Genomic DNA, 144179 nt, shown 5'->3' on the forward strand with positions numbered 1-144179 from the left:
CTTTAGGGCTTATTATCACTACTACTGCTACTACTACTACTACTACTTCTTCTTCTTCTTCTTCTTCTTTTAACTTCTTCTTTTTTAAAGATTGATATATTTATTTAGACTGCGAGCAAGGAGGGGAGAAGCAGAGGGGGAGTGGGAGGGAGCCCCAAGCAGACTCCGTGCTGAGCCGGATGTGGAGCTTGATCTCACGCCCCTGAGATCATGACCCTGAGATCAACTCTGAGATCAGGACCTGAGCCAAGACCAAGAGTCAGTTGCTTAACTGACCATAGCACCCAGGCACCCTAAGAGCTTATTACTTCTAAGAGTCTCCTCCCTTGCACTGTCCCAAGGACTTCATTTATCCCTCAAACTGCAAGTTTACATGTTCAGTGACATTTAATATTAGTGTGGCCAGTATTTACTTCTGCTCTGTTCTAGCGTTCCCCCTACTCCAACCATGTATTCATAATGCCCCATTTTCAGGGACAAAGGCAAAATCAAAACAGGCTGCATAATTCTCGAGGCCCAATGAAAATGAAAATGCAAGACCCTTGTTCAATACTAAGAATTCCAAGATGGTGGGGTGCCTGGGTGCGCAGTCGGTTGAGCATCTGACTCTTGGTTTTGGCTCACATTGTGATCTCAAGGTTGTGAGATCTAGCCCTGTGTCCAGCTCTTCACTCTGCACTGTCTGCTTAAAACTCTCTCTCCCTCTCCCTCTGCCTCTCCCCTCCATTCTCTCTTGAATAAATAAATAAATATTTTTTATACATATTAAAACATTTATTAAGGTGATAAAAATACAGAGATTTTTTTCTCATATATATATTTTTAATTTTTTTAGGAATTTTTAAAAATTTTTTATTTTTTATAAACATAATATATTTTTAACCCCCGGGGTACAGGTATGTGAATCGCCAGGTTTACACACTTCAGAGCACTCACCATAGCACATACCCTCCCCAATGTCCATAAAAAATATGGAACGCTTCATGAATTTGTGTGTCATCCTTGCGCAGGGGCCATACTAGTCTTCTCTGTATCGTTCCAATTTTAGTATATGTGCTGCCGAAGCGAGTGCTGAATAAATAAATCTTAAAAAAATAATTTCAAGATGGTGACAATAGGGCATTAAACTAAGTTGCACAGGTTGTACACTCATGAAGATGGCCTTGGTCAAAATATTTAACAACTGCTAAGAGGTGGCCCAGTTGATCAAATTGTAGGCCAGCCATAGCAGTCAAGGCGGGTTGTAGAGTTTCTCTTAGTGATGAAGAGGGGAAATTCAGGGGATGTGGCATGTGCCAAGGTAATGGGCAGCAGACAGGTCCTAGGGGATTCCAGCAGTGGTTATATAACAAATATATAAGGATGTATCAGGATTTCAGCCTTTGGGGATGGCCCCACTGGTGTCCACTGACTGATCAGCCCAGGCCCTAGTAAGTGAATCTGACAGCTTTTCTTGCAGGCCATGCCCCTGAATAAGTCATGAAGGAGGTTTTAACCCAAGCTGGACTATGAGTTTTTTATTTGGAGCTGCAGAAACAGTACGTTCCCATCTCCCCCTTCCAGGTCCCCACTATGTAGTGCATTTTTACAAGAGGACCAAACCAGGATTTTTCATGGTACTGATTACTTTCTTTGAGATCTCTATATACGCTCTTCTTATTTTCTTAAATAGATTTTATTTTTATTTTTCTTAAGATTTTATTTATTTATTTGAGAGGGAGAGAGAATGAGAGAGAGAAAGAGAGAGAGCATAAGTTGGGAGAGAGGAAGAGGGACAAGCAGGCTCCAGCTGAGCAGGGAGCCTGATATAGGGATCAGTCCTAGGACCCTGTGATTGTGACCTGAGCCAAAGGCAGAGGCTTAACCGACTGAGCCACCCAGGCATGATTAGACCTTATTTTTAGAGCAGTTTTAGGTTCTCAGCAAAATTGAGCAGAAAGTACAGAGAGTCCCCATATGAGGTATATGGGTATATCCTCCTCCAACACATGCATAGTCTCCCCCACTGTCAGCATCACAAACTGGCAGGATAAATTTGTTGCCATCCTTGAACCCACATTATGACCTCAAGTCCATAGTTTACATGAGGGTTCACACTTGGTGCTGTACATTCTCTTGAGTGTTGACAAATGTCTATTGGCACATACCCACCATTATAGCATTGCACAAAATAGTTTCACTGACCTAAAAATCTTCTATGTCCTACCTGTTTGTCCCTTCCTCCCACCGCTGGCAACCACTGATCCTTTCACTATCTCCATAGTTTAACCATAGCCAGAAAGTCATATAGCTGGGATCATACAGGATGTTATCTTTTCATATTGGCTTTTTTCACTTAGAAAGATGCATTTAAGGTTCTTCTATATATTTTCATGGCTAAATAGCTCATTTCTTCTTAGTGCTGAGTAAATTCCGTTGTCTAAACGTACCACAGTTGACTTACGCATTTACCTACTTAAGCACATTTTGGTTACTTCCAGGTTTTGGCAATTATGACTAAAACTGCTATAAACATCTGTGTGCAAGTTTTGTGTAGACTTAAGTTTCAACTTATTTTGGTGAATTTGAAAGAGCACAATGGCTGGGTCATATGGTAAGTATATACGCAGGTTTGTTAGAAACAATGAAATTGTCTCCCAAAGTGGCTGCACCATTTTGCATTCTTACCCACAGCCGTGAGAGTCCCTTTTGCTCCCTAGCCCTCTCAACATTTGCTGTTGGCTGTGTTTTGGAGTTTGGCCATTCTGACGAGTATGTAGTAATTTCTTGTTTTGTTGTTGTTGTTGCTTTTTATTTTAGAGGGAGGGGAGGAACAGGAGGGGAGGGAGAGAGAATCTCGAGCAGACACTCCGCCAAATGCAGAGCCTGACACAGGACTCAATCTCACAATCCTGAGATCATGACCTGAACTGAAACCAAGAGTTTAACTGTTTAGCTGACTGAGCCATCAAGGTGCCCCATATCTTGTTTTAATTTGTAATTCCCTAATGACATATGATGTTCAGCATCTCTTCATATGCTTGTTTGCCATCTGTATATCTTTTTTTTTTCTTTGAAAAAATGTTATGGGCCTTTTGGATAGGAATAGGCATTTATTTGCCAAGAGGATGATCCCCTCATACTTCTACTGGAATCAACACAGAGCCTCCTCTTTGCTAATTCTGTTTGATCCCTGCACTTGTTGTCTGTGGTGATGAAACCTGGCCTACTCAGCACCATGTAGGGGTCCAGGCCATGGATACCTAAGCTTATAGCATACTTGATTCTGAGATCAATGTGTTCTTGGATCCCAAAACCAAAGTTTCTAGCATCTGAGAAGTTATTTTTCTTGACTCATACACTCATGCCTTTAGACTTTCCTTTGGAATTTCTTCTGCATTGGCCCCACGGACCATGCAATCTTTTCATTTGTCCTGATCCCCAAGCGTCTGATGGTATATCTAGCTTTGGAGAACACAGGGCTCTACCACTGCTCTAGCACTATGGCTGCCAGGATCAGTCTGTCTCCACTCTCTCAACACAGACATTGTGGCATGCAGGGTTCCCACATGGGGTTCTCTTTTTTCAACCTGATCCTGTGCCGTGATGGAGAATGGGGTAAATGTCTGTATACCTTCTTTGGTGATACAGGCTGCTCAGGACTTTTGCCCATTTTTTAAAAATCAAGTTGTTTGTGTTTCTTTTTTCTTTTTTTCTCTCTTTTTTTCAAAAAGATTTATTTATTTATTTGACAGCCGGAGATCACAAGTAGGCAGAGAGGAGGCGGAGGGGTGGGGGAGCAGGCTCCCTGCTGAGCAGAGAGCTAGATGCGGGCTTGATCCTAGGACCCTGAGATCACGACCTGAGCTGAAGGCAGAGGCTTAAACCACTGAGCCACCCAGGCGCCCCTCTTATTATTGGAATGTAAAGGTTCTATGTATATTTTGGATAATAGAGTTTTTTTTTTTAAATCAAATTTGTCTTTTACAAAACATTTCTCCCAGTCTGCAGTGTGTCCTCTCATTCTCTTCACAACATCTTTCACAGGAGCATTATCCACTTTTTTCATTCAAAAAATAACCTATTTGGGACACCTGGGTGACTCAGTTGGTTAAGTGTTTGCCTTCGGCTCAGGTCATGATCCCAAAGTCCTGGGATCACATCCTGTGTTGGGGAGCAGGAAGCCCACTTCTCCCTCTGCCCCTCCAGGTTGTTGCACAAATGCGCACTCAATCTCTCTCTCTCTCTGACAAATAAATAAGTAAAATCGTAAAACAAAACAAGAAATACCCTATTCAACTTAGGGGACGACTCAGTAGTAAAGAAGACCCCTGCCTTCATGAAGCCTACACTTGAACAGAGAAAATGAGAAAGAAATGAAGGAATAAACATGTAACAGGCATTTAAGTTGAGATAGCTGCTGGGAAGAAATGTCAACAGGGTACTGGGTTAGACACTGACTGTGGAGACCTGCTGGGGCCAAAAGTAGAATAGATCCTAGTAGGAGTAAGAGGGGGGTGAGGAAAACAATTAGCAGTCTACTGGAGTCATACAGGAAAGAGACGAGCATGATCTGGAATGGAAGCCGTGGAGGTGACAAGAAGTATCCAGATTCTGGACACTTGTTCAAAGTGGAGCCGACAGAGCTTGCTCATGGACTGGCTGTAAGAGAAGTAAACGATTCAGGGATGAAAGCTAGGTTGGGGCCGGAGCAACCAAGTGAATGGTAGTAAAACTGGAGGGGAGTGGGAAAGGAACCCGTTAGGAGGGGACCAGGCTGCAGCGGGGGAAAAATCAAGTTAAAGTTCAGGTGGTGGCGATGTCCAAGTAGGCTACTGAGACTCAGCTCGAAAAGTTAGGATCGGAGCTTACAAACTTGGGGTTTACAATATAACAGTGTGCTGGATTTCTTTATAGGTCTTCCAAATTCTTTCTCCCTGCCTGTCCACTCTTCTTTCTGCCTCCATACTGACTAACCAGTATGGATTATGTGGATGGACTCCAAACTTCTGGTTTGGGTTGGATTCAGATCAGAAGGGAGGAGAGTAAGATGGGGTAGTTCATTCCCCCAGCACCCTCCCTGCACTTTTCCCTCAATTGCCTCCATGAAAATACATGACTTGTCAGGCAGGTCACACAACCGTCTCTCTCCCATGCCGTAAGTACTCCCTCCCTTCACCCCTGCAGGACTATGGTTGGGACAGCTCCTCCCCTCACTAGCTTCAGAGTAATGATACCTTTACACTTTCTAAAAAATTTTTATTTATTTGAGATACAGATTGAAAGAATGAGAGAGCAGAGAGCACAGAGCCAGGGGTAGGGTGGGAGGCAGAAGGGCCGCGGGAAACACAGCCCGCTGAGCAGGGAGCTGGAGGCAGGGCTCAATCCCAGGACCCTGGGATCGTGACCTGAGCAGAAGGCAGAGGTTTAGCCAAATGAGCCACCAGGTGACCCATCCTTACGCTTTTATAAACACTCCTTTAGTGGACCCTGCTTGAATTACCTTAATTTGAATGTCCCATCTGTTTCCTGTCGGTGCCTTGACTGAATTTAAAACCAGAGATTGGATGAGATCACTTAGGGCGTAAGAAGAGATAGAAAAGAAAAGAGACTTGAGGACTGACTCTTACATGGGGGCTGGAAAGAGGAGGTGAGTTCCACAAGGAGGAGGTCATTGACAGGGGAAGAAAATCAGTAACATGTGGTGGCTCAGTGAAGACAGGTTCAAGAAAGAGTCCTTCTGAAGTGGTCCAAGGCACTATTTACCTGGCACTCCCAGAATCTCTTGTTGCCCTCACTTACCATTCCTGACTCTTTTTTGCCTCTCTGGTGTCTTGAAATTGTTTTGTAATTTGATTCTGACATCCCCAGATCAACCCATTTGTTGTATGCATCTCAGCCTGAAAAGATGTGGTTTTGAGTTTTCCTGGGAGGCTCTCAGCTGCACAAATCTACAGATGCTTTAAATGCAGAGGGAGAGGGAAGTGGATAGGCACTGCCAAGGAGTTCATACACAAGGGCACACACAATTATTCTACACGTATCTCAGGTACTATGCTGTGAATATGGCCAAAGCAGAAGTGGTTTCATATGGACCACTGATGTTAGTACCTAACCTAGCATTCAGTACATGGTGGCAACGCGACAGATTTTTTTTTTTTAATTTTTTATTTTTTATAAACATATATTTTTATCTCCAGGGGTACAAGTCTGTGAATATACAAAAGCATATTTCACAGCACTCACACTTCACAGCACTCACCAAAGCACATACCCTCCCCAATGTCCATAACCCCATCCCCCGCGACAGATTTTTTTTTTAAGATTTTATTTATTTATTTGTCAGAGCACACAAGCAGAGGGAACAAAAGGTAGAGGGAGAAGCAGGTTCCCAGCTGAGCAAGGAGCCTGATGTGGGACTCGATTTCAGCACCCTGGGATCATGACCCAAGCTGAAGGCAGTTGCTTAACAGACTGAGCCACCCAGGAGTCCCTCAACAGATTTTCTTTTTTTTTTTTTTTGATGAATAAATGCTTTTTATTTTTTAAAATGGCTTACTGTGATATGGTACGTCTTTGGTGCATGAAACCTCCTTTATAGACTTGACAATGAATTCCTTGAATTGCTCTATTATAATATGGCCCCAATTATGCTTTTGTATATCCCATAATGCCTTGGTGTGAATGTTCTTTTATTTTTTTAAGCAGAATTGTATTGAGAAGATGACAACATAACTTCTGCAGATGTGAAGGCTACGGGTTTCGGTCCATTGGGCTCTAGGGCCATCACACAAATATATTAGTCCTGTATGTGGAGGCCGAAAAAAATTAAGGCCATCCCACCTCAGGTTTAGCCTTAGCATAAGTACAGCCATCTTAGCTCCGGCAGCCATCTCAGACCCCTGTGCCCAAGGGCTGAACTTTCCCCAACTTTACTTTAGTTCCAGAGCCCCCCACCCTGCTTTAGTAAATGGAACCCATAAATACCCCTGCCTTAATTAATTAAGCTCAGGGTCCAGGTCCCTACTCCACTGTGTCAGGTATCCTTGGGCCCAAGCTTAAGCTTATCGAATAAACCCTCGTGTGATTGCGTTGGTGTTGGCTCCTTGGTGGTCTCTCAGATGCAAAAACTCGGGTATAACACTGTACTTTTAACAACCATCCTCTTTGTTTAAAGTATAAAACTGCTCACCACTAATATCTTGCCATTCCCAGAAAGCGTGCTTCTGGTAATTGGCAAGTTTTGGTAAAGGCTGTTTGCTATTTGCTGCCTCCATGTTAATGGGCTTGACTATTTCTTCAAGTCTCTTCATCCTATCCTGACTCAGGAGAGGTGAAAAACATCTCCCTCTTCTACAAAATGGAATTTGAATCCTGGCGGTGCCAACTGTAACTTTGTGTAAGTTTTCAACGGCTTTGAGTCTTAGTTTCTTTACCTATAAAATGAAATTCGTAGCACAATTGATCCTCAATATTTACAGATCCTGTATGTGCGAATTCATCTGCTTGCAAGGATTTGTTTGTAATCCCCGAATGATTACTCACAGCCCTTTTGGAGTCATTCGTGTACCTGTGAGGTCCAATGAACAATCTGAGTCACCTGACAGGCATGTTCCCAGCCAAGTTTAAACACGGTGATACTTTGCCTTCTGGCTTCAGACCACACTGTAAACAAGGAGTCTTTAGGTCTATTTTGGGCCACGGTTTTGCATTTTTGTGATTTCTCTTGGTGACTTTGCCATTTAACATGACCCCCAAGCATAGCAGTGAGGTGCTACCTGGCGTTCTCAAGCACGAGAAGGCTGCCACGTGCTCTACAGAAACAGACCTGTAGGTTCCATGAGCTTCATTCAGGCATGTGTTACAGCGCTGTTGGCTCTGAGGTCAATGTTAATGAATCAACTATATATATTAAATAAAACACCTTTAAACAGAAACACATAAAAACAAGATTATATATTAATCGATTGACGAAAATGTTGTGACCAGATTGCACGGGAACATAACCCTGTATTTTCTTTAGTAGCAATTGTTCAGTATTAACTAATCCAGTGTCTGCAAAGACTTCAAAGAAAGATAGCTAGGATTAGGATGGTGGCCCACCTTAAAAATCTCACTTTAAGGTGGGCCACCATCCTAATCCTAGCTATCTTTCTTAAAAACCTCACTTCAGGGATTCCTGGGTGTCTCAGTTGGTTAAGCAGCTGCCTTTGGCTCAGGTCATGATCCCAGCGTCCTGGGATCAAGTCCCACATCGGGCTCCTTACTCAGCCTCTGCCTGCTATTCTGTCTGCCTGTGCTCGCTCTCTCCCCATCTCTCCCTCTGATAAATAAATAAAATCTTAAAAAAAAACACCTCACTTTAATTTAAGTACATCCTTATTTAGTTAGTTCGTTTTTTAAGGAGATAGAAGTTTACTGAATACACTGCAAGGGAGGGGTAAGTAGGATAGCAGAGGAGGGGCTGTCTGCTGATTACCTCTTTAAAAAACTTATCTCCAGGGCATCTGGGTGACTCAGTTGTTAAGCATCTGCCTTGGGCTCAGGTCCTGATCCCAGGATCCTGTGACCCAGCCCTGAACCAGGTTCCGTGCTCAGCGGGGAGTCTGCTTCTCCCCTCCCTCAGCTCCTCCTCACTGCACAGGCATTCTCTCTCTCTATCAAATAAATAAATAAAATTTAAAAAGAACTTATCTCCAACTACAGTTACATTCTGAGGTACCACGGATTAGGACTTCAGCATATAAGTTTGGGGGGACCCAATATAACCCATAGCACAGCCTATCCATCCATGACCAGGTTCTCCAGCCAGCCAAACTGGCCACACGGCATTCCCTGAAGTTTCCTTGCGCCTGGGCTTTTCTCACAAGATGACATCCTTACAGCATCCCCTATTTTTGCCTATTCAAGTGAAATCTACCTTTCAAAGACCAGCATATTAGTGAGTATTCATCAAAGAGATAATTAGATAAAAATGAGGTCTTGAAGGTGAGCCCTAATCAATGATTCATGTCCTTACCAGAAGAGGAAGTTTGGACACAGACACATATACACACACAGAGGACAGACCATGTGAACACAGAGGTAGAAGATGGCTATCTACAAACCAAGGAGAGAAGCCTCAGAAGAAACTGACCCTATTGATCTTAAACTTCCCAGCCTCTCTGTTGTTCATAAGCTGCCCCGTTTATGGCATTTTGTTTTAACAACTCAAATGGGTCTGAGACACCAGGCAAATGAATTTGGGTTGGATTCCGTAGTTAGTGTGAGCAACTAAACTTTTTAAAGGGGGTGATGTGACCCTTTAAAAAGTTTAGTTGCTCAGGGATGCCTGGGTGGCTCAGTTGGTTAAGCAGCTGCCTTCGGCTCAGGTCATGATCCCAGCGTCCTGGGATCGAGTCCCACATCGGGCTCTTTGCTCCGCGGGGAGCCTGCTTCTCCCTCTGACTCTGCCTTCCACTCTGTCTGCCTGTGCTCGCTCTCGCTCGCTCGCTCTCTGACAAATAAATAAATAAAAATCTTTAAAAAAACAAAACACACTAACTACAGAATCCAACCCAAATTCATTTGCCTGGTGTCTCAGACCCATTTGAGAAAGGAAGCATCTTCTGAAGAGAATGAGCTAAAAAGAGAATGAGCTAAAAAGAAGGCAGGAGGGATGCTGGGTAGATCAGTGCTGTTGGGGCTGATTCTCCCAGGTTTATGTCTTTATACTTGAGGCTTATATAATGTTGCATATTTTTAGGCTCTGATACAAAAGGATAGTAGTGGAACAAGAAGATCAGAGTCTGGGATAAGGCTGGGAGAATGCACTAAGAAAACAGTTATGTTGCATGAGTTTTGGAAACCTTTCACAATAGCATGTTGGACATTTTCAGTGGAGCCCTGAGGACGACAAAAGAATTTTGCAGCAGTGTTCGCTGAGCATAAGATGTGCTAATTCCAAGTGTGCCAAGAATATCATCAGGGATAAGAAATACTGAGACCCAACTCATGAATTACAGGAGATCTCTAGCAGGCATTCAACTGAGAGTCCTGAACTGATGGAGGCACCTGGACAAGAAGTAGCAACCTAAAACTTACTTTAATGTGTATTTTTCTACATCATTTTGTTTCTGGCCTTTTGGAGTCTGATCCCGGAAGGGAAAACCGGGTGATAAAAGTCAGAACTAGTAGCTGTGTTTGTCGTAAGGAGGGTAGAGTTTAGAGAGGCGCTGTAAGGCGATTCGGACAGGACATAGCAACTCACTGGGTCTGAGGGTACCCAGGCAGTCACTGGGATGGCTGGGAATAACTCAGAGCTTGAGTTTTGGAAAAGCAGAATAAGTTCACTTTTGGACATGTCAGGTTTGAAGAACATTCCCAGCTGGGATGTGTGAATGCCAACGTCTAGCAGGCCAAGACTGGAATACGCAGATTTGAGAGCTATTTGGCAGATACAGTCAAAGGGATCAGGGATGTGTACTGTGAGAAAAGAAAGGTAGAGGCTACGCATAACCATTCCCAGGCTGCAGTACAAGGAAGTGAAGGCACGGGAGAGGTCAGAGGTAGGAGAGGAGAGCCCCGAAACGGAAGCCACCAGGAGGAACGAGGGATGTGGGTATCTTTGGAAAGAGATGGATAGATGAAAATATGTAGGAATGGGGTTAAAGCGGAGGTGGTCAAGACAGATGAAATTGATTTCAGAGGAGTGAAAGGCCAGTTCATCTTGGAGAGCGAGAAAGGAATTAAGGAGAATAGAAAGTGTTTGGTAAATAAGCACCATAAGGAATGTAATAGGAAGTAAATAAAGCTGAACAAAAGACTGCTGAGCACAGTGAGAATTCAGTAGAGACTCAACAGCATAAAAGTGGAAGGAAAAATTCTGCAGTTTTTTGTGACATTTCCATTAACACTTCAAGCTATGTTAGTCAGTGCTTTTTCAGTTATAATTGATGGAAATCCCAACTCAAACTAGATTAGAGTCTAATGATAATCGATTGGCTTAAATAACAGCAAAGTTTGAAGAATGTCTAGAGTTTCTTAAGACAGCTAAATCCGGGGCCTCAAACAATTGTCATCAAAAGTATGTTTCTCTCTGTTGTTTGGCTCTGCTTTCCTAGATAGCCACTGGCAGCCCCCAGAACATAGTCTACCTGTTTTAGTAAGCCCACACAAAAAGAGCTCTCCTTTCCTAATTTTTCCCACCAAATCCTGATATAGACTCTAATTGGCCCAGTTTGGGTAAGGTGCCCCATGCTGGACCACTCACGGGGGCTTAGGGGCTGGGACAGTTTGATTGCCTGAATCTTAATTATAAACTCACCCCTAAAACCATGAATCCCATGGACCCAAAGTGGGGAAGGGGTGGGTTTTCAGAGGAATGCCAGTTAGGCAAAACAACCAGGTCCATTACAGACAGAGAACAGCAGTAGAGAAAATACTACATCCACTGTAGGTCAGTTTGGGACCACTTTCCCCACTTCAGAGAGTGTTGTTTGTCACATAGGCAAAAGGAAAGAGAATATGACAAAGGAAGCATTATCTCTTAAAGTTTCTACCTGGATGTATGACTCCTCAAAATTACTCACCTTTCAGGACGCCTGGGTGGCTCAGTTGGTTAAGCAGCTTCCTTCGGCTCAGGTCATGATCCCAGCGTCCTGGGATCAAGTCCCACATCGGGATCCTTGCTCCGCAGGGAGCCTGCTTCTCCCTCTGACTCTGCCTTCCACTCTGTCTGCCTGTGCTCGCTCTCGCTCGCTCTCTCTGACAAATAAATAAAATCTTTAAAAAAAAAAAAATTACTCACCTTTCATTGGCCAAAGTAGGGGAATGGAGAAGTATGATCCTACCAGGTACCTGGAGGGAAGAGAACTGAAAGTTTTATAAATGGTCTGAATGATTACCCCAGGGACCCACCAAGTTTGGAATATTGGCAGAGAGAATATGGCAGAGAAACCAAGACATAAGAGAATCTAAAATGGTTGGAATTGGGTGCCTGGGTGGCTCAGTGGGTTAAGCCACTGCCTTCGGCTCAGGTCATGATCTCAGGGTCCTGGGATCGAGTCCCACATCGGGCACTCTGCTCAGCAGGGAACCTGCTTCCTCCTATCTCTCTCTCTGCCTGCCTCTATGTCTACTTGTGATCTCTGTCAAATAAATAAATAAAATATTTAAAAAAAATAAAATGGTTGGAATGTTCTGGAGTGATGCAAGGAAGGAGAGCATCTTGGCAGCCCAGTAGATATTAAGGGACTGGAGAACAAAGGGAGATGGAAAATCTAGTTTGAAAAGGGTGAGAGAGTGATAGAAAGCTAGGGGGGGTGAGATATTACTGTATCTCATTTCATAGCTGGTCACAGAGAAGTTCACTGCAGCTTGGTGAGCTAAAGCTGGGCCAGACTACTTTTGTGGACAGGTGCCAGGGATAAAGATCCAGCTGTTGGAACTGGAAGAATGTCCAGTCAAGCTGACAGAATACAGTAGTCAGGCACTATGTGAACCTATATAATTCAGGTTCCCATGAATGGTCAGCCACAGGATGGATGCAGTGCCAGGATCTAGACACAGGTTACATTCAGAGAGTTGAAACAATAAAAAAGAGGTTTTCAGGGCCAGGAAGGTTGGTCACAGATAAAGCCCCAGCCTTGGATTGCAGTTTTAAAGGAGAGAGGTCAATTATTAAAAAAAAAAAATTAATAAACTTTTAAAAAGTGGGAGGAACACCTGGCTCGTTCAGTTGGACGAACATGCAGCTCTTGATCTCAGGCACCATCCTGGGTATAGAGTTTACTGACAAAAAATAAAAATAAACTTAAAAAATAAATAAAGGAGATAGGTCAGGACCCATAGAGGTCTACAGGGACAGAACATTGTCCCAGGGATTAATGGGGAAGAGATGAAAAATATTTTTATTCTTTGGTAAATTTTTTGTAAGATTTATTTATTTACTTATTTATTTAAAATATTTTATTTATTTATTGGACACACACTTACACACACACACACACTTCACAAGTAGGCATTGAGTGGGGGAAGCAGGCTCCCCGCTGAGCAGAGAGCCCAGTGTGGGGCTTGATCCCAGGACCCTGGGACCATGACTGGAGCCAAAGGCAGAAGCTTAACCCTCTGATCCACCCAGGTACCCTATATTTATTTATTTATTTTAGAGAGAAAAATAGAGAGAGTGAATGAGTGTGTGTGTGTGTGTGTGTGTGTGTGTGGTGGGGAGGAGCAGAAGGAGAGGGAGAGAGAATCTTAGGCAGGCTCCATGTCCATTGTGCAGCCCAGAGGTGGAGGGAAGCTTGATCCCACAACGCTAAGATCCACCTGAGCAGAAATCAAGAGTCAGATACTTGACTGACTGTGCCACCAGGTGCCTGGGGAAAACCAATGTTTAATCATAGTGAGACATGAACTATATTTAAGAGAAACTGTGTTCCGGCGCCTGGGTGGCTCAGTGGGTTAAGCCGCTGCCTTCAGCTCAGGTCATGATCTCAGGGTCCTGGGATCGAGTCCCGCATGGGGCTCTCTGCTCAACAGGGAGCCTGCTTCCTCCTCTCTCTCTCTCTGCCTGCCTCTCCAACTACTTGTGATTTCTCTCTGTCAAATAAATAAATAAAATCTTTTAAAAAAAAAAAGAGAGAAACTGTGTTCAAGGATGTAGGGAAGCTTGTTGACCCTAGAATAGGGAGTTCCTACTGTCCAAAAGGAGATACTATTAAAGGCCAGGCATGGGAGATATGAGAATGAACAGAGCCAACATACGAAAGCAGGGGACTAGCAGAGAGGATATGTGGTTATATAATTATGGAAATAGATCATTACAGAAGGTTATGGAAGAAACTAATCTTCTGTAAGATTAGTTTGCCCTAATCTCTGATTTTCTCTCTCTTTTCATGGGCATAGCTGTTGTCTTTTACCTTATTTTTTTTTTTTTAAGTTATTTATCTTAGAGAGAGAGAGTGGGGGGGAAGGGGTAGAGGGAGAGATTCTCAAGAAGACTTCTTACTGAGCACAGAGCCCAGCACAGGTCTTGCTTGATCCCCTGACCCATGAGATCCTGACCTGAGCTGAAATTATGAACTGCACAGTTAATCAACTGAGTCACCCAGGCACCCCTATACTTCAGTTTTAAGGGCAGAGAATATTAATGGTGTTTTTCTTTTTTCTTTTTTTTTTTTTAAGATTTTATTTATTTATTTGACAGAGAGAGATCACAGGTAGGTAGAGAGGCTGGTGCAGAGAGAGAGAGAGAGAGAAGGAAGCAGGCTCCCTGCCGAGCAGAGAGCCCGATGTGGGACTCGATCCCAGGACCCTGAGATCATGACCTGAGCCGAAGGCAGCGGCTTAACCCACTGAGCCACCCAGGCGCCCCTAATGGTGTTTTTCTGTTAGTGTGTTAATCCAGACAAAATTATAAAGCAGATCAAGTGGATGACTAGATTAGAACGCCATCTGTAGTGGATAGAATAATGGTCCTCCCAAAGAAGTCCATGACTTAATCCTTAAAGTCTGGGAATGTATTAACTTCCATGGCAAAACAGACTTTGCAGATGTGATTAAGGTTAAGATTGGGAAATTATCCAGGTTTACCTGGGTGAACACAAGAATCCTTACAAGATATGCAGGAGGGTCAGAGTTCAAAAAGGAGTTATGTTGATAGAAACAGAGCATAGTGATGTGGAACCATGAACCAAGGGATGCAGGCAACCTCTAGACAAGGAATGGATTCTGCCCTTGAGCCTCCAGAACAAACACAGACCTGTAGGCACCTTGATCTGTTCCCCCTAAGACCTGATTTTGGACTTCTGACGTTCAGAAATGTAAGAGAAAAAAAAAATGTGCTGTTTTAAGCTACTAATTTTGTGATACTCTGTTATAGTAGTAATAGAAAATTAATACAATATCTAATGAGATTATTGAAAGAATCCAGACTTTGATTTCACAAGGTTTGGAAAAGGCAAGAAAAGAATGGCTGGAGTTAGGTGGGAAAATAATGAGGAATTGTTATTTGCTATTCCTCATCTTTAAAATTCAATAGAAGTAGGGATGCCCGGGTGGCTCAGTTGGTTGAGCATCTGACCCTTGGTTTCGGCTCGGGTCATGATCTCAGGGTTGTGAGATTGAGCCCTTGGTCAGGCTCCACACTCATCGGGGAGTCTGCTTGAGATTCTCTCTCTCTCTCTCTCTGCCCCTCCTCCCACTCGCTCTCTCTCTCAAGTAAGTAAATAAATCTTAAAAAAAAAAAAATCCAATAGAAGTAATAGCTAAATTTTCTCAGGAAAAAATGCAATCGCTCTATGCTTCTATACAAATTCCAGGGTGTTTTGAAGTTATGTTTGTTAGTTTGCAAAGAGAATTGGAAATTCCTCCTGGAAAGATTCAGTGAAAGAGAGTTGTAAATGATGAAAAAGAATTTAAAAGAAAATAAATACTGCATTTTAGAAATAGCTATTCTAGGGGCGCCTGGGTGGCTCAGTGGGTTAAATCCTCTGCCTTTAGCTCAGGTCATGATCTCCGGGTCCTGGGATCAAGCCCTGAATCGGGCTTTCTGCTCAGCGGGGGGCCTGCTTCCCTTTCTCTCTGCCTGCTTGTGATCTCTGTCTGTCAAATAAATAAATGAAATCTTTAATAGAAATAGCTATTCTAAAAACAACAACAACAGTTATTCCATGCATTTATATTTTGTAAGGTAATTCTGTACAGTTATGAGGAAATGAATTCTCTTTTTTTAATTATATTAATTCCTTTTTTTTTAAAGATTTTATTTATTTATTTGACAGACAGAGATCACAGATAGGCAGAGAGGCAGGAAGAGAGAGAGAGAAAGGGAAGCAGGCTCCCTGCTAAGCGGAGAGCCCTGTGCAGGGCTTGATCCCAAGACCCTAGGATCATGACCTGAGCTGAAGGGAGAGGCTTTAACCCACTGAGCCACCCGGGTGCCCCAGCAAATGAATTCTTAACACCAATAAAACTTGTGATGGTAAATTCTCATAAACTTCAAGAAAGAGTATTTTTTAAAAATTTAAGAAAGATTCCACTTTGTCCTATAAATTGTTATACTGTAGTGTCAACCTCTAGGTCTTCTGAATCATTAAAAAATAGCTAATTGTAGGTGTTCCTGGCTAGCTCAGTCAGTAGAGCATGTGACTCTGGGTCTTGGGGTGATGAGTGTGAGTCCCACATAGAGATTATTTAAAGAAAAACATCAAATTGTAAGAGTTAATTTCATTAATATAGATGTGTCCTTCTCACCTCTTTCCCCGGTGCTCCCAGATCTTTTCTTGGATGGCATCGAGGCTCGCTGGGATTTCATTCAAGTGCCTGAGAGGTGGTACTCCAGAGGGCTAATTGGGTTTTTCTTAGATGATGGATTTTTTTTTCTTGAGTAACAAATATGCATATATACAAACTCTATGCACTGAGAACTATCTGAAGAGCAGTTTAATTGGGCAATGATTCTGTTCACCTTTCCAGGCTGGTGACCACACAACAAATAAGGCAAGCTGAGTTAAAAAGCTGCAGGTAAACTTGCAGACAAGTTTGGAAGTCACGAGCAAGTACGGAGTCCTAGAGGTAAGCACTCGGAGAATTCAGCTGTGTCCAGCTAATCAGGGGCACAGGTAGAGTCACAGGGAGGCCCAGGGGGAAAGCCCCCCTGTGGGCTCCAAGTCGGGTGTGCCAGTCACAATTCGGAGTTAGCAGGGAGATAAAGAAAGGAGTTCAGACAGAGCCTGGGAAGATCAACTCAGTCACCAGCTGGAGCACAACCAGGACAGGACCACTGAGCTATTGGTTGGCAGTGGCTTTGCCTTGCTTTGGTTTTGAGCGGTTTTCCTGATGTAAATGGAAAGAGGGTAAACAGACCCACCCAAGTATTGAGGAATACAGCTGAGGGTTAGATATTCTGAAACAAACAAGCAAACAAACAAAAAACCCAACAAAACCTGCCAGGTCCTCGTAGCTCTGGGTTGGATATTTTAACAAAAGTGAATGACCCACCTTTCTGTGCTAGATACTAAAGGAAAAAATCATAAAGGAAAAGACTGATATAGTCATATCAATGTCAATATAAGAAAGTTTAAACTTCTATATGTCAATAAATATTCACAAAGATGCAAAGACATAAGCACACAAGATATTTATAATGCAAGATAAAACTATCGTTTAATCTATATGAATATTTATAACTGCAGAAAATCAGACATGACTGAAACATTGATCAAAAGACAATTGCTGGGCGCCTGGGTGGCTCAGTGGGTTAAGCTGCTGCATTCGGCTCAGGTCATAATCTCAGGGTCCTGGGATCGAGGCCCGCATCGGGCTCTCTGCTCAGCGGGGAGCCTGCTTCCCTCTCTCTCTCTCTCTCTGCCTGCCTCTCCATCTACTTGTGATTTCTCTCTGTCAAATAAATAAATAAAATCTTTAAAAAAAAAAAAGACAATTGCTGAAACTATGAAATATCCTGACAGTGAAATTTGAAGGCGTTCTTTTTCTTAAAATGCCAGATAATAAATATTTTAGGCTTGTGGGCCATGAAGTCCCTTTTGCAACTACTCAATTCTGCAGTTATAGCACAAAACCCATCATAGACAATCAAGAAACAAAAAAGCATAAAATGTTCCAATAAAACTTTATTCACAAAAATATGCAGCTTACACACAGGTTATAGTTTGCTGATCCGTGTTCTAAATAATAATTTTTATAAAAACTAGATAAATCTATATATAATACTATGGAAAACTGTTTAACTTATATTAAGCAAAAAATGCGTAATTTAGAACAGAATGTGTACGTACATAGTATGTTATCTTATTAAATATTTTATATATCAAATTATATTAATAAAATTATGTGTGACTATATATGATTATATATAAGTATCATAGTTATATATAAAATTATATTTATATCCTTATGTAGATAAAGAGATAGTTCAAGCAAAGGAAAAAAGCCTAAAATAATATGTACCAATTTTAACTTGGAGAATGATATCCCAATTTAGGATTGTAAAATTATTTTCCTAGTGTAAAATTTTAAATGATTTTTTAAAAATAATAATGGTTAAAACAAATTTATGACACAAAACAAAACATTAAAAAATGTACACATGACTCTACTAGTTATGTATAACTGTTTTTATTTCTGTGTTCTCTTTCAATCCTTATCTGCATTATATGTTTGTCAAAGTGTATTTTTTCCTGATTTTCTTTGCCTTATTCCTATTGTATCCTCAGAGTCAGCAGTTTGCAATAACCACAGTTCAATAAATATTAGTTAACAGCTGTGATTATGATCATAGTGATAACGATGTGAAGTAGAGCAATTTTAGGTAAAGTTTTTTTTAACAAGGCTTCTTGGGAAAAACTAGCAATTGCATTCACAAAGGTTACTGTCGAATGTTACTCAGGAACCTTTCCGAAGGGATAAAATCCTTCCTAATCTCTTTGTTTAGATGTCCCCGGGGATAGACACTAAAAAGTTTCCCAGAGCATTGCTATCTCTCTGTTTCTTACTTTAGCCCAGTTGGCACAGTGGGAATGACTTTGATGCTTCTAATAGCTGACAGAACGATATGAAATGATCAAAGGTTTAGCTTGTGAATTATTCTGCTTGCTTTTGTCATTCAGAGTCTAGAGCCCTGAAAATGTACTCCCGGATTTGGTGCACCACAGATGGTACAAGGAGTAAAATCAGGGGCTTATTAATCCCTGTGTGAATTTATCAAAGTCTGACAGTTGATAAAGTGAGTAATCTTAGAGTAGCATAATGTGATTCCATATTAGCTATGTGAGGTAAAGGGAGCATGGGAAGGAGAGGCTGGACTCCAGAATCACATCTCATTGTACTGATGATGTACAATAGGCTAATTATGACCCAGTTTCATGCTCAAATTCTTCAATGTTTGTTTTTCCCCCCCTCTGGGTATGGGCCCTTTTGACATTTTTATCAGAAATCAACAAACATAATGGTAATTTTATTTTATTTTTTAAAGATTTTATTTATTTATTTGACAGAGAGAAATCACAAGTAGATGGAGAGGCAGGCAGAGAGAGAGAGAGAGAGAGGGAAGCAGGCTCTCCGCTGAGCAGAGAGCCCGATGCAGGACTCGATCCCAGGACTCTGAGATCATGACCTGAGCCGAAGGCAGCGGCTTAACCCACTGAGCCACCCAGGCGCCCCATAATGGTAATTTTAAATACAGGTTTTCTTCTAGTCGTTTAGGTAGTGCTGGAAGATGGCAATTATTTGAATTATCAGCAAAGACTGATGGTTTTGTAATTAAGGATTCCTCTGTTTCTGATACGCTTCTTCTAAAACACCTGGATCTCCCCCTACCTCTAGAAGAACAAGAACAAAAGAAATACCTTCTCATACCTACCAACTAAACAAACGTTTAGAAACTGTTCCCTGGCTAGAGCCAGAGTGCCTCCTGCAATTAGAATGGGAGGACCACCGGCCGGGTGTGCCGAGTGCTTTCCCTTTTCTTTAAGACTGTCTTATTCATATGTCAGGGTGGAGATAAAAGACTTTAAATGAAAGGATTGCACAACCACCACCCACATCTTTGCAAGCTTTGGTGGAAGCCGAAGGCTAAGTAAACATTTGGAATCCATTCTCCAAGTAGCAATTGGACTGTGTTCGCAGCCATTTTCATAGGATGTGAGAGCTGTTACAGGCCTTGAGTGGAACCACAGCTCCTTTCTCCTTGTATTCTCAGTGCCTGCTCTAGAGGCACTGGGTGTTCAGTAAATTAGGTGCCAAAAGATTCAGCTTGCTTTTGCCATCCAGAGTCTAGAGCCTGCAAAATGTATTCCTGATTCTGGTATGCCATTGGTATAATCAGTTAGTATAATCAGGGGCTCTGCCTAAACAGCTAATGAATGAATGAAACATCTTATATAAAAACTCCATCTTGACAGAAGTTTGATACAGTTCTATGCTGGTGAGATCTGAAGGAAAAAGTATACTCCCGAACATGTTAATGGATGAATGTAAGTTGTACAACCTCTGAGTAATTTGGCAATGACCAGTGAAAGAAATGCATATAACCTGTGATCCGGCAATTCCACTTCTGGGAATTCATCCTGCATAAGAACTCACTCCCATATACATACAGAAGAGAATAGTAATCGCAACATTCTTTATACCAGCAAAAGACTAGAAACAACTTAATATCTTTATATAGAGAATTGGTAAAGTAAATTATGGTATATACATATAATGGAATTCTGTCTGATGTCAAAATGAGTAAGATAGAATTACACATACCGACATGGAATGATCTCCAAGATAACATGGTTGAGTGAAAAAAGGTGCAAAACAGCACGTTCAGTATGCTACTGCTTAGTGTAAATAAACAAAAAGGTAGGAGAAAGGATGCACATGTAAGTCTTTACTTGAAAAAACCATCTCTGGAAGGTTAAAAAGGAAACTGGTAAGAGTGGGTGAAGAGTGGGTGGAGAAACCATAGAATTTCAAGGAGTGGAGGGAGGGAAACTTGCTTTCTTCACTCTTTTTTTTTTTTTTAAGATTTTATTTGAGAGAGAGGGAGAGCAAGCGAGCATGGGAGGGGGCAGAGGGAGCTGGAGAAGCAGACTCCTCACCCAGCAGGGAGCTCAACACAGGGCTCAATCCCAGAACCCTGAGATCATGACCTGAGCTGAAGGTAGACTCTTGACTGAGCCACCCAGGCACCCTGCTTTTTTCACCCTTCTGTATTATTTCAGTTTCTAGCTCTGTGTATAAACTAGCTACTAAGATATTTTAAATAAAAATGCTCAAAAGTAAACATCTTAAAATTAGTTTCCAAAGAGAATGCTTTTTAAAACTCACTTACCATAGTGAGAGTTACCATTTATATCAGGAAAGTTGCAAGGGGGGTAGTGATATATCTGCATAATTACTCATAGAAGCATAGAACATCTCTGGAGAGCTGAAGAGAATGGGGCAGCTGGGGACACAGGTAGAGGAGAATTTCTGTATGTCTTTTTGTACCTTTTGATTTAAAAAAAAGTGTGTATATTTATATATAGATATATCTATATATATAGATAGAGTTTTTGTTTTTAAAGTTTACAAGAAGTGGGGCACCTGGATGTCTCAGTTGGTTAAACGTTAGACTCTTGGTTTTGGTTCAGGTCAGGATCTCATGGGCTGTGAGATCTAGCCCTGTGTCAGGCTCCCTGCTCAGTGCAGAATCTGCTTGAGAGTCTCTCTTTCTCTCTCTTCCTTTCCCTCTGCCCCTCCCCTGTGTACTCTCTCTCTCAAATAAATAAATAAATCTTAAAAAAAAAAAAGATAAAATTTGTGAGAGGTATAGAGGAAGTGGAAAGAAAAGGTATCTTGGAAAATAGGAATAGCATGGTTGCTGGGATCAGAAAGCTCTAGTTTCAAATTCTGACTCTTTCTTCCTTTTTGTTTTTTCTTAAGATTTTATTTATTTATTTGTCAGAGAGAGAGAGAGAGAGAGAGCGCACAGGCAGACAGAGGCAGAGGGAGAATCAGGCTCCCTGGACCCTGGGATCATGACCTGAGCCAAAGGCAGCCATTTAACCGACTGAGCCACCTAGACATCCTAAAATTCTGACTCTTTCAATAGCTGTGTGATATTGGGCAATTTGCTGAAATCTCTAGGCCTCTTGTGAAAAAAGCCTCAGAGGAATGTTGTGTGGATTACCTAGAAAATACAACATATAAAGTGGCATTTCCTATGACAGCATTTATTAGGAGGTCAGTAATTTGTAGTCATAATTATATGGCCGACGAACTTCGTATTCCAAAGAACAGTTTCAAGGGTTTTAAGGAAGCAATACTGTACAAGAACCTTGGACTCGGTTCAGTGTTGCTATGTGGGGTGTGTAAAAGTCCCATAACGTGGCACTGGCATTGACCTAGATCAGTGGGAAGCCCAGCATTGACCCTGAAGTGACCCCAGGTGGCATGGTGCCACTTCATAGCACCGGTTGATTAAATGTTGACAGTATGTGCTTGTGCTGTGATTTCTGAAAAGAGCACTATCAAATGAGCAAAGAGATTTTTAAAGAGATTATGAAAAAAGCAACAAAGACATAAAATCCACAGAACATCTAGCACTTTCATCTTTTCTTTCCTTATTTGTTTTTTCAGGATCACATTGTTAATACTATGACAAATCTATTGGCCTGTTATAAAGGTACCAGCTGTAACCACATATTTTTCATTTGCCTCTCTATGTCGTATTATTTGAATGGTTAGCAGAGCTCTTAGTACTCAATGGCAAACAGACATATAAATCTGATCAATCATATTTCTATTGGTGAAAAACTCCAGATATTTATTCTTTATCCCAGTAGTGCTTATATTTTTTGGAATTTCACTGAACAGACTGGTACTTACAATGACTCCTTTTTTCAAACGTATCTCCACAAAACTATTTACATTGAAATTAGTTTTTGGTAATTGCTAATATCATGTATTTTGCTGCATGAAACAAAGTAATTCTAAATGTACAGGATTTGTTGTATCCTTCTTTTTAAACAAATGATAATCTCCTGAATGTGTTTCCTAACTTACATTAGTAAGTTGCAACTTTTTTTCAACTCTGAGACTGATAAAGCCTGAGACAGGACAAGATGGATAATATTTTATAACACCTGCTGTGATTCCATCTGAAATCTGACAGAGCTGGTGAATACGGAAGCGAGGTACGGCATCTCGTGCAGGCCGGTGCAGCATTGCAAGAATGGAAGACCAGCGACCCAGTGAGGAAAAACCAAGTATTGCAGCGGCTATGCAGAAAATTCTTGCAGCTTGGAGATTACAAAGAATTTCTGAAAGGGCATTTATTTTTATTGATCTGGATTCAGAGGCAACCACTGAGCATCTACTAAGGGCTCAATAAGTTTACATATATGTTAACTCAATATCTTTTTATTTTTAGGTTGATAGACAGGAGGAGAATGCTGGCTTAGGCGGGAAAATTGCAAGCATTGATTGCTTGGGTATGTTATGCCCTTGAGAACTGGCAGACGGACAATAACCTTGAGTTGCTGTTGTTTTTGTTGTTTTTTTTTTTTAACCCGACTGGCTATAAGTAATGTTAATGTAGGCTGAACCAAGACTTAAGGGAAAACATGTTAGGCTACAGAGGAGAAATATTAACACCAAAAAAACCAAAACCAAAAGCAAAACCAAAACCCTCACATATTTTATATTTTACAAAGTAGATTCTGCTGGGTCAGTGTTTTTCTTTTAATGGGTTTTCTACCAATTTTCCTAATTATGAAGAATGGAAGACAAGCTGCCACAGTGTAAGTCTCACCACAAAGGAAACAATGTCATTATTACTGAGGATGTGCAGTTCCCTGACATTGTTCTCTTGGGATATTAAATAGGTTTCCTCTTTCAACAGTCTCTTCCTCTGACAATTCATACATTAAGGCCAACAATCTTAGCACCCTGTAACAATTGGCTGATTAAAATTATTAAAGACTTGGGGTGTCTGGGTGGCTCAGTGAGTTGGGCCTCTGCCTTTGGCTTAGATCATGATCTCAGGGTCCTGGGATCGAGCCCCACATCACGCTCTCTGCTCAGCAGGGAGCCTGCTTCCCCCTCGCTCTCCCTGCCTGCCTCTCTGCCTACTTGTGATCTTTCTGTCAAATAAATAAATAAAATCTTTTTAAAAAGTTAAATAAAATTATGAAAGACTTAAGTGTGTACTGTTATCTGCATTAACAAGCCATTAGTTAAGACATACCAAGTAACTCTGAAGTTCAGTTTGTTTGAAGCTCATTATAATGGTTTATTATCATATAAAGTAACATGTCCAGTGATTTATCAAGAGAATAAGCTAACCTAAAATTATGAATGAATGAATGATCTGTTTTATAATATCTTTTCAAATTATCAAATGAAGCAAAACCTTTATTTTAAACAAAAACAGCCAAGAATAAGCTTCCAGTATTTTCTCAAGCTGTCTTCTCTGTGTTGTTCTACTGACGACCCCCCTGCACTCCACTGTGTTCTTTATGGGTGGAGACGTTCACAGTATCTCAGGCCTCCCTGAAGGCTAGAAGTATCGTTCTCATTCACCCTACTGAGCTGTTCTGTTTTCTGATGAACTCTGAAATAGTAGGACAAATATATTACTTTTTCAACCCAACTCTACATGTATGGAAGAGATTGGAGATAGCATTGAAGAGAGATAGCAATACATGTAATCTACTTAAGCTGGTATATATAAATTTCTATGCTTTTAAATTGTGAACAGATTTAAATGGATTACTGTATTATGAACACAAAAGTATTGCTTCAATGTTTATTACCAAAGTATCACATATTTTATAGCTCATCAGCTTTATTAGTCAAACACAGCATAAAACCACAGAGTGGAAATGGAAATGTGGTTTAGGATTTGATATGTATCTATGTAGTGAGAGCTGTAACGATGGGACAACAGTTAACATAGAGTATTTAGTGCACTGTGCTAGATGTGTTAGATGAACTATCTTAGGGGTTGCTAACTCTACAAGGGGTCTAATGGTAAACATGCTCTCCAGCTTAGTCACACAGTCTCTGTCATAACAACTCAACTTGTCTCTACAGAGCAAAAGCAGCCATAAGTGAATAACCAATAAGCCAGGCTATGTTCTAGGAAAGCTTAGTTTATGGTCATTAAAATGCAAATTTCATATAATTTTCACATGTCACAAAATATTATTCATAAAAATATTTAAAAAAATATTTTTTTAATATTGGGTAGCTCAGTTTGTTGAAGGTCAGTCTCTTGGTTTCCACTCAGGTCCTGATCTCAGGGTCCTCAGATGGAGCCTGATTGGGGTCTGTTTAAAATTCTCTCCCTCTGCCCCTCCCCCCACCCCAACCTTACTTGCAAGTGCACACTCTCTCTCTCTAAAATAAAATAAATCTTAGGGACACTTGTTTGGCTCATCAGTTAAGGATCTGCCTTCCACTCGGGTCACAATCCCAGAGTCCTGGAATCAAGTTCTGCATCCGGCTCCATGCTCAGTGGGGAGCCTGCTTCTCCCTGGGCCTACTGCTCCCCCTGCTTATGCTCTTTCTCTGACAAACAAATAATTTCTTTTTTTTTTAATAATTTTTTTTAAAAAAGTGTTTATTTTATAAGATTTATTTATTTTAGAGAGAGATAGAGAGCGTGCACAAGCCTGAGGGGCAGAGGGAAAAGGAGAAACTCCAGCTAACTCAGCACTCAGAGCAGAGCCCCAGGCAGGGTATCATCTCCTGACCCTGAGATCAGGACCTGAGCCTAAACAAGAGTCAGACACTTAACTATGCCACCCAAGTGCCCCTCTAAAAAACCATTTAAAAGTGGAATAATCTTTCTTAGCTCACAGGCCACAGGAAAACAGAAAGTAGGTTAGTTGTGGCCATGGGCAATGGTTTACAGAACTCTGCATTACCTCCTTGGGTTAATGGGGGTTTCCTAAATGATCAGATATACTGTGATTATACTGTTAAGTGAATGGGAAAGTTCCTCACTAGCATTGTTCCTCACCCTACTATCACTTTCTGCCAGCTGCTGGCACTGAGACTTACCAGGCTTTATTCCATTGTTCCCAAGGTTAAGAGCAGCCTCTATGTCTTAGACTCTAGACAAACCAACTGAAGAACTGCTTTCAACTACAAGAATATACAATCCTTCTTAAGGGTTTGAGTTGGAGTAACACGACCCCATTTGGGCGTTTTTATAGGTTGAGCTGCTTGCAATGTGGCCAACAGGCAAGGCAATTAAGTTATTGCAGTAATTCAGGGGGAAAGATGATAGTGACCTGGACTGGTCTGGTAAAAATAGGAGAGTAAGAACAGTAGATGGACTGAGTATGTATTTTGTATTAGGTACTTGCTTGGATGAGGATTGTTTCACACTTGTCTCACAAGATAAAAGAAATTGCTGATACCTCTAAAAATAATATTTAAAGTGCTACCTAAATTTAGTTGGGGAAGTATATAGCATATCATCTTTCCTCTTTTAATTATTTTTTTAAAAAGATTTTATTTATTTATTTATTTTTTTGACAGAGAGAGAGACACAGCGAGAGAGGGAACAGAAGCGGGGGGGGGGGGGCGGGGGGGGGAGAGGAAGAAGCAGGCTTCCCACCAAGCAGGGAGCCCAATGCGGGACTCCATCCCAGCACCCTGGGATCATGACCTGAATCGAAGACAGACACTCAACGATTGAGCCACCCAGGCGCCCCTCTTCTTTTAATTATTAATAACCATTTCAAAAATTGCGGGATCCTATTGGTTTGTCTGATTTACTGTTCCCTACCCTAAAGTTGAGCATAACATTTTAAGTTTTTTAACATAAAGGTTAGCTGAAAGTACATTTCCTGGGGGAAAAAAGTTCTGCATTCTCCACAGTCCAATTAGGAATTGCTGCGTGGAGACACTTTCTATTCCTAGACTGTTTTCCAGAGGTTTACTTTAGGTTACAGGACTCCCTCCTGTACTCAGCCACCAGCCACACCCCTGGACCCACCCCGACACTTCCCTGCAGTCTGGCTCCTCCCTCTCCGGCTCCCTCAGGCTTACTCTCCCGCCCACCCGGGAAGCTCCGCCCCAGCCTCCCCCAACCCCCTCCCACGCCGCCAGCCTGCGGCCGGTTCCGCAACCCAACTCCTACCCTCCTTCCGTCGCTTTCTCTTTTCCCCCGCCTCCTTGGCTACCTTCGATTGGCTAAACTGGCTATGCCGCGGCAGGGATGCAGCAGAGACTCGTTCTGATTGGCTAAAGGGTATCCGGGCCTCTCATGATTGGCCGATAATACCAGACAGCAAGTGTGACTGAGCTCCGGGGTGTGTGGACGCCGCTTTGTTGCCTGAGGGGGGTGGCGGTGGAAGTTCAGGGGGTAGGGGGCTAGTGCTTCTCAGCACTCGCAACCGCGGGCGTCGCAGTCACTTCGCCCGGTAGCCTTTAGCGTAGGAGTCGCGCGGACAACAGCCATGAGCGGCGGGGTGTACGGGGGAGGTGAGTGAGTGCGGCCGGACGAGAGAGCGCGCCTTTTTAGCGTATGGGATTTGTAACCGCCGCCCCCAGCCCTCCTCTCCCCGGCGGCCCCTTCCGGTCTCCCCTGCGCAGGACCCCAGCCTCTCCGCCCCATCCCCGCCCCGTGCTCTGCCCGCCCCCGGAGCCCACCCGGCTCGGCGAGAGCCTCGGGGCGCCGGGAGTCGCCGCCGCCTGCGGTTCCTCGGCCCCCGAAGGAACAGGGTTTTGGGGGTGCGTGCCGGTCTCCGCCTGGGCGGGCACTCCATCCTGAGGGGTCGGGCCCGGAGCCCCGGCTTGAGTGGCCGGGCGTAGGGTCGCATCTTCCCCGGGGGTCTCCACAACTCGGCTCCCTCAGGGCGCGCGCGCGCGCGTTTAAACTTGGGAGGTCCCAGCAGTTTGTAAGCGTGGACGGAGGGTTTCCGCGTCGTCGCGTGGAGGGTAGCGCGAGCTGCGAGAGGTACCACTGATTGGAGGAGTGGCGGCCACTCAGGACGCAGCCTCTTCTCGTTCCGCGCTCGACTGCCTCACACCTTTCAGTAACTCCTGCCTGTTGGCTGCCTGTGGGTTCCCCGGAGTTCCTGGTGGGAACACCTGTAGCCTTGGGTCGGCTGTGGTGTAGTGGAAGGATAAGCGCGGGCCTGGGGGTTACACAGACCTGGCTTGTCCTTCCAGTCTCACCATTTATGGAGCCCTTTGACGTTCGCCAAGTTGCTTAGCCTTTCCCAACTTGAGGCTCCTCGTTTTGGGAATGGTAATTCCTACCCAGTGGGGTTGGTTGTGAAGGTTCCGTGAGATAACGATACCCCGGGTACACCAAGTGTGGTCCCTGGATCGGCCGTGTCCGCGTCACCTGCAAGCTTTTTAGCAATGCAGCATCTCAAGCCCCACTCGAAACGCACTGAATCAGAGCTTTCCTTCTTGCTAGAGGGGTAGGAAGCACTGAGGTATATGATTCTGGTTTTTGCTGTGTTTGAGGAGTTTAGAAAACAAGACAGATCTAGAGCGTTGCTTTTGTTAGGGTGTCTGTTAAGGTTATTGTTTCTGAAGAGGATGGCGTTTTACAGGTAAGAGATAGAAATGAGGTTTCCAAAGTTCTTAGTAGTTTTTGAAATGTAGCTTGAGTTTCTTTGCGGTAGTATGCTGATCCTCATCCTTTTCTTCCCCGTTTATGTTCTTGGTTTTGATTTCTCAAATGTGGGAGTCAGTAGTTTCCCATTTTTGCTTTGGAGAAAGCCCAGTGGATCTTCATGATTTACTTCTTTCCCATCTGAAGATGCCATCCTGACTAAAAAACTGGGTGTTTATGCCTTTGTCTCTTGGAGGCTTTTGGCTTTGTTTTGACCTTTAGGTTCACTGATCCAAAGACCTAGAAGCTGTTGGTGAGTTTTTCCTTAGAAGGCGTTGTTTAATTTGACTGAGGTAAAAATGGATACCAATAAATGCTAGTAGCAAACTTTTTTTTTTTAAAGATTTTATTTATTTGACAGAGAGAGATCACAAGTAGGTAGAGAGAGAGAGAGGAGGAAGCAGGCTCCCTGCTGAGCAGAGAGCTGGATGGGGGACTCTATCCCAGGACCCTGAGATCATGACCTGAGCCGAAGGCAGCGGCTTAACCCACTGAGCCACCCAGGCACCCAGTAGCAAACATTTTTTGAGTGCATACTTTGTACTAAGAGCTCTTCCAGAGACTTTTCATGTGTTGCGTTTAATATGTGCATGAACTCCATCGGCAGTAGCCCTAGGAAATGATACTGCTATTCTCATATAATGGAGTAAGAAAATAAGGTATGGAAAAGACAAAGTAACTGGCCCAGAGTTACATAACTTCTGAATAAGTGGTGAACAAGAATCTCTGGGATGAAGAAAAAGGCATTTCAATAAACCCTTTACTATTTAAAAAAATTTTTTTTGGTTTTTTCTCCGTAGGTCATTTTTCAGTTATATAGCCACAGCATATTCACGTATGTTTTAGGTCTTCAGAATAAGCGTCCTCTGTCTCATAGGCTTATGGAGAGGAATATGTCTTAAAGCCTATTTTGTATGTAAAATACTTCAAACTCAGAAAAATAAGTGTATGATTTTTGTGTTTCAGTTACCCGGGTATGGCTGGTATTTGTAGTAGGTCACCTTTTCCGAAGGGTGTACTGTGAAAAGAAACCAAACCTCCCACCCAGGTTTTGTGTAATTAACTTAGTAACCTGTATTTTTTTAAAAATATTTTATTCATTTATTCGATAGAGAAATCACAAGTAGGCAGAGAGGCAGGCAGAGAGAGAGGGAGAAGTAGGCTCCCCGCTGAGCAGAGAACCAGATGCAGGGCTCAATCCTAGGACCCTGAGATCATGACCTGAGCTGAAGGCAGAGGCTTAACCAACTGAGCCACCCAGGCGCCCCATTAGTCTGTATTTTTAACTTGCTTGCTTATTTAAAAGATCTTAGCAGTTTAAATATTAAAATTTATAACTATCTTATTCTAATAATGATTTCTGACTAGATCTGACATTGATCTTTAGCTTGGGTATAATGCATAATTCATACTTTGGAAAAAATATGGAAATGCAGATTTCTATACTTTCTAACTGATTTCTGGGCCTACTCATTGCTCCTTTGACCATTTTTCATGGTTCTTCTTTTCTTCAAACTCGCATTATAAAAAGAAGCAATCCACTCCTGATAAATTGTGTTTCATCATTCCTGCACCCTCTCACTCCCAAATCTCTAATCTTAAAAATTTCTCAAGACCATCATCCCCATGAGTTGGGGCATCCTTTTCCAAACACACAAACAAAAAATAAATAAAATGCTTTCTTCCAAAGTCATTTGCCTTCAGTATTATATGGGAATGTTTTAAGACCAGGTTAGAAAATTGCCACCATTGCTTCATGTTTTCCCAGAAAAATAACCACACCTCTAAATATGAAAGCCATTTACTTTGTGGAAAAACATCAATATCCTCAGAGAAGTGAAAACAGTGTTTTTTGAAGCAAAGGGATCCAGCGGATTTTTTTCCGTTAGAAATTGTATCCTGGTTTTTAAATATCCAGACCTCCATGGTTATGGTTTAAGTTCCCTATCTCCCTTTGCCATTCTCCTATTTTGGGTTTGTTGGCACTTAGTTTTTTAACAAAACAAGATACAGGAAATAGATCTATTTCCCATCCTTTGAAAAAGGAAAATAGGCAGATGCAAAATTCCAAGAATCAAGAGTGTCACTCAGATTAAAATTCTACTCTGTCTAGTTTGCCCCCCCACCCCAAAAAATAGTTTGCCATCTAATTAGGACAGGAGCATAATAGATTTGTTAGATTTTTTTCATTTCATTTCACTCAAAAAACAGTTTTTGAGTGCTTATTATGTGCCAGGCAGGTATAGCCTCTACGATGCTTAGCCTTATAGGTGACTCAGTCAAATAAATAAACACCATATTTTACCTGTTTTTAGTTGTATATTCCCCCGCCCAAATTTTAAAGAGCTGAAGTTGGAATATTTCTCTCTCCTTTTGTGGGTTTTTCTACTTTACATATTTAAAATTTAGAAAATTTTAATTCCAGTCTAATTAACATGGATGGTTTCTTGATGGTTTGGCAGAGTTTAATTGGCAGCATGCTTTTTTTTCTTTGTGATGCGTGAAATAATGGTGCATCTTATTTATACCATATGATGAGAATTGGGTGACATGATGAGAAAGGGTAACTAATTCAGCATAGTGCGTTCAGTAATGACAATATGTAGAAGTTACAAAGGTAGACAAGAAAGTTATTAACTCAGTATGGGGAAGTCAGAGAACTTCACAAGAGAGGTTATGGGGATGGTGGAGGAAGAGTAGAGAAGGACCGCATATGCAAAGGGTAGCTTAGTGAGCGCACATGGTGGTAATGCTAGTATGTGAGGTGGGATATAGGACTACTGTCACATTTTGCTAAGCCTTGAATATGAACTCAGTGGAATGATTTGAATTTTATTTTGTAGATGTTGGGAAACCACTGAGTGATACTCTTTTTATTGAAGGATTTATGTACCCATATGTTCAGAGTTACAATTTTGAAAGATAACAGTGCAGCAGATTGATTGGGGATGGAGAAGGTGAAGAGATGGGAAACGGTACTTATAGGGAATCGTAATAATTCCCTGTTGAGATAGTTTGGTTCGGGTGGCTTAGTTGGTTGAGCATCCAACTCTTGATTTCTGCTCAGGTCATGATCCTGGGATCGTTGTATCAAGCCCCACCTTGGACTCTGTGCTTTCAGGAGTCTGCTTGAGATTCTCTTCCTCTCTCTCTCTGCCCCTCCCCTACGTGTGTGTGTGTGTGTGTGTGTGTGTTCATTGCCCGTGCACTTGCACTCCCATATTTTTTAAAAGAAGAGCTTGACCCAAGACAGTGGCAATGGTAGTAAAGAAGAGGGTAATTGAGAAACATTTAGCATAAATGTTTTGCAAAACTTTTTGAGAGGTATGAAAAATGTGAAGGCATTCACAATTCTCAGCGTTTTGCCTCTGCTGACTAGGCCACAAATTATGATAGCACGGCTGAGACTAGGTTAGGTAGGATGGGGAACAGAAGACAGTGCTTCAGATATGTTGAGTTTGAGATACCAGTGGGCCATCAGGAGGAATTGATGTTGTACACTAAGAAGTTTGAGATGTGACCTTTTGGCTCTCTGAGTAGCACCACAGCAGTTGTTAAGAACAAGTGCCTTAGTAAAGGGGCTAGAAGGGGACCCAAGAAAAAAGCAGTTGATGGTTTTCTAAGAAAAATTGGTATTATGTGAAAGTACCACCTGTGTTCAGTGTTAAGAAGTACGGGAAAAACACTAGTCAAGAGTTAATGGAGCCAAAATCGCATCTGAAGGCCTAGGTATCATGTTTTTGAAGTGAGCCTTGCTGATCTACAGAATGACGAACTTGCATTTATTTTTACTGCTTATTTTTTTAAAGATTTATTTATTTGAGAGAGAGTGTGTGCACTTTGCAGCAGGGAGTGGTGTAGGGTAGGGCAGAGAGAGTCTTAAGCAGACTTTGCACTCAGCATGGAGCAGGGGTGGCATTGGGGGAAGTGGGGGAATCCACCACAACCTGAGCAGAAACCAAGAACCTGATGCTTAACCCTCTGCACCATGCAGGTGCCCCGATGTAGTTGGTTGGATATGAGCCACCAGGCCAAGAATCTGTTTAAAATTTGGACATTTAATGGTAACAAAAAATCTTATTTGTAACATTTTTTAAAAAGTTTGAGATATGGATCTAGATGAAGGTGAGGACTTGAGAGATTTGAGATGGAATCTTATTTAATTAATTTATTTTTAAAGATTTTATTTATTTATTTATTTGACAGAAAGAGATCACAAGGAGGTAGAGAGGCAGACAGAGAGAGGAAGGAAAGCAGGTTCCCTGCCGAGCAGAGAGAGCCTGACTGTGGGGCTCAATCCCAGGACCCTGGGATCATCACCTGAGCCAAAGGTAGAGGCTTTAACCCACTGAGCCACCCAAGTGCCCCTGTGATCTATTTTAAAACATTACAAGAAAGGAGTCATAAGTGTCCTGATGTGTTGTATTTGTTTGCTAGGGCTGCTGTAACAAAGTACCACAAACTGTGTGGCTTAAATAACAGAAATTAATTTTCTCTCTATTCTGGAAGCAAGAAATCTGGTTTCAAAGTGTTGGCCGAGTCGTCTTCTTTGGAGGTCTTTCTCCTTGGCTTATAAGCACTCTCTTCTCCCTGTGTCTTCACATGGTCTTTCCTCTGCATATCTGTATCCAATTGTCCTCTTCATGCCAAAACACCAGTCATAGTGGGTTAGGGGCCATTCTAACTATCTCATTTTAATTTAATTGCCTCTTTAAATTAAGACCTTGATCTCTAAATAGAGTCATGTTCTAAGATACTAGGAGTTAAGACCTCAACATAGGAATTTTAGGGAAAAACAATTCAGCCCAGAGCTTTGTGAAAGAGGTCCATGATACAGAAAAGGTTAAGAGCCCTGTCATAGGACAAAAGATTGATCCTTGAGAAAGGTAATTCATTTGTTTAGTTAGGATATTTCTTTAGCGAGTATTCTGATTAGTCAGTGTTAACGTTTCTTAATTCATATTCATTGGGTAACTTTACTCTTTGTTCCTGAATGTACAGCTATGGTGATAACAAATGCACCCCTACTTTCAGACAAAATTATTTGGATCAGAGGGTTGTATAGAGAATGGAATTACTTTGTGAAACGTAGTAAGTGCAGAAACCTCCTTTCAAATTAGAAGTAAAAATAGGTAGCTCTTCAGTTTATTTGAATAAAAATGAGATCATTATTCTGTAAGGACACCATCTCTAAACTACGAATATCTGTATAACCACTGATTTTTCTTTATTTTAAAACTTAATTTTTAGTACTTCAGACATACTAAAAATGTGTAAGTTTATGTGTGATAAATAGATGTAGTATTTTACTGTATTTGCCTGAGATATTTTAAGAAGTAGAACGTTATTGATATAGAGTCCCCTCCTCTCCCTCCATAGAAGAAGCCACAGAATTGAAGTTGTAGGTAACATTCCCAGACCCCATACAGATTTTATGCTTTTACTCAGTTTATGTGTCCATAATGAATTAAATAGTATGATAACGTTTGTGTGTGTGTGTGTGTGTGTGTGTGTGTGTGTGTGTATTAACTAGCTGTTCAAACTAACCATTTTTTGGAGATTTATCCGTATTAATATATGTAGATCTAGATCATTCATTTTACCTGCTGTATAATATTTCATGGTGTGAATAAATTATAGTTTATCTCTCTCCATTCTGAGAGACTATTAGATTATTTCTATTTTTTCCTGTGATGAGCAGTGTGATGATGATAATGGTAATAGTGGCTACCACCTGCTGTGATTATTATGTGCAGGTACTGTTCCAGTTGATTACATGCATTATAGCATTTAACATGTTTAATTATTCAAGCATTCTGTGAGATAGGAACTATTATTATGCACATTTACATATGAGAAAACTGAGGCAAAGAAGTTAGAAATCACCCAAGGTCACATAGCTAGTAAACATTCTAAAATGTGTCTCCTTTTGGTATGTGTGTGAGAGTTTCTATAGAGAAGATAAAAGTGTAATGTGTATGCACATTTTAAACTTTAATGCATATGACTGAATTGTACATTGTGGTCTTACCAGTTTACAGCTTTTATAAGCAAATGTGTAGGAGCTCTTCTTTGCCTACATCTTTGACAACACTCGATCTTATCAGGTGGATTTTGCCAATTTAATGGAGATAAATAATAGTTCTTTATACTTTTTAAGGATTGAAAAAAATTCTTACTTGAACAATTAGTGTCTGGAAAATCCAGGTGTTTTGTTTTTGGAGGCATGCTGTTTTGGGTGAAATATTTTTAAAGTATAATTAAAGGTTATTCTCTGGATATGAATGTGAAAAAAAAATTACCAGCTTTCTTCCTCAGCATTAAACTTTATTAAAAATCTTTGAAATGTGCAAACTTTGATAACTTCATTTTCATGATTTTTACTTGGTCTGTATAATTACATCTTAAACTCTTATTCTTCGGAGTCCCTCTTTTTCTTGGAGTTTTGCTAAGTTTCTTCTCTAATTGCATGGGATGTAATTTCCCTTAATATCTGAAAAAATGGTACCTAAGTATACTGAATATCTTCCCTTTGCCCCTCCAGATCTACTTTCCACCCATTCATCCTCTTTGTGCCTGGAAAGGCTGATCGTATTTCCTACTCTATGCCTCTTGTCCTGGTAGAACTATTAATAGGGAGCCCTTTTCGCACTCAGAAGTGGCCCAATTTGGGTGATAAACTGTGAGATGACGTGAGCCGATGGAGAGTGGGGGAGAGAGAGGTTGGCATATTTATTAGCCTGGTTCCATCCCCTCAGGGTTAGCCATGGCTCACTGCATTCCTCAACTGAAGTCAGAGCTCCTTGTCAGGTAGCCCTCCAAACACAACTCTCTCTGGGTTCTGGTAACAGTTCTTCTCCATGTTTCTTCAGTTCTAAGGGTGGTATTATTAGTGCTAGGGTACCATACTATCCCTTTTGGTTTTCCTGTATTATCCCCACATCTTTGTAAATAGCCCGTTGCTGATTGAACTTATACTGATACAATTATGACTTGTTATATTTTAACTAAATGAATCTTTAAGATGTATTTAAAACTAGGTTCAAGCTAGTAATAATATGAATGTAATACCTGCTTTAATTTGTAATAGAGGTTTCATATACTTTCTCATTTTAAGCACATTAAGTGCTCTTAATTTTCATATGATACCTGTAGGTTGTTAATGTTAATTATCCTTTCATCTTTTCAGATGAAGTTGGAGCTCTTGTTTTTGATATTGGATCCTACACTGTGAGAGCTGGTTATGCTGGTGAAGACTGTCCCAAAGTAAGTGTAGTATTAGTTAATTGGATATGAAAAGGCCATTTATGTAGAATTAAATTCATGCAGAAATTCTGACTCAATTACAGTAAAAGACTTCAGTTGGAAAAAAATGACTACTTGATAAAAGCAGGCAAAACTGATTTCAAAAAAAAAAAAAAAGCAGGTAAAACTTGTATTATCATGTTCTTGACTCTTGCAGGTGGATTTCCCCACAGCTATTGGTATGGTGGTAGAAAGAGATGATGGAAGCACCCTGATGGAAATCGACGGCGATAAAGGCAAACAGGGTGGCCCCACCTATTATATAGATACTAATGCCCTGCGTGTTCCCAGGGAGAATACGGAGGCCATTTCACCACTAAAAAATGGGATGGGTACGATCTTTGCTTCTGTGGATTTGATTTATAGAATATGCATGCTGTGTTTTAGACATAAAACTTGTAAGTTGACTATCGGTTATTTTATTATTTTTATTCCACAAACTGATGTTCCGGCACCAAGAATCCAAAGAGGCATCAAGCATGTTCCTCTTCCTTAAGAGACTCGTAGGGTAGATAGATATAAATATATAATAAATATACAAATATTTGTATATTTCTATAGTTATGTTTGATAAGCAGTGGGATTAGAAAGGAGGGGTATTTAACTCTGTCATTGGGGGTCAGTAATGGTTTTCATAAAGGAGGTAACGTTTGTATTGGATCTTGATCAATAAATAAAGATGAGCCTGACTGGAAGGCTGGCGTATGTAAAGGGGTGGGGCTGTGGAAAAAGCCTACCTGTTTAGAAAGATCATCAATTAAGTATAGCTGTAACAGGGGATTCATTAGGACCAGTTAGAGGAAAGGTGAGCATGGAGCAGTAATAATAAGGCTTGTAAACCATGCCAAGGGTGTATTAAGCTGGCAGCTCTGAAAGGTAACCCCAAAGGAGTTTAAACAGAGGTGTGAAATATTCATACCTGCCAGCTGGAGAGATTGTAAAAGCAGTATGTAGGCTAGACTGGAAGGTGTTAATAGAAACAGGAGGATCAGGTAGGGAGGTGAGAATTCAGATGAAAAGTGAAGAGGGTTGAAATTTTATCACTGATGGTGGAGATCCTGAGGTGGCTTTGAGAGATATCAAAGAGGTGAAAAGAGATGAGTTGAAAAGTTTCTTCAATTTTTGATGGAAGTGATTGGGTACCATTCGTTGAAGTAGGATAGAATGGGAAGGAGCAAGTTTTACAGTCTTAACAGACAAGTATATTACATGAGATCACTTTTAGGTTCATTTATTCACGAGAAGGACTCACAGGACTCAGCATATAGTTGTATTCATGGCTAAGATTTATTACATTGAGAGGATACAAAGCAAAATAGATAGGAAAAAAGGACATCAAGTGAAGTCCAGAGGAAACCAGTGCAAACTTCCCAGTCTTCTCACAATGGAGTCAGGGAGGATGTACTTAATTCCTCTAGTGATGAGATGTAACATGTGTGTTGTCTACCAGAGGAGCTCATTGGAGACGATTTTTACTGTGGTGGTCACATAGGGACCCTGTGCCTTGCATGTACTAAAATCCAAGGCTCCCAGAGGGAAAGAAGGTGTTCAGCATAAACGACATTGTACAAACAGTTTAGGCACAATGAACTACTCTTATTATTTAGGGGAAATTTTATATCACTGTAAGGAACTGGTTGTCAGTCAAATTCCCAGATACCACTGGGGATCAGCCTTGCAAACAGGTGTTTTTCTGTACAGAGTGTTACTGCGTTCAAAGTATTTGAATATAGGTGCTGTTAGAGCAAGTGGGTGAGGAAAATTTTAAGACATGGAGTTGCATTATATTAGCCAGAAAGAATGTGAGATTTGAGACACGGGTTGAGGATGGGGTTCCTTGACAGAACTTGTTCTGTATTTAACAGAAGAGAAGAAAAGGTGCCCCTGAAGGAGGAATAGTTAGGGATGTAGGAGAATTAATATTCAGCAGAATGCCAAGGGAAGAACAAGTTCTGGAAGCATGGAAGTGATTAAGTCTCATTCTCAGCTGTGACATTGAGATTTACACTAAGAAGGGAAGAGAAAAGTTACAGTGACTAACAAAGTTCATTTACCAAAACAAACAAAATCCTCCTACACCTGTGGGAGTATGTTGTACAAGTCATGCCATTCTTCTTTGGACAGTGGCAAAACAAATTTTTAAACTGGTGAGCAGTCAGTAGTGTCAGATAATGTTAAAAGAGGTCAAGTGATAGTACAAATGGGAATTTTCCTCTGGATTTGTCCGTTAGAAAGTCATTAGTGACTTATGCAAGTAGTTTTGATGGAACGTTTAGGTGAAAGCCAAATTAAGGCATATTAAATTCCCTGAGGGTTCTTTTTTTGTATCTTTTAATGTTTTTTCAAGTAGATTGTAAGCTTTTTGAATATCAGATCTAGATCATACCATTCTTTTGTATGTTCTCCTACCATTTAAATTGCATACTATGCCTCTAGTAAGTACTTACTGAATAATATTTTTTTGGTATTTTAGGTCTATTAGATACACCAATTACATTTGGGACAGGTCTACAGATTGTGATACTGTGGGGGCTGAAGGAAACAAAAAGAGTTTCCATATTCATAGAAAACAAAGATTATGTCTATATAAATACTGTATTACGGTTCTAATTTTAGTATATGAGCTGCCAAAGTGAGCACTAAAGTACTATATTATGAAGTAAATCTATGAAATAAGTAGGTTCTGTTGTTAATGCTAAACTGTAGAAACAGTCTCTTAAAAGATTCTTTATTCATCTTCAACTAAGCATTGTTTTCAGGGTGTTATCTTATATTGTAGTTGAAGACTGGGATAGTTTCCAGGCTATTTTGGATCATACCTACAAAATGCATGTCAAATCAGAAGCCAGCCTGCATCCTGTTCTCATGTCAGAAGCACCGGTAAGACAAACTTTGTTTTCTGAGTTTCTGTGGTTGTTTTTTAAACTCATTTGAAGAATGTTTTCTTTTTCTTTAAAGAGGCATAGAAGTTCATATTTTGAATTTTGAAAATTAGGGAAAGGGGATTAATTTTTACATACTATTATAATTTTTATTATCTCAGTAAGTAAAATATTCAGAGAACAATAACAAAGCACCCTAAATGGGGTTTGGTCCGCCCCCGCCACCAGGGATTTTTGTTGTTGTTGTTTTATTGTGCTGTGTTGGTCACTGTACAGTACATCATTAGTTTTTGATGTAGTGTTCCATGATTCATTGTTTGTGTATAATACCCAGTGCTCCATGCAGTCTGTGCCCTCCTTATTTTTCAGGGATTTGTTTAATATTTGACTTCCTTGGGCTGCTTCCCTTTGGGTTTATGAATTACCCCTGTGCTCCAGAGGCAGGGTGTATCTGCTTGTATATTCTGCTCTCCAAGTGAGAAGTCCAATGTGGAACTAGGGCTGGAAATTACCAGACTGAAGTCTCTTGTGAAATAAATTTGGTACAGAGTCCAAAGAGCCTAGCAGGCTAGCTAACAATCATAAATTATCAACATTTTGTTACTGTTTTTAACCTAGTTTCGTTTAGGAGTACGAGCTCTAAGTAGGAAAATTTGGTGGTTTAAAATTACTAGATTCACTCTTAAGATTTAATAATACTTTATAAGAATCATGATTCTCTTGTACTTTGAAAAGTCTTGTAGAATTCATAGAAACAGTCAGTTTTACTTTTTATTAAATGGTAAATTTTAATTGATTTTTACTAAATTTATTTACAAACAAAAATATATATTCTTATGAGGATTATTTTCTGTGGTACTCTATTCTATTTTTAATATTTATATCTTTGTTAATATAGTGCTATATTGAATCTTGAAATAAATCAACTTTTTAGTTTTTAAACAGTAAATAACTTGCATTTCTTTTTCCCCTCTTCTCAAGTGGAATACTAGAGCAAAGAGAGAGAAACTGACAGAATTAATGTTTGAACACTACAATATCCCTGCATTCTTCCTTTGCAAAACTGCAGTTTTGACAGCGTATCCTTTAAAGAGTAATACTCAGCTTTTCTTTCAAAGTAAATGTGGTGCCCTTAAAGGGAATGCCCCCAGCAGGAAGATATGAACCAGTTCTTGCTTGTTCAAAAGTTTGGGTTTTTTTCCTTTCTCCTTAATTTTTGGCTGTCTTTTAGTATTTCTTATTGGAATAAATATGCCAGAAGTTATTAGAGGGAAATAAGAAAGAAATGCTGAAATCCTGCTTGTTATCAAGGTTTTTAAAACATTTGTTTTTAGAAGGGGAATGTGAATAGAGGGTAGTGTTTAAGCCAGTTGGATTAAACAAGTTCAAAGATTGCCATTTTCTTTCTCTTCTCCCATTACCATAGAAAAGTGGAAATTAGCTGTAAGTTCACTTAAGATTTAATCATCAATTAAAAAAAAAAATCACCAAATATTTATTGTAGACATGTACATGTAGACATGTTAAGGGACAGACCAGGAAATATTATGTCCTTATCTCAAAGAATTTGTAATGTAATATTCTTGTTAAAAGGTAAGTAACAGATTTATATAGTATTTTAAGGGATGCTGGTGGCTCAGTTGGTAAAGTGTCTGCCTTCAGCTTGGGTCATGATGGCAGGATCCTGGGATCGAGTCCCTGGGTAGTTTCCTTGCTCAGCAGCTCCCTGAGCTGCCTGCCGCTCCCCCTCTTTGTGCACATGTGCTCTCACTCTCTTACAAATAAATAAAATCTTAAAAAAAAAAAAGTACTTCAAAATAACTGGCAAAAGTCATGAAGAAGTACATATTAATTTGATTTTTTTGTATAATAATGGTGGAAGTTCATCAGAGGAAAATAATAGCCTGACAAATCTTTGTGAAGAGATTTAAAGGGGTTCCTGGGTGGCCAGTCAGTTAAGCATCTGCCTTCGGCTCAGGTCTTGACCTCAGGGTCCTGGGATCCAGCCTTGAGTCAAGCTTCCTGCTCTGTGGGGAGTCTGCCTGCTGCTCTGCCTGCTTGTGCTCCCTCTCCCTCTCTGTCAAATAAATAAATAAAAATCTTAAAAAAAAAATCTTTATAAAGAAAATAGAATTTATTTGTATGATATAGGGGAAGGAGCCTTGTATTTAGGGTTTAATTTGATATGCTTACAGACTGTGTGATTTTGAATTAAGTACTTAAAACCTAGCTTTACTGGGGCACCTGGGTGGCTCAGTGGGTTAAGCCGCTGCCTTCAGCTCAGGTCATGATCTCAGGGTCCTGGGATTGAGTCCTGAATCGGGCTCTCTGCTCAGCAGGGAGCCTGCTTCCCTCTCTCTCTCTCTGCCTGCCTCTCCGTCTACTTGTGATTTCTCTCTGTCAAATAAATAAATAAAATCTTAAAAAAAAATGCAAACTATTTAAAAAAAGAAACAAAAAAAAACCTAGCTCCACTTTTTACTCACTTATGCTGTGTACCTCCCTGGATTGCTGTAATAGTCAAGTAAATTCTACATATATATGAGAATCACTGTGGTAATCTAACGTTGTCTGTAATGGTGTGTTTTGGAGATGATTTTAGCAAGAGTGTGGAGCTAGGAAGTATAAGTGCTTTCTAGTGACTTAGTTTATAGTTGAATTTCTGTTAGACTTCAGAAGGAGTTGTGGAAATAGGTTTGGGTCAAACTGTACGTACCTTGCCTGTCAGATTTTAAAAATTTGAACTTTAGACTCTAGTGTACCATTGCAGGTTTTTGAGTAGAACATAGAGAATGCTAGCTAGCACTGTGTGCATTATTTCACTTAATACTCATAATAACTCTCTCAGGAATGTGGCCGAAGTAAGCAAACTAGTTCAAGTCCATAGTTTGAAAGTGGCTTTACTGAATTTGAACTTAGGTTTGTTTGGCTGTTTCCTTGCAAGGAGTATGTAAACAGAATCGGGCATTGTTCTAATTTTTAACCTTTTATTACGGAAAATTTCTAATACAGAAGAGTATAGAATGTCATATTGAACCTCCATGTGCCTATCGCACAGTTCAATTTTCAAAACATAGCTAACTTGTAGTAGTTAAAACCCTTGCCTCTCCCCCTCACACTATGATTTTGAAGTAAATCCCAGATTTGATAAAATTTTATCCATAGAAACTTTGGCATGTATCTCTAAAAGATTTTACCATGCATCTCAAGACAAAAAAAGAAAGTAATAACAACTTCTTAAAAAAACAGTATAGGGTAGGGGCATCTGGGTGGCTCAGTGGTTTAAAACCTCTGCCTTGGGCTCAGGTCACAACCTCAGGGTCCTGGGATTGAGCCCTGTATCAGGCTCTCTGTATATCAATAAAATTTTTAAAAATGAAAACAAAACAGTGTGGTATATATAAGTCAGGACCCGAACAAGATCATACATTGTATTTCTTTGGTATGCCTCTTAGGTCTCTTTTAATCTGTAGGTTCTACTCCCCTGACCCTTTTTTTCCCTTGTAATTTGTCTGTTAAGGAAGTAGATTGTCCTGTAGAATTTCCTACATTTCTGGATTTAGATGATTGGTGTCCTTTTGCTTTGTTCTTCCAGCCAGTGGATCTCAACCTTTTTACATCCACAGCTTTTACTTAGTGGCAGATTGTATTTGGTGGGGTTTACCATATTGGAAATTAAAATAGAAACCAAAAAATCAGATTTCTTAGTCCAACTAAATTAATAATAAGTCATAATATATTTTAATGAAAATCAACATTTCTAAAACCAAAAAAATTGAGAAGAGTGGAATTATTTTACATTTTTTCAAATCTCTTTAACATCAGGCTTAGTAACAGACATTGGATTCCCATATCTGTCTTTTGCGTTCAGTCTGTTTTGTATCATACATAACGTGGTCTCTGGAAAAGTCGCATATATACACTTATGAGAGAATGACAGTGAAAAGGGCAGTTATGTTATTTAACATCTTAGTATTATTCTAGAAATTGTTTTGACCTCAAAGATTATGTATGGCTTTAGGACTCCTTTACACTTTAAAGAGTTTCTGAGGACTGTAAAGATTTTGTTTATGTGGGTTGTATGTCAGGATTACTGTGAGAAATTAAAACTAAGAATTGTTCTGGGGCTCCTGGGTGGCTCAGTGGGTTAAAGCCTCTGCTTTCGGCTCAGGTCATGATCCCAGGATCCTGGGATCGAGCTCCCCGCACCCCCCCTGCCCCCGCCTCTCTGCCTACTTGTGATCTCTGTCTGTCAAATAAATAAATAAAAATCTTGGGAAAAAAATAATAGGTGTTAGATTAAAAAAAAAAGAAAGAAAAAAACTAAGAATTGTTCTGTTTTTTAAAAACATTTTTATTTGTGAGAATGAGCATATGTGTGAGGTGGGGGAGTGGCAGGGAGAGTGGGAAAAGCAAATTCCCAGCTAAGCTCTGAGCCTGATGTGTGTGGGGCTCTATCTTATGAACCCCAGATCATGACCTTAGCAAAAACCAAGAGTCAGATGCTCAACTGACTGAGCTACACAGGCACCACAACTGAAAATTGTTTTAGCATTTATTAACTTAAAAATGACCAAAAAAGACCCATTTAGGTTAACATAAATAACATTTTTATGAAAAAATATATTTTCCAAAACAAAAATATTAGAAGGGTAGCATTATTTTATCTGATTTAATTGATAGCTGGATTCTCATATCTGCCAACCTCAGGCTCTGCCCTCTTGACACCTCAAGCTAGTAAAGAGGGCCTTCTGTCCAAGCTGCACACTGTTGGAGAATGCAGTTAGCTAAAAATGTAGGAAAATCAGAGAGCTCCTAGGTGCTGCTCTTTGAAGAGTGGATTACTCTTTGTTCTCTCTGTTTTTGTTGGGCCCCCTGAAGTTCTGCTCCTGAAGAGTTTAGCAGTCAGTCAGAGATGTGGGTACGTTTTATACTCTGATTTTGGATTTGATCCCTTCTGTAGTTCTCTGACTTCTAGGGTTTCTGCCTTACCTGTCTAGCTTTTCTTCCAGCCCTGAACTCCTTTCTCTGTTCATTCAAGGTGGTAAAGTTGCAGTTTTCCACCATTGCTTTCCCTATTGTAGCTGTGAGCTGGGGAGTACTTTCAGGCAAGGAAGCTACAAACTTTACCTTCTTACCCCTTCCAGTTGCAGTTTTATGAGAATAAATTTTGGCTGAATTGTGGCTGCATTTAAACACTTTTCAGTATCTTAAAATGGACATCTAAGATAATTTGTCCAGATTTTGTTATTTATAAGAAGATCCATGTACCTTTATGCCACTTTTTAGTTTGGTATTACTGCATCTGTTGTTTTCTACTAACAGAGCATCAAATTAATGTTTATGTATATAGTTGACCAGAGGTCAATAGAGTACCAGAATTAGCAAAGATAAATCACCAACCTGTCTTTCTGGCCATTGATCCTCATTGATTCTGATCATTCTTACACATTCCTTGGTTTTCTGCCCTTGGCCCTTCATTTCTCTTGACATGCTCTTTCTGGTTTAAATTATCCACTTCCTTGACTTCAGATACCAGTTCTACACTAACAAGATCCAAATACGTATCTGTTTTGTATCCCAGATCTTTCTTGTGAGCCCCAGGCTGACATCCACCTGCCCTACTAAAACTTTTTGTATTAATTATCTGTTGAAGCACTTTAAATTATGTCCAAAGCTGAATTAATCTTCTCTCCCCTCAAATTTATTCCTTCTCTTTCTTTATATATTCTTGCTCCCAGTTGCCCAGACTGGAAATCTCTCTCTCTCTCTCTCTCTCTTTTTTTAAGATTTTATTTATTAATTTGTCAAGAGAGATTACACAAACATGGGGAGCAGCAGGCAGAGCAGACAGAGGGAGAGGGACAAGCGGGCTCCCCTCTGAGCAAGGACCCAGATGTGGGACTCCATCCCTGGACGCTGGGATCATGACCTGAGTCAAAAAAATCCGCTTAACTGACTTGAGTCACCCAGGCATCCCAAAATCTTTCTCTCTAACCCTTCAAATTTAGTTAGTCATCAAGACCTGTGTTTTTTCTTCCCCATGACCTCTCTCTCCACTGCCACTGCTTTTGATGCAAGCTATTTCTGGAATTACTGCAACCCTTCCTCTTAACCTTGCCCACTCTTCTCACTGCCCCTCTAATAATCTTTAATTTCCAGGCTGCTTTAAGCTAGAATCATCTTCCACATTCTTGCAGGCTCTGTTGAACTACTTTGCACCCTGGCCTTACTGTATCCTCTTGCCACCTGCATTTTCCACATATTCCTATATCTTCCCGTGTTCTCCTTGCTAGCTTACATTTGGATTTCCCCAGGGTTGGTTAGGTGGTCTCTCCATTATACCCCCAGTGCACCCCAAGCTGTTCTTTTCACAGCATTACTGATCTCTACTAAACAAGATATTCAGGGCAAAGTCCGTTTCAGAGCACCTTCTTGTGCCTTCTGGGCTTGCGAATGCCAGGACCAGACTAACTATGGTTCCTTACTCAGTACCAGAATTAACACTAGGCATATAATAGGTGCTCAGTAAATATTTGATGACCAAATGAATAGCCCTGCTCCTGCGTGTTGGTGTACGAGGTTGACGTGACACAGGCCCTTTGCAGCACGGAGCTGTGGAAGATGGGATCTGCCAGTATTTGTTGGCTGTTGAATCCACCTGGAATAGCTTTCCCATTGAGTTGTGGGAACTGCCACTTAGCTGCCACACTGCTACAATGATTTTTCTTTAACCTGTGTGGAGAACAGTTTTAGTTCCTAGCTCAAATGCCAAAGCCTCCTACCATTTTACTGAATTTCTGTAGATTTTGTTAAATATAAGTCCTTTCATCTGCTCCAAAGACTTGGAATGGTTGTGCTAATTTTGACCAATTCGATAGGTATCTCTCTGGGATAAAGGTTTCCCTGACTTCCTTTCACCATCATTTTGGAAGTCCTACTTGATGTCATTTCTCTTTAAGCCAGATATTTGACACTAGTTTTCATCCCTGGATTAACTTTAACACATTTTAAGCCATAATATACATGTTTAAGAATGCCCTAATAAAACTTTCCCTTTACAGTAAGCATTTACAATTAAATATATTTTGGGAGCCTTGATATTTTCTTTTCCTTAATGCTTTAAACTAGATTTGCTAATGGTCGTTCTACTGGGCTTATTTTGGACAGTGGAGCCACTCATACCACTGCAATTCCAGTTCACGATGGCTATGTTCTTCAGCAGGGTAAGTGGATTTAATGTGGGTATGCTGAGATGATGTTAGCTGTCATGAAGATGTGGATAACAGCAGTGAGTTGGACTATCAAGTCATATCAGTGTCCAAAAAATGTGTCTTTGTTAAGAGGTTTTAAAAAATCTTCATAATATGTATTTAAAACTGATGCATGGCTTCATTCATGCTTAAAGGGTTGGTTCAGATAATTCTACTTGAAAAAATTACTCATATATAAATACACAGAAGAATTTATCTCAAGGCACTTGGATTTACTACTGTCTTAGCCTTGTTTAATCTGTTTTCATAGGCATTGTGAAATCCCCTCTTGCTGGAGACTTCATTACTATGCAATGCAGAGAACTCTTCCAAGAAATGAATATAGAACTGATTCCTCCGTATATGATTGCATCAAAAGTAAGGGATGCTTGAATTTTCTCTTTGGAATTTACCTCTAACTCCCTACCTCCTATGTTGTGAATGAACTCTAGCGCATGTTCTTGGTACTCAGGAAGCTGTTCGTGAAGGATCTCCAGCAAACTGGAAAAGAAAAGAGAAGTTGCCACAGGTTACAAGGTCTTGGCACAATTATATGTGTAATGTAAGTACCCTTATTCTCTTTTTAAAACTATTGTAGGCTATAAGTTTTTAATAGAGTAGTTTTTGAGCAGTTTGTATATATTAAATATTTAGAAAAATATTTTATATTTTTTTAAGATTTTATTTGAGAGAGAGAGAGAGAGAGACGGCATGAGTGGGGGGAGGGGCAGAGGGAGAAGCAGGCTCCCTGATGAGTGCAGGGCCCAATTCGGGGCTCACTCCCAGGACCCTGGGATCATGACCTGAGCCGAAGTTGGATTGTCAACTGTCTGAACCACCCAAGCACCCTGAGCACTTTATAGTTTTAATGGTACTTTACAAACAAAAATAATAGCTTATTTTGAGAGGGAAGGGGTGCTTTTCATATTTGTCAAACAAATTATCTCAACAAAATACTATATTCATTTGGATTACATTAAGACCTGGAAGGAACTTTGGTTTTGGAGTAAAAACAAATATTATGCTATTCTGTACCTTTTTTATCTAAGATAATTGTTTCAGTCTATAGAGAACTGAGTATGGCTCAATAATGTTCTCTTATTTAACATCAGTCAGCCATATTAAAAAAATGTGTCATTATTCTAGTAAGGAGCCAGTAAGATTCTCTTTATCAAAAATCCCTCTCTGAACATACAACTTAAAGGAAGAGAGGTTAGTAAAACCTCTTACATCACAGATGTATATTCATTTCTAACAAAAAAGGATATGAAAGTAATAATTTACTATGCCAGGGATGTCTCCTCTCTGATACCTTTTGTATCTAACGATAAAGATTTTTGTGGGTGTTCAGTAGACGGGAAAATTGTTGAGATGATTAACAATTTTGCGTAGATATTAGATTTTTTCCTTAGCAGCCTAGAGGTTGTATGTATTTTGTAGCATAATTTTAAAATATTTTACATTATATGCAGTCATTAGAAATTATATAAGATGCCACATACGTGCACGTGTGTACTCACCCAGATAACAAAATCTTGCTTCTAAGTCTAGGCTTAGGAAAAACAAGTGTTCTGAAACCAGTTTTGTTACGCAGAACAGGTTCCTAATTGTTTTTATTTCATCATTTTTCCATAATTATTAATTTTTTAAAAAATTATTGTTAATTTAAATGTGGTATAATATAGTTTCTAATGAAAATGTTTAGAATTGGGTTTCTTGATACTCTTGAGTCTTTGCTGGATAGACTTATACCCCTGAAATGACTTTGCCATCCAGGATCATGATCCAGTTTCATTAAGAAAAGTATTTTAAATACAATATTACAAAAAGTATAGATTGCAGAGACAAATCTCTATAACCTTGTTTCTTAAAAACTTTTTTTTTAATCCATAGTGTGTTATCCAGGACTTTCAAGCTTCAGTACTTCAAGTATCAGATTCAACTTACGATGAACAGTATGTTTTCTTATCTACAAGATTTATAATAGCTCATTAAAACCTTCATCTTAATCTTCTAAACACTGAATACTTCATAAATGAGGAAAGAAATTGATTTGTTTAGTTAAAGAATTGCAGAATATGCATAACGGTCTAAAGGTAAAAAGTTACGTTAAGAAACACTGACTAACATTATAAAAGAAAGATACTCTCACTCTGCTTTCTTACAAGTTGATAATTTCTTAGTTTATAATTTTGGGCAGGATTTTTTTTTTTCTTTTGTTTAATGTTGTTTACTATGTTTTCAGAGTAGCTGCACAGATGCCAACTGTTCATTATGAATTCCCCAATGGGTACAATTGTGACTTTGGAGCAGAACGGTTAAAGATTCCTGAAGGATTATTTGACCCTTCCAATGTAAAGGTATGAAAGCTTTTTTCATAATTAGCTTGGCTTGTCCCATACACGTGAATATCTTGTTTAATTATAAAACCTAAGTAAGACTGACCAGATATTTTTGGGTGCGTTGTTTGAAGTTCTTCTGTTGACTACTCATTTTTGTTTTGTTTTAGGGCTTATCAGGAAATACTATGTTGGGAGTTAGTCACGTTGTCACTACAAGTGTTGGAATGTGTGATATTGATATCAGACCAGTAAGTGTCAGCCTTCTGCTTATGGTATAAAAGTATTTTTTAGGGTAAGGAAGTACCCCCTAGTTCAGTATTTAAGTTGTCAACATTGGCCATTGACTTTGAAATCCATTTTAGAATATGTAAAATTGTGAAATACTAGAAAAGGAAAAATGCCAAACTCTAGAGCTGTGGTGTCCAGTGTGGAAGCTACCAGCCACATGTGACCATTTAAATTAAAATAAGTAAAAATTTAAAATTCCGTTTTTTAGAATATAGCTAATAGCTACATTTGACAGTGCAGATAGGGAACGTTTCTGTCATCACTGAAAGTTCTTTTGTTCTACCGACTGAGCCAGCCAGGTGCCTCTTGAAAGTTCTTTTGGACATTGCTCTTCTAGAGATTTCCTAAAACGTGACAAACCAAAATATATATTATTGGTGATTTTTCTTACATAATTTTGCTACTTTTATTGTTCAGGAAGGTATGGGTTTAAATTGTAACTTTTACATGGAGTTTAGAATGAACCTTCATATTTTTTGTGCTTTGCCAAGTTTTAAATAATAACTACATATTATATACATACTAATTATGAGATTGATTATATCTTATTTAAATCCTAGATTCAGGAATGCCTGAGTGGCTCAGTCAGTTACATGGCTGCCTTCAGCTTAGCAGGAGTCTGCTGCTCCTTCTGCCTTGCCCCACCCCCTGCTCATGCTCGCTCATGTGCTCTCCTTCTCAAATAAATAAATAAAATCTTAAAAACAAAACAAAACACAAAACCCCTAGATTCAGTTTGTACCCTACATACTGCCTTAAAAATTGTTTGAGTTAACTCATTAGCTTAGAGCATAGTGCTGATAGCTAGGGATGTATAAGAAACATGTTCAAAAGAAACTTTTGGGCGGCTATGAAAAAAATATTCTTTATTTCAGCTAGCCATGTAGCAGGCATTTGCTGCTTCTAGGACAAAAGTGAGGTAAGAATGGAATTTTCTAGCACAAACTCAAGGCCACTTTAGGAGAAGGCAATTGAGTTGAATTATACTTACTGTAAGATTGTGATAACTTTTTGTTTTTAGTGAGATACCTCCCTTAGTTAATGTTTACATTGATTACAGAGGACATAATTCTTCTATATTCCATTTTATCTTTTAAAAGTTAGATGATTTTGGGGCGCCTGGGTGGCTCAGTGGGTTAAAGCCTCTGCTTTCGGCTCAGGTCATGATCCCAGGGTCCTGGGATCGAGCCCCGCATCAGGCTCTCTGCTCTGCGAGAAGCCTGCTTCCTCCTCTCTCTGCCTGCCTCTCTGCTTACCTGTGATTTCTCTCTGTCAAATAAATAAATAAAATCTTTTAAAAAACAAATAAAATTTAAAAAATAATAAAAGTTAGATGATTTAGATATTTGGAATAAATTTTTAAAGTAGGAACTTAGCCACTAAAAAAGCATACAGGCTGACATATATGTAAACTAATGGAATTCAAATAAAAACTTCAGAAAAAGGCAGGCTGACATTTAGCTTTCTGATACATACAGGCAAATTAGAGGTAAGTATACTCCATGTAAGTAGGGGCTTATTTTTATTTGGGGGAGGAATCAGCATGTTGATTTTGAAAAAGTTTCCCGTGTGGTTCTAATGCATACCCCTCCAGGAGAAAGGTAGCAGTCATTTTGGCCAGGGATGTTATGATTATGCATTGTCCATCATAATCATTAAATAATCTTTATTGTCTAATTTTAAATACTATAACTTCTAGCTGAGCATTCTAAGATGAAGGTATAAAACAAACCTCTAAATACTGGCAGCTTTCTGCCAAAAAATTATGTTTGGGTTTTAGTTTTAGAATAATTGCTTGAGGTTAGTGGTTCTTAAACTTTAAATGCTCATGAAATCATCTGGATTATTTTTTCTTTTTTTTTTTGAGGAAGAGCGGGAGCACATGAGTGGGAGCAGGGGCAGAGGGAGAGAATCTTCGAGCAGACTTCCCACTGAGTGCAGAGCCCCCGATGCAGCATTTGATCCCATAAGCCATGAGGTCATGACAGGAGCCAAAACTAAGAGTTGGACACTCAACTGACTTAGCCACCCAGAGGCCCCCAAAATCATCTGGAGTTTTAAGCAAACAAAACCTTTGCCTGTGTCCCATCCCCAGATTTTTATTTAATTTCTTCTGGCATTTTGTTTTATAAATTCCCTAAATGAACTGAATGTGCAGTGAGGATTGAGAACCACTGGATTAAGGTACGAGGTGTATATAGAAGTAAAAAAATTTAAAAAGAAAGGGAAAATTGTAGAGGATGATGTAGTTTTAGTTGTAGTTGTATTTAAAACTGTTGAAGAAAGGGGCATCTGGGTGGCTCAGTCAGTTAAGCATCTGCCTTAAGCTCAGGTCATGATCTCAGGGTCCTGGGATTGAGCCCATTGAGCTCTCTGCTCAGCGGGGAGCCTGCTTCTCCCTCTCCCTCTGTGCTCTCACTTAAATAAAATAAATAAAATCTTTTAAAAAAAACAAACTGTTGGAAACATTTGGAACTAATTTTTTTTTTTTTTATCCTAGGGTCTCTATGGAAGTGTTATAGTGGCAGGAGGAAACACGCTAATACAGAGCTTTACTGACAGGTTGAATAGAGAGCTCTCTCAGAAAACTCCACCAGTAAGTTTTGTTTGTTCTTTAGTGGTATTCTTCAGTCATGTGTGTCCTCATCACTGCTATCATCTTATAGATAAGGTTTTTCAGTAGTAGATTGATATTTTTGTGTGTGCCTAATACAGTATAATAGCCCTTGTTAATAAAATTTTCATAGGTGACATCTTTTCCTAGATGACTCTTGTACTTGAATCTTTTATTCATTGATTCCACATTTAAGTATCTATAGTCTGCTAGGCACTGGGGATATAAACTATAGTTCCTACCCTCTAAGGGCTCAGTCTGCTAGCAGGAGTGGACGTGCATAAAGACTATAACATGCTAAGTGGTTTTAGTAGGTCATGAACCAGGCACTCTGGGGGACACTGTAGAGCAGGCAAAACTTAAGTCTCTTATGAATAAACTGAATGGAGTTCATCTGGTTGGTAATTTATGGAAGGACGTCTAGGTTGAGGGAATGTGATGTGCAAACTATTGAAGGGAAGATGGCATATTCCAGTATTTCAACATAGCTGGCTTAGTCTGTGCAGAAGTGGGAAGAGTGATGTGGCTGGGAAGATGGATGGTATATTAATTTCCTTGGGCTGCCCTAACAAACTACCACAAACTAAACTTAGTGGCTTATCACAACAGGAATTTCTTCTCTCTTCTGGAAGCTCAAAGTCTGAAATCAACATATTAGCAGGCCCTGCTCTCTCTGAAATGTACAGATGAGAATTCTTCTTTTCCTTCTTCTTAGCATCTGACGGATCACTGGTTGCAGCTCCCAACACTTCAGTCTGTCTCCATTGTCATAGAGCAATCCTCTCTTATGGGTCTGTTCTCTTCATTTTAAAAACTCTTGTCCTGTTGGATTAAGGGCCTACTCTCTTCTAATATGACCTTATCTTAATTTGCATCCTAATTACACTTGGAAAGAACCTATTTCTAAATTAGGTAACATTCACAGGTACCAGGGGTTAGAATTCTACTTCAACATCTCTCTTTGGGGGACACAATTCCACCCACACAGATAGGTACCAGGTCTTGTTGCTTATTAAGTAGTGAACTTGTGGGATAAAATCCGGCAGAGGACTACAGAGCTCTTGTGTTTGTTTTAAAAAGATCACTGGGTAAATTGTGACAACTTAAAAAGGATTTTAAAAGGCAGAAGGTTTGGGGAGAAGGTCTGGTACACATGGATAACAGAGTAGTAGTCCTAATTTTAGATTTTAAAACTTTCTCAAGTATCTTTTGTATGTTACTCTGTACTAGTTATTTCATTAAAAAAACTTACTAAGGGTTACATGGGCCCTAATTGTATCTATAGAATTTGTATATTTGGTAATCTTATTTGTTTCTCATATAAAGAAACATTTTACTTACAGCACATTTTTAGAATTGTTATTTAATTTGTTATATTGTTATTTAAATATTGATCCAGGCATAGGATTGACACCTGACTTGTATTTACTACATTCTTAAAGATAGTCTGATCTGGAAAAGACCTTACTAATCATTAGATGTTATAGGAAGTCCCAAAATAATGAATATGTAGACCTGGGCTCTCCAAGGTCTGGTCAAGAGCAGTTAAGTATTATCCTTGTCATTTAGGAGGCAATTAAAAATCAGTGCAACAACAGGAAAAAAAAAATTCATTGCAATAAATATCAACTAGTTCCTCACGTAAAAAAATCCATGTTCATCCCTCCTACTCCCAGCACCCACCCCCTTCTGTAGTACATACTCCACTCCCAAAACATACATACTTATTCACGGTGAGAAAGACTCAAGCTATGTGTTCATATAAAATAATAGGGAAGTATCAACAATTTGAGAACTATCCCCAGAAACAAAGTCCTAGGTAGGGGAAAACTCTCGATACAGGGAGGTAGGGATGATACTGTTTATTAAGAGTTCAAAAATAAACACTGATTTGGGAGGAAATCAGTATGAATTAAAAACTTAGCCAGAGTGCTCGCTTTGGCAGCACATATACTGAAAATTTAACCTGAAATCTGATGTCTGCATTTTGGTTTGGAAGTTGGAGGGGTGGGGGTGTGGAGTTACCTTAGGTAGGAGGGACAGTGTGAAGGCCTAAAAAAGTAGTAGCAAGCAAGTTGAGGAGGATTATAGAAAGGGTGGTAGCACGTTGGGATGATAAGTAGATTTGGTGTTGGAAGAAATAAAATTTATGAAGCACTTAGCATAGTACGTGATTTACAGGTAAGTATTTAATATGTTTGCTATTCGAGAATATAAATTTTAAATGCTATACTTTTTATGTGCAGTTTCTAAGGTTTATAGATATTATTAAATACTATACATTAAAAGCCACAATAAGAGTAGTTTAGTCAAAGTACTTTATATAATAATTCAGCCCATGCATACTATTAGCCTAGGTGTTCAAAATAATCATGTATAGTTGGTGTTTTAGAGTCATTAGGCAGTCGTCAAAACTGAATTTTCTGAGTGGAGACATCTGTTTTGATTATACTAATATTTATTTTTCCCTCTGTTTTAGAGTATGCGGTTGAAATTGATTGCAAATAATACAACAGTAGAACGGAGGTTTAGTTCATGGATTGGTGGCTCAATTCTAGCATCTTTGGTTAGTAATTAAACTACTTTGAAAAATAGTCTTATTGAATGATTTAACTTAAATGTACCAGTGAATATAGTAAATTTAGTAAAAAGACTAAAAATAATTCTAGTGCATCCTTTATCTTTGTATTTTATAACTATCAAATGAATGAGTAGAGGACCTAATAATACCAGTTTCACATGTTCTAATTTAACAAAATGCTTCAGTGCCTTATCAGTGGCTATTTGTCAGCTAATTTCAATTTCCCTTCTCAAACAAAGGTGGGAATTTACTAACTTATGCCTCTTCTCATACTCCCACTGGCACTGGTCAAGACTTCTCTGTAGCACTTAAAATTAAGTCATCACCTCTTGGTGAAGTGGAGGAAATCAGGAGTTGGCTGTTGGGGCAGATGTGAAGTCATGGTGCTGGGTTTTGCTTAGACAGGTGATTACTATGAATTAAGAGAAAAAGTCCTTGTACTTTCTGCAACCCTAGTCTCAGAATTTCCCTTTCACCTCAGAGCAGCCAACGTAAATGTCATGAAGTACTTATGCTGACATTTTTAAGGTAGTAAGTGTCTACTTAATGTATTGGTTCTATTCGCAATCTTTTAATAGATCTTAGATTGGGGCACCTGGGTGGCTCAGTCGTTAAGCGTCTGCCTTTGGCCCAGGTCATGATCCTGGAATCCTGGGATTGAGCTCCGCATTGGGCTCTCCGCTCTCCCTCTCCAACTCCTCCTGCTGTGTTCCCTCTCTTGCTGTGTCTCAGTTAAAAAAAAAATCTTAGATTGAAATGGAATACCATGTATGAATCCACTTGAATAGAGTCAGTCTTAAGGAATGAATTTGTCCTACTAACAAGAGTTTTTTTTACTAATGTAGCATAGGCTTCCTCCTTGGCTCATTTCCTCCTTTCCTCCTTTTAGTGCCTGTGTACTATCATGTGTGTACTTGCAAAACTTTATCCTAGTCCTGATGGATGAGCACTTTCAAGATACAAATGCTGCCATTAGTCAAGTGCTAGGATAGCTCTTCAATTCTGTACTGGGATCAAGGCTTCAACAACAGTTTCTATTGTTGTCATAGGTTGGCAGCAAGCCATCATAGCTAAACCTCCAGTCTTCCTGTCACAGCCATTTTCTAAGGCCTCATGACAAGTGTGAATAGGAAGACTTAATATTCATTCTAAATAGTCTCTTTGGGTGTTCTGGAGGAGGGCTGTAATAGGGGAGTAATGGAAAACTACTTGGGGGAGGGGCTTAGAGGTTCTTTAAAGATTAAGAGTTGTGAAAAGATATTTAAAAAGTATCTTCCAGAGGCTCCTGGGTGGCTCAATTGTTAAGCATCTGCCTTCGGCTCAGGTCATGATCCCAGGGTCCTGGGATAGAGTCCCATGTCAGGCTCCCTGCTCAGCAGGAAGCCTCCTTCTCCTTCTCACACTCCCCCTGCTTGTGTTCCCTCTCTGACTGTGTCTCTCTGTCAAATAAATACAATCTTTTAAAAAAAAAAAATTTTTTTTTTCTAAAAAAAAAAAAAGGCACAATGTATAACCTTTCTTTCCATTTTACAGGGTACTTTTCAACAGATGTGGATTTCCAAACAAGAATATGAAGAAGGAGGGAAACAGTGTGTAGAAAGGAAATGCCCTTGAAAAGAGTTCCCAGAGCTCAGCCTTCCTTTTGTCACCTTAAGTTTCATAGCTTTAGTATACTCAGGAAAAGAATGACCATCTTTTGTAGAATGTTTATACATTTTTGCATATTTCAATTTCCACTTAAATTTTTTAAGGCTTTAACTGGCTCTATAAATTAAGATAAGTTTGTGCTTTCCTTGAAATGCACTTATTCTTATTACAAGCATTTTATAATTTTGTATAAATGTCTATTTTCTCTAAATATTTTGCTTTCAGTAAATGCTTTCCAACTGTTTAGTATGTTAATTACCAGTGATTAGTAGAATTGGTTTTTATTGACTAGTAAAACTTATTGCCTATGCTTTTTACCTTAGGCTTGCAAAATTAAATAAAAATTATTAGCCATTCCAGAAATACTTTTTTGGATTATTGTTATGACAACTACTTTAAGGACTAAATGTATTTGTCACGATTCTGAGTGAAAGTACTCCTCATTAACAGTAATATTCACACCCCCTTCATATGCTATTAACATAACAGTAAAAATGTTACATGAATTCCAAAATGACCTTACTTGCCTTTGCTGTAGCAGTTGACATCATTTTCCCACCTTAAGGTACAGGTGATGTTAATTAAACTCTGCTTAGATGTCAGAATTTCTAAAGTGGGTGTCTGAACTTTTGTACCTGATTTTTAAAAAAGTTTTGGCAGAAGCATGACCACTTCCAGAGTTAGCATGTCATGTTAACCCTTCAAAGAGCTGACATTTATTTGATTAAAAACACAATTTCTTTGTAAAATTATGTAATACACATTTACGTTTGTATATAGACTTATCAAGGGAAAACAAAATGCCAACTTAAGAATTCAGACATTTAGACAAGACTTGACTTCTGGGCTTCAGAAAGATGTGGAAACTTTTTCTGAAGAAATTTTTCTTTCTTTTTCTCTAAGCTTTTCTTTCTTGCTTCAATCCGGGCTTGTTTCTCAAGTCTCAATCTAGAATATAAAAGCATAACAATTTATATAAAACTACTCCCCTGTTATTCAATACTATCAAGGTATGTCCAAATCAGTTACTTAAAAGCTTCAATCATGCCAGCCTCCATCTTAGGTATGTCATATAAACTATAAAACTTGAATAATCACTGTAAACTGATACAAGTCAAAGATAAACTTGAAATCAAAACCATCTGTTAACCTACAGCAATTCTTCTATTTCCTATCTGAAAAGAATGAATAGATTTTGTGAGCCTGTAACAGACTGGACTGCCTTTTATAGCTTATTTTAAAAGCACTAGTTTTATTAAACAGAGATTTTTCTACCTGAAATCTATCATGAGACTTCTAGGAATTCCCTGATTCCAAACAGCACACTCAGTCTACCATATCATTTTCCCTACAATGGAGAGAATCAAACTTACACAAGGAGATGATACTTGGGTGCTGGTTAGTCTCACCACTCTCTATGTGAGTTTGTGGATACCCATCAGCATCCTGGAGCATGAAGCATTTGTGCCTCAGCTAAATTACTGTGCTCTGTAGGGTCACTTATGAATCAGAATTGCAAATGATAAATACATGATGCCAACCCTTTACTGTATTTAAGTTGATATTTTCCAGGATATTTTATTGGTCACTAGGCACAAGTTTATATAAAATATAACAAGAATTAAGAGATATGTAGTGAATAACTTAATATGCCAGTGCTGGGGGAGAGGTCATAGAAATTTGAGATAAGAGTTCTATCTGGGTGAAGAACAAAATAGGTACAAATGTTTAAAAATATAAGGTATTTTGCAAATATAGTATAAATATTAATAAGCAAAGCTGAAACCAGATTACCCGTTCTATTCATCAGTCTTTGCTCCAACTAAATTTTAGCCATTAAAAAAAAAATCAATAGGGATGCCTGGGTGGCTCAGTGGGCTGGGCCACTGCCTTCGGCTCAGGTCATGGTCCCAGGGTCATGGGATCGAGTCCCGCATCGGGATCCTTGCTTGACGGGGAACCTGCTTCTCTCGCTGCCTCTGCCTACCTCTCTGCCTGCTTTGTGTGTACTCGCTTGCTCTCTCTCTCTGGCAAATAAATAAAATCTTAAAAAAAAAAAATCAATAAACCCATATGAAAGAATAAAGGTTTGCTATTCTTAAGAACACAACGATTATGCTTCATGCTCTGAAGGTAAGGCAAAAAACGGTTCAAAAACAATAATTAGAACATGTATAAAGCCTGTAAGAGTGACAATGGATTCATAAATTCTCATATGTTATTTTAGAAGTCAATTATAGCTTCATCTTACATGATTAAGGGACAAAAGAACCAAATGGCACATTAGGTTTGGAGAAGCTATGGAAGAAAAAAAAACAACAGTGCAGTTGAATTTCTTCAGTTGCTTAGCATTTGAACTGGGCCTTAAAATGTGAATGGTGGAGAGATTTCAGACCTGTAGATAAAGAAGCAGCAAAAGGAAAATAAGCAAGACTGTCCAGGAAATAAGGAGAAGGGTCTGACTTTTATGAAGGATATGCAGTAACACTAAGTTGTGGAAACACTGGGTGGGAAGGAGCTGGATTTGTTCTGTGGACATGGAGCTCCTGCAGATTTCAGAACAGCACTGGTGTGATGAAAGGTTTGAGGAAAATGAGCCAGGAAGCTGTATTTGAATGGAATGGAGTGAGGAAGATGTTCAATAATTCATTTTGATGAGAGGGGAATGCACTAGGGTAGAGATGGAGTACAAAGGACAGATTCTGGAGACCTGCAGAAAGAATTAAATCAAGGATTGACTGCATCTAGAGCACTGATGATGAAAAAGACAAGTGCTGCTTAATGTCGATGCAGAATGGATGTACTATATTAAAGGGTTCTGGACCTAATTCCACTGGTGATGGTCCCCCCAAGAGCACCCTCTTACCAAGCAATTCTCAGACACCAGCAGAATGTCTGAGACTTCAACTTACTTCTGGCACTACCTACATGAAAACTGCATCAGAGACCATCATCTGTGCCCAAGAACCTGCTACAGACTGGAAGTTCCCACAACTTCCTCCTTGAACTTCAGATGCCAGTTAAAGTCCAGGTTCTTATCTGTACTTCTGACAGGCTATAACCCTCCTTAGGTTTGATTAATTTGCTGGAGTCGCCCACAGAATTCAGGAAACCCCTTTACTTACTACATTACTGATTTATTATAAAAGAATATAAACTCAGGACAACCAGACAGAAGAGGTGCACAGGGCAAAGAATGGGGTGTCCCACTCTCCTCCAGTCTCCAGGTGCTGCTCACCAATGGGGAAGCTCCCTGAACCCTGGCCTCTTCAGTTTTTATGTAGGATTCATTACATAGGTATAAGCTGATTAAATCACTGGCCACTGGCAACTGATTCACCACCAGCCCCTTTCCCCTCTCCAGAAATCAGGGAGTGGGACTGAAAGTTTCAACCATCTATTCAAAGTTGATTCCTACAGCAACCAGTCCCCATCATTAGGTGCTCTCCAAAAGTTACACCATTAACATAACAAAAGACACCCTCGCCCCTTTTCATGCAATAACATGAACTCACAAGTTACTCAGTTGAAGTATTTGGACTTTTTTTTTCACAGTAGAGAGGGATTTAACCATGTACTTACATACAGATTGATGAATAGAAAGGCAATACAAATTTTTGAAAGGATACACACTAGAATGTCAACAGCAGCTATTGCTGGTTGGTAAGATTATGGATGACTTTAATTTCATCTTTTCTACCTGATTCTTCTATTTTTTCTTCTATTTTTTCCCCCCACAGTGTGCATATATTACTTCTGTAGAAGTTTAACTTGTGTCCTCTAAAGATTCATTATTAAAGGTATTTGTGCTTACCTGACAAAACGTTCCACATAGGGCATTGCAAAGAATCGTTTCCTATTGTATCTTTTATTTAGGTACCAAGGTATAGGCCACTGCTTGAATTTGTGCCTGCCAAGAAAACAAAAAGATACTGCCTTAACAGAAAATATTTAATATATTTTTCACTTTTTATGAACAGTTTTAGCCATCTTTGAGCTAAATATATTTTCAATAAAATGAGATGTAATTGGCTTTTTAAAGATTTTACAGGGCACCTGCGCGGCTCAGTTGGTTAACATCCGACTATTCCACCTTAGATCATGATCTGAGGGTCATGAGATTAAGCCCTGCACTGAGTTCCATGCTCAGCCCAGAGCCTGCTTAGGATTCTCTTTCCCTCTGCTGCTCCCCACTGCAATATTAATATAATTAATATAATATGCCACATGTTCTTTTTTTTTTTTTTTTTAAGATTTTATCTATTTATTCGACAGAGATCACAAGTAGGCAGAGAGGCAGGCGGGGGGGGGGGGAAGCAGGCTCCCTGTGGAGCAGAGAGCCCGATGTGGGGCTCAATCCCAGAACCTTGGGATCATGACCTGAGCCGAAGGCAGAGGCTTAACCTACTGAGCCACCCAGGCGCCCCGCCACATGCTCTTTTTGACAGAAAAAAAACCTTGGATGAAATGTTTTTAAGAAGGAGCTCTGCATTTAAAAGGCTATCTTAACTATTTTAACATGCAACAGAAAATTAGGGAGAAGGCACAGGAATTATAATGTTTGAGTTAATAAGTTACATCAGAAAGATGATATAATTGCTTTGTTCACTACTTTGTTTAGCTCTGGAAAAGATGAAAAGCAAAATTTTAAAAGAATCTGGAGACGAGAACTCATTTAGATTCTAGTATCAACAGAGATTCTCTCCTTTATCCTCACCCTTTCCTAACTGATCTCAACTGGATTAATCCAAATAATATTAGTAAAAAATAGTTTTTAGTTTTGGTAATTTCTCTCTTTCCTGTATTGGATTACACAGTTAGACATACTGCTACTCCCCTAAATTTGGCCATTACTGCAAACTCCATTAAAAGATCCTATCTACTGAGTAAGCAGTATTATGTGGTTTAATTTTAAGAGTACAGGGAAAGTCTCCAACCACACACAATGCCTTCTTCATTTTGTTGACTGCTGTTTAAAATTCTACTAAGTATGCTTCCTTTTAGCAGCTTAGTCCAAATGTCAAAAAAGCCCTGAAGAGACAGACTACACTGGGTCGTCTTCTCAATTATTTATACAGTTTGAATGTTTATTATCATATCCTCTCCCAAGGTCTGACATAACTTTGGCAACTAGAGGGACAAAAGGTGGAAAGATGTAATGAAAATAAACTGTTTTATAATTTGGACTAGGGCTTATCCTGATGGCAATGCGAGCAAACACTGAAATGGTTTCATGTGAAATGGTTTCAATGTTTCATTCCTTAAGAACTTCTTTTTGTTTTTGTTTGTTTGTTTTTAGAATTTTTAAAATCTCAGGTTCTTAATGGGCAGGCATGTGTCCTAAAATTAGCTTCATGGTATTCGTATTTATAACCCCTTGAAATTGTATGTGCACACGTACATTCTGCTAGGGAAAGGATCTATAACTTTAATTAAATTCTCAAAAAGTCATATGATTGACATAAGATTAGGAACTACTGTTATAAAGAACCTACAAATAACTGAATCATGAGAATGAGGTGCTTGGCTTATCAGATAATGCTATCTTCATTCATACTCTGGGGCCCCAAAGGGGCCTGGGGACCTCTGTTTACATTAGATACATCTATAATATATTTCATATGGTGAGAGTTTTTATAAAAGATACTGGACAGGAGAATAAGGCATGAGACTGCCACTCTCATCTTAGAAAAACCACAATGGAAACTATGTACCAGATGATTCTTCCAAAGATGTCTCTTCTCCAAGCACCAGGTCTGCCTTTTTCTTGACCAGTCTGAAGAAGTCTTAGGGCATCTTCTCTTTCCTGGACAACCTTATCTATTGCATCCATGGAATCTACTACCTGGTAAGAGAATAAGAAGACAGAATTTAAACAATCACCTACAACAAATTACTCCCCCCGCCCAAAAAAGAAGAGAGAACGTACAAAGACAATGCTACAGAAAATGAATATTTTTGTCAAAGAACCATTCTGGGAGCGCCTGGGCAGCTCAATCAGTTAAGCGTCTGCCTTCAGCTCAGGTCATGATCTCAGGATCCCAGGATCAACCCCCACAATGGGCTCCCTGCTCAGCAGGAACCCTGCTTCTCCCCCTGCTTGTGCGCACGTGCGCTCACTCTCTTTCAAGTAAATAAATAAAATCTTTAAGGAAAAAAAAAAACTCTGCCAAATATTTCCTAAGAGTCTTTGGCACAGGTAGGCATACATGAGCGTTTATGATATCACTTTTTGTAATTTTTTAAAAAGTTTAGTTTCACTGATTTTTTAAAAGATTCATTTATTTGAGAGAGAGAACTTTCGAGTGCATACAAGTTGGAGGAGAGGTAGAGGGAGAGATTCTTGACTACCACTGAGGATGAGCTTGACTCGGGGATTGATCTCACAACCCATGAGATCATGACCTGAGCTGAAACCAAGAGCCAGATGCTCAACTGACTAAGCCACCTAAGCGCCCCAAAAGTTTAGTTTCATTTAAATGAAGATCTACTTAAATTTCCATATATATATATAGGTATTAGTTTTGTTTGGAGTGGGCTACACTTGTAGAGATTCCTTACAGAGACCCCATCTGACTCCTGTTATTTCAAAACTCAATGAACTATTAAGTGATAAAAGTTTGCTACTTTTTAATATTAAAACCCATGTTCTGGCCTCAACTAATCAGTGTGCCTAACACAGACACTGATGTTTTGACCTAATTGGCAGCTGCTAGAGAACAGAGTATCAGTCTACCCTGATCCTAATCTCTAAAGATCCATTAGGAAGCAAGAAGATCCTATTAGAACCTCTATTTTTATCTTTTTCTTTTTACATTTCTATTGAGTTTTACAATGCATATGATATATTGGTAAGGCAATACATATTATCTTTATAAATAAATATTCATATTTGGGGACTATACTGACAGATAAGCTGAATTTTTTCATAACTAAATACCAGAGAGGCATTTTTAGCTGGTTCTATGTTTTATCTGTGAGCCATGGTAACAAATAGAAATATTGCATATACACATTTTGTTTCTCAAAAATGGGGGGGCACATGGGGGTGGAGAGATGAGAGATTAGATTATAATCTTCTAGAGACATCTGACTGGCTCAGTTGGTTAAGTGTCTGACTCTTGACTCTGGCTCAGGTTATAATCTCAGGATCATGAGACTGAGCCCCACACTGGGCTCCATGCTGGGTATGGAGCCTACTTAATATTCTTTCTTCCTCTTTCTCTGTGCCCTTCCGCAACATAAACAGGTGTGTGCACTCTTAAAAAAAAAAAAAAAGGTCTTCCAGGTAGCTGCGGGACCCAAAAGAGATATGAAAGCCACAAATTTAGATAGACTACCTCATAACCCATACACTCAGCTCACACTCAGTGCTTCTATTCTCCCTTCTTCAATCAAAGCCACACTGAGCAGCTGAATCCACATGTACTTCCTCTTAACTATATGAATTTCTACAAAATCTCTGAGAAATAAAAGATGGATGAGAACGGTGAATCCTATTTTGAAAACACACAAACTTAGAAGAGTGAAGAAACCAGACTGGTCAGAGCCTAATATGAAGCTGTGCAGCCCTTAGGAACTTAGTAAGCCTGGCTGTGAACCGACATTAGAGTTCTTCCATGCAAGGTTTCTTCTGAGGCACCTAACTGAAATCGAATGTTAGCTCACGAAGAAAGCTAAATGGTTATCCAATCCACAGAGTTAACACCTGATTACTCATGTTCATGCCACCAGATAAGAAGGAAAATTGGAAGTATCAATTAGATACATCTTATTCAAAACAAGCCAACCTCAAAGAACTTTCTAGTTTAACTATTCCAAAGCCAAGAGTGTCCTTAAACATACTTCCAAATCTTCAGTTTACATCTTAAATTGAGAATAATTCTTTTAAAATATTCTTCTTGGGGCACCTGGGTGGCTCAGTGGGTTAAGCCGCTGCCTTCGGCTCAGGTCATGATCTCAGGGTCCTAGGATCGAGTCCCGCATCGGGCTCTCTGCTCAGCAGGGAGCCTGCTTCCCTGTCTCTCTCTCTGCCTGCCTCTCCGTCTACTTGTGATTTCTCTCTGTCAAATAAATAAATAAAATCTTAAAAAATATATATATATTCTTCTTGATAAATTTTCCTTGGTAGTATGTCACATACATTTGAGGTTAAAAAAAAATTTTCCTTGGTAGCTCTGTTCTCACTGACTATCTACTCTGGCACAGACACATCAACAAAGAGCTGACTTGCAAGCAATCCAGGCAAAAAACCCTGAGAGATCTAACTAAATAAAACAAAAAACTTCCACATGGAAGAGCCAGCTTACATGTGTACAGCCACGAAAAAGGAAAGGCAGATCTGCATATACTGATAGGAAAAGATAGCCAGCATATACTAGGTAAGGGGAAAATGCCAATGTCAGAAAAGCTTATACAGTATAACCAAATTAGAGGAATTATCTAATGTAAATAAAAATAGGCACACTTCTAGAACAGGCAGAGAAAAATTCTGATGAATAAATGGGATATATGTATAATGATTACCTCTAGGAGTGGGAATAATGAACCCAGCGCACTTTTTTTTTTAAAGCACGCTCCACGCCCAGCATGAAGCCCAACGTGGGGCCTGAACTCACAACTTTGAGAACAAGACCTGAGTTGAGATCAAGAGTCCGTTGCTCAATTGGCTGAGCAACCCAGGCGCCCTGGGAATTTTTTTTTTAATGAAGAAAACCTAATTTGAACAATAGTTGACCTTTTCACAACAATGTTAATATTCTTTTTTTATTTGACAGAGATCACAAGTAGGCAGACAGAGATCACAAGTAGGCACAAGAGAGGCAGGCAGAGAGAGAGAAAGGAGGAAACAGGCTCCCTGCTCCCTACTGAGCAGAGAGCCCGATGTGGGGCTCGATCCCAGGACCCTGGGATCATGACCCGAGCCAAAGGCTGAGGCTTCAACCCACTGAGCCACCCAGGTGCCCCACAATGTGAATATTCTTAACACCACTGGACTATATATTTAAAAATGACTAAAAAGGTAAGTTTTATGGTATCTGTTTACCACAATTTAAAAAAAGTATTAAAACTCTGACCTTGTTCATAAGGAAGTAGTTAAACTGGAATTAGAAATGTAAAATGGCGCAGCTACTTTAGAGAACAGCTGGACTGTTTCCTAAAACATTAAACACAGATTTACCATACAACCCAGCAATTTCACTCCTAGGTATCTACCCAAGAGAAATAAAAATACATGTCCACTTATCTAATGAGGTTTGCAGGGAATGGGGAGTAACTACAGATAGGCATGACACTTCACTCTGCGGTGAGGGAGATATTCTAAAATAGTGAAGGCTGCACCTCTCTGTACATTTACTAAAGATCAAACAAATTAAAAAAAAGAAATCCACTTGCCAAGAAAAATAAGAACCATACACTTGTATCTTTTGGCTTTTATCCCACCCAAGAGTCTTCAGCCTCCCATGAATGTTACCTTTTCTAACCGCTCCGGACTTGGCATTGGCAATTTCTGCCGCTTGGCCTCCTGTTCTAGAGTCAGGAGCATGTTTCTTTCTTTCAGTAGGACATACCTATAGCATAGAATACAAAACTTGTGATGCTAGTCTATGGTTACATTAAGGTTGTAAATTTTTAAAAAGATTTATTTTAGAGAGACACAGGGAGAGCGAGAGAGTAGGGGGAGGGGCAGAGGAAGAGAATCTCAAGCAGACTCCCACTGCGTGTAGAGTCCCTCCTGGGGCTTGATCCCAGGAGCCATGAGATCATGACCTGATGCGAAACCAAGAGCTGGATGTTAAACTAACTGAGCCACCTGGGTGCCCCTAAGGTTGTAATTTTTGACGTCAAAACTGATGATCTGTATTCAAAAGTCCTTTAGAAATGTCGATTTATAAAATATCATTACAGAGAATTATCCTTTAGGGGCACCTAGGTGGCTCAGTGGGTTAAGTCTCTGTCTTCAGCTCAGGTCATGATCTCAGGATCCTGGTATCAAGCCCTGCATGGGACTCTCTGCTCAGCAGGGGGCCTTCTTCCCCGCCTTCTCTCTGTCTGCCTACTTGTGATCTCCCTCTGTCAAATCAGTAAAATCTTAAAAAAAAAAAAAAAAAAGAAGAATTTCCTTTAAACAAAGCTATAATTGATTCTTACTCATTCATTTGTTTAATAAATTTTCCCCCATATACTGTATTAAGTACCAAGAGAGTTTATAAAAAAGCATAAGAAAAATTCCCTATATTCCAAGTAGATAGAGAAGATGGAAGATAACATTTGGTGCCTATTATATGACAGGCAATGCGCTAAGCATTTTACATATATTACCTCATTTAATTCTCACAACAACCCTTTGAGGTTGGTACTATTAACACTTTCTGAAAGAAAAAAGTAAGGCTGACAAAAGTAAGCTATTCTGGGGCACACAGCTAATTCAAGATTCAAATTCTGGACTCCTTTTGTGCATTAATTCTTTTTGTTTTCATTCTACTATGCTGCCTCAGAAATTGTAATGTAATGTGTATATTAAGTGGTATAGACAAATACCAAAAGAATTGAGTGAAAGAGAGGGGACACATCTCTTCTTACTAGGATGATAAGAAAAGCCTCAGAGAGATGGGATTTGTTAGGCTAGAAAGGAAAGCAAAGCAAACATGACCAAACGTACTGAAGTGGCAGAGCTGAAGTGTGGGTGTAGGTTTTATGAATAAATCTGTTTGAGATTTACAGCTGGAAGAAAGGAAAGGTAATAAATGTGGAGGGCACTGAAAACGACACAAAGGCACTGGGGTATCTTAAGCTGTGGAAGATGATGATTTTGCAGAAGACAAATTGTTTGGTTTTAGCCAAGATGAACACTGAACAGCCCTGCCTAGCCCTTTACCAATAACCTAAGTAACAGTGCTTTCGTACAACTAATTGCTCTATAATGAAGCTGTGCTGTTCTATACATAACACTTCTGATGCCAAATGAAAGGTTTTTTCCATCTTGAGGCCAAATACGTGTTGACTTTTCCAACACAACTTCTCCACCACTTAGACACTCCCCGTAGAGCCAGATTGTACAGATTTAAGGCTTCCAGTCCCCGAAAACTGTCCCCCACTTTACAGGCCAATAGCAAGTTCCAGGCCCCCGAGATAGCTAACAACTATAAATTGGGATTTCAGTGGCCGTTTGGGAGATCTTTCAATCTGCCTGAACTTACTTCTTTCAAAACTGAACTGGACAGCCAAGACTCTAAAACCGCCAAGATGGAATGGGATTGGCTGGTATTTAGAAACTGCCAAACATTATTAGCAATCTAAAACTGCCTCTCTGCAAAAAATAATTTCTAGACTAACGGGCAATCAATTAAAAAGACAAAAAGGCTTATAAGGTCTTTTCCCCTCCTATCTTCTTTGTCTCAGAATGCACAGCAGCCACCTGTGTTCAAGCCGCACATCTGGTGCCATCACCCTCCTTCCCTTCTGCACTGCCTCACCCTCCACGCCCCCAGCTTCCCCATGCTGATTCTCTCACCAAACTTCCCTCTTCCTCTAAACCTTTCCTATTCTGTCCTTTCCTTTCCTGAACCTATTAAAACCTGCCCCTTTAAAATTAAGTCTTCTGAGGATCTAAATAAACCCCACCTATCTATGGTCACTGAACAAAGGCCGAATTGCAGCCATAGTTAAAGAGCTCCCTAAAGTGACTGGGGACACCAAGGGATCTGCTGAAGAATTCAGCACAGTTATTCAAACTCATCAACCTGGTGTCTCAGACTGATGATTAGTCTATATCCTTGTTGGAGAGGGGTAGACCAAACACTAGATGAAACTTGATGGAAACATCCTAAAACAACTCTGTTAGAGAAACAGATCCCTAACTTTTGGCAAGATGCTAGATCCCTCACTGGAATTCTCCACCAAGCAATACAGAACTTTTTTCTAAGCCCCTTGACTAGAAAGAATGAAATGAATGAATTATATGCAAAATTTTGATGAATCTGTCATTAAATTACTATTATAACCAACTCCAAATTGTCTTTAAATTTTCTTTAAGACAATCTGGAGTCAATTATAATAGTAATTTATTATTTCTAATTTATAATTTCTAAATTAAAGCAAATTTAAAGACAATTTGGTCTTCCTTTAATATGCTGAATCCACTTGAGTAACATTTAACAATATATTTACTAATGGAATGAACCAAGATACTTGTGTTTTAGTTACAAGGACCAGGATGGAAAGGGAAACTATTCAGATTTAGTTAATTTGGTAAATAACCGTACTTGCATCCTTGGAGGAAACACCCATAAGACCACTAAAATTCTTACTTTTCAACTTTTGCAAATAAGGGCCCTAAACAAAACAAAACCCCTCCTACTTTCATTATTGCAAAAGAGCCAGGATGTTTAAAAAAACAAACAAACAAACAAACAAAACCATCACCAACTGAAATGCTCCAGGAGCCTTCAGCCCCCTAGCCAGCCTTTCCAATGTCTTCCTAATTCCCAATGACAGAGCTCTGAGGAACAAGAGCTTTCCCAATCCTCCCTCTTAATCAGCTCAGAGAAACCATTCTCCAGATTGGGAATGAATCTGTCTCTACTGATGTGAGAGCTACACTCTAGGTGCTCAACCCCACCGCTATAAAGCAGCTACTGCCTCAGAGCTAAAACAGCTCAAATAGTAGGGATGGCTAATACACCTCAATAGGTTCCTATCTCTGAACCGATTCCCATTTGTCTAGGCACTTTGAGAGATACAACCTTCTCCTTAGTTCCTATGCCCCCACTGGGCCAATATTTCTTAGAAAAATACCATACCAGAATTCTCTTCTTCCAAAACAGGGGAATAATTCTGGAATTTGAAGATAGTAATCAAAATTGCCAACTAGGTAAATTAAATGGCCCTCTGACATCTATTATTTGCTCCATCTCTGACAGCACTATAACTGAGCCTGTGGACACTGATCATTCTTTTTTTTAAAGATTCTATTTATTTATTTGACAGAGATCACAAGCAGGCATAGACACAGGCAGAGAGAGGGGAAGGGAAGCAGGCTCCTCGCTGAGCAGAGAGCCCGATGCGGGGCTCGATCCCAGGACCCCGGGAGCACGACCTGAGCCAAAGGCAGAGGCTTTAACCCACTGAGCCACCCAGGCACCCCTACCATCCTCTTTATGAGTAAGATCTTCAACTGTTATTGGCAGAATCCACAGTGCATCTCCCATCAAGATTCAAAAAGATCCCTCAAAATCTGTCCCCGGAATTAACGAATAACCTGTAAATAAAGAAGCCCATAATAGATAACCAGGCTCTCGGGTGCATTAATCCCTACACTAGTCCCTGTAATATCCTTATTTTACCTGTAAGAAAACCCAATGGCTAAGGATGGAGGTTAGCCCAAGCAATAAATAACATCGTTATCCCTTGACACCTTGTTCCTAAGGGCTCCCCGCCCCCCATCTGCTACTGACATTCATTTCCACTGAAAGCAGATTGTTCACTGTAACTGACCTCTGCTGTACATATTTAGTATTCCAGCTGATAAGGACAGTTAATTTTTTTGCTTTCACTTGGGAAGAATGGGAAATATACCAAGCCAGAAATGCCCCAGGCCTACAGAGAGTCCTTCTTACTCTCACAAACCTTAAAAACTGATTTAGATCATATAGTTTGCTGTAAACTATCATATAGTTTGTATGTTGTTATAATATGTAGATGATTTGCCTCTTTGCTCCCTTTCTCAAAACTCTTCACAGGACGAAAACATCTAACTGTTGCAACTTTTGGCCTTAAAGGGACATAAACTCTCCAAAATAAACTGCAGTTTACTCAAACTTAGGTATGATACTTAGGGCACCAGATCTTAGAACAAGGACTTTGGGATCCAGGCAGACTTCAAGACATCCTGAACTTCCCCAAACCTAAAACGAAGCATCCACTATGAGGCTTTCTTGGACTTGCTGGTTACTGTTGGAAATGGCATCCCAAAATTCTCTCTTAAGACTCAAACTCTATATGCTTTACTAAAAGATGACAAATTTGACCTTATTATTTGGGAAGGTCAGGAAAACGTAACCTTTGGAACTTTAAAAAAGCCTAGTAATGTACCCTGCCCTTGGACATCCTAATCATCAACTTTCCTTTCTCCTCTTTCTAAAAGAGAAGGAAATGCCCTTGGGAGTACTCACGCCAAAACATGGGGACCATCAACAACCTATAGGGTATTACAGCTAACAGCTAGACCCTGTGGCATGGGGATCCCCCTTGTCTCAGAGCCACTCCTGCCACCATCCCTTTAATTAAGGCCACTGAAGACATAGTAATGGAGGGGCACCTACATGGCTCAGGCAGTTAAGTGTCTATCTTTGGCTCAGGTCATGATCCCAGGGTCCTGGGATTGAGCTCCGTGTCAGGATCCCTGTTTAGCCTGCTTCTCCCTCTCCGACTCTCCCTGCTTGTGTTCCCTCTCTCTGTCTGTCTCTGCTGCCTGTGTTGTCTCTCTCTGTCAAATAAATAAATAAAATCTTAAAAAAAAAAATGCTTTTCACAGTGCACTCCCTGGAGGCAGCAACCTTAAGTATTATATTTTGTAACCTAAAGATTTCATCTATTGAAAAACACACCTCCAGGGCGCCTGGGTGGCTCAGTGGGTTAAGCCACTGCCTTCGGCTCAGGTCATGATCTCAGGGTCCTGGGATCGAGGCCCGCATCGGGCTCTCTGCTCAGCAGGGAGCCTGCTTCCCTCTCTCTCTCTGCCTGCCTCTCCATCTACTTGTGATTTCTCTCTGTCAAATAAATAAATAAAATCTTAAAAAAAAAAAAAAAAGAAAAGAAAAACACACCTCCAGAAAGACTCTCTTCAACCTTGTGCCACCAAACCCCAAGGAACAGGATCTTGGATTCACATGACACATCTAGGGAAAGCACTAAACCCTGGGACCTGCACACCATTCAGTGACCTGAAGGTATGAATTTCCTGGAACTGAAGCAGATGTGTGATGAGATAGCTTTCTCAACATGCCCAGACCAGGCTTGCATACTCTTGCATCCTATGCCAGGCACCCCAGGCATGGAGGACCCACACTGGGAAGATGAATCCCTGTAATATCTGCCTTTGACAAGCAGAGAGGCTTAATTTCTCGAATTCTTACAATCGCTGGAGTTTAACACTTTAAACTTTAAAAAGCAGCAGGGTTAGGTCCAAGAGAGTTGAGGATGAGAGAAAATGAAGTCCCCCTTCTTCTTTTTTTTTTTTTTTAATATTTTTTTAAAGGTTTTTTATTTATTTATTTGACAGACAGAGATCACAAGTAGGCAGAGAGGCAGGCAGAGAGGGGGAGGCAGGCTGCCCGCTGAGCAGAGAGTCTGATGAAGGGCCCGATCCCAGGACCCTGGGACCATGACCTGAGCCGAAAGCAGAGGCCTTAACCCACTGAGCCACCCAGGTGCCCCTAGAGTCCCCATTCTTAAAGAGACAGTACAACAAATAGTTCCACTGAAAAACAGCATCATCAGTCTGAAAGAATCCTAGAGTGTACAGGAGGGAGATTTGTTTCTTAATCTTGGGACCTATGCTGGAGGGGCAAGGATGAAAGAAAAGGATAAAAATCACAGCAAGAGACCCAAATGAAACAGATGTTAAGTAATTTTCTTGATAGAGAATTTATTTTATTTACTTAAAGATTTTATTTATTTACTTGAAACAGAAAGAGAAAGATGGTGAAAGAAGAAATACAAGCAGGGGGAGAGGGAGAGACAGGCTTCCTGCTGAGCAGAGAGCCTGATGCGGGGCTTGATCTCAGGATCCTGGGATCACAACCTGAGCTGAAGGCAGACTCTTAAACAACGGAGCCACTCAGGTGCCCTGATAGAGAATTTAAAATAATGGTCATAAAGGTAATCACTGGCCTTGAGAAAAAAATGGAGGACCCTCAGTGAGACCCTCAAAAAACAGACAGAAAGTATAAAAACGAACCAATCAGAGATGAACAACTCAGTAATTGAAATTAAAAATACCCTAGAGAGAATAAATAGTAGACCACAGGAAACAGAAAAACAGATCAGTGACCAGGAGGGCAGAATAATGGAAAACAATCATGCTGAATGTGGGGGGCTGGGGGGAATGAAAATAGACTTAGGGAACTCAGGAACACCATCAAGCATAATAATATTCATATTACAGGGATCCTAGAAGGGGCAGACAAAGTAAAGGGGTCAGAAAATTTATCTGAAGAAATAATAGCTGAAAGCTTCCTGAACATGGGTAAGTAAACAAAAATTCAGATCCATGAGGCATAGAGAGCACCCAATAAAATCAACTTAAGGAGGTCCACACCAAGACACACAGTAATTAAAATGGCAAAAAATAGTGATCAAGAAAGAATTTTAAAATAAGCTAAAAAAAAAAAAAAAAAAATTACCTACAAGGGAAACCCCATAAGGCTATCAGCTGATTTCAGCAGAAAATTTGCAGGTCAGAGAGAGTGCATGATGTATTTTAAGAGCTGAAAGAAAAAAAACCTGTATCATCCAGCAAACTTATTCAGAATAGAAGAAGAGATAGAGTTTCCCAGACAAACAAAAGTTAAAGGAATTCATCACTAAAACAGCCTTATAAGAAATGTTAAAGGGGACTCTGAGTAGAAAGACCATAAGCAGGAATAAAAGTAAGGAGCCCAAAAGCAGTAAGTATATCTACAAAAATCAGTTTTAAGAAATTCACAGAATAGAAGGATATAAAGTGTGACACAATATACATAAAATATGAGAAGCAGAGGAGTAAAAATGTAGTGCTTTTAGGATGGGTTCCAAACGTAAGTGCCCATCAACCTAATATAGATTGCTATATGCACAAGAGGTTATATATAAACCTAAGAGTAAATCACAAATCAAAAACCAGTAATCAATATATAAAAAATAACAAGAAAGGAATCCAAATATATCCCAAAAGAAAGCCAGCAAACTATAAGAGAGCAAGAGAAAAAAGGAACACAGGAGAAAAACAATCATAAAACTGCGATAAAATAGCTAGCTATCAATAACTACTTCAAATGTAAATGGAGTAAACACTGCAATCAAAAGACAAAGGGTGATGGAATGGATAAAAAAGCAAGACCTATCTATCTGTTGCCTACATGAAACTTGTTTCAGATCTAAAGGCACATGCAGATTGAAAGTGGAGGAATAGAAAAATATGTATCATGCGAATGGAAACAAAAGGAACATGTGCAGCAATACTTATACTGGATGAAATAGACTTTGAAACATTTAAGTCTATAACAGGAGACAAGGAAGGATACTATATAATCACAAAGGGAACAATCCAACAAGAAGACATAACAATTGTGATTATTTATGCACTCAAAAAGGGAGCACCTAAACATATAAAGCAGCTAATAACGTAAAAGAAGGAAATGATACAATACTAGCAGAGAACTTTAATACCCCACTTACATCAATGGAGAGATCATCCAAACAGAAAATCAACAAGGAAAGAGTGGCTTTAAATGACACATTGGACCAAATGGATCTAACAGATATATTCAGAACATTCCATACTAAAATGGTAGAATACACATTCTTTCTTCGAGTGCACACAGAACATTCTCTAGAGCAGATCACTGAGTCCACAAAAGAAGTCTTAACAAATTTTTAAAAGTCAGTCATACTATGCATCTTTTCGGACCACAAATGCTATGATACCAGAAGTCAACTACAAGAAAAATCTGGAAAAAAACCCACAAATATATGGAGGCTAAAATTACATGCTACTAATAACTGAAATGGGTCAACCAAGAAATCAAAGAGGAAATAAAAAAAATACATGAAGACAAATGAAAATGAAAACAGCAGGTCCACAATCTTTGGGATGCAGCAAAAGCAGTTCTAAGAAGGAAATTTACAGCAATATAGACCTATATTAAGAAGCAAGAAAAAAAATCTCAAATAAACAATCTAACCTTACACCCAAAGAAGTAAAAAACGAACAACAAACAAAACGCAAAACCAGCAGGAGAAAGGAAATAATAAAGATTAGAGCAGAGATAAATGAAATAGAAACTAAAACAGAGAAAACAGATCAATGAAACCAGAAGCTGATTCTTTGAGAAGATCAGCAAACACACCTTTAGCCAGACTCATTAAAAAAAAAAAAAAAAAAAAAACCAAACAAAATCATAAATAACACCTGACAACAAAGAAATGACTAGGACTGTCAGAGAATATTATGAAAAATTATCTGTCGTCATGATCTCAGGGTCCTGGGATCGAGTCCCGCATCAGGCTCTCTGCTCAGCAGGGAGCCTACTTCCCTCTCTCTCTCTCTCTGGCTGCCTCTCTGTCTACTTGTGATTTCTCTCTGTCAAATTAATAAATAAAATCTTTAAAAAAAAAAAAAGAAAAATTATCTGTCAACAAATTGAACAACCTAGAAGAAACAGATAAATTCCTAGAAACATATAACCTCCCAAAACAATATCAGGAAGAAATAGAAAATTTGAACAGACTGATTACCAGCCAAGAAACTGAAGCAATAATCAAAAATTTCCAACAAACTAAAGTCCAGGACCAGATCGCTTCACAGGGGAATTCCACGTTTTATTTTTTTTTATTTACTTATTTTTAAAATGATTTACTTATTTATTTGAGAGAAATGCCACACGCATGCACACAGGTGGGAGAAGAAGAGGGAGAGAGAGAAAATCTCAAGTAGACGCTCTGGTGAGTGAGAAGCCTGACGTGGGGTTTGATCTCTTGACCTGAGCTGAAATCGAGACAGATGCTTAACTGACTGGGCCACTAAGGTGCCCCAAGAATTCTATCTTTTAAAGAAGAGTTGATACTTATTCTTTTACAGAATAAGCATATAGAAAAAGGGGCACCTGGGTGGCTCAGTGGGTTAAGCCTCTGCCTTCGGCTCAGGTCATGATCTCAGGTCCTGGGATCAAGCCCCGCATCAGGCTCTCTGCTCAGCAGGAAACCTGTTTCTCCCTATCTCTCTGCCTGCCTCTCTGCCTACTTGTGATCTCTGTCTAATAAATAAATAAAAATTTAAAAAAATATATAGAAAAAGAATTCTTTCATAGAATACTTATTCTATTATTATAAAATAATTCTTTTATAGAATAATACTTATTCTTTTATAGAAGAGGAAGGAAAGCTTCCCAATTCATTCTATGATTCCAGAATTATCCTCATAGCAAAACCAGATAAAGACTATAAAAAAAGAGAACTCCAGACTACACATGCAAAAATCCTCTATTAGCAAGAAGAATCCAACAATACATTAAAAAAAAAATTCACCATAATCAAGTGGGATTTATTACTGGGATGAGAGGGTTGCTCAATATTCACAAATCAATCAACATGATACATCACATCAACAAGAAAGAAGATAAAAACCATATGATCATTTCAATAGTTGCAGAAAAATCATTTGACAAATACAACATCTATTTATGATAAAAACCCTCAACAAAGTGGATTTAGACGATATACCTTAACATAATAAAGACCATCTATGAAAAATCCACAGCAAACATCATACTTAAAGGGGGAAAACTGAGAGCTTTTCCCCTAAGGTCATAAACAAGATGAGGATGTCCACTGTCACCACTTTCATTCAACACAGTACGATAAGTCCTAGCCATAGGAGAAAACAAAAAGAAATAAAAGGCATCCAAATTGGTAAGGAAGAAATAAAACTTTCACTAGTTGCAGATAACATACTATATGTAGAAAACCCTAAAGGTTCTACCAAAAAACTACTAGAATAAATGAATTTAGTAAGGTCACAGGTACAAAATCAATCTACACAAATCTGCTGCATTTCTATATGCTAATAATGAAGCAGGAAAAAAGAAATTAAGAAAACAATCCCATTTACAATTGCACCAAAGATAATAAGGTACTTAGGAATGAATTTAACCCGGGAGGTGAAAGATATGTACTATGAAAACTATAAAACATCAATGAAAGAAGTTGAAGACAACACACACAGAAAGATATTCCACACTCATGGGATTTGAAGAACAAATATTGCTCAACTGGCCATACCACCCAAAGCAATTTACAGATTTAACACAATCCCTATCAAAATACCAATAGTTCACAGCACTAGAAATAAGCAATCCTAAAATTTGCATGGAACAACAAAAGACCCTGAACACCCAAAGCAATCTTGAAAAAGAACAAAACCAGAGGTTATCAGAATTCCAGGTTTCAAGTTAGACTACAAAGCTGTAGTAATCAAAAGAGTATGGCACTGGCACAAAAACAGGCACCTAGATCAATGCAACAGAACACAGAGCTCAAATATAAACTCATGAAGGGTACCTGGGTGGCTCAGTCAGTTAAGCCTGTAACTGGTTCAATTCAGGTCCTGAACTCAGGGTTCTGCTGTGTGCTCGGTGGGGAATCTGCTTAAAATTCTTTATCCTGCCCTCTCCCTCCCACTCTGCTCCTCTCTGCCTCACATACCTGCTCTCTGGCTCTCTCTCTCTCTCTCAAATAAATACAAAAAACCTTGAAAAAAACCCCACAATTATGTGGTCAGTTAATCTTCAAGAAAGGAGGCAAGATTATCCAATGGGATAAAGACAGTCTCTTCAACAAATGGTGTCAGGAAAACTAGACAGCCACATGCAAAAGAATGAAATTGGACCACTTTCTTACACCATACATAAAAATAAACTCAAAGTGGATTAAAGACCTAAATGTGAGACCTGAAACCAAAAAAATCCTTAAAGGGAGCACAGGCAATAATTTCTCTGATATCAACCACTGCAACATTTTTCTAGATTGGTCTCCCCAGACAAGGGAAACAAAAGCAAAAATAAGCCATTAGGGGGTGTCTGGGTGGCTCAGGTCTTAATCTCAGGGTCGTGAGTTCAAGCCCCATGATGGGCTCCACATTGGGTGTGGTCTACTTTTTAAAAAATAAATAAATAAAGTATTGGGACAATTAAAATACAAAGTTTCTGCACAGCAAAGGGAATAATCAAAAAAAAAAAAAAACCAAAAACAAAAAGATAACACAGAGAATGGGAGAGGATATTTGCAAATGACATATCTGATAAAGTGTTTAGTATCTAAAATACACAAATTATTTATAGAACTCAACACCAGAAAACCCACAAATAACCAAATTTAAAAATGGACAGAAGACATGAACAGACATTTCCCCACAGAACACATACAGATGGCCAATAGATACATGAAAAGATGCTCAACATCACTTATCATCAGGGAAATGCAGATCAAAACCACAATGAGATATCATTTCATACCTCTGAGAATGGCTAAAATAAAAACCATAAGAAGTAAGTACTGACAAGGATATGGAGAAAAAGAAACTCTTGTGTAATGTTGGTAGGGATACAATCTGGTGCAGCCACTGTGGAAAACAGCATGAAGGTTCCTCAAAAAATTACAACTAGAATTACTACATGATCCAGTAATTTCACTACTGGGTATTTAACCAAAAAATACTGAAACAGATCAAAAAAAGATATATGCACCTATATGTTTACTGAGGCATTATTTACAACAGCTGAAGTATGGAAGCACCCCAACTATCCACTGATAGATGAATAAAGAAAATGTGGTATATATATATGTACAATAGACATTACTCAGCCATAAAAAAGAATGAAATCTTGCCATTTGCAACGAGGATGGATCTAGAGAATATCATGCTAAGTGTGAAATAAGTCTGAGAAAGACAAATACCATATGATTTCATTCATATGTGGAATTTAAGAAACAAAACAAAGTAAAAAAAGAGACAAAAAAAGTCTTAACTATAGAGAACAAACTGATGGTTCCCAGAAGGGAGGTGGGGGACAGTGAAACAGGTGAAGGAGATTAAGAGTACACTTACGGTGACAAGCACTATGTAATATATAGAATTGTTCAATCACTATATTGTACAACTGAAACTAATATAATACTTTAATTACACTGAAATTTAAATTTTAAAAAATTATGCACCTAATAAGGAGATGATCTCTAATAGTTAGGCCTTGAGAAGTATAAACTTTAGATGGGAACTGCCAGAGAATTCTCTCTTAACCTTCCTTGTTACTCAAAAGTGGGCTTTTGACGTTCCCAACTGTTAGGCACTTTCCCTCCAAGGCAGGACATGACAACCAGGAAAGATCCTTCCCGGCATTGAAGGACAACACCACTAAATAGAAAACCTGAGTCTTGGACACCACTGCTTTTAAGGAAAGATCTTGACCAAAAGGCAGAAAGTGTGAATTAATAAAAGGAAACTTAACTAAAGTGGACTGGAGATGATGGAAGGGGTTGCTGAAACAGGGAGCCATAGCATGCCATGTCAATTACAGGGAAAAATGTCAATTACAGATCCCTAATAGAAGAATCTTCAACAGGAAAGAATCAATTACAGACTCCAACAGGGAAAGACATACACTGCCATCTCAGTTTCTTATAAGAAACTGACTATGTCAGCAGCTAAGCCAATGAGAAACCATCACCCTGAACTCTCCCGCTTTTCTTATATGGACTTTCACTCAAATGGACTTTCTCCATAAAATAATATTCCTTTGTTAGATTGGCCTACGGTTTTAATTCAAGAGAGCACAGGCAGTAATTTCTGATAGCTTGCTTGTCCTTAAATTCAATTCCATTATTCCTGAATAAACCCATTTTGCTGGTAAAATAACTATTTTTAAGGTTAATAGCAAAATGGGTGAAAGGATGGATGCCTGGGTGGCTCAGTGGGTTGAGCTGCTGCCTTCGGCTCAGGTCATGATCCCGGGGTCCTGGGATCAAGCCCTGCATCAGGCTCTCTGCTCATCAGGGAGCCTGCTTCCCTCTCTCTCTCTCTGCCTGCCTCTCCATCTACTTGTGATTTCTCTCTGTCAAATAAATAAATGAAATCTTTAAAAAAAAAAAAATGGGTGAGAGGAGTGAAAAAGTACAAATTTCCAGTTATAAAATGAGTAAGTCAAGGGGATGTAATGTACAGCATAATGATTAGTTAATATTGTACTGTACATTTGAAAATACCTAGGAAAGCAGATCTTGAAAGTTCTCATCACAAGGAAAAAAAAATTTCTAACTATGTGCAGTGACATATTTGAACTGTACTTATTAAGGGGATCATTTTACAATACATACAAGTCTCAAATCACTAAGTTGTACCCCTGAAACTAATACAATGTTATGTCAATTGCTCCTTAATAAAAATAAATACAAATATGTAAGTAAGTAAATAAATAATCCATTAAAAATTCAACCCTATCTTAAATTCTCTCAACCCTCTCTAATTCATCAGGAAAATCTGCCAGAAGTATCTAGCTACATTCCCAATTAAATGCACTCTCCAACACACTCCCCAGAGTAAATAAGCTAAAGATTACAGACCATGCATAAGGTAATAAAAAGGAGGAAGGCCTAAATGTAACAAACTCTATTTCATTAGTTTACTAAAATTGTTAGTATAAATAGGCTAGTATGATTAGTAACAGTAACAGTAAAATTTCTAAATCCCCAAATACTTGAGAACACTATTACATTTGTCTTAACGTAACTTAACATGTCATATTTATAAAATCTATGATTTTATACATCACCCATAGTATTATAAGACAAATTACGTTACTATATTTCTTACATCAAATATATATAATGTTTATACCTCACTGTTATACTTTAACTGCTTCAAACACTTACATATATGTATTTCCTAAGATTTTATTTTTAAGTAATCTCTATACCCAATGTTGGGCTTGAACTTACAACCCCAAGATCAAGAGTTACATGCTCTACTGAGCCACTCCAGCACTCCCTGAACACCTACATATTAATGTACTCAGTATACTTACCAAAGTTTATGTAAATCTTCATTACTTTTATTCCTTAACTGCTGACAGGTCCATGAAGCTCCTATTAAAATTATGAAATTCACAACATGAAAAAATATTCTAGCTATGTGCCCTGTGGCAAATTACTTAAACTCTCTAAACCTATTTGCTTATCTATAAAATACAATAGTTTTATCACATTATAGTATAAAACATAATTAGGATTAAATTTGCATTAAATTAGGTAACACATGAAAATATTAGTAATGTGACTGGCAAAAACATACAAAAAATGTTGTATTAATAAAGAATATATTCCCAAAACTTAATGCCAAAATATCTTATATCATCATAAATTAATATTCAATTATCTCTAAAAAATGAAATCTAAAACAAACCTTAATCTCACTTCAATTAACAATTTCTTTTTTCTTTTTAAAGTATTTTTTTTATTTGTTTAGAGAGAGAACACATGTGTGCATGCAAGTGAAGGGACGGGCAGAGGGAGAAGAGAATCTAAAGACATTCCTGAAGAGCAGGAAGCCTCGACATGGGGCTCACTCTCTTGACCCTGAGATCATAATTTGAGCCAAAACTGGGAGCTGGATGCTCAAGAAACTGAGACACCCAGGTGCCCCTCAGTTAATAATTTCAACATATTGCTCTTCTAAACCTCTTGCCACCTGCCAATCAACAATTAACTCTTTATTACATTATCCTTTTAATTTTCTTTGACATTCCCAAAGGAAAGAAAAAAACGAAATACCTAAATGATTTCCAAGGTGCATAAATAATCCCCAAATGATAAAGGGTTCAATAAATACATTTAACATTGATCAACCCAAATATCTTACCAGATTTTACTTTTTCTTCCCCCCAATTCTTTGGGTCATCAAAAAATTCTTCCAGTCCTTTCCTTGACAATGTGGTATGAAGTAATCTACACTGGTGAAAAGATGTGATATTTGGTATGTTCTTAGACAAAAGACTAAGAGAAAACCTGCAACTGAACATAGATAAACAAGTGATTAATGTTTTACAACATTTGGATTTTATAAGCAATAACTGGAATCATTTCCTCATCTGTAATGTTAAGAAAATCATTATTTCTGCACAAGAAACAAACATAAAATGTTTTAGAAATTATTTTTAACACTGCATTACAGATGTTACTACCCTTTAATTTCACAGGTTAATATATTCACATGATTTGGAGGTAATATACTGATAAAACTATATTTTTATTTTTTTATTTTTTTTTAAGGTTTTATTTATTTATTTGACAGAGAGAGAGAGAGAGAGAGAGATCCCAAATAGGCAGAGAGGCAGGAGGAGAGAGAGGGGAGAGAGGGGGAAGCAGGCTCCCGGCTGAGCAGAGAGCCCGATGCAGGGCTTGATTCCAGGATCCTGAGATCATGACCTGAGCCGAAGGCAGAGGCTTAACCCACTGAGCGACCCAGGCGCCCCTATTTTTATTTTTTTTAAAGATTTTATTTATTCATTGGACGGAGAGACAGCAAGAGAGGGAGCACAAGCAGGGAGAGTGGGAGAGGGAGAAGCAGACTTCCCACCAAGCAGAAGCCCGATGCGGGGCTCAATCACAGGACCCTGGGATCACGACCTGAGCCAAAGGCAGAGGCTTAACAACTGAGCCACCCTGGTGCCCCCTATTTTATAATTTTTTAAGTAGGCTCCAACATGGGGCTTAAACTCATGCTCTAAAGACTAAGAAAGTCAGCCCCCCCCACTGATATAATTATATTTCAAAGTAATATTTTTAGGCCTTTCATACACTGATAGTGGTTCTATGAGCAGAAAAAGACATTGTGAAGGTTAATTTTACAACATATATCACAAGCTTCCATGCTTCCCCCTTCAATCCAATAATTCCTCATCTAGAAATTTCAACTAAAAATACTATAGCTGGAAACTGATAAGTAAAAATGTCTATTAAAGCATTATATGTGATATCCAAAAGTAGATAATAATGTAGGTATGCAACCAGGAAATGGTTAAAAAATTAATTGTGCGCTTGGGTTTTTTTTTTTAATTTATTTAAGAGAGAGAGTGTGTGCATGCACATAGGTACTTGTGCAGGACGAGAGGCAGAGAGAGAATCTCAAGGTGACTCCATACTGAGTGTGGAGCCTGTGGGTGGGGAGAGGCAGCTCAATTCCACAACCCTAAGATCATGACCTGAGCAGAAATCAAGAGTTGGACACTCAACAGACTGAGCCACCTAGGTGCCTTAATTACTGTTCATTTCTATGACATTATTGTGCAGTAATTTAAAAATCATGGCTTTTTTTTTTTTAAAGATTTATTTGTCAGACACACACACACACACACACACACACACAGCACATGCAAAAGAAACGATAGGCAGAGGGAGACGCAGGCTCCCCACTGAGCAAGGAGCGCAACGGAATCAATCCCAGAACCCTGGGATTGTGACCTGAGCTGATGGCAGACACTTAACTGACTGAGGCACCCAGATGTCCCTAAAAATCATATTTTTAAAGAATATTTAATAGCCAGGTGAAATCACTGAAAACACAATAGCAAATTACATCACAAGTGTTGTATTCCTTCCCAAAAAAGTTAACCTGTATCTAAACACAAGGATGCAATCAGACAAATTCAAATGGAGGGATAATCTAAAAAGGCTGATTTTATAAAAAATGTTCTGGATTAAAGATAATGAAGGAGACATAACAACTAATGCCATCTGTGATTGTTGATTGGACCCTGAATAAAAAATTAAGAAAGAAAAAGAAATTAGCAAGATATTGATGACATTTCAATTTGGACTGTATGCTAGATAAAAGAACAGTAATTGTAGTATATTGATATTACATTCTCCAGCGTGATCACTGTAGTTAAGATAGTGCTCTTGTTCTTAGGAGATATATGCTGAAGTGTCATGATGTTTGCAATTCTGACATGCCTCAAATAGCTCAGAAAAAAAATATAAAGGCATGGAGATACAGAGACATAGAAAATGTGACAAAATTGCTAAGGATTGCTTAATGAAGATGAAGAGCATATGGTTATTTTTTGTCTATTCTTACAACTTCTCCGTCGGTTTGAAATTTTTAAAAATAAAAAGCTGAGGAAACAAGAATAAAGCACAAAACTGCATATATGTAAATACAATTCTGGCTTTATTCTAAAATTACATGTGTATGTTGTATATATACATTGTATGTGTATATATGCAAAATTAAAAAGAATGGAAGGAAATCTTTATGTATGAGTGGCAAAACACCTTGTCTTATTTTCCAAAGTGTCCGCAAATGAACAGGTATTCATTAATAAAAATCTTAAAAAGGATGAGGAACAGACAACTGATCAAAGTTTGTTACCTTTATCAAGTTACAACCTTGAGTCTCTACAAAATGAAAAAAAGTATTATCTCTAAGGAAAGCGTAAGCAATAATATTGTAGAACATAACAGACGCTCATTATTGTGCTGGATTCAAGGGCACGTACATTACTTCCTCTCAAGCCGGGCGATGGGCTCCATCACCAGAGGAGTCTGGAGCCTACTTAAAATAAATAAATAAAATAATAATTTTTAAAAATCCGATATACCCAACTATGTATAAAATTCAACTCATTACACATAAAAGCCAAAATAAATGAAGAAACCATACACCATAAACTCTAGTTCGTCTGTCTAAAAAACAAACTCTTTCCAGAAATAATGAACATATGTAGGATGTTCCTTTTTCACACTTGCAGGGCTACTTTCCGTTCATTTGAATTTCATTTGTCCACTGAACATTATTAAACAGTCTCTTTGTGATAGACTCTGGAATATTACAAAAGCCCCCTTCTTTTTCATCCATCCAAACCTGGTTCCGTTCCGTAACCAAAAACTCTTCAGTCCAACTCACCCAGCCAAACAGGATGCGTCTGCACCTTTAGGTTCAATTCAACAAATACTGGGTATCCACAGACTCCATGGACTGCGTGGTTCTCAGTAAATGACAACAAAATGTTTGAGAAAGGAACGGAAATGTCGGGGGTGGGCGACTTTTCTAAGGTCATTCCCTCCTCACGCTAGTGTTTTCGGTCTCATCCATCCGCACGACCTCTCAGTGGTTTTCAACATCTCGGCGGCCAAACAAGATCTAAAACCGGAGAGGAGAACAAGCCTACTCCTCACATCACTTACCCTGTGCTAGCTAGAGCCTGAGGACTTATAAGCGACCTGGAAGCCTTCAGGCTGGTTAAGACGTTTCGGCAAAGAACGCCGAAACTGGCCACAGCCATATTTCCACAGACGGAAGCACATCCCTTTTTCCTCCCATGACGTCACTTCCGGCGTTTTACGCCGACCGGATGGAGAAAACAGAAAGAGGCTCTGCCCTCACTCAACATGGTCACCTTCCGCCTTCGTCCTGGTTCGTAAATTGGCTCTTTCGGCTCCCGTAACTTCCCCCAGTTTGTCAATTGCCCGCAGTAGCCATGGCGGCCATGAGCTTATTGCAGCGGGTTTCGGTCACTGCAGTGGCTGCTCTCTCCGGCCGCCGGCTTGGTACTCGGCTCGGATTCGGGGGCTTCCTCACCCGTGGCTTTCCGAAGACTGTCGGTGGGTGCTAGCTTTGGGAGAAAGCGCGCTCAGGGGATGTGGGGTGAGAGATGGAGAAGTCTTCCCTGGTGACCTTGGTGAGATCTGGGAGAAATTGAGGGCCTGGGGCTTGAGAGAAGAGACGGAGCGTGGTCTTTGTGAGAAGACAAGGGTTTTTCTGAAGTAATGAGAGCGTTCGCGTTTCAGTTGTTAATTAGCATTTGTGAAGCACTTTGCCTCTCTGGCATTCCACTTGGTGCTAATTTGCGGATGAAGTAGGGGTTAAAAGGACATGGAGCTGAGTCCTCTGTTTCTCAGGCACCAGATTCTTTGTATGTACCACCCACACCACGTACTAGTATCACAAAATTGGAAGTCACGTTGCCCAGGAGCCCACCGATGCTAAGTAATAGATAACGTAGGTGGAGAGGCTCAGGGCTCACTCATTTAAGTAGGCACAGTGCCTTCACGATATTTTTAGGATCCATGAGAATGTTTTAATTTATATTTCTTTCAAAACCAAAGGGGGAAAAAATAACCTATGTTTTTAGGGTTAATGTTAATGATATGTGGTAATGAATCCAGCCTGGATTGTATTCGTTTGATAGCAACAGAGTCATAAAATAATAAGTTTTTATAACGTCTTAGAAAGGAAGGGGCTCATGCAGGAAAAGTCGCTAGGTCCAGGAAGGTCATGGTAAGGCTAGTTGGAGCTTTTTGGAGACTGTATTGATTTATAGGAGAATGAATAATCGTAATAGCAAAGCCTCAGATGCCTTGTATTCAATCTAATTCTTTCAAAGACACTGCAAAGTACGTACAATGTTATTATCCCCATTTTACTAATAAAGGAACTGTGACTTCATTATTAGAAAAACAATGCAGTACTGCATCAAATTTAATAATAGTAACAGTAGCTAACATTTATTGAACACCTATGTGCCATGTGCCATCCCAAGATTTTAAATGTATTAATTCATTTAATGCTCTTGGTAAAAAAATATACCATAAGCTATCTGCTCTATGCAATACAAGCAGGTAGAGAGGAAGTGAAGCCAAAAAGGTCTCCACCCTCAAAATATCTGTTTACCCTTTTTGTTCTTCCAGTTTAATTTGAGTTATGTCACTTCACATGATGAAGCATTATACAGAGACTTGCTGCAAAAATGATGGGAAGAACCAGTGGTATTGAACAAATTTCCAGCAGAAATTTGAACCTGTTAAAAAACTACATGTGCAAACATTTTTTGATAAATTCTGTTTGTAAGCCATTTCTGATTACAAATAATCCTCTTCATATACTTGCTAGGGATAGTATTTAATCATGCCTTGCTGGAGATAAACTCAGGTCAAATCTCATTCCCAAATCCTCTTTATACATTATTCCCCATTCATGGAATTCTGGAAGGATCTATAATCTACACCTGGGAGCAGGAAAGGATCTAATAGCTATGCTAGAGTTACTGTGTTTCAGTCTTCTACCTGCTTTCCAAGGTATTTTGCAGGTATTCTCATCTCTCACCATGGAATAAAAGGTTTTAATTTATTACTGCTTATGTCTGCTCCTATGAGACTGTAAGATCCAGCAGTGAAGAGAACCTTGCCTTGTTTTGTTTTGCCTGGAGCTAGACTGCCTATGTTCAAATCCTGCCTTCAGAGTTTAGTAGCTATGTGGCTTTGGGTCATCATATCTTGGAAGCAAGTGGAAGGTAATTACTTGGAGCCTACGTTTCTTCATCTTTAAAAAAAAGAGGATGTGGGGACGCCTGGGTGGCTCAGTTGGTTGGGCAGCTGCCTTCAGCTCAGGTCGTGATCCCGGCGTCCTGGGATCGAGTCCCACATCGGGCTCCTTGCTCCATGGGGAGTCTGCTTCTCCCTCTGACTCTGCCTTCCACTCTGTCTGCCTGTGCTCGCTCTTGCTCTCCCTCTGAAAAATAAATAAATAAAATCTTTAAAAAAAAAAAAAAGAGGATGTTTATTACAACTATGCTTATATTCTGTTGACAAGAGAAATAAAATAAATCTAAACTCTTTCCTACTGACAAGAATTTATAACTGAGGGGCGCCTGGGTGGCTCAGTGGGTTAAGCCTCTGCCTTCGGCTCAGGTCATGATCTCAGGGTCCTGGGATCGAGCCCCGCATGAGGCTCTCTGCTCATCGGGGAGCCTGCTTTCTCCTCTCTCTCTCTGCCTGCCTCTCTGCCTACTTGTGATCTCTCTCTCTGTCATATGAATAAATAAAAAATCTTAAAAAAAAAAAGAATTTATAACTGACAAGAATTTATACGTTTCTGCAAAAGTTTGCGTCTTTTTGGAGTGTCATTTTGAAAGGTACTTATTTTACCATAAGAACTGCTTTAAAAAAAAAAAAAAAGAGGGTGAGTTTTAACCTACCTCATAAGAAAGTTGTGAGAGAGAGTGGGAAAATCTATAGCACCTGGATTTAGAAGCATTAGCCTTCTACAGAGCTCTGTGGCTGCCCCTTTCTTAAACATCTGGTACTGTCCCGTTATCTTCATTCACTGTCATTGAAAACCTTAATCGGGAGGTAAGTAGATGCAGGTATTCTATTTTATTAAATTATTTATTGTCTTATATCAAAGGATTCGAGAAATAAGCTTAAGTTCTTCCCTCAGCTGCAGGAGCTTTAACTTGAAGACTGATGTGTGCATATTATGGTTTAAAAAAACTGAGGAGAGTATTTAAATGATTATATAAACAAGAGAGTATGGAGTTAATTCAGACATAGAAGGTGAGGCATTTTAACTAGATTCTGGATAGTTTTAAAATTGCAATTGGCAGAAAAGTAGAGGATGTATTTTCTTTTCTTTCTTTCTTCCTTTTTTTTTTTTTTTTTAAAGATTTTATTTATTTGTTTGACACAGAGAGAGAGATCACAAGTAAGCAGAGAGGCAGGCAGAGAGAGGGGGAAGCAGGCTCCCCGCTAAGCAGAAAGCCCAATGTGGGGCTCAGTCCCAAGACATCGAGATCATGACCTGGGCTGAAGGCAGAGGCCCAAACCACGAGCCACCCAGGTGCCCCAAGGATGTATTTTCTGATAGATCTGAATGTGGGACTCTCGGGATAGGTAAGTGTTGAGAGAAAAGGCTTAAGAACGGAAAGTTGGGGTTAAATTGGAGGAGTGGAAGGACTGAATATGAAACCAAAGTATCTTAACTCTTTTGTAGGCTGCAGAGAGAGAATGTTTTAGCGGGAGAGTAACATCAGTAGTGTTTTGGGGAAGATGCTTCTGAATATTGGTTGACTTCTAAGGGGGTGTTGATTACTTTAGCCAGTGAGTGAGGTGAAGACGGCATGGAAAGAAATACAAAATTTGAATTTTAGAATCAAGAGGCCTTGTCAGCTGATGAACGTGGAGTAGGTGCAAGGAGGATGAGTGAGGTTTTTATCCTGGGTAATTGAGTTGGAGTCATTAACTGGGAATAGTCTGAGAATGAGAAAAAGAAAATGGCCAGTTTTCTATTATTGTCATGAAGACACAAAATCTACCTTATCTTATTTGTTCCTTACAAATACCACAGTTGTCAAATACATAACTTTCCTGAGGTTATTTGCATTAAAAAAAATTAGTTATTGAGGGGTGCCTGGGTGGCTCAGTGGGTTAAAGCCTCTGCCTTCGGCTCAGGTCATGATCCCAGGATCCTGGGATCAAGCCCTGTGTCGGGCTCTCTGTTTAGCATGGAGCCTGCTTCCTTCTTTCTCTCGACCTGCTTCTCTGCCTACTTGTGATCTCCGCCTGTTAAATAAATAAAATCTTAAAAAAAAATTTAGTTTTATAAACTAAATTAGTTTCATAAAGCTAAATGAAAACCTAGTTGAGAAATTTCAGGCTTTAGAGAATGGTAGAAGGTGTGGATTTTGGTGGAAGGAGAATCGAATTCCAGAAATCCTGGCAGTCACCTGGTTGTAAACAATGTTCACCCTAATATTTTTAGATTGTAAGCAGATGGCCTTACTATATCAACAACAAATCATGAAGGTTTAGAATATTTGAAAAGAGTTTAGTGCTATGAAGTATACTTTAGAACAGCTAATAGTAATAATAGTTATTTACCACATTTAATGACAAAAATAATTATTGTTTAACATTAGGGTATTATATGTAAAAAAAGCAAGCAATTCACTTTCCTAACTGCATTAATATTGCTAGAATGCAATCAGACCAAGCATTCTCCCATAGTTTTTTGTTACATTTTCCATATCTATGAATAGTGTTTTTCATAATCAGTTGTCCTTAAAACGTGCAGAGTGTCATCCATCTCACTTTCTGTGGAGTATGTGTGTTTGTGTGTGTGTGTCTTTCTGTCTGCCTGTCTGCCTGATTGAAAAGGAAAATTGGGAGGACACTATCTCTTCTGAGTAGATTTACTTTCAGAAGGCAAGGAAGGATCCTGACTAACATTTAATTTACTTAAGAAATGTAAATTCAACAATATTTATGGGGCACCTTCCATGTGGCAGACACTAAAGGTACTGTAGATAAAGTACTGAATAATCTATTCCTTCACCTGTTGGACTTCAGCAAAATAATCAGGCTTAAAAAAAAATCAGGCCTAGTGTGTATTGTTCTAAGGGAACTAACCAAATGATGTTAAGGAGGGTAAGTGGGAGGCCAGCTTTAAATAGGGTAGCCAGAGAAGACCTCTTCGAGGAGGTTACATTTGATCTTGACCTTGAAGCATGAGGTATGGAGGTAACTATTCAAAGAGCCTGGGGGAAAACCTTTCGGAAAAGAGGAAAGTAAGTCCAAAAATGTTAAGTCCAAAAAAAGAGTTCTCGGAGTTGGAAGGGAATCATTCAGACTAATAAAGTCCAATGGTATGCCCTTTTGTTCTAAGATAGGCCATATGTTCAGATTCTTTGAGGAAAAGGACCTTAGAAATCCTCTAGGCCAACCCCCAGAGTATCCTTGTTACCTCCCATTGTTGATATTGAATAACTCCATAAAGGGGAACTGGAGATATAGTCCAATTTTATTTTGAACCAGTAAAATTGTTAGAAATTTGTTCCTTGTATTAAGCTGAAAATTTTTCTTTCACACATTGATCTTCCTTTCAGGCCAACATAGACTAGTATAAGCCCTTTGTCATGGGACAGTCCTTTAGCTTTTTTTTTTTTTCCCCCTTTCGCTATTTAAAGACATTTATCTGGTTTCTACCCAGACTTCTTTTTTATAGGCCAATCAGTTTCAGTTCTTTAAGGTTCACTGTATCAGTTTCCAGGTTGTTTGCCATCCTGGTTGCTAAAATTGGAGTGTCCTCCAGATTGTTTCTCTAGAACAGTGTGCTCTGGGATGGATACACTTCTGCAGGTGTGGTTAGGAGATGGGGGTGGGTGCTCCTCCTATTTTGGCCCTATGCTTCTAGAACATAAGATTAAGGTTGAACTGTCTTTGGCATTCTTGGTAACCACACCACACCAATGATTCTTCTTAAACATGTGAGCAACTTTCAGAGGATGCAGTCAGGTACTCCACTTACTCTATTTAATCCTTTTAGAATCAGCCTTTTGTAAATGTGTATGAAGAAGCAACATGGGATTGGGGAGGGAGACATCATAAAACACTCTTAATCTCAGGAAATAAACTGAGGATTGCAGGTAGTGGGGGGGTGGGAGGGATAGGGTGGCTAGGTTATGGAAATTGGGGACGGTATGTGCTATGGTGAGGGTTGTGAATTGTGTAAGACTGATGATTCACAGACCTGTACTGTGGAAGCAAATAATACATTATATGTTAATAAAATTTTAAAAAATGAGTATGAAGACTTTTGGGATCCCACTCATCATCAGTGTAGAAGTTACTCTGGTAGTAGTAGCTTTGTGTCATCAGGAATGTCATTTTCACCTCATCCAGGCCTTGTATAGACGTCTTGACCTCTCAGGGCTGTGGAGAGAGCCTTTTGGCAGGTTACTGAATTAAGTAAGCAGCACCTGGGTGTAATCAATCAATCAATTACACTTTACAAATTCACCTAAATTGCTATTTCGCTCAGCTTAATGTGCACCTTCTTCATACTCCCCCATCCTCACCATCCTGTGTAAATAGGAACTCCTGGGCCTGTTTTTCTCTGACATTGCATCCTGTTTCTTCTCTGTTTTGTCCTTACAGATGTCTAATTATGTTTATTTGTTTCTCCCAGCAGGATCTATATCCCTTTGAGACTGTAGGCCTAGCATAGGACCTCTACATAGTAGGCACTTAGATATTTATTTAATTAATGAGTGGTTTCTACTGTTATCCAGCCCTTTTTCCCCCACGTAGTCCATAGAGAATTCCATTGTATCTTTCAAATTGTTTTCTGATATACATAATTACTTTGTCACATGCTCTTGTTATTTTAGAAGCCTTAATAGTATGAATTGTACCCAGTAAATTCATGCCAGCTTCTAATTCTTCTATGAATTAAGCTCCTAAATTCATTACAAGCTGCTGTAGGTGATGCCAAAATTAAGAATACAGTTCCTGTATTCTTAACTTCAAGACATTTATATTTCAATGGGACGTTTATGTTTCAGTGGGAACAGTGAAAGCAAGTATGAATATCACTAGAATATACAGCAGTTGAAAGGTGGAGATCTCACATGCTTGGAAAGAGGGCTGGTTTCTTGGAGGATAAAATGTCATCTGGGCCTAAAGAATACATTTCAGGAGAGGGGAGGGCATTCCAGACATTTAAGCTTGAACAAAGGATACAAATCTTTATGAGCTCTGTGATGACTGAAATTCCTTTAATGGAAAGTAGTTTTTATCCCACAATTACTTTCATGTGAAATTTCCTTGAATACAGTCACACTCAGCAGAAACAGTAACTTCACTTTCCAGTAACAGTAAGATCCTTTCTTGCTTTCAGGAGAAAGGGCTTACAGTGTTTGCAGTGGTCCTTCCAGACATCCAGGAAAGGGAAATCATGTAGAAAAAAGATCAAGAGTGAAATTCTGTCTCAGTTTATCTCCAGTGAGAATTGATTACATATGATCTGAGTGAGAATATGAAGAGGATGATACTCACAATCCGAGTGATTTTATCGAGATACGTTAGAGTGTTTACTTTTGAACAAGTTCAAATTCCTGCTGGAGATATATTGAATAGATGTCTTTCTATCTAGTTTGCTGTGAGCTCCTAATGTATATTGTCTCATCATGTGAAATGACACAATGTAAATTAAGTTTATTTACTTAATAACTGTAGCAAATATTTATTGTAGAGGTAAACAAAGATAAGTAGCCTGCCAAGAGTATCTGACCTTCTTGCCTGCAATGGAAACAAATTCAAACAATGATTTAGATATTTCTTTAATGTTGAAAAATGGAGAGAACTATAGTTTACAACAGTACACCAGTCTCTGTTTAAAGATAGCTACTCTGCCTTTAGTACTCAAATAAAAATATGTATTTTTATCTTAATACACATTAAACATTTATGCGTGTATATTTTCTTATAACCTGCTTTGATCTCAGAATATAACAATATAACTTGAGCCTTGCATATAACAGGGTAGTTTAATATTTCCAGCTCCTGTGCGACATAGTGGAAACCATGGGAAAAGACTATTTATCATCAAACCATCTGCATTCTATGACAAGCGTTTTTTGAGTTTAATGGTGAGTTAAAAATTTTGCTGAACTAAACTCTTTACATACAAATAGGAATGTGGGGTTTTGGGGGTTTTTTGTCTATTTAGAGAACATCTTTTGTTTTAAAAAGATGTTATTTTGTAAATTCATATTCCTTTTCTCAGTTGATACTGAGATTTTGTAGTAATGTCTGATTTGTTCCTGAATTTCTTTTTAAATTAGTGAACCTTTACTTCTTCATAGAAAGGACTCATATGCATTAGAGGTAAAATCTGAGCCATTCCCTTATTCTTAAGATTGTAGGGTTTTGAAATATAATCTGTGGTCCCTTGCACAGTACACACACATACACACACCCCAAAATCTATAAATTATAGGACTTTGAAAATGTATTTGCTTGGGGATAGTTATCTGTATTACTTAAATATTCTTTAAATTACCAGGGAACTCACTGAAAAACTTCTTTAAGTAACTCCATTATTTTGGGTTATAATTTTTTATTTCTGTATTGTTCAGGAACATTGATTTCAGAGGATCAAGTGGGCTACTGGCTGTATATTTATATTTCAAGGTTCTTTAAGGAAAAGAAGAGTCTTGGAAGATGGAAGAGTGTCTGGACTCTGTCATGCTTCCTTCAGCTGTGATCGTTTGAGCAGTGGCTGCCCTCTAGATCTCTTGCTTGCCCTTTGTGCTCAATGTCCCTCTTCATCCTCATGGCTGAGCTCCCACATTTCTTGTCATCACCAACTCAAACTTTACAGTGGTTGAAATCACTCAGACGTTTTTACCATTTTTATCTTACTACAAAAACTTCTCAACTATTATTACATTGTGTCAACCAAAAAAATGAAAAACCACTTAAATAGATATGGCATTATATAATTAATTCATCCTTACTTTTTTCTTTCATTTTTAGTGCCAAACATAGGCATCTAGAAGTTAGAGTAAAAGAAAATCTCAGAAGTAATTTGGTACCACATTTCCAATTTGGCCAGTTTATTTTGTAAAATAAACTGTAAGGAAGACAGTGTAAGGAATTAAAAAATGATAGTTTGAGAGTGGGGAAAGAGAGTTAGGAAATGGTTATTTGAAAACCATTTTTTAATCTCAACAGAAATTCTACATTTTGTTGACTGGGATTCCAGTAGCCATTGGTATAACTCTGGTGAATATATTCATTGGTAAGTACCTCTCTGACTGAATTGGTAAAATTTTAAGACCTCTGTACATTAATAACAGAAGTTATGGATATTATAAAGAAAGTTATTTGTTTTTTAATCTTTTTTTCTTTTTTTTATGATTTTATTTATTTATTTGACAGAGAGAGGGAACACAAACGGGGTAGTGGCAGGCACTGCTGAACAAGGAGCCTGATGCAGGACTTGATCCCCAGGACCCTGGCATCATGACCTGAGCCAAACAAAGGCAGAGCCACCCAAGTGCCCTGAGAAAAATTATTTAAATATTAACATAGGCATGAGATTTTATTTTACAGTAACCATATAACAATCTGCAATACTATACAATTTTTTTTAACATTTTTTTTTTTCCCTCCAAAAACCTTTAAGGTCATCAACTCTGTAGAGGCTATAAAAGGCTTCAGAAAGCCTTGTTAACCTCCTCCTCATTATTTCTCCAAACCAGCTTTGACAAATCTGAATAAGGAAAATAGAAAGAGAGGTGGAAGAGAGGCTGAGTGATGGAAGAATTTTTTTTATTCTTCTTGGAACACATAAAATTATAATCTTCTAAGTAATAAAGAATGAAACTATGAAAGACAGCTAACATTAGGATTCCATGGGAAATTCTGCCCAAAGTACTTCTAACATCTTGAATTCTAAAATGCTTTGTCTGGCAGTGATAGGAAAAACCAAAAGGAATATGTTCTTTATTATATTTTGTTATACTATATAAAAACAAAGTTTGAAACTCTTACATAACGTCTATAGGCAATGCCTTACACATAGAAGACATCTAAAAATATCTAATGAATTAAATGATTTTCAGCCACATTAAAGTGACTAAAATACAGTTGCTCCTTGATCCTTGAATAGTGTTGGGGTGTCAACCCCCTGCTCAGTCAAAAATTGCATGTAATTTTTGACTCCCCGCAAAATTTTACTAATAGCCTATTGTTGACCAGAAGCCTTATCAATGACATAAAGAGTGGATTAACACATACTTTGTTTTTTTAATTATATAGTGTATTCTTATTAATAAAGTAAGCTAGAGAGGGGCACCTAGGTGGCTCAGTTGGTTAAGTGTCCACCTCTTGGTTTCAGATCAAGTCATGATTTCATGGTTGTAAGATCCAGCCCCACATCAGGTTCGGCCACTCCCCAGCAGAGAGTCTGCTTCTCTCCTTCTCCCTTTTTCTCTGCTCCTCCCCACCTATGCATATGCTCTATCTCTCAGGTAAATAAAATTAAATGAAAAAGTAAAGTAAGCTAAAGAACAAATGTTACTAAGAAAATCTTAAGGAAGAGAAAATACATTTACGGTACTATACAGTAGAAAATCCCATGTGTAAGTAGACCCATGCCATTCAAACTCATGTTGTTCAAGGGTCAGCTGTGTTTTAATCTTCATTGGTACAAACAGAAGTTCCTTTAAAATCACAAGAAGTTGGTTTCTTAAATGGGGAAGAGTTAATATTATAAACTCCTGATACCAAAATTGGACATCACTGTTTTCTCTTATTAGGTGAAGCTGAGTTAGCAGAGATTCCAGAAGGCTACATCCCAGAACACTGGGAATATTTCAAGGTGGGTATGGGCCATTGAAAGTTACTTTCTGTTGGGTGTCTTGTCGGTGCACTGATTAATGTCTTAATTTAGCAATTACAATACTGTTTTTTATTCTTTTCAATAACAAGTAGATGATACATTTTGTCCTAACTTTTTACAAGCAACTTCTTTTGGTAATTTTCTGTGTTTTATTACTTTAATCTTCATGGTGTTTCTTTTTTTTTTTTTTAAGAATGACTCTAGTGTGTTCTTATCCTAGCAGAGTAACAGTCAGCATTTATCCTCAGTTCAATGCCTGAGGAAAGATGTTACCTGTGCTAATGCTAGCAGTTCTTTATTGAGCATCTGCTGTGTAGCAGGCATTATGGTAGTAATTTGCAAATATTCTCTTATTCCATGTGAAATGTGCTATTATTATTCCCAGTTCAGAGATGAAGAGACTGAGGCTTAAAAGAGGATAAATGACCTGTCCAAGAAGTAGGGCCAGTATTGGAACCTAGGTAGGCATGGCCCGACAGCCCATACTGTTAGTCATTTTACTATGCTATCACTGCTACTAAAACCTGAAGTTAAGTCTGTTACTTGTCTTTATAAGTATTGTAGTGAGATGGCCTTGATTAAATACTATTGTGTTTTATTACCTGAATGAACTGTATTTCAGAAAAGAAATGTATCATTATCGCACCTTAAGGCAGGCCATACAGAGAGAAGGAGTGCTGAGAGAAGGAGCTTCAGTTTTTGATCACCAAACTCTGGGTTTGGTTCCTAAATCTGCCACTTAAGGTACTCCATGTAGTATAATGGCAAAAGCACAGGTTTTAGAGTTAGACAGACGTGGTTTGAGTCCAGATGCTGGCACTTAGTAACTGTATAACATTGTGGAAGTTGCTTGTCTATAAAATGGGGACAAAAATAGTATCTATGTAATGGATTAAAATTATTTAAAGTACATATAAAGTAGTTGGCATTTAGTAAATATTATTGGTTTAACTGAGATGGCCATTTTAAAGAATAAGAAACTGGAAGAGCAAAGTACTGTTCACAAAAATAAACAAATTTTCTCTTGTAGCATCCTATATCAAGATGGATTGCCCGAACTTTCTTTGATAGTCCTGAAAAGAATTATGAAAAAACAATGGCTATCCTTCAGGTTGAAGCTGAGAAGGCTGATTTACGGTAAAAAAAAAAAAAAAAAAGAAAAGGGAAAAAGGGGAAAGGAAGCAAGGAAGAAAATCCTTTTTTACTGTTGCAAGCCATGAGAAAAAATTTAATAAACTGTATCAGCACAGGATGCTCCATGTAGAAGGTAAAGATAGGGAGGGAATAGCTTGTTTGGAGTGGAGTTTATAAGTTGGAGACTGAGAGACTATTAGTCGATAATATCTGTCAGAATAAAAGGAATTCTTTTTTAAATCCCACTCTTAAGTGCACGGCAGCCCTCCCCTCCCTCTCCCCCATTCCCCAGTTTCCTCTCCTCTTCTACCTAGTCTCATATTTAAAAGTGACTACTATTTAGTTATTTCTTACATCTGTTGCTAAAAAAAAAAAACCCTCTTTGCATTAAAAATACACTAGTATTTTTATTTATAAGTATTAATACTAATACTTATCATTTATCAATGTGGGTGGAACTGGACGGTATTATGCTGAGGGAAATAAGTCAGTCAGAGAAAGTCAGTTATCACACAGTTTCACTCACATATGGAATATAAGAAACAGTGCAGAGAACCATAAGTGAAGGGAGGGAAAACTGAATGGGAAGTCATCAGAGAGGGAGAATAACCATGAGAGACACTTAACTATAGGGAACAAACGGGGGGCTGCTGGAGGGGAGGTGGGAGGATGGGGTAATTGGGTGATGTGCATTAAGGAGGGCATGTGATTTGATGAGGCTTGGGTGTTATATGCAACTGATGAATTATTGAACACTACATCTGAAAGTAATGATATACTGTATGTTGGCTAATTGCATTTAAATAAAAAAATAAAAATATATTAACACAAATAGAATCCTCTTATAAACACTGTTCTGCACCCTGTCTTCATTTCTCTTAAATATATCTTGGTGATCTTTCTATAATAGTATATATACCCTATTTGTTTCAATGGCTGGTCGTATATTTCGCTGGATGGATGTGCCTTAATTTTTTTGACTAGTCCCGTGTTGTTGGTACTTAGGTTCTTTCCAAGTTTTTTGATAATGTACATAGTGCTATGGTGAATATTCTCATATGTAGATTTCCTCATACGCATGTTTATTTAGTGTATCTGAAATATAAATTCCTAGCAGTGGCACTGATAAACCAAATGGTATATGTTTTAAATTTTTTTTTAAGATTTTATTTATTTATTTGACAGAGATCACAAGTAGGCAGAGAGAGAGGAAGGGAAGCAGGCTCCCTGCCAAGCAGAGAGCGCGATGCAGGACTCCATCCCAGAACCCTGGGACCATGACCTAAGCTGAAGGCAGAGGCTTTAACCCACTGAGCCAGCCAGGTGCCCCAAATAAAATCTTATAAAAAAATAATGTTTTAGGGGCACCTGGTTCAGTGGGTTGAGACTCTGCCTTCAGCTCAGGTCATGGTCCCAGGGTACTGGGATAGAGCCCCGCATCGGGCTCTCTGCCCTGCGGGGAGCCTGCTTCCTCCTCTCTCTCTGCTTGCCTTTCTGCCTACTTGTGATCTCTCTGTCAAATACATAAAATCTTAAAAAAAAGAAAATCCCAGAATTCCTTAGATAAAATTTCCAGACAAAACAAAGTAAAAACAAAATCAAAACCCTGACTTATATCCCCGAAGAAAAGATGCCATTGTGAGGATGGAATGAGAGTACTTACATTTTTTAAAAAGTGTATTTAGGTATTTGGAAAACTGAAACATAAAAGAAAGATACAAAATAGAAAGGGACTTTCTCCCATAATGGCTCTCCTTAGAGATATCTATTAATTATGACCCTCCAGTTTTTTTAAACTCTCTGCATGTGTACATCTACGTAGTCACAGATGATTACTTTCTATTTTTTAATGAAATGAGAAGATGCTATACACCCTCATTTTATACCTTGCATTTTTTTTTTTTAATTGTGTTAGTCACCATACAGTACATCATTAGTTTTGGTGTAGTGTTCCATGATTTATTATTTGGTGTAGTGATACATGCAATCTGTGCCCCATCTTATGTATCCATTGGTCTGTTGAAGGGCATTTTTGCTCTTTCCACAGTCTGGCTATTGTGGACGTTGCTACTATAGACCCTGCATTTTTAATTTAACCATATATGTAGCATCTGTATTTACTATATATAGGTTTTCCTCATTCTTTTTAACAGGTGCCCAGTAGTCTCTTACAAGGGGGAAACATTAGTCATTTAACCAGTCCTTTTGATGAGTATTTTAATATTTGATTTTGGATAATTACATTCTGATTTTTTTAAAAGACTTTATTTATTTAGCAAAGAGAGAGACAGCAAGAGTGGGAACACAAGCAGGGGGAGATGGAGATGGAGAAGTAGGCTTCCCACCGAGGAGGGAGCCAGACACGGGGCTGAATCCCAGGACCCTGGGATCATGACCTGAGATGAAGGCAGCTGCTTAATGGCTGAGCCCCCCAGGTGCCCCTTGGTTAATTACATTCTAAAGAATAGAAAAGAAAAAGGATAATATGAAGATACATAATCCTTAAAAAAAAAGAAATATGTGTACTCTCTTAGATGACAATCACAAAGGTTTGTAATTTCTCATAGACAGGAGATAGGGTTAGTGAGCTGGTTAAGGTTAATAAAGTGAATTATTTAACTGATAAATTTTCAGTCATATGAAAAATTTAATATATAATCTGTAAAAATGGAAGGAAAAAGGTTTGGTGGAGAAGAGACTTTCATTTTTTAATTTATTTTTGAAGTTTTTCTCTAAATTCTAGTTAACATATAGTGTAATATTGGTTTCAGGAGTAGAATTTAGTGATTCATCACTTAGATACAACACCTAGTGCTCAACACAAGTGCACTCCTTAGTACCCATCACCCATTTAGCCCATCCCCCACGCACCTCAGCCTCCTGCAACCCTTTTTGTTCTCTATAGTTAAGAGTCTCTTATGGTTTGCTTTGGAGAGGGACTATTTCAGGAGTATGTGGTCTCCAAGAGGTTTTCTAAAAGGCAGGAAGACAGGAAACACATTACCATTATTCATGTAAAAGTGATCTGTCCAGATAAAGAGCAGGGACAAGAGGAGAGAATAGATTATCAACTCAGGTGGTGTTCTGGTGATTAAAAACAGGATTTGTTGGCTAACTACCTAAGCAAGATAATGAAAGTCAAAAATAAGGGCCAAATTTTGCTCATAGGTGCGTATCAGATATATGCATACACATGGATCTATTGAGGTACATGAATACATAAATTCTTTAGATAATACTTTACATAAAAGCAAAAGACTCTCTAGTGGCTATTCTTTATGGAGTTAACTTTGCAGTTGGAGATCCTGGACTCACAATATTGCTATCCTGTTTGTTACAGGTTACAGGAGCTGGAAGTGCGAAGGTTAATGCGTGCGAGAGGTGATGGTCCCTGGTATCAGTATCCGACTGTTGATAAGGCACTGATAGATTATTCTCCAAAAGCAACTCCCGACAATTAACCATTTATTTCTCTAAATACAAAGTATATTCTCTTTAGGGGAAAATTAATCAGTAAATGTATTCTGTATTTTTGCTCACATGATGAATAAAGCATCTTTCATTGCACTATTTCTCAGCATTGGTGCAGATTAAGACTTTTGTGTGGGATTTCAATTTTTTTTTAGCCTTATTCAGGCATAATTGACAAAATGAAGATATTTAAAGTGTACATTGTGTTGATTGATATACATTGTGAAAGGCAGAATAAGACTTGATTTGTGGATTTTGGCTTCCTCTAAGGTTTATCATATATTTAAAAAACTGGGGCAAATAGGAATTTATGAACTCCTAAGGATGTGACTTTGAAAGTTTAATATTTTGTCTGATAATTGAAAGTTAGAGAAGTCTAATGATGTTAAATATCAGGAAATACAGTAGTTTACATACATGTCTAGATTATCCAAAGGTGATTCAGAATTTTAAATTCTATAATTACTGAACTAACTATATAAAACATTAATATCTTAATAAACAATTTTTCAGTGAACAAATCTCAGTTGAATATTTTCATGCTTTCCGCCTTAAAACTTTTGTCTGTCACTAAAGTGATTTTTACTGAAGTATAATAGACATACAATGTTATATTAGTTTAGATGTAGTGTAGTATATTATACTTTTTAAATGCATACACACTTGCACCCGTTTTCTTAGATGCAATCTCTTAAGATTCCTAGAGTCCTTTTTTTGTAAATACTGGAAAAGTTGCACAAGGTAAAATGATTACTGCCAAGATTGTAAAATGTGAGTAACAGCTAAAATTAATGGCTATCATTTATTAAGCATTGTTTGTCTGCTGAGCACTGTGTTAAATGATCGTATTTTTTCACAGTAATTTCAGTCACCTTATGAAGTATTATTACTTATGTTTTATGGATAAGAAATTGAAGCTCAGAGATTTTAAACATGTAATCAATATTACAGAAATAAATATTTACACTTCAGCTTTCACAGTGACCTTTAGCATAAAAAACTTATTGTTTTCAGGAAATATCTTTCAGTATCATCCCCTGGAGGCACTTCGTGCCCTTTTCAGTCCGTCATGATCCTTTGGAGTAGGTGCATTTTCTTATTTCGCCAGAAGAGGGCTGCCTCACCCAACTACTTCCGGATTTTATTCAGTTTCCCTATGCAATCTAATTACCACCTCATAATTCTAACAAAGGATTTGAGGGAAGAGCATGCTGTCTCTAAGCATCTGTTACATGAATCTCTGTTTACATGAGGGGTAAGGAGAATGGAAGCAGATAGGTCTTGAGAATGGTAATTGTAGATGATGCTACATGTATGTACATTTATGTTAACACTTTTAGGAGTTTACAGGTTATTTTCTGGCATTATTAGGTTTTTCTTTATTTTCTCCTTTCTACTAATACAGATGTAAGAAAACAGAACATAGAAATATCAAAAGTATGGCAAATACTCTTAATGCCATCATCCATAAAGAAATTTGAGAAATTCAGTCTTCCTACTTTTAACATAGCTGGGATCATAAGAATTTTTTTTAGGTTTGAATGTGTTTCTTAAAGGGAAATTTTAATGTGTGTGTGTGTGTGTCTGTGTATGTTGATTTTTATTTAATTCTTTTGTAATTCAAATATTTAAGCTTATTATATATTAGTATGACACAGGCAAGGGTCATCACAGTAGACATTTTTCCTCCAAAAAGTTTAGTCTTCAGAATAAATGGTAGATGTTAAAGCAGAAGTTACATGCATTGGGTTTGACAGGAAGAATGACACTATAGGATCCTGTGAGATCCCAAGCTAGCTTAAGGCAACATGGAATGATTATATGCTCATTTCATAGCATCTGGACCATACTAGACACTGAGTAAAGATCTGGTGAGTGGATGATACATGGATTTAACATTGTTTTGAGTTATCTTTATTTTTTTTTCTTCTGGGATTCTACAGAGCCCAGCATGGTGTTATAAAAAGGCATGGGCTTACTGGAATTGAGCAGACCTCAGACTAAATCCTGAGCTTGCTAATTGCAAGGATAGTAATGATGACTACCATCTACTTGGTATCTGCTAATGTGCCAACACTACACTAGAAACTTTAATCTTCCCTTCTATCTTATATTAGGAAATTGCCATCACTGCTTTGAGCCCTATCTCTAAAAGAAATGATGATCTTCGTATCTCAGTAGTGTTGTAAAGATTACTGGGACAACGTATGTAAAGTGCCTACTACACTAGTAGATAATAGGTGATGAAGACTTCTCTTTGCCAACTATAGATGGAAATTTCAAAAAAATTACTAAATACTCCATATTGTCTCCACTTCACTTCAAAGAGTGGTAGAGTTACAAGTAGACAGAGCCAATGGGTAATGTTTTTGACACTATTTTCAAACCATGGAAAAAGCCTAAAGACTATCCTCATTAAAAACAAATACACTTGAGGCACCTGGTGGCTCAGTGGGTTAAAGCCTCTGCCTTGGACTCAGGTCATGATCCCAGGGTCCTGGGATCGAGCCCTACATCGAGCGCCCCACATCGGGCTCTCTGCTCGGCAGCGAGCCTGCTTCCCTTCCTCTCTCTTCCTGCCTCTCTCCCTATTGATGTCACTGTCTGTCAAATAAATAATAAATAAAATCTTTGAAAAAAAAAAGAAACCAAGAAATACACTCTGCTGGAGATCAAAAAAGAGTTTGCAGTAAATTCCTGGGCTCAGTCTCTTTCCTTAAATCACTATTTTTCAAGTTTCAGTCCTTGATTTTAATTTTCTATTTTGCCTCCAGGTATGGTATATACTAAATATTCTCTTTAAATTGACCTTTTTAAACTTTAAGTTGAAAAAAGAAATGTTAACATCGTGACAATGAATAGGAAATCAGCCCCTTGTCATAATTAAGAAGTAATCGCAGATATAACTATTCTCTTCCCCCTAGATTCTGTTGCCCAACCAAAGTTGTGGGCCTAAGGCCTGGCTCTCTTTTTGTTGAAAATGAAGAATTTAAAAAGAAAATTAGTGTTAAAAACATGCCAGTACCAAATGGAGTCTTTCCTTGATGTAATCAAATGGAGAATTGAAAAAGCAATAACTTAGTCATGAAGTGATGAATTATATCCTCTAGTTACATGCCCACATCTTAGTGGTTTTGTATTTTATCATTTTTTATTTAAGAATAATTGGCATGCAATATTGTACTAGTTATAGGTGTATAACAGTCATTCAGTATTTATATACATTATGAAATGGTCACTGCAATAAGTCTAATTATCATCTGTCACCATTTAAAGTGGTTGCAGTATTACTGACTATATTCCCTATGGTGTACATTATAACCCTGTGTCTTATTATAACTATAAATTAGTATTTTTTAATCCCTTTCACCTGTTTCGTCCACCACCCAACACCCTTTCCTCTTCCATCACTTTGTTTTCTGTATTTATGAGTCAGTTTCTGTTTGTTTTTTAGATTCCACACAAAAGTGAAGTCATGGTACTTCTCTTTTTCTGTCTGACTTACTTCATTTAGCATAATACCATCTAGGTCTGTCTGTGTTGTCTTAAATGGCAAGAATTCATCCTTTTTTATGGCTGAGTAATATTTCATTATATATAAGTGTCACATCTGCTTTATCCATTCCTCATGGATGGACATTTAAGTTGCTTTCATATCTTGGCTATTGTAAATGATGCTGTGATGGCATAGTAATGCATATATCTTTTCAAATTAGTGTTTTCACTTTTTTTTGGATAAATACCTAGAAGTAGAATTGCTAGATTGTATGGTAGTTCTACATATGTCCACATTTTATAAATTTTTACATATTTTATTAAGATGGCACCACTATTGACATTGAAAAATATGTAAATAAATATCTTCTAACATATCAATTATAATTAACCTTAATTCACATTTTGATTTTTTTTAAGTTATATATTAATTGCTAAAGCATATCACTTAGCATCACATTCAGTTAATTATCTAGAAGCAAAGTTGTTCAGTACTGCACATCAGAATCCAACCACAGAATTTCTTTTTGGAAAGCATTTGAACAGAACCTACTTAGAGCCATGATCTCTTTTCTAATTCAAGCCTAATCACATATTTAGGAATTTATCTTAAGGAAATAATCCACAAAAATGAAAAAGTTACATACACTAAACTCTGAATTATAACACATATATAATGCTATATTATATATAATGCTAGATTATATATAGCATTATATAATGCTGGATTATATATACTGCTATATATTTTATATATAGTGCACTATATATATAGCTAATATATATATAGTAAATATAATGCAAGATTATATGTAATGCTAGATTATATATAATGCTATATATATAATATAGTAGAATATAGTTAATATATAATAGTGGAAAAACATATGCAATAAGTACTTAATATATTGAGAACAGTTGTTAATTTAGTAACATATCACTTGATGAAATATGAAGCAATATTATATAATATATATATATTATATATATTACAATGGAATATTATGAAGCAATTAACAATTATAAAAACTGTGGCAATGAGGGGAAACAGCTATGTTAGTTAAATTACAGGTACTGAAGCTGTTAGAAAACCCCCAAATATATCACAAATGCGGAGGAAGTTTACTTCTCTCTCTTTGTAGAAGTGTCAACTGGTATGGTGGCTCTCCTCCATGAAATTCCCAGGATGCTAGGCTCCTTCTAACTTGTTGCTCTACTGTTCTACACATGCGGCTTCCATTGCACGGTCCAAGATGACTAATCTAGCCTTACCTGTCATGATTAAATCCCAGCCAATGGGAAGAGGGAAATAGAAAAGTGTAACAGAAATATTCTTTCCCTCTAAATCATATGCCTGGAAATCACATGTTACTTTTGTTCCCACATTGCTGGGCAGGACTTAGTCATGTGATTATAATCAGTTTCAAGTCACATGATTATAACCAGCTAAAAATTTTGGAGAATGGATGTTGAAGAGAAAGTAGAGTCTCTGCCAATCTTCGATGTTTTATTTTTCTTTTCAATTTTTTAAAAAAATTTTAAAATTTTATTTATTTGACAGAGACACAGCGAGAGAGGGAATACAAGCAGGGGAGTGGGAGAAGCAGACTTCCCACTGAGCAGGGAGCCAGCTGCGGGCTTTGTTCTGGCAGCCCTTGTGGACTAATGCAATATATTTGTGTATCTATGTATCTATATGTGTGTGTATGTACGTGTGTGTATTTCATTCACGTATACACCCTTATATACACACAGGAATGACAGCAAATTCAAGCAAATGAAGCATAAGGATTACAGATAATCTGGGTGAAGAGTATGTGAATGTTCCTTGTACTATTATACAACTTTATTATTACTTCCAAGTTGAAAAGTTTTAAAAATAATGTCTAAAAAGTAAGTATATGTCCACCATAATTGCAAATGTGAAAAATTCCTAAAAATGAAACAAAAAAGATAAAATGATTGACTTAAGGTGGAGGATTTCTCCTCAAATATCCAACTTCTTGTGATATGGTGTTACTGTTTTTCACATTTCTTTTTTAATGAATTAGAAGTAGCTACCCCTTATTGAATCCAATACATAGCAAACACTAATTAAACACTTTGTCTATTTAATCCTATTTATTTCTTACAATAATGTTGCAATGTAGATTTGACTATTCTCTCTTAAATAAGAAAGCTGAGGCCCCAAAAGGTTAAATAAAGTAAGTAGCCTAAGGCTGCATCAAATAAAAGTTGTACCAGATTTTTCAAAAGGAATTAAAAATAAATAAATAAAAGCAAATCAGTCTCAGCAGGGAAGTGACAGGACTCAGCTTTGGTACATTGCAAAGTGACTTTCATTTAACCTTCATTTAATCTGTTCTAAGTGTCCAGTCTCCTTCTTTCCCTTGGATGTGCATAACTTATTTAATAATCCCCTATTTTTGGACATCTGTATTGTTTCTAATATCATAATTAAATTTTTCCGTACATTCTTCTTTCTTCTTTTTTTTAGCGACAGAGCATGAGCAGGCAGGGAGAGACAGAGGGAGAGATCCTAAGCAGGTTCTGCACTCAGGGCAGAGCCCCACTTGGGGCTCGATCTCATGACCCCTACATCAGGACCTGAGCAGGGTTGGATGCTTAACCAACTGTGCCACTCAGGTGTCCCTCTTTCCATGCATTCTTAATTGGTTCTTTATAATAAACTTCCAGAAGGGAGATTTTTAGCCAAAGAGTATGTTTTCAAGCTTTTGATACATGTTTCAAAGCTGTCCTCCTGTTCATGTTGGGCCTATTCACACACCCACAGGCCTCATAAGAGAGCATCAATTTTCTCAACTGCAAGTCTGTTGTCAGCCTGATTGTACGACTTTGTGACAGTTCCTCTCACCACTGTAATTCTCAACCTATTCTTTCACACTCAGCACAGACCTTATACCTTTGCTCAGCATTCCAGATTTCGGCATTTGACATTGTTTACTAAACCGTTTGATGTCCTCATTGAATTGCAATAAAAGATGATTAATGCCAACAAAACACGTTTCTTCAGAAAGTAGTCCTCTGTTCCCTGCTGGTATTTAAAAATCTGTCTTCCATTTCTTTGAACATGATAATCGGAGTTATTTTATAGTCTGTGTTTGAGAATTTAAGTACCTGGAGTCTCCCAGGTATGTCTTTTTGTATTGGTTGTTTCCACTGTCATCATTAATCACGCTTTTTCTTGTGTGCCCGATGTTTATTTACTGTGAGTCTTGGATTTCCCTTGCATTTGCTTCTGCCACCTGTTGCCCAAGTCATGTTGAAGACAAGATGGGAAGTAGGAGAAAGCACTGAAATCCCGGAGATGGGGATGCGAGAAGGGAAACTTCTTTTCCTTTCTTTTAAAAAATATTTTATTCATGGAGAGATGGAGAGAATCTCAAGCAGACCGCACTGAGCGTGAAGCCTAGTGTGGGGCCTGATCCCATGACCCCAAGATCACGACCCCAGCCAAAATCAAGTCAGATGCTTAACTGACTGAGCCACCCAGGCACCCCAAGAAGGGAAATTCCTAAGAAATAAAGGAAGAATCTAAGCCAATGATAAAAAGGACATACAATGTTCTAGGAAATAATGAAAAAATAGATGCTAAAAAATATCCTGATCAGTGATAGCATTTAGGTCTTAAAAATGAGGGAAAGAGGGAGAGGTTGGAAAAAAGATACTCTCAGCAATAAGATGAATAAAGACTGAGGATCCAATGTGTAACGAGGTGACTGTAGTTGATAACACTGTATTACACTTGGAAAATTAATAAAATAAAATAAAATAAAATGGGGGTAGGGGAAATTTCCAGGTAGAAAAATCAGATAATTTGTAAGGTAGAAACTTCAAGTATCACATGTTTACCTGTTAAAAAAAAAATTGTTTCCGACTAGCCAGTCCATCCACCTTTTAATCTGTAGACATACAGAGATAGAGAGAGAGAGAGAGAAGTTCACCTATTACAAACCACGGTAGTTCTGAGTGCAAAAATTTGGGATGATTTGTGTACTTTACTTCCTGTTTCGTCTCAGTGTTTTCATATTGTTTCTGTTGTTAGGACTATGATGGTGGAAAAAAAGACGTAAGAATCATCCAAGGTAGGGTTTTGCAAGGGTTAAATGACATAACACATACGTAGCCTCTGCTGCAGCTGGAGCTCTATACATTACTACTCTTTTCTTGTTTCTCTCCCTCTCTTTTCTTTCCCCTTTCCTCCTCCCCCTCCTCCTTTTATTGTCCCTTACCACCTTCTTCTCTTGAGAAATATTCATATATTTAAGCTGTTCTTGCAAACTACTTAATTTGATGTGGCTGTCAATGTGACACTGAAAATAATACAACACAGTTTATAATGGGTGACACTATGTGTATCTGTTAGAAGTTTCATTAGCACATCGACTTCCTCGTATTTTGGAGCCCTCTCCCAGTGGGGTTTTGTTATGGCATCCTTTCAGGAGGGTTTTGGAGATATCTGAGATAAAAATAAATAATAATAATAATAAATTTAAAAAATAGAGGAAGCAATGAAAGTGAGAGGAAGAAAAGTGAAGGAGCCATTCTTACATAATTTTTTTCATCCATAGACAGTATCTTTTCTTTTTTAATCTTCTGAAGACAATCTGGAGGTGTTAACTAATTCTCTCAGGCAATAGAGGTAGGAAGTAGAGCTAGATAGCCATAGCTAGGAATAGGTCACTGGCCTTCACTGTCCCAAATCAATGTCCTCTTGATCTTTATTTGCAAATTCTCTCAAACATGATTTCCACTGGCTCCGCCCTGGTTCAGTCGTTTCTTGCTTCCTACCCTCTTCCGGTATCCCCCCACAGTTTCTTTCTACCGGCAGCTGTCCCCGCTACCACCTAAGCAGCCCCATCTTCCTCAAAGGTCAGATTCGTGTCACTCTCCTACCCACCATTTTCACTGACCCTCCCTTGCCTGTAAGGAAGAAACCCAAAGTCCTTGCCCTACTCCAATCTGCCCACAATGTCCTATTCTTTTCAGTGATAAACTTCCTGGATCCTTGATTCTTGCCAAACAAGTCTGTCCCTTAAATTTATTTTGTGCATTCCTCCAGTATGATGGTTATTATGTGTCATGCAGTTGACAATTAACCATGTGTATATTGTTCGTGGAATATTGCATCTTAGGTAGGCCAAGGGAAAATGCATGAACTTACACATTTATCAATTATATTTTGGGCATCTATGTTGCATCCGGCATGAGATGCTGGGAGATGGGAGTTGAAAAGGTAACAGGTAACGTGTAGAAGAAAGTATAGTTCCTTCTTAGAAGAGGAGTAGAAAGGAAATTCAAGTTGTATTAATTTCTTATGGCTGCTGGAACAAATGACCACAAATATAGTGGCATAAAATGACAATATATTTTTTCACAGTTCTGGAAGTCAAGCCCAAAGTCAGTATCACTGAAATGAAGTCAAGGTGTTGCCTGGGCTTTGCTCCTATGGAGGCTCCAGGAGAGAGCCTGTCCTTGCCTCCTCCAGCTTCTGGTAGCTGTCTGCGTTCACTGGCTTGTAGCCATATCACTCCAATCTTTGTCTGTGTCATCACATCGCCATTTCTTCTTCTTCTGTATGTCAAAGCTCATTCTGCCCTCATCTTATAAGGACATTTGTGATCACATTTAGGACCCACTCAGATAATCTAATATAATCTTTCCATCTCAGGAACTTTAATCACATATGTCAAGCACAAGTCTTTTTCCATGTAAGATAGTATTTATAGATTCTAGGGATTAGAACTTGAATATCTTTAAGGGGTTGTTCTTCAGCCTACTGTACAAGTCAAGAGATCATAAGAGCTTTTAATTAAGTATAATTACTTAGTACTAAATAATAAGTGATAAGAATTTTTTTAAAGTTGATCTATATTTTCTAATAGTAGCTGTATCATTTAGAAAGTGTTTTCAGGATGGAACTAGAGCGAATCATGCTTAGCGAAATAAGTCAAGCAGAGAAAGACAACTATCATATGATCTCCCTGATATGAGGAAGTGGTGATGCAACATGGAGGCTTAAGTGGGTAGGAGAAGAATAAATGAAACAAGATGGGATTGGGAGGGAGACAAACCATAAGTGACTCTTAATCTCACAAAACAAACTGAGGGTTGCTGGGGGGAGGGGGTTTGGGAGAAGAGGGTGGGATTATGGACATTGGGGAGGGTATGTGCTTTGGTGAGTGCTGTGAAGTGTGTAAACCTGGTGATTCACAGACCTGTACCCCTGGGGATAAAAATATATGTTTATAAAAAATAAAAATTAAAAAAAAAAAAAAAAGAAAGTGTTTTCAGCTACTTGTAACAGAGCATCCCCCACTGACTACACCTTTCAAAAAAGGTGACTTAAACAAGATAAAATTTTATTTTTCTTTTATGTAAGACCATTAAGAAGTAGGCAGCCCAGGACTGGTATATGCCTCTAAGAAACTATTAAAGACACGGTATCTTTCCATCTTTACGCTCTGTCACACCTGGATTCCGTTCTTAGGATTACTTCATTTTCCAAGATGGCTGCTGGAGTTCCAGGCATTACATCCAGTTGCCAGGCATCAGAAAGCCCTAACTTTCCACTTATATCTTAAAGTCTAGAACATACTAGAGGCACTGAGATGCAAAGTTGGAGCACTTAGTTTTCCCCCAAGCCCATTTACTGATTTATTTTTCTAAGGGAGAAGGAGAGATCAGTGTCAGAAATCAATTAGCAATCTTTTCACAGTAATAAACTTTCTTAAAACCAACTTTTTTGAGCAACTTCTCTATGTAGAAGCAAGGTTTAGGTTTGGGGACACAAAAACATATTACAATGACCTCTGGCCTAATGCAACTTGCAGTCTAGTTAGGATGACAGTACATAAATAAAAGATTAAGAAAATACATACTTTCGAGTATGTATACTTTAGTAGCTAATGGGTGATATGGGCAGTAAATGTATGTGATAGGGTTTCTGAAAAATACGGGGCAAGTGGGATCCAGAGAAATTTAATGAATGAAGGAAAATATTCCAACTGGGGCTCATCATGAGCAAAAATAAAAAGCACGAATGTTCATGCAGTGATCAGCGAATACTGAGTAGACCGACTTAGAGATACATATGGGGAAAGGCAGTTCCCCAAAGTAGCTTGCAGTCATTCCCACAGAGAGGAAGGAAGGAGTCAGATTTGGGGATAATGATAGAAATAATAAGGATGGTTAGCACATTCCAAGAAGTCTGCTAAGTGCTTTATGCATATTTCATATCCTTGTAGCGTATTTTGCAAGATGATTATAGCAGTATTTATGTATGTATTTATTTATCACTGATCAGCATACCTTCTTTCTAGAATGGCCCCTTTCCCACTACAAAAATCTGGACCCTGAGTAGAGACACATGTGTATGGGATGAAATTATTGTCACCTCAATAGGTGGCAGCATCTGGAAAGAAGGTCTATAAGTGGCTGCCACTGTGAATTGGGACGTTTGGTTTCTGGTAGTTAAGCCTATCCTTCAGTATTGGGAGTCATCTGTTGGTCTTCCAAGACATTCCTTCTTAGTGCTTATGTTGGTCAGAGCTAGTATCTATTGCTTACAACAGAAGAACTCTAACTTTGTCAGTCTCGGAGAATGTGTCGCAAGCAGCAGATCCTGAAGAATATGAGGTGGTATTGGGATTGCTTTCCAGTTACAAATTGGATAGAAGGCAGTTAGATTTCCATTCAAATTTCAAGATAGAAAATAGCAGCCCATAATACTCAGCGGTGAGATAAATCAACCAAGTTAGCACTTGTATTGTCTGCAACTGCGTGTCCAGAGCAATGTAGTTCTGGGGAAAGGTGGCTGCCCTCGACCCCAGGGAGAGGGAAATGTCAGGGCTCTATTTTAAAAGACATTAGATAATCTCATGCAAGGGATGGGCATGCTCAAATATTTATAGTCTTTAAGGAATAGGATGAATCTCGAAGTATTCATGTGACCATGAGAAAATGATCGCTTCCTGCTTGCAGCTCTAGAATGAGTTTCCTGAAAATCAAATCAGACTTTTGAAAATGCTGTCTCACTTATTTTATGTTCAAGTTATGGCACAGATGAGAAAAAAGTAGGATCCCCATGACTGAAACAGAGAAATCTATGAGTATGTAGGAGGCTTGGAGAGTCCCCAGTTCTGAAATCCTTCTGAACTACCTCCCCAACCCCGCTGTCAACAAACACACTTTCCAGCCTCATTAGCTCATTTTCCATTGTCCAGCCCTGCAGTGTTTTCTACTGATAACCACTTTCACTGATAACTCCACATGGTCCCTAAGAGTAGATTGCAAAATCAGAGTGGAAGGAGTTCAGCAGCTATAATCAAAGGAGTAAGAGGAATTAGCAAATTCTATAAAATAGCACAACATTTGTGGGAATGAATTCTGATGATATTTGATCAAGGAGGGCAAAATATGAATTTGGAACAGGCCAATTTGATCAATATGGATCTACCCAGCAGTCATTCTGTATAAAATATATTAGCATGGGCATGATCCTAAGCCAAACTTAGGTTGCCCAAATGCTGGCTCATGCTAGATGATGACAGTTAGGGGCTCCTTGGCATAACATAGATGAAGGGACTGAAGACACAGAAATGCTGAATTTGATCTATCAAATATGTTTCCAGAGGGGCTCAGAATCTCTCAAAGACAATTTACTAATCATTCCAGTGGCTCTGAGTGCTGCTGACAAGAGTCGGCAGCCCTAAAGTGGGCTTTCTGATTTCTGTGGGGCTGGGAGGAAACCTAGATGGATCTCAGGTGGTAGTAATTCATTGCCAAGAGCAAAGCAGGAGTTGTTATGGTAATAGGCAGCAGTCCAAACATTATGAACGATCTCAGGGAATGGACTAATTCACAGATAACTCTGGCTATGGTTTCTTGTGGGGCTCCCAGGAGTACATGCAGTGGGCATGCCATTAAGATATATCCCATCTAGAAGTTTAGCAAGCAAAGACCTGAATCAGGCCACCATGTTAAGTAGTCATGGTTACAGATAGGACTTAGTTGTCACCATAGAGCTTCCTGATTGAAGAGGAAGCTGGGTTCCTCAGGAAAGATGCTCCAGTATTACCAAATATGGCTATGAACCTACCTTCTGGCCGTCCCTGCAGCCACTCCCCTAGTAACTGTGCCCTGGAGAATGAGAAATACCCAAACTTTTTAGAGACTAATAGAAATACGTCTATTTCTATTTCTATTAGAAATAGAGACTAATAGGGACGCCTGGGTGGCTCAGTTGGTTAAGCAGCTGCCTTCGGCTCAGGTCATGATCCCAGCGTCCTGGGATCGAGTCCCACATCGGGCTCCTTGCTCCGCAGGGAGCCTGCTTCTCCCTCTGCCTCTGCCTGCCATTCTGTCTGCCTGTGCTCGCTCTCACTCACTCTCTCTCTGACAAATAAATAAATTTAATCTTTAAAAAAAAAAAAAAAAAGAAATAGAGACTAATAGAAATAGATTCTGATGGTATCTACAGCCTGGTGGAACGCCATTCCTACCTGCCAGAGGGAAGGCTTATGGGAATAGATGATATACGAGCTTCTGATCCCGCTCACCTCGTGGTAGGCGTGGAGGGGCCCCAGCTCATCCTGTGGGTAGCACTCCAGTTCTTGAAAGTATTATGGGAATACGTAACCTTAGCGAGTTGTAGAATCTTCACAGTGACTCCCTTACCTGTGGAGTAATCATTACTGTAGAAGAAAAGACCAAGGAGATGCCATTGATGTTCTCTTTCTCTAACAGAAGTCTAAACATGAAACACAGCTGCTCTTCAAGTGGAACTGCAGGAATCCGTGCCAGTATCAAAGACCAGGAAGACGGAACTGGGGATTGCTGTCATATTCCCTTCCCCACCCCCATCATTTCTATTACTTTCCCCACTAGAATGGAGAATGATGGTGAACTGTGGTAAAGTTAACAAGGTGGTGATTTCAACTTGGCTGACATTCCAGAGATGATCTCCTTACCAAAGCAAATGAGTACATCTCCTGGCATTCAGTATGCAGCTACCGATCTGGAGAAGGTATTTGCTCTGTTCAGACAAACAGGTCTGCCATCACCTGGAGGATAAGCAGCACAAGTGTAAGGTCATGCCAATTCTCCAATTATGGATCATAACATATAACCTGTTAAGATCTTGACCAGGGGTTGCCAAAATTTTCCTGTAGAGAGTCGGATATGAACATCCTGGGTCCATATGGTTTCTGTAATACAAAAAGCAGTCATACACAATACAAAAAACAGTCATGGAATACAAAAGCAGTCATAGACAATATGTAAATGGATGAATGTGGTTAGGTTCCAACAGAACTTTATTTACAAGAGCAAACCGCAGGCTGGATTTGGTCCACGGACTGCAGTGTGCTGACTCCCAATCTTGGCCATCAACATCTATATGACATCATATTAATACCTATAGTGATGACAATGTGCAGACAGGGCCTGGAGAGCAGGAAGAGGCAGGGGTCCCGTGACAGAGGATAAGATATATTCTGAGAAATATAGGGGCTTGCCATCCCAGTGAAATTCCTGAGGGGAGTTTGATAATAATAGAATGAAGGTCAAGTTCTTCACCTTGAGCTCCCTATCTCTAAGAATGAGGCATAGGGCACCTGAGTGGCTCAGTTGGTTAAGCAACTGCTTTTTGCTCAGGTCATGATCTCCGGGTCATGGGATGGAACCCCCCACTCTATTTTGGGCTCCTTGCTCAGCAGGGAACCTTCTTCCCCTTCTCTCTCTCTGTGATACCCCACCCCAACTCCGGCTGTGCTCTCCCTCTCTCTCTCTAAAAAAAAAAAAAAAAAAGAAAAAAGAATGAGGCACAATGTTTGATGAATTTCTTTGGACTTTGGAGCCAATATATACCATATTTAGGTAACCTGCTTTACTAGCAAACCTGAAAAGTGGCATGTGGCCCCATGGTGTGTATATGTCTGTCTGTCTGTAGTGTGTATATATATATATTGTGTATATATGTATGTATGTATATGTGTGTGTGTATATACACACACACATATATATGTATGTGTGTGTATATATATATATATATATATATATATATATATAATTTTTTTTTTTACTGTGTTTACAACAGGGTTTTCTACACCTGAACGGAGGCCATGTCTTTTTATGTGCACATGGAAATGGTAAGTGGGCATGAGTAGGGATTATGTCAGATTGGCCTGAAAGGCTGTATGCTATGCCTACCTATCTCTATGAGTAACTCATGAGTCAGGCTTCTGGAAGAACTGTGGTGAGTATTACACATCACAAAACCCAAAAAGATGAACAGGGATCTCAGATTTACTCTCAAACTGATTAACAGTTTACCTAATCTTGACGTTAACAGTTGTTTAAGGAGTTTGTTCATTCCAGTGTGAACCTATCTTCTAGTTACGCAGATTGCCCATAAACCTAACAGAAGAACTTGCTTAGTTTTATATACGGGTGGTGAAGAGGACAGTCAAGTTAGAAAGAGGGCAGATGAAAAAGAAATTGACATAAACAGTGGTAGTGTAAAAAGTTAACATCTCTCCTTATTAAGAAAAATAAATGGATAGCTAATGCAAAACATCTAAATAACTCAGAAAAGCACAAACAACTTTGTTTTTCACTTAGAGATAACCACCATTAACATATGGCCTATTCCAATCGAACGTCTTTTCTCTGCTATGACTACGGATATATATGTGTGTGTATGTATTTAAATAGAATATTAGTGTATATGCTCATTTATAACCTGTCCTTGAAGTTTGCATTATAGTGAACATTTTTCCATGTCAATGAATATTCTTGTATCATGTGAATTTAGATGGTTATACAGAATTTTCTCAAATGGAAAATGTATTACATTTCTTAAGCAGTGACCTATTGTTTTACACTTAATAACCAGTGCTTCCTGCAGAGGCTATCTGCCAGGATAGAGCATTTGAGGGCTGTGTCTCCACAACAAGCTATCACCATATACGGCTTGACTAGATCACTGCACACTATCGGAAGGCATCTGAGGTCAGGAGCTATTCCATTAATTGAAATAGTTAAGGTATCTATTTTCTCTGTAGATTTTCCCAATTCCCCCTTTTGGCATTAGTCACAGCAACATTCATGTCACGTCTTAATGTAACCTGTCAGTTCGGGGAACATTTGTGAAACCACGAATTTTACTTAAAAGACACAAACTGACTGCAAAACATATCTATTACAGTGTCACAGATGTGAGTCATTCACTTGCTAGGTACTTATTATTGAGTGCTTAAAATAAACAGAGCAGTACCTTTCTGGGTGGGCAATAGTCCACATTGTGGAAGGATACTAAGAGAATTAGCTTCTTTCAGAGTGTGTTATCTATATAAAGGGAAAAGATATGGAACCCTGACTAATTAAATAACATACAAAAGACGTCATATGGCAGAAAGCTAAATGCGTACAGGCAACAGGGGCTGGTCTGTATTTAAGATTGGTCCCCAAGGTTTGGAGCCTATATCAGAAAAGGCTTGAAAGGCTTGAGAAGATTGAAATGATAGCAGAGAGCTTTCAACCAAGGCTAGGAGACAAGCGCATTTATTCTCGGGGACAATATAATTGAGCTTACCAGAAGTAGGTGGGGGACTGAATTCTGAAAGAGTGCCAAGAGCGAGGTCCTTGGATGTGGGCTCACTTCAAAAGACATACAAGGAGGCTTTTCTTTTCTTTTTTTTTTTTTTTTTTAAAGATTTTATTTATTTATTTGACAGAGAGAGAGAGAGAGAGATCACAAGTAAGCAGAGCAGCAGGCGGGGGGGGGGGGGAGGAGCAGTCTTCCCATTGAGCAGAGAGCCCAATGCGGGGTTCGATCTCAGGACCCTGAGATCAGGACCTGAATAGAAGGCAGAGGCTTAACACACTGAGCCACCCAGGGGCCCTATGAGGAGGCTTTTGAGCAGCAGAGTGATGTGGTGACCTCAACACTTATGGCAAAAGTTAGTTCTTAGTCTTAGGTCTTCTGACATCTCTTCAGCAAGACTATGGGCTTGTGTTGGAAGTGAGAATTGTTGACCCATCCTCGCTTTATTCCTGCTCTTTCCTCAAGGTCTGCATGTAGAAACCCGTCCGTTAGTCAGATTGTCTGGTTGAACTTCACGCAGTGGCAGTGTTGGAGTCAATGAGGTTTCATCTGGAGCACCGTTACTGCTAATTGAAAACTTATTCCAATAAAGTAGTCTTTATGTAGAATTTGCAAAATTTAGTCAAATAGTTCCAGTAATTGAGCCAGATTTTTTCCCCCTAAAATGGCATGATGAAGACATTGTTTAAATTCATTCAAGTTTCTCTAACTTTTTGTCTCAATAAGTTTTTGTATTACAGGGGTGCCTGGGTAGCTCAGATGATTAAGCCTCTCCCTCTGGCTCAGGTCATAATCTCTGGGTCCTGGGATTGATTACCCCATGGAGTCCCCACATCTGCTCCCAGCTCAGTGGAGAATTTACTTCTCTCCCTCTGCCTCTCACCCTGCTTATGATCTCTCTTTCTCTGTCTCAAATGAATAAATAAATTTTAAAGATCTTTAAAAAAATGCTTCTATTACAAAACAAACATAACATCTTTGAAGAAATTTTGAAAATAGAAACAAAATCTTATAACCAAATTCTAAACATGACCATTTAAATTTTACATATCTTTCCAGTCTTATCAAAATGTGTGTTGATTTTTACCCAGCTCAGTATTGTATAAGCATTGTAAGCATGTGAGACTAATACACTACAAACGTGTTAACTGGTTATTGAATTTAGAGTGTTTGCATAATTGAGTTTTAATTATTTTTTAAAGCAACACTTGCACATAATAAAAATGTAAATAGTACAGAAAGGTAAAGACTGGAAGTAGGTTTCTCTGTACTCTCAGGCTTTGTGTTCCTCTCCACAGAGCCTGATTGACATTAGTTTCTTATGTAGTCTTTTAGAGACATCTTAAGGCTAAACACACACACACACACACAAACACACACACAATGTAGCCTCTGTGTGTGTATGTATGTGTGTGTAAATAAATACAATGTTTACCATAGATACAACCAATTGGACAGAACACCTGTGGCATCCTGGGTGTACCAGAGTGCCTTGCATGCATTCCTTGCTTTTACACGTGGATTTTCACTTTGCTTTTCTCATCTATTGGAAATTTCATCTATGGGGAAACTGCTCCACATCAGCTCACACCAGGTGCTTCATTCTTCTTAACAGTGCTATATTTTAAACACTTCCTACACAGGCACCTTCAGGCTATTCCCAGTCTTTTGTTACTATAAACAATGCTCTAACAAGAATCCTTACACAGTGTGAAGTTATCTGTAACATAAATGTCCAGATGAGGACTTGCTGGGGAAACAGTGTATGCATATAAAATTAAAGTTGATACTGTTACTGTTTACTATTTTTATTCCCACCAACAATATGAAAGCCTATTTCCCATAGGTAGGCCAACTCAACATAATCTTAATCAGTCTGAAGGGTGAAAAACGGTGTCTCGATTTATACTGCATTTAATCTAGAAATATTTTGAACTGTAGGTTTTGAATGTCGTTGAAAAAACTTTTTCTTTGTAATTGGGCAAGCAAGCATCATCGGTGAACCTGAATGTGAGGTGTGCTTGAGCCTTGCTGGATAGGATGAAAATTTAGGAGGGCAGGGCAAGAGAGGGGCTCATCTTCCTACTTCACATCAGATTCTAGGCACCCTTGCCATCTCCCAGCAGAAACCGGCACATCTGCAGAATCAGGCAGAGTTGCAGAGATAATGGGAGGGAGAAAATGATTTTAAAGACAGTCTGATTTGTTTAGGAGAGTCTTATAGAAACTAACAATTTTATTCACTATTTTTTGTCATTACTGCGTTGCATTAATTGGCAGGAATCCGTGGGTACCCTGTCCTTTCCACTGGGTATAGTTAGGAAACCTCAGCGGAATTGAACCTGTGTTTTAAGAATTTTTTTTAGAGAAAATGAGAGTACGCTGTGTTGCAAGCTTTGTTCGGCAAATTATTCACCTCCCCCCTACCCCATTCATTGTTTATTTTGAGGAACTGGACCTGCAACACAGGAAATCGTGCGTCTGAATAAGATGCTCAAATCAGGCTGTTCAACGTACGACGTGGAGCCTCGCACAAATCAAGCAAAATACGTTCCAAAGAGAAAAATATAAAGCTACTCCCCGCGGGAAAAAGATCTTGATCCTCCTCACTATACGTAAGAAGGAAATCTGTATTACTGCAAAAATCTACGTCCATCCTCACTGGATCCTATCCTATTCTCTTTTAATAAGCTTTAGATGTTAAAAAAAAAAAAAAGTGGGGAACAAGGTTTAGTGAGGGTAACACCTAAGTGCACAGCGCAAATTTAGATTTGGGCCCGACACTGTGCAATCCAGATTTGCACATCGAGTCCCACCCCTACCCAGGCTGGGGAAGTCCCCGCTTTTATCTGCAGTTGTTTTAAAATCAAGCGGTTTTTAAACCCCCAAATCCTGCTCTTTGTGTTAGCTGCCTCGGAGTTGCCCTTTCGCAACCTATCGATCTAGGGTCGAAAACACCGTGGGGGTGCCCCACCGCAGCCCGCCGTCGGGGGCTAGGGGAGCACCCAGCTCGCTGCCAGCTCCCACGCCGGGGGTGGGGGGGCTCGTTCGCGCCCCCCGCGCCCCCCGCCGAGCCGGATCCCGGCGCAGGGCCCCTCTCCAGCGCCCCCTCCCCGGCGCGCTGCGGCTGGTGCTCCCCAGCGCCCCGCCTGACGCTGCAGCTGGGCCGGCGATTCGCCATTGGATTAAAAATAGCAGCGTCCCCCACACCCCCGCCCGCCCCAGGCCCCCGGTGCCCGTTCCCGCCCCGCGGCCCTCTCCGCCCGCCAGCCCCGGCTCGGCTCGCGTCGCCCGCGCAGCCCGCCTCCGCCGCCGCCGCCGCCGCCGCTGCGGGCAGACCCAGCGCTCCGGCCCGACCCGGCTCGGCTCCGCTCGGGTGCACGCCGCGGCCATGCAGCGCCGGGGCGCCCTGTTCGGCATGCCGGGCGGCAGCGGCAGCAGGAAGATGGCTGCAGGAGACATCGGCGAGCTGCTGGTGCCTCACATGCCCACGATCCGCGTGCCCAGGTCGGGGGACAGGGTGTACAAGAACGAGTGCGCCTTCTCGTACGACTCCCCCGTAAGTGAGGCTCGGCGGCGTTCGCGGCGCCTCGGGGGAGGGTCGCGGTGCCCGCGGCCTGTGGCGGCCGCGAGCCGCGGCACTGGGCGGCACGTGAAGCCGGGGGAGAAGATGCGCAGTGGCAGCCCGGGACCTCCTCCCCCGGCGGCGGAGTTGGCTCCGGGGCGCTGCAGTTCGGCAGAGGCTTGGGAGCGCCTCCTGCGTGCGGGGCGCTGCTTTCCCCGAGGCTGCTGCAGCTGAAGACCGGGGCGCCGCGGGGTTTGCTCCGCCAGCCTTCCCAGGCTGACAGGGCCCCAGGTCCCAGCTGCCCGGCCCCAGCCCCGCCACCGTTTGAAAGACAGATCCAATGGAAGAGCTCCCAGAGCTCAGCCGCGCGTTGCGGATGGTTTGCGTCCTCCCTGGGGGCGAGAGCGGAGGGCGGCTGGGTGGACCGCATCGATCCCCACCCCCTGGCCCCCGACACACACAGCCCTTCTTTTTCTGGGACCGTTTGCTTTGCCCGGGGACTCCCACTCCTGGGCAATTCTGATGTCCTCGCTGGGCTTTTCTTCCTCCACTTTCCATTGCTCCCCACTCCTGTTCTTCCCGTTAGACTGTCAGAAGAAACCTTCGGGTCCCTCCAGCGGGGCTGCAAATAGGGGGTCTGCTGGATTACTACGGTTTCTTTCCATGGTTCCCCTTACTGCTCTATGTGCATCGCCTGGGCTGAAATGCATTAGTATAAATTATTAAAAGTTTAGCCGCGGGTTGTGACCTGAGACCGGAGGGGGGAAGTTACGACAGATCACCGCCTTCCACCCCGGGCGGTTGGTGGTGTTTTTCACCAGGTGGCATGTATATGTGCGACAAGGAAAAGGAGGGTGAATGTCCCTTTCCAGAGTCAGATGGGCTTCAAAGTGACTCAGCTGTCTGGCGTTTATCATGTCTTTTTGAGGACCAGGTTATTTTTATCCACCCACTTTAGATCTCATGTGTCACCCGGCAGATCTCATGTGTCACCCGGCAGATCTCAATGCAACCGGGAGGTGCATGGATTAGAGGGACTGAGGCAGGTTTCAAACAATAGTCTGTCACATTTTACTCACATTTATGTAGAGTATAGTTGGAGGGGGAGAAAAAAAAGCCAAAACGAGAGACAAATTTTCCAAATTCATTGTCTGCTAGATTGATATTGACTGATTTCAAAGCGTTTTTGTTCGTTATATACTAGAGTCCCAGAATTTGTATCCTCCCTCCGATATTCGGCTTTTCTTTTATGTTAATTCCGGATCATTTGGGGGATAAAAATTTAACTTTTTTGATTACTTACTTTCTTTCAAAAGGTCTAAGTGGAATGAGATGGTTGTATTTATATACTTAGTATATTATGATCACACTACTTAAAGTGACTGTCAGGAGTGTTACTGAATTGTATTCTCCACAGAGTATTTGAAAATGCCATTTTCAGATTTTGTGTCCAGTGATGGGCAGGATCCACCCTTAGGAGAGGACTGATGGTCTTAACTAACTTAAGCAAGTCAGAGATTGGGAAGTCCAGGAAACAGGAGAAAGAAAGTGGCCTAGTCTTTTAGAATAGTACAACGTGTGGAGTGGGTGAAACTACTTTTTCTATGTTTGATCAGGGCTGCTCTTCAAATTCATCATCAACTTTGTTATTGGAAATCTTTACTGTTTTATAAAATATGTGGTAGGTGTGAAATAAAGCTGATTATTTTAATTCACTTCCACAAATAGTTACTGGGAGTTAATGGTGTGCCAAACACTATTCTAGAAGCATCATGTCCAGCATAAAATGATGATTTCATTCATATCGCAGTAGTTCCTTCGGGAGACTGGGCTTATTTACAAGGCCGATGAATCAGTGTATTTCATTATCTATGAGGAGAAAGAGAAAGAAGGTTTTATAACAAGTTATATTAAAGCACAGTGTGTGATCGTGGGAGATCTTTCCCTATGGTACTTAACACTTCATCATGAATCAGATACAGGTTCTTGAGCACCTACTATGTGCCAGCTCATACACACATGGCTGTAAGAACCATGCAAGAGTAAAATCCAATGGTGCCAAACACCCCAGAGACTTTAGTTTACAGGTGCCATGGAACTGTGGTAGAGGAACGACCAAAGCCATGTGAGTGGGGGAAAAAGAAAAACTATTGGATACTTTTGAAAACGGCCATAGATAAAGACGGATAGAAATAAGTCCAACATCTAGAAAGGTAAATCACATGTGGACAAACACATAAAGTGTGAATATTTTCTTATTTACTTGTAATGTACTGGGAAGAAAAAAATTGATTTAATGAGTAGTGAGGTCATAACCAAGTGGAGAGTAGATTAGAGCCTTGAATACCTAAAACAGGAACTTGATTTAATATGGTCAGTTATGGAAGACTACTGTAAGTTATGTGACTTAAAGTGGTGTTAGAGGGAGACGGAATTGATCATTTTTTTATTACAGATCGTGTCTAAGGCCTGATGTGACCAGCTTTGCTATTCCTTCCCTGTGTGAGTATGAGGATTGAGTGGGACTGTGTAGTAACTCATTTCAGTGTCCTTCTCCTTCCTTCCTACCTTCTAGGGCTTAGCACAGGGCAGATTCTCAGTGACACTTTTGGGATGAGTGAGAATTTGTGCTTTTTGCCTACCAATTCATCCCAATTTCAGCCCAGGCCCACATTCCCACCTTGACCTGTAGGTTCACCTCTCCATGACATGGCTCATCTTGCAAGGTATGTAATGGGACCTTCCTGGAGAGTGAGTCTTTTGCATCTTTATCCCCCGCAGCTGGCCCAACATCTGATACATATATATATACCAGGAACCCAACTAATGCCTAGGAAATGTATGAATTACCTGTGGTTATAGGTTCCAAAAATGCTAAGGATACAACATATGGGAAACAGTGCGAAAGGAATCATGTGGGCTTTTCATGTGGGATGTGGTGAGTTTATTGACTGTGGGGGACAAAGTATGAGAAAGAGCCAGACTGGTGGGGTTCAGCCCCAATTCTGTCTCCAACCTGTGTAGCTTCTCTATGTTCCAGGTTCTCCATCTGTGAAGTGGGGGTAATAATAGAACCTATCTCATAAGGTTGTTTTGCGGAATAAATAAATTAATGTGTAAAGTATGCCTGGACAAATCATAATCACTCTAGGAAGAAAAGAAAGAGATAAAGAGTCAAGCCCAAGTGTTTGATTGTCAGGGGTATGTAGAAAGTTTGGTGTGGTTAAGTGGAAACATTGGTCCATACTTTTTCTCACAAGGCTTCATGGCCCACAATGTAAAATCTACTCATCCCTTGGTTGTTGAACCCCTCGCTCATCTGAACATACTCTGCCCTCCTACATCCCCTCACCTTCTAGGTTGCCAGCTCCAGGAAGGTCAGTCTCTGGGTTTCCAGTAGCAAAGATTCATCTCCTTTTCCAGAAACACCCTCCTGTCTTGATCATCTTCTGCTTGAGACTTTATTTTTTCTCTGAAATCCACATTAGAGTCTGTCATACAACACAGGAGTAAGTTGTAGTCTCTCTTCCACAGCTGGCCATGATTTCATTCTCTTTTTACTTAACTAGTCATTTTAAAACATCTGCTAGATGTGAAGCCTTCTACCAAGTTTTAGGATCAGGGAGGAGCTGGGCCATTGTTGTGCTGACCATGCCCCTTTCCCACCTGGTTGGAGGTGAAGAGCTTATCTTACTCCTTCTCTTAGCTGGGGTCAACTGAAAGACTGAGACAAGGACTTACCATGGGCGCTTTATTTTGGAAAGGTATCCCAGGGAATATAAAAGGAAGAACATCCAAGGGAATAGTGACAAAGGGGAGGAAGGAAAGCCAATTCAAGAGTGAGTTACTGAGCCGGCTGCCATGGTGGACCACTGGTGCTCAGTCAGGCCAGGCACCTCTGGGGAACTGTTGGATGGGCCTTGATATCCTCCACCTGGGACATGGAGAGGAGAGTATTTATCCACTGGTCTGGTGGTCAGGGGTGCTCCAGGGATGAAATGCCCTCTTCCAGGTTTGTATTTGTGCCAGAGGGGATTCCTGAGAAGCCTTTCCACAACCAGCAGCTGCTGAGAAGAGAGAGATCCCAGTGCAGTGAGCCACGGACATCTGGCCACACCTGCTATGACAAGCAGCTGTACACACCAAAAAGGTGGCCTGAGAGGATATGACACCACCATAAGCGGTCCCTCACACCTCTCCTTCCCTTGCAGCATCAGCATGATTTTGTAAAAACGAGCTTGTTTCCTGTTCTCTGAATCTCTTGAGATCCCTTGGCAATCCCAAAGGACACATTCCTTTGTAAAACTCTGGGGAGCTGGGGCCTCATGGTACTGGCTGGTTTACATAGCCACTGGGAAAGGCTTTGAGATTATTTACTTGTAGGAGCAGCTCCTGTTAGGGGCTCCCTACTGTAGCGGTGTGCATGCTACCTTCCAGAAGTGAGACTTGCATCTTTGTGCTTATTTGTAGGGGAAAAATAATTTAATTTGGGGGTCTATATGGAGAAATCTTCCTCCTAAGGGATCAACAGATTTAAGATAGTAAAACATTTCCTATTTCTTTTCCCTTTGAAGATATAAACTTAAACTCATTCTAATTAGTTTCACATATTAAAAGTTCCTTTCCAAAAGCAACTAACTGAAATGTTTTATAGCAATGAATCTCAAGATTTTTGGCCCCTATATACTCTTACATAGTTTCAAGGAAGCCAGAGAGCTATTTTGTGGTTTCTGTCTATTGATATTTACCCCGTTAGAAATGAAGACTGAAAAAAATTTAAAGCAACTTCCATTCTGTTAGTTGTTAGAGTGGTGGTGTCACCCAGATGTCATACAGTCTCCTAAAAATGCCTCTGTCTGCTCAGGAGAGAGCAGGAGTGGAAAAGGCAGATAAGTTCATGTTATGAAAATAGTTTTTGCCTCGCAGATGACTCCAAGGGACTTGGGTGCACGAGAAGGTTTCCAGGTCATACTTTGAAAACCAGAGTTCGAGAGTTCTAGAGTGTGGGCGCAACCAGTTACTCTAGTGACACATCCCTCCTGCACTGTGGCCTTTCTGGGTTCACAGTTTCACATTTGTGGTGATTGAATAATTGGTTGTTAATCTTAGCTCAGCTATCGGTGTCATATGTCTCATGTACATTCTTTTTTTTTTTTTCAAGATTTTATTTATTTATTTGACAGACGGAGATCACAGAGAAGCAGGCAGAGAGAGAGGAGGAAGCAGGCTCCCTGCTGAGCAGAGAGCCCGCTGTGGAGTTAGATCCCAGGACTCTGGGATCATGACTTGAGCTGAAGGCAGAGGCTTTAACTCACTGAGCCACCCAGGCGCCCCTCATGTACATTCTTTTTTTTTTTTTTTAATTTTAATTTTATTTTTATTTTTATTTTTTTTAAAGATTTTATTTATTTATTTGACAGACAGAGATCACAAGTAGGCAGAGAGGAAGGCAGAGAGAGAGGGAGGGAAGCAGGCTCCCCGATGAGCAGAGAGCCCGACGTGGGGCTCGATCCCAGGACCCCGGGATCATGACCCGAGCTGAAGGCAGAGGCTTTAACCCACTGAACCACCCAGGTGCCCCATGTACATTCTTTTTGAAGCAAATTAAAGTTTAGAGAATTTGAGACATTTGAAATAAATTGCAGTTACTTTGCTGGGAATCATTGGGCTTTTTGGAGGTGGGAGTTCTGTATTCTGTTGACTTGTGAACTTCACTGGAAGGTGATCTGGCTGGGCTGTTTGCTCGAGAACCTTAAATTTTAGCATCCTGATTTTTTCCCTTTGGCGACTAGTTAAGAGACCTTTGTCTTCTGCCTGGAAGGTGAAGGTCTATCGGCCAATACTGGGGGAGCGGGTAACAGAGTGGGAGGAGAGGAGGAGGATGGTCTTGGCATCTGGATATTGGATATGGCTGGATATGGTCTTCTGGTTCTTAATCTTTTTTTTTTTTTTTTTTTTTTTGGTTCTTAATCTTATCCCTGTTTTGTTAGGCCCTCTCCTATGCTGCATGTTGTAGGGGCTGGGAACCTGGATGCTATAGTTGCCTGAATCTTTTGACAGAAGGATTCTTTTTCTTTTCTTTCTTTCTTTCTTTTTTTTTTTTTTTTTAAGATTTTATTTATTTATTTGAGAGAGAGAGCATGAGATTGGGGAACGTCAAGGGGAGAAGCAAACTCCCTGTTGAGAAGGGAGCCTGATGCGGGACTCGATCCTGGGACTCCAGGATCATGACCTGAGCCGAAGGCAGTCAGTTAAACTACTGAGCCACCCAAGCATGCTTTTTTTTCTTTGAAAGATTTTTATTTATTTGTTTGAGAGAGGAGAGAGAAAGAGAGCCACAAGGGGGGAGGAGCAGAGGGAAAGGGAGAAGCAGACTCCCACTGAGCAGGGAGCTCCATGCGGTACTCAATCCCAGGACTCTGGGATCATGACCTGAACTGAGGGTAGATGCTTAACCTACTGAGCCACCGAGGCCTCCCAAACAGAAGGATTCGGATTTCTATTCTGCCAGTGAGAATTTCAGAAAGAGAAGCCACATTGTTACTGTAGCAGTAGCTGGTGGCAGATACGGGATTTTCCTGTCAGCTTCAGAGTATCCTTCTGGGACTCAAGGCCACCTCAGCCATGGGGGAACTGGGATCATCTATGCAGTATCTTACGATGCTTGTATGTCTAGATTTCCTGAACATGAGTGGTGATTTCTCTGCACTCGGCTTTCACAGCTCTAACCATGAGTATGTACCCTCTAATTCCCTGTATTAAATCCCTTCTTGCCTGAAAAACCTATAATGGTTGGCATTTTTGATTCACATCTGGACTGATACACATGCATTACACACATACCTCTAAGTCTCCATGTATTTAGAATGGAACCTCTGTCCCTAACTGAGCTCATTGTCCCACATACCTGAGTCCCATGTTTTTACCTGCTCTAGGTAATAAATCTCCAGTGGTTTGCTCGTGTGGGAGAGTCCACTGTAAGTGCAGGAAGGATTTGGGCTCTGATTGCTACCTAGATGGGTTTTCAAACCTTCCTTCTTGAAAGCGAATTCTCTTTTCACTGCCTTGCATTGTTCTTCAGCCCTTGTCTCATCCCAGCTTGCAGAGTTACCTAGGGCTACTAATTCTGGAGTCTCTTGGAAGTTCTGGGGCGGACATCAGATCGGATCTTGTTTTTTCTGCTGCAGGCCTAGCTAGGGTTCCTTTTTGTCATCTTAGTCTTGTACTGCTTCTCCATCTGCAGTCTGGTTTCCAGATTTTGTGGCTAAGGTTGATGTTTTTTAAAAACATAATGTCTTTACTATTCTTTTCTTTGTGTTTCAGAAAGGAGTGAAATTGACGTATTTGTGTAACCTGCCGGAATCCCGCTTTTCCAAATGAATAATCAAGAAGTCACTTCCTGTTTCTTTTTGGCTGACATTAATTATCTTTCAAGTTGTATCATTTTTAGAGTCTAGGAATGTAAGAGACAATGCTTGTCCTGTCAGGGAGCATTTCGGGAAAGATTGTGTCCTCAGTTGTATTGAGCCCGGACATCTGCACAGCTCTGAATTCTGTTTTCACTCCCCTGCATTGTTCTTGCTGTGGATTGGAGCACAGTTAAAGGTGCTGCCCTTCATTTAGGGCTACAGGCTGGGAGATGTACAAAATTATCAACTCTGACTCCCTATCCCTCTCTTACTTTTAAAAAAATTGTATGAATTGCTCATAACATAAATTTAATCATCTTAACCATGTTTAAGCGTACTGTTTGGTAGCATTAAAGGACATTCATGTTGTTGCATGACCATCACCTCCATAGGTCTCTGGAGGTCTTCATCTTGCAAAGCCGATCTTCTGTCTCCCTTAACCAGTATCTCCCCAGCCCACCAGCCTCCCAGCCCCTGGCAACCACCATTCTGTTGTCTGTCGCTATGAATTTGCTCTAGGTACCTTATGTAAGCAAGCCCATATAGTAGCTACCTTTTTGTGATGGGCTTATTTCACTTACCATGTTTTCAAGTTTTGTCCATGTTGTAGTATGTGTCAGAATTTCCTTCCCTTTTAAAGCTGAGTAACATTCCATAATATGTGTAGACCACTTCTTGTTTATCCATTCATCTGCTTATGGACACTTGGCTTGACTCCGTTTTTGCCTATTGTGAATAACGCTGCTGTGTAGATGCGTGTATCTCCCTTTCTTTTCTTTTCTTCTTCTTCTTCTTTTTTTTTTTTTAAGATTTTTTTTGTATTTATTTATTTGACAGACAGAGATCACAAGTAGGCAGAGAGGTAGGCAGAGAGAGCGGGGGAAGCAGGCTCCCCACTGAGCAGAGAGCCCGATGTGGGGCTCAGTCCCAGGACCCTGGGATCATGACCAGAGCTGAAGGCAGAGGCTTTAACCCACTGAACCACCCAGGCACCCCTCTTTTCTTTTTAAAAATATTTTATTTATTTATTTGACAGAGAGAGCACAAGTAGGCAGAGTGGCAGGCAGAGAGAGAGGGAGGGGGAGAAGCAGGTTCCCCACCGAATGGAGAGCCCAATATGGGACTCAATCCCAGGGCCCTGGAACCATGACCTGAGCCAAAGGCAGATGCTTAACCAACTGAGCCACACAGGTGCCCCATCTTTTATTTAATTATTTACATTTTGGTCAAATGATCCTTTTTTGAAATATTTTCCTTTGTAGTTAATTAGCTGGACATTCCACAGCATTCCACTGTTGATGTCATCTATAATGTCATGAGGGTGGCAACCATCAACTTGGCAGCCCACAGATTGGGCAATCCCCATGATCTCTTTAATGGTTCCAGAGAGTTCTCTGGCTACAGATTGGTGCTGCATCTGTTGGCCAATACTGACAATCTCATCAAAAGTGATACTTCTACTGTGCTCAGTGTTTTTCTGTTTCTTGCTGCCTCTTGGTGGTTCCTTGAGGGCTTTGATAATCAGGACACAGGCAGAAGGTACCCCTTCAGTCTGGGCTTGTCTGTTCTGAATGGGCCGTTTCACTGTAATCTTTAGATCTTCCAATCACTGGTTACCTTGGTGATGTCATCACCAACGTTTTTTGGAGATACACCCAGCAGGCCGATCTATGGGGCTAGGGCAGACGTGGCTCTGCCTTCACCACCGGTGAGTTTGAACTTAGGCGGCATGGTGGAGGCTGCTGGTGTCGGATGCGCCCGGATTCAGGACCACCTAAGAGAGTCACACATTTGCCACCTCCGAGCCGAAAGCCAAAAGCTTTCCCTCTCTTTTATATCACATTCGACTAGAAACCAGGTTCCAGGGTAGCCTCCTCTCTCCTTACCCACAGCCCAGGCTCAAGCTGACATCATTTCTTGCTTGGCCTATTGCACAAGAATTTTCTTAACTGACCACCTTGCCCTCCTTCAGTCTGTCACACTGCATCCTTAGTTTTTCTTTTTCTTTCTTTCTTTCTTTTTTTTTTTTTTTTAAGATTTTATTTATTTATTTGACAGAGAGACAGATCACAAGTAGGAAGAGAGGCAGACAGAGAGAGAGAGGGAAGCAGGTTCCCTGCTGAGCAGAGAGCCCGATGCGGGGCTCCATCCCAGGATGATGCACTCCATCTGCCTGGCTACAAACCCTGAAATTCCCTTTAGCATCTCCCACTCCTTCATCCGCTGCATATTTGGTCATTAAGTTGCTGTGTATCTTTTTTTTTTTTTTTTGTTAAAGATTGTATTTATTTATTTGACAGAGATTACAAGTAGACAGGCAGGAAGAGAGAGAGAGAGGAAGGGAAGCAGGATCCCGGCTGAGCAGAGAGCCCGATGCGGGGCTTGATCCCAGGACCCTGGAATCATGACCTGAGCTGAAGGCAGAGGCTTTAACCCACTGAGCCACCCAGGCACCCCGCTGTGTATCTTTCATCAAAATGTCTACTGAGTTTAGTCCCACCACTCTGCTGTCTCTATCCCCACTGTTATCACCCTCGTGAAAGCACCACCCTCAATATTTCAAGAGCCCTAGCCTTATTCCTATTCAAGTTCTCCCACCTCCCAACCTTAGTCCTCATTCTCCTTCCAGGACAGCCACAGCAAATAACCACTGTCCTTGAACTGTTCCCTGGCTCCTGACTCGCCAGCCCATAGGTCTAACCTTACCAAGGCTGACTTTTATAACCTGCAGAGGATCCAGCCTCACTTTTCAGTTGCCTGAGTAATCTCTCTTTCTCACGTACGTGCCAACCTTGGTGCCACCTCCGGGTCTCTGTCCCTTCCTACCCCAAGATGCCACTTTTCGGATCCCATCCAGGTATCCAGACCACTAACTTTTCTAGATTTTATTGATTATTCCTATATCTGAAATCTCCATTCATACATGTAAGTGCCACACTGTTTAGAATATAATACTCTGTAAGTGCTTCAGGGTCTAACGCCATGACATCTCAGGGCTCAAGTCCCATCTGTGCCATGCACCAGTCTTTGAACAAGTCCCTGAGCAAACTATGTAAACTCCCTGACTCTTAGTTTCCTTTTTTGTAAAACAAGGTGACAATAGTAATTATAATTTACAAGCCAATTACTACTGCAATTAAATGAGATAATATATATAAAAGTACCCAGTACCGTGTTTGACTCCTAGTACACACTCAAAATTGGTGCTCATACTCCGTACTATGCTAGAAACATCCACGTCATACTTTTCTTTACTGTGGTCCTCTGTTTCCCTCCTAAATACTCAAGCCCTCCCAGGGCAGTGCTGGGTACCTGGTAGGCTCTAAGTAAGTGTGAATACTTCCTAATTAACACAAAACAAATCATTTTATTTTTAATCTCCTCAGAGGAAGCATACATACTGTTGTGCACCTCAAGCACCACCTCTAGTCTGGAGGCATGTTCAGATTCATTAAATTCTTGTCATTATTGCATTGACCTGCTGTTCCAGCCCTAAAAATAGGTGCTCTTGTTCCCATCTTCCCTGTGCTTGGGGACAAGAGGAGTCCTGGGCTGACTGCCCATAATACTGAACATGAGCGGCAGCCCAGAGGCCCAGGCTACCTCCACAGAGACCAGCCCTCTTGTCATCTCCCCAAGGGGCACCTTGTGTGATCATGCCCACCAAGATCTCTCCGGTGCCCAGAGTCACAACACAAAAAACACCGAGCAAGGACCCAAGACACCTCTCCCTAGCTTGTCAAGGGTCAAGTTTATGACTTTTTAGATTATAACATGACAAAATAAAAATATGGCATTGGTTATTTTTAATAACATTTTTTATTCCAAAATAAATGTTCATGATTTTGAAAAAACAGGATGCCGGGTGGCTCAGTCAGTTAAAAGTCCAACTCCTGATCTCAGCTCAGGTCTCAATCTCACAGGGAGTTCAAGTCCCCTGTTGGGCTGCATGCTGGGCATGGAGCCTACTTTAAAAAATATAAAAATAAAAAAGATAGAAAAACAGAAAAGAGGCAGCCTTACTAGCACAAGTGCACAAGACCCCAACTGTTCCACGTCCTCAGCAATCAGTATCCCAACCATGACAGAGATGTACAAAGTGCTTTGTGAGGACAGGAAAATTAGTGTCTAACTCAGCTTCGGGACGGGGGAGTGGTGACAGCTTTACAGAGAACATCTGAGCTGGTTTTTAAGGATCAGCTGGGTTTTCCCTGGAGAAGTAGGGGGTTGGGAGAAGGCATCCCAGGCCAAGGGAAAAGCATATGCTAATGCATGGAGGCTGAAAGCATGGAGCATATAGAACACAACGTCCCTTGGGCCAAATGGAATGCAAGCAGAGGTTAGGAGCTAAGTGACAACACTGGTGAGGAAAGTTGGATCAACTTGGTAAACTGATTTGAGGTGCTATGTTAGGAAAGCCTGAATGGTGCTTTGAAAATATATAGGCAGCAAAATGACATGATAAGACCATGTTTTAGGAAAACTAAGGATGGGGCGCCTGGGAGGCTCAGTGGGTTAAAGCCTCTGCCTTCGGCTCAGGTCATGATTCCATGGTCCTGGGATCAAGCCCCGCATCGTGCTGTCTGCTCAGCAGGGATCCTGCTTCCCTTCCTCTCTCTCTCTGCCTGCCTGTCTACTTGTAATCTCTGTCTGTCAAATAAATAAATAAAATCTTAAAAAAAAAAAAAAAGATACACAGCAACTTAATGACCAAATATGCAGCGGATGAAGGAGTGGGAGATGCTAAAGGGAATTTCAGGGTTTGTAGCCGGGCAGATGGAGTGCATCAAGGGCATCAATGAGGGTCGAACTATCAAATTAGGTGGGCAAGTGCTGTGTAGAGAAACCCAGAGAGGAGTTGGGGCAGTATTTCCTCCAGGAATTAGAAATTTGAACAGATGATCATGTTGCACAAGTAGTTACAGATGGAATGCATGCAGACTTGACTGTTGTTTGAAAAGAAATCACTCTAGAGTAAATCTGCCCCATATTGAGTACCTGGGCGATTGGCCCAGAGGCTGATGGCTCTTGTGAGTTGCAATTACGAAGACTTTCTTCTAATCCAACCACGTGTCGCTTTCTTGGCCCTGGTTAATTCTTTAGGTATTGTTCAAAGTGGTGACCTGGACACAGATGTCTCTGTCCCCAGCAGATCTTAGAAATAGGCTTGGGGGACTATTAGTGGGATCTGTGGATTGACTGGCCAGGAGGAGAGAGGAGTGGGAGGGGACAAGGGTGAAAGTAATTCACATATTGTGTCCTTTAAGTCCAGCTGCTGATTTGCTCCTTTGGACGTGCGCCTTTGGGCATGTTCTCTCATTGAGTCTCAGTCAGAAGCTTTGGAAGGAGCCCCAGCCGATATATGTACTCTGTCTCTAGGCCTGCACCAGGAGAGCAGGCTCACTGACAGATCCAGCCTATGATTGGCATCGGTTGTTGAGGCTGGGTGGGATCTGGGGACATGACCATGTCCGCCTGGGGCAGCCACCTCCCAGGGACTCCAGCTGTCCTTTGGAGTTTGTGAAGTGGAGCTGGTCAGTCCTGCTGGAGCCTCTCTCCTCCCGTTCAGGAGAGGCGTGCTCTCCCTTGCCTTCCTCTTCTGCTTTCCTGGAATGAAACAACCTTAGTAGAAAGGAAGAAACTGCTCTGTTCCCCAAACCTCCATGGTGGCATGTGCTTGCCCATAGCTGCCCACCTGGCTCCTGCCATCAAAGCAACATGTGCTTCTCAGTTACACCAGGCAGGGTGTGGAGGGCCAGACTGGCCTGGGTTCCGGCCCTTCACCCTACCCGGTTGCTACTTAGTAGCGGTAAGACTTCAACAGGTATCGCAATTTCACTGAATTTCTCTGAGCCTTGGCTTTTCCCTCTGTAGTAACCTACCTGGCAGGTTGTTATAATCATGGCTTCCCATTAAAACTACTTAATGCCAGCCATCTCTTTAATGGGATTTAGTTGGCAGGGGGTGGGGTGGGGTGGGGGAGGGAATCCTTTTTTTTTTTTAAAGATTTTATTTATTTGTTTATTTGATGAGAGAGAGAGAGAGAGAACATAAGCAGGGGGAATGGGAAAGGGATGCGGGGCTCTATCCCAGGACCCTGGAATCATGACCTGAGCTGAAGGCAGACGCCTAACAACCGAGCCACCCAGGAGCCCCAAGTGGGGGGATCCTTCTGAGAAGAATGTGAAATGGGATTTATAGTGTCTTGGGGTTGCCCAGGAGAGACTGCCTGTCCTGGGCAATTCTGCATGAGGCTCTGCCCTGCAGCAGAACTTCGGGCAGGAGTTTTTGCTGGTCTCCTTGGGGGAGGGGTGCTCTGTTCAGGGCTGTTATTCATATTCAAACCCAGCTTGTGGTGATGGGCGTTTTTCAGGTTAGCTTGGAAACCTAACCCTCATGTTTAATACAGTTTGTCAGGGACATGCATCCTGAAGAAAACGATCTTTTTTTTTTTTTTTTTTAAATGAGAAGAAATGACTGTAAAATGTTTTTACCTTTGACAAGGTGGTTTCTCATTCTATTTATATGTAAGCTGGGAACTGCTTATGTGGATTGCAGCTTCAGTCTGGCCCTGCCGAAGGTGCTCACCTCAGTGTCCTCATTCCGATGGGATTTATTTTGCATTTTTGCCCTGTGAACCTTATGGTAGCCGCTCTTCATGCCTTTTGCCAAAATCCTTCCCCGGCTGTTTGGGTAACAGCATCCTCACTGCTTCAAATACCCAGAACAAGGATGTGGTTTTATCCTTAGGAAAAAGGTTCCTAAATGACGGGTTTCCTAAATGACGGGTTGGTGGAACAGTAAATTTATAGTGTGTCAAAACGTAGCTGTTTGGAGTCTGCCCTTAGCTGTCTGGGTTGGCTGTGCAGCTCTAAGGCGTATGTGGGAGTCCTCCGCAGAGAGGAAACTGGCAAACTTGGAGCAAACTGAAAGAATCATTACTGCATCAACACATCTATTTTTTCTTAACACTTTATGGCCACAAGCATGATTTATTGATGTCTAGCAGAGGGGCCTACATTCACTCTTCTGGGATAATATGCCTTTTGTTTTTTCTACTTAGTTTATATAGATAATTTTGTTTCAGTGGATTTGCTGTTGGAGGCAAGGTTTCTGGATTTTGCAAATATTGTATTCTGGAAGTTTTGTTCTACTGGCGAGCTGTTTGAGTGTTTCCTTGCTGTCCAGCCCATTTTTTGATAGTGCTTTTTGCTCAGCCCATTTCCCCTTTCTGTGGACTGCATGATTGCCCCCCTTGATCTGGAACCTTGTTTTACTTTCTTACTGCCCCCTGACTTCCCATGTGCCTGTACTTCATTTTTGCTTTTAAAAACCCTTGTCACTTTGTTTGGCTCTAGAAACCAGACTGTACTGGGGATCTGTCCTCTGGTCATTGGAATATTTATAGGTTCCATTCAGATTTGGAAGTACCTGGGAGGCAGAATTAATAGGCAGGTGGTTGCTTAATGAAAGCAAGAGTTGAGCAGAGAGAGGTGGGTAATCTTAGCAGTCTAACGAGGAGTTGTCCTTGATTCTGTCCTTTTCCACACACCCCTGCGCCTAATCCATCTTTTTTTTTTTTTTAAGTTTTTATTTATTTATTTGACAGAGAAAGAAATAGAGCACAAGTAGGCAGAATGGCAGGCAGAGGGAGAGGGAGACACAGGCTCCCTGCTGAGCAGGAAGCCCGAGGTGGGGCTCCATCCAAGGACCCCGGGATCGTGACCTGAACCAAAGGCAGACACTTAAATCGACTGAGCCACCAGGCTCCCCTTAATCCACCTTTTAGCTCAGCGGTTCTATCTTAAAATTATAACCTGCATCTGTTAAAGTTTCCCCTTCCCTGACTTCTTGCCACCTCTCCCAGGCTGAGCCACCATCTTGCCTTGTTTAGACAAGGGTTGTCTTAAAGAACTTTCTGTGGTGATGGAATTGTTCTGCATCTGTAGTGTAGTCACCCATAGCCACATGTGATTATTGAGCACTTGCCATGGGTACATTGTATTTGAGAAGCCGAACTTCTAATTTAACTAATTTAAATTAATTTAGAGCTAAATGTTTTCATGTAGCCAGTGGTTGCATGGGTCTAGACTGCATAATAGCTTCGTGACCATATATTCTCTTGGCTCCCACCCTACAGTTCCCTCCAGTAGCCAGAGTGATCTTGTAGTAAGATGTAAAGGTCATCACAGCACCAACCGTGCTTGTCTTTCTCTCCCTCTGCTGAATCAACTCCCTCCTGCCCCCCACACCACCAACTTCTCTAAATCCCCAGAGAAGACATCATTCTCCTTCCTAGCTTTTCATAGCCTCATTCTTCTTCATAGCTTTTCCCACTTCACACAGATGATCTCTCAATCTCCTTTTGTGAACACGGATGTCATCTACCTGGGCTGGGGTACAGTGACCTGACTTTGTATCATTTCTCTCTTGTCATCACTTTCTCATCTGTTTCCCTGAGATTACACTCTTCATCCCCTCTTTTTACTTGTGTGTTCCCAAATTTCCTGAGCTATACATTTGAGATAATTATTTCAGGTAATCTTAATTACTGTGAGTTACAAGAATATACAGCCTCTTAGAGCTATGAGGTTGGCTGTGAAAGCCTAAAGAAAGTTTGGGTTAAGAAAAGGGAACATTTGGACAACTCTCTCATTCAATTTCGCATACATATAATTAGTTCTACACACATTCAGTAAGAAACATTCAATTATTTTTTACTATTAAAAAATGAATCATTTTCCTGAAGAAAAATCAGAAAATGTGAAAGACAACATGAAGAAAACCATCTCGCGTGATGTCTGCATGCAGAGATGTCCCACGCCGTGCAGGCTCGGTACGTTGTGTATTTTGTAATGTCACACCTGCTGTTTTGCTACCTGCTTTTTTCACTCTGAAATACCTTGCAGAGCTTTCCCTATCAGTAACTATGCATTACAAATCAATCTTCAATGGCTGAAGGGTGTTACAGTTCACGGATGTATAAATTACTAAAGAAATCTGTTCTTGAGCATTCAGGTGATTTACTTTCACACTTACAAGTAGTTAATTCAGTTCATTTCTTTTTCTTCCTTTTTTTTTTTTTTTAATCAGTGTTCTAGAAAATACTGTGTTCTTGTCCTTTTCATCTCCCTTTTGCATGAGTGTGTGAGTCACCGCCTTCCTGGGTGTTAGTATGTAATTTGTCCTGGACATGGATTTGTTGTGACTCCATCTACCTACATCATGTTTCTCTTTGTGGCAATGACCGCTTGTTTTCCACACTGTTCTGTGGTTATAAAAACAAGTGTTACGCAGCGACTCTGTTTCCTGAGTGCACTGCTCACACGGGCTCGCTCTCCCTTCCTGTCTTCCAGCGGAGGCCGGTCTCCAAGAACACACCATCGTAAACAAAGTTCTCTGAACACCTACTGATTGACAATGTGGTGTATTTTTATTTAAAATGACTGTTCACTTGCTATTCTGAAAACATGTAACCTTGACCTTTATCTTCGCCTTAGTTTTAATGTTCTTTTAAAAGGCAGTGGTGTAAAAAAAGTTGTCTTTGTCCTTGATGTTACTTCTGAATAGTATGTAGGCCATTCAATGTAAAGTAATAAATGAACGGCTGTGTGTATATCATATTTATATCAAAATGCTTTGAAGACTGGGTTTAAGCAACACATGAGCTTCCAACGTTGCTTTTCTCTCATGGTTTGATTGTGGGGTGGGAGAAATTGTCGTAGGGGATCATTATAGAGTTTTAGGGAAGCCCTGCATAGTATTTCTTGGCTTCTTGTGATTTCAGGTTTCTTAATCAAGTCTTACATGTTGGTCAAGTTTCTGTTTAGTGCATCATGAAAATGATCACTAGAATCTTATTTAGCTAAGAGCATGCAGAGAAGCGCACACTGGCCGTCCTTGCCTGGATGACCCCTGCAAGTAGAAGCCAGATAGGGTCTAAGGTGAGATGGGATGTGGACATGGCAGCCACTGTCCTGAAGACCCAGTGAAACTGGCTTGGTCACAGAAAGTAGGGGAGCTGGGGTCACGTGGTTCAAGTGTCTAAGCTGCTGAGAGCCTGGCTTTAGCTGAACAAACCTGAAAAACTAGTGTTCCTGCAGATGCCAGAGGCTGTTTTCCTAGGCATGACCATCAGTTTTCTTTTGGTGATCCTCCTTTTTTAGTTTTGGCCAAGACTTGAAATGGAGCCGTGGTCTAAAGGGTCTTAATACAGATCAGAAGGGCACTGGACATCAGTTCCAGAGAGGGTCTAAACTCTGTGACTGAATGACAAAGGGCCACACAAGCTTTACCACTCAGTCCATAAATGTTTCTTCAGTTCTGCTCTGTACCAGGTACTGTTGTTGGAATTAAATAATGAACATGACGTGATTTCCCTGCCCTCCAGGATCGAATGTGTGATTCAGGATCTGAACCCGGTGGCCTCAAACCAACAAAGCCTGGGTTTCTCACAGCCATAGATTTCAATGACTGAGATGTTAACCGTCATGAAATACAAAAGTAGATTTGGGGTTCAGAACCAGCAGCACAGGGTGATGAGCCAGGGGACACGGGACTTGGTCATAGGCACAGGCAGGTGGACAAGTGGACAGGCGTGGGATCTGGGAGCTTGTACAGTCTTGGAGGCTTTGGTGAATGTAGCTGGTTTTGGTGTCAGCTGCTCTGAAGGTTTGGGGCCTGACCCAACATCTCTGAAGGTCCTCAGAGCGACGCTTTTTTGACCATGAGGCATTCTTAGAACTGTCCTGTCCTGAGCAGTTCTAAGAATGGGGAGTCGACATGGCAACCAAGTAGCTCTAGACCAGGGCTACTCAGGTGTGGTCAGCTGACTGGTTCCAAGAGATAAGTACAAATATTGAGAGTAAGCATTTAGAAATTTCTATGGCAGCTTGACATTGTAGCCACATCCAAGTGTGTGGGCAGCAGATTAGTTTGTTTGAACAACATATAAACCCATTTGGGTTTTGTGGGACTTACACGTGGGAGTAAGTTCACATCTGACTGGAGCCGGGACTAGTCATGTGCAGTGGAGTCACGTGCCTTTCCTTAATGAGTAGAACCAAAATGAAACACAACACAAAATAATCTGGTCTTTCATGATAGTAGTTTGACAAACACTTCTTTGGACACAGCACAAAGGTAAAGGGAGATAAGGCTGTGAGCCCCACGGTGAAGAACTTAAATATAAAACCACTGATGACATTCCAGCTTCATTTCAGGTCTTGGTCAGTGCACAGACTTCCCTTCCTCTGTTCCCTTTCCTCCTTGTCATCAGCATGTGTTTTTTCCATGAGCTTTATTTTTCTGTGCATGTTATATACAGTTCTATACTACATCCTATATACACGACATTCAATTCGTAATATTTACTCAGCCATGAAAAAGAATGAAATCTTGCCATTTGCAATGATGTGGCTGGAACTGGAGGGTATTATACTATGCGAAGTAAGTCAATCAGAGAAAGACAATTATATGATCTTACTCATACATGAAATTTAAGAAGCAAAACAGAGGATCATAGGGAAAGGGAGGGAAAAATAAAATAAGATGAAAACAGAGAGGTAGACACACCATAAGAGACTCTTAACCATAGGAAACAAAATGAGGGTTGGCGAGCAGAGGTGGTTGGTGGGGGAGGGATGATCAGGTGATGGACATTAAGGAGGGCACATGATGTAATGAGCATGGGCTGTTATATGCAACTGATGAATCACTAAATTCTACGCCTGAAACTGATACTACACTGTATGTGAACTAACTTGAATTTAAGAAAATCTTGAAAAAAAGAAAAACAAGAAAAATAACATTATAATATTTTGTTGTGCCACAAGTTCTTAGCTCCTCTGTTTGGGAGATTTTTTCCTCTTATAAATAGTGCGTCTGTGAATATTTTCGTGCACATTATATTTTTTCCCTCTTTCTTCTGGGTTCCTACAGTCTTGTACTCAAAGGAGAACTACTGTGTTAAAGGGTCGTAGTTGTATTGATCTCTAGAAAGATGAAGCCAATTTATATTGTGAGAGTATATATACAGCTTTTCTCTGTGGCTTCAGGCCTTGTAATTTCAATACTTTTTGCTAGTTTAGTAATCTTATACTTGCCTTGAGATTGTTTTAATATGCTTATTACTTCAGGAGGTAGTGAGAATGTGATGATTTGATTGTAATATTTTCTCACAATTAAAACTAAACAAACTTAAAAACTTACCAAGTTGAATCTGAATGCTGACATCTTGTAATTTTATCAATTTTTACATAATTTGGATATGAACTTTTCTTCATTGTACTTTACATATTTCCTCATTGTGTTATGATTGGTTTTCTATTTGTTTCATTTTTTTTCCCCCTGTGGTGTAAAACTTGTTCATTAGTGTTTACATTTTTATACTCAACCATATCATCTCTGTATCCTATATTTTCTTGGCCAGAAATGATTTTCCCCTTCATAAGTGGGATAGATATGCCCTTCTCTTCTTTTTTAGTTTTTTAAATGCGTATCTCTTGGAGCTCTCTGGACTTTATTCCAGTGTTTGGCATAAGATGTGGATTGAGGTTAATTTTATTGTATACTGATGTCTAACTCCCCCATTAACTTTTATCAGTGATTTCCCCCCATTTTTCTGTTTCTTGTGGTTTGACATATATTAAGCAGTTAACGTAGAATGAATATATTTTTGGAATCTTTATGAATATGAAAAAAATCTATTTAAAAAAACTACTGCAATATATCTTGAATTTCATTTGTAACCTGTTTTAATTTAATAAAGTGCTCTACTATTATCACTGGAGAAAAGCATTATTTTGTATTTATACTCTTATTCTTTGAGTTGTGTTTCACTGTCAGTTGGTAATTTTCTAACCTGCATGATTTCTTTCTTTAAATTTCTTTATTTTTTTAGAGAGGAAGAGAGAAAGTGTGGTGAGGGTGGGGGAGGGGCAGAGAGAAAAGGAGAGAGAGAATCTCAAGCCAGACTCTGAACTGAACTCCCCGAGCTTGACATGGGGCTTGATTTCAGGACCCTGAGATCATGACCTGAGCTGTATCAAGAGTTGGATGCTCAAACTACTGAGCCACTCAGGCGCCCCCTAATTTTATTTTTTTCTAAAAATGTAGTGCATCCTACCTTAAGACAAAGACACTGGGCATTAAGAGAGAGGCTCACCCTAGTCTTTACACTCTAGTGCAGTTCCTGTTCTTCTTGTATGTACTTTGCTAGCATCATTACAAAACCCAAGATGTGATCTAGTTGCCGCAATTTTAGCACAGTACTTATACAAATAAAGTTCTGTCCGATTTCGTGGCTGCACTTTTGGACACGGAAAGGCAAGTGCTTTACGGTATTTCCCGGGACACTAATCTTAGTGGGGGTGTGGCTGGTTAAATAGAGCAGGAGATAGTGGGTTTGAAAACCAAAAGTTGGCTCAGCTCTGATCCAAGGCTAGCAACCAAAGGAATTGGGAGAGAGAGACTTGTCAGCATGGTCTTGTCATCATTTGTGGAAGAAGCTGTTCAAAGCACATGGCATGGAATACTGCCTTTGGACACGAAAGAGTCTTATAGGACCAATACGTAGACATTAAGATGGGAAGAGGGAAGAAAGCATGGATCATTAGACAGAAGCGTTTGTTCTTTATAGGGTAGCTTTCGAAGGGATCTGTGTTTCAGTGTGTCCTGAAGTTTTAGCACCGCTGACACATCCTATGGTAGCACCTCCATCTCAGAGTTGCTGGTGGACAATGGTGTGTGGGATGGAGGAGACCCCAGGATGTTTGTCATAGAATCCTTCCCTGTGTGGGGCTAACGCATTTTCCTCTCAGGTTATAGACGTTTTGACAATATCAGGTGACTCCAGAAATTGCGAATGAATGTTAGGGTTATATTAAATTTTTTATCAATTGCCCTAATAAGTCAAAAACTCTTGGCAATGAAATTAGCAAAGACTCTATGACTGTTTTAGAGATTACTTTATAAACTCTTGCATTTATAGCTATTCTGTATTTTTCTCCAGAAAAATGCTGTACTTGAACATTTTTCATCTTCCGCTGGCTAATTCCTTGGTTCACCTAGTAGTTGCTTAATATAAATTTTTTTCTGATAGATTAGTATTTTTTGCCTCCAGCCAGTGTGGCTGTCAGACTCACTGTTTTCTTCCTTCTGCTTATTTCCCCCAATTATACAATAATTGAGATAATAGGAGATACATGTGGCACACAAACTGTAGCTCATAATAAATAATTGCTCTTGTTTATGTAATGCTTTACAGCATGGAATGTATCTCACCCCCTTTGAACTTAATGAAACCTGTCAGATGGGAATTCTTGCTGCAGACATGCGTATGAAGGAAAATACTGAGGCTCAGAGACTGAATGACAACCTTTAGGTCACAGAGCTATTAGTGGCAGTTCAGGACCCTGGTTCCAAATCTCATATTTTCCCCAGTATATCTTTTGGTTTGAATTCTTTTTGACTAAATTACATTTTGACTGAATTACATTTTGTTGGAAGAGAATGGAAATGTTATTTTTCAAAATCACAATATGTGGTGCTCAATTTAGTGCGCTTAATGAATAACTGACCATTATAATGATGACAAGTTTTTTAAGGGTTATGACTATACAAAAAGCATGTTTGTTGAAAACTTCTGAAAGGATTTAATCTGTTGATCAAGTGAATATAATATGTTGCCTCTAGTTGAGAAACTTTCTAGTTTTATTCAAATGATCTCATTCAAAGAGAAAAAGTTATCCAGAAGCACAAGCTAAATAACTTTGTCTTTTCTGAATGCTATTTTATAGTCAAGTTTTAAAAATTTCATTTGCGAGATGTTTGTTGCCAGAGTATAAAATTGAAATTGATTTTTGCCTATAAACTTATATTCCAAGACCCTGGCTAAATTCATTGATTAGATTTACTAGTTAGTAGTTTGTAGATTTTTAAGGATTTTCTGTATAGACTATAAGGTTATCAACAAATTGAGACTATTTTACCTCTTTCTTTGTTATCTTTATACTTTTTTCATTTTCTTCCCTCATGCAATATATTTGTTCCAATAATAGGCACGTATCTGAACTAATGCTGCTATAATATCTTCATTGTGATAAAACTCATTTATATCTGGCTTATTAACCATAGATACAGTGTTGGAGAATTAAAAAAAGATGCAATCTTGAATTATTGGAACTTAAAAATTATTTTGCATATATTTGTAGGAACATCAGTGTCTGTTTTGATATTGAATTTGTGTTCTACTGAATGTAATGTAAGGAATTTTGATAGGTATTTGTTGGTAATTCTGATAGATTTTTAAAAAATTGTTTTAAAAAATTATTTGGTTAAGTGAGACTGACAAGTGCTTAATAAAAATCTACTTTCATCGAGGAAAGGATGGCTGATTTTATAGTATTTATTTATTTGTTTAAATGAAGGGGGGGAAAGGGAGGGGCAGAGGGGAGAACCTCATGTAGACTCTGCGCTGAGCCCAGAGTCCAATGTGGGGCTCTCTCTCACGACCCAGAGATTATGACCTGAGTTGAAACCAAGAGTCACATGCTCAACCAACTAAGCCAGCCAGGTGCCCCAAGGATGGTTAATTTTATAGGCAAAATTTACACAGAAGCATATTAAATGAAGTAAGAAAAAGAGGAGAGGTGAAATTGGGATAGAAACTCAAGCATCTAAAATGTGAACAATATGGGGCACCTGGGTGGCTCAGCGGGTTAAAGCCTCTGCCTTTGGCTCAGGTCATGATCCCAGAGTTCTGGGATCGAGCCCCACATCGGGCTCTCTGCTCAGCAGAGAGCCTGCTTCCTGCTCTCTCTCTCTGCCTCTCTGCCTGCTTGTGATTTCTGTCAAATAAATAAATAAATAAAATCTTAAAAAAAAAATGTGAACAATATCCTTGACTGTTCATTGTGCCAGGATGTCTGTAATTAAATAATATTTGAAATGTGGCCTAGAAGGATAAAAAGAGAAATGGCTTTAGTTTAACTGATACTTTCAAGCCTTGTGAACTTGGGCAAGTAACTTATTTACCCTTAGTTTTTTAAACTGTAAAATGGAAATGATAATATTGTCAGACTCTGAAATAATGTATGAGAAGTACCAGACACACAATAGCATGCAAAAATACGTAGCTAGGATTATGATAGGACTCCATCCTTTATAATTTACTCATTAAGTTATTATTGGCTTATTAAATCGTCCTAGTTTATGAATGGTACCATCAAATATCATGTGTCACCGAAGGAAGGGAAGAATATCTTTGAATCGAATTGTCCTGCTAAAAGAGTATAGAACTTTCTGTTCCTGGAGACTTGCCTTGATCAGTGAAGAAGAATCATGGCTCTGCTGGTAGTTGGATCAATTGCCAAGCTACTTCTTCCCTTATTGTCCTTTACACCAGTTTGGAGAGTCAGACAAGCATGTTTATTTCCCGGGGCCTCTGAGGCTCTCCTGAGGGGGAGACTGTGCGCAACTGTCCGGGAGCACCTGGAACTCAGGGTTGGGACAGGAACTCCTGCTGTGGGTGGAGGGTCATCGCAGAGGACTGCGACGGCCAGGTGGCCTTTTGCTGGGTCTTGTCTTCACCGTTCGCCCTTCTTCCCTTCACCTATCTCGTATCTAAACGACTTGACAAGGTATCTTTGGTTAATTTTGTCGCCTGTCTCTTTCTCCTAGAACTCTGAAGGTGGACTCTATGTATGCATGAATACATTTTTGGCCTTTGGAAGGGAACATGTTGAAAGACATTTTCGAAAAACTGGACAGAGTGTATACATGCACCTGAAAAGACACGTGCGAGAGGTGAGACACACGCTGGGAGAACTGGCCTTGGTATCTTTCCTGGAACGTCGTCGTGCGGTTCATTATCACCTGGAGGGGTTTCTCTGCCCACGTGATTTCTGATGCCCTTTGGTGATGGGAAACAGGAGCATGACCCTTGGCAGAAATTCATAGATTTTCCCCCAAACTCTACCTACCCAGTTTAATTTTCTCTTCCTCTGAATTTCTCATTAGTGTTAACCAGACATGAGTCAAGTGAAGGAAAAAAAAAAATTAAGTAAAAAATACAGACAAGTACACAAAATAATTTCAGAAATCTCCAAATCAGAAATAAAAAAAATTTTGCATATTTTGGCTTCAGACTTCTTATTTATTATATATTTCTTTTGAGCAAGAGAAAGTGCTTTCCTGAAAGCTCAAGTCCCTTTTGATTCCCTCCCGAGTAGTAACCATGGCTACAAATTTGTTCTCATTCCTATGTACATCGTTATATTTTATTTATGTACGGATAGTCATGAACAATATGTGGAAGGACTTTACATGTTTTTAGGGTGTAGATAAAGACTATCATGCTGTTGCATATAATTCTGTGTAGAGCGTTCCCTTTTCAGATTGTTCTTGAAAGCTGTTCATGTTCCAGTGCGTCAGAACATACTTAATTCATTTTATGGTTTGTTTGTTATTCCCTCTTATGAGTGCCTTGTCATTTATTATCCTGCTGTCCTACAGAAGAACATTTAGACTGTCCACCCCCCCCCCCTTTTATTTTTGCTTCTACAAATGATGCAACCATTAACTATTTGGAAGTGGTAATGCTGACGTGTGGGTGTGCTTATGTTCGTTTTGGCGAGGTACTGCCAAAAACCCCAGTGTGGTTACCCCAATTTATACTCCTATCTGCACTGATTACCAATTACTGTTTTCTCACATCATCACAAACACTTGGTCAGACAAATATCATTTGTCAATCTAATGGTGCAAAGTAGCATGTAAATAATTGGCATTTCCTTCCTCAAGGGTCAAACATCTTCATATATGTCTACTGGCCATCCTGGTTTTCTCTTCTCTGATATTTTTTCCTTATGGTCTGTAGCTTCACTTTTTGTTTCATTTATGAGTTATTGTTTATAGAAGTTTTGAATTTGATGTTAGATTTATTAAACGTTTCCCTTATGAATTGTGCCTTTTGTATCTTATCTATGAAGTTGTTTCTCAACTCAAGGTCATAATGATACTTCTTTTAATAGTTTTGTTTTTGAAGTGCACGTGTGTTTGCATGAGCATATGTGTGTTTTGACGTTTTTTGGACTTTAATCCACCTATAGTTTATTGTATTTGTATGAAGTATGGGAATCTGTTCTTTATTTTCCTTAGGGGTAACCAGTTGTCCTGCTCTTACTATAGTATTGCAGTCTTTCTCAATGATTTATAGCACCATCTTTTTTTTACATTTTAACTGGGCATTCATACTCGGGTCTGTTTTGGGGCTCTTGGTTCTTTTCTGTTGATCTTATTTTTCTGTCTCTGCACTGGTGCAGCAAGCCTGGGTATCTGGTAGAGCAAGCACTTTTACCAGAACTTTTCTGGGTTTAGACATTTGTTTTTCTATGTAGATTTTAGAATCAGTTCAACTAGTATAAAAATTCCTATTGAGATTTTGAGGATATCACAGTGAATTTGGAGATTACTCTATAATCCACAACAGCGGGTAAACTCCACGAGGGCAGGGATTTTTGTCTGTTTCGTTCAGTTCCATGTCTTCAGCCCTTAACAATCCCAGGACATAGTAGGTGTTTCAGAAATATTTATTGAATGTGAGTATTCAAAATGACATACCTCTCTGTTTATTCAGTTCTCTTTTGTCTCCTTCAATACTGTTTTGTGATTTTCAATAAAAGAGCTTGTATTTTGTGA

General features: G+C 39.7%; 4 protein-coding genes across 6 annotated transcripts in view; 3 read left to right on the forward strand and 1 right to left on the reverse strand.

Annotated features, from left to right (window-relative positions):
* The first annotated feature begins 26722 nt into the window (after window positions 1–26722).
* Window positions 26723–55368, forward strand: ACTL6A (actin like 6A). Its single transcript, XM_082744399.1, has 14 exons — window positions 26723–26949; window positions 35283–35359; window positions 35556–35730; window positions 38178–38278; window positions 39262–39359; window positions 45412–45506; window positions 45805–45911; window positions 46006–46095; window positions 47427–47488; window positions 47779–47893; window positions 48043–48123; window positions 50664–50759; window positions 53257–53343; window positions 54892–55368. Exons 1-14 carry the CDS (start codon window positions 26925–26927, stop codon window positions 54970–54972), a joined length of 1290 nt encoding a protein of 429 aa, XP_082600525.1. The 5' UTR covers window positions 26723–26924; the 3' UTR covers window positions 54973–55368.
* Window positions 55369–55698: 330 nt separating this feature from the next.
* MRPL47 (mitochondrial ribosomal protein L47) lies at window positions 55699–83166 on the reverse strand. Of its 2 annotated transcripts, none has more exons than XM_082744508.1 (7): window positions 83002–83166; window positions 79676–79827; window positions 78843–78903; window positions 64481–64577; window positions 60720–60850; window positions 58820–58915; window positions 55699–55953 (listed from the first exon to the last, which is right to left on the reverse strand). In XM_082744508.1, the coding sequence occupies exons 1-7, from the start codon at window positions 83097–83099 to the stop codon at window positions 55830–55832; spliced, it is 759 nt and encodes a 252-aa protein (XP_082600634.1). In that variant the 5' UTR covers window positions 83100–83166; the 3' UTR covers window positions 55699–55829. The 2 variants fall into 2 exon arrangements, with proteins under 2 accessions (XP_082600634.1, XP_082600635.1); XM_082744509.1 differs by having other exon boundaries at window positions 82721–83124.
* On the forward strand, window positions 83141–98904 carry NDUFB5 (NADH:ubiquinone oxidoreductase subunit B5). Of its 2 annotated transcripts, XM_082744528.1 has the most exons (6): window positions 83141–83418; window positions 90931–91019; window positions 92107–92173; window positions 93696–93757; window positions 94809–94915; window positions 98253–98508. In XM_082744528.1, the coding sequence occupies exons 1-6, from the start codon at window positions 83295–83297 to the stop codon at window positions 98371–98373; spliced, it is 570 nt and encodes a 189-aa protein (XP_082600654.1). In that variant the 5' UTR covers window positions 83141–83294; the 3' UTR covers window positions 98374–98508. The 2 variants fall into 2 exon arrangements, with proteins under 2 accessions (XP_082600654.1, XP_082600655.1); XM_082744529.1 differs by lacking the exons at window positions 90931–91019; window positions 92107–92173 and having other exon boundaries at window positions 83170–83418; window positions 98253–98904.
* An 18826-nt stretch (window positions 98905–117730) lies between these two features.
* USP13 (ubiquitin specific peptidase 13) overlaps window positions 117731–144179 on the forward strand; it is a 112076-nt gene continuing 85627 nt past the window's right edge. The window contains exons 1-2 of the mRNA XM_082744387.1: window positions 117731–118065; window positions 142161–142286. Of these exons, the coding sequence (XP_082600513.1) occupies window positions 117898–118065; window positions 142161–142286 (294 nt within the window). The 5' untranslated portion in view covers window positions 117731–117897. The remainder of the gene's footprint in view (window positions 118066–142160; window positions 142287–144179) is intronic.

Source organism: Mustela nivalis (assembly GCF_964662115.1).
Source record: "Mustela nivalis genome assembly, chromosome: 1".
Taxonomy (NCBI): Eukaryota; Metazoa; Chordata; class Mammalia; order Carnivora; family Mustelidae; genus Mustela; species Mustela nivalis.

Excerpts from the sequence above, each read along its gene's own strand:
- ACTL6A (XM_082744399.1), top strand. The coding sequence starts at position 26,925 with ATGAGCGGCGGGGTGTACGGGGGAG. Across the intron at positions 35,360-35,555 it reads CTGGTGAAGACTGTCCCAAA|GTGGATTTCCCCACAGCTAT; the intron begins GTAAGTGTAGTA and ends TGACTCTTGCAG. Across the intron at positions 47,489-47,778 it reads GATTCAACTTACGATGAACA|AGTAGCTGCACAGATGCCAA; the intron begins GTATGTTTTCTT and ends CTATGTTTTCAG.
- MRPL47 (XM_082744508.1), bottom strand. The coding sequence starts at position 83,099 with ATGGCTGTGGCCAGTTTCGGCGTTCTTTGCCGAAACGTCTTAACCAGC. Across the intron at positions 79,828-83,001 it reads CAGGCTCTAGCTAGCACAGG|TTGCAGGTTTTCTCTTAGTC; the intron begins GTAAGTGATGTG and ends ATCTATGTTCAG. Across the intron at positions 55,954-58,819 it reads TATGTGGAACGTTTTGTCAG|ATTGAGACTTGAGAAACAAG; the intron begins GTAAGCACAAAT and ends TTTATATTCTAG.
- NDUFB5 (XM_082744528.1), top strand. The coding sequence starts at position 83,295 with ATGGCGGCCATGAGCTTATTGCAGCGGGTTTCGGTCACTGCAGTGGCT. Across the intron at positions 83,419-90,930 it reads TGGCTTTCCGAAGACTGTCG|CTCCTGTGCGACATAGTGGA; the intron begins GTGGGTGCTAGC and ends TAATATTTCCAG. Across the intron at positions 91,020-92,106 it reads AGCGTTTTTTGAGTTTAATG|AAATTCTACATTTTGTTGAC; the intron begins GTGAGTTAAAAA and ends TAATCTCAACAG.